Genomic DNA, 102753 nt, shown 5'->3' on the forward strand with positions numbered 1-102753 from the left:
TAACATCACTTATTCAATGTGTGACCCTCAGACAAAATGTTACATGTACGCACACAATCAGACAAGTATTAATTCTAAATTATTGACGGGCATATTAACATTGAATTACTGCAGCGAAATTGACTGCATCACGTTACATCGTATTAACAAGAAGTTATTTTACAAATACGCACCGTCTGCTTAACAGTGTATGTACAACGTACTATTGTTGCGTCATTCAAAACGAGTAGGCCGTTGCATGCTGGCGTCTGGGTCAAAATGTAGCAAATTCTAAACATTACGCTACAAATAATAAATCACGGCGTTTTGATGGCAACACAAGCAATCGTCATCAGGTGGGACAAGCACAGCAGCAATAAGAAGAAACTGCTGGAGTAGGCGCCTACTACTTCAGCAGTTCCTCTTGCTGTGGTTGTCCCACCTGATGACGATTGCTTGTGTTGTGATCTAAACGCCGTGATCTGTTATGTTTCTACCCACGTGGTGACTTTACCGAAATAACTCAAGAGTGTGGATTCCTGCAGTTACGAAAGCTTCGAATCAAGATTGCCTACAAACTACACAACTGAGATGACGCATCAATCATTGCCCCCTACTGACAGGCTCTTGTCTACATGCAGGCTGGTGCAGGGCCACGACCTTGTGCCACACAGGGGCAGCTGCTACTTGGGGATGCTCTTCGAGTGTTTCAGACAAGGTACGACACGAAACTTTGAGTTGCTGAGGCGATAAAGCAAGCACCGTGTAAATGCAATTGTTATAACATAGTGAATGCTTGGGAGCTTATTGTCTCTCGCTCCTGGTTACAGATCTACCCAACCCATGGGCCCACAAAGTGTTCAACTTCACGTTCTTGTCATTAAAGGCCTGTGACAAAGGTGCATCTATTGGAGCGACATCGTCTCTGGCTTACACATCTACCGGGTCTCCACTTGACTTTGTATTGTCTCGGAGGAAGTCCACCCACACCTCCACTTCCACAAACTGCTGGGAGTTGCCTCGCTCTGCCTCACAGTCAGAATTCTCCTCCTGCTTCACGATGTGAAGGTCCCATTTTGGAGTTGAATCTTCACCTTCACATTTTACCTTCACGTCTTCGCTCTTCACCATCACTTCTTCTCTCTTCACCATCACCTCTTCATATTTCACTTCGATACCTTTAATCGTGTCCAAGCTGGGATTTTCTTCCGGTTCTTGTTTCATGAGGGATGGGCTCATGATGGCACTTTGACTTTCACAAGCTGATTTCAGACTCCACTCCTTGTGAATCTTCTGATGCTTCTGTGTTTTCTGGTGTACTTGAAGATGTTGTTGCTGTGAAAAAGTTATCCCGCACGGAGTGCACTTGAAGGGTTTCTCTCCCGTGTGTGTTCTTTGGTGTACTTGAAGATTTGATGAATCTGCAAACGCCTTCCCACACACAGTGCACTTGAAGGGTTTCTCTCCCGTGTGTGTTCTCTGGTGTTTTTTAACAATAGATGACTGTGCAAACGCCCTCTCACACACACTGCACTTGAAGGGTTTCTCTCCCGTGTGTGTTCTCTGGTGTGTTTTAACAACAGATGAACATGCAAACGCCTTCCCACACACAGTACATTTGAAGGGTTTCTCTCCTGTGTGAGTTCTCTCGTGCCGTGTCAAATTTCCAGTCCGATCCGTGCTGTATGCACACCGGTCGCATTGGAGCCTTGTAGTACCGAGCTGCTGTACTGACTGCCTTTGCTCCATCAGACCAGCGTCAGCTGCAGACAGAAAAAAATAATATCCACACCATCTACACGACAGTATCGAGGCACAGAGGAATGCATATATAGTCACATGTGACTTACACGTCTATACTTATTCATATATTCAGGATGTAGTAAAAACGTTTCCCAAATTCATCACAGGGCTGTTATGGCACACAATGAGAGGGCAAATGGTCATAAACATGCCTGGAAGTCCTCGTATCTTCAAAATTAATGTTCACCCAAAACTCCGAGCACACAATTTCGGTTGTCTGTCTACAAAAGGAATATTTATGAGAGCCAAATTCAGCTGACATAGCAAAGGGTGTTGAAAACAATACTATTTGCAGAGGTGTGAATCCAGGCTCAGATGTCCTTGAATGCTGGGGATGAACAGTTCTGACTTCAGCTGAATGTGTGTGCTGTGTTCACCTCCTGTTTCCATTCTTATAAAGAGTTCCAGAGGAAAACAAAAATAGACTACTGTTACGCTATAACCTCCGTGTTCAACAGAGTTAATAGACGTTACTGCAAACACAAACTGTACACTGTCACTGGGTAAACAGGTGGTGGCGTGTCTAGAATCACGCCTGGCCACCTTCATTTGCTCGGTATTAATGCTTCCTCACTACACCAAGTAATTCATCGAGGATCAACGAACATAGCCGAGGCTAACTGGAGTTTGCGTGTCTCTCTCCGTGGTGAGATGTTAACTACCTCACCTGGTATACAGGAAGTTGTGGGTTCGATCCCGACCCTGACGCCTGCTGTATATTTGTATTTTGCGCGTCACTCCGTTTAGTGTCTTTGACCGATAGACATTGACACACGTATTCTTGTTGATTTCGGTAAAGTTACGTAGATAGAAAATAACAATAACTGATAATACAATTACATTAAATAAACACCACTTGTGTTGCGATCAAAACGACGTGAGTTGTTTTGCTTTATTTGGAATTATTCATTTATTTTATTGTTATTTTTATTTTATTTTCTATCTACGTGACTTTACCAAAAGAACCATGAATATTAATTCCTACAGTCACCAAAGTTTTAAGTCAAAACATTCACACACGTTGACAAAGCCTCACCTTGTGTTGTTGTGGGCAGGTCGCTTCTGATAACAAGAGCGGTATAGCAGCTCAAGCGGGCTTGGCCTGCTAACAAAAGAAAATAAAAACTGCGTGAATATTTACAATAAAACAAAGTTACAAAGTGGCGAGCCGGGTGAAGACAAATTGAACTTAAGCGAGATAATTAAAGTGAATGCAATCAGGCAAGGGCAGGAGGCAAGGCCCTGCGTGGCTAGGCCCCGCGTTGTAAAGTTCCAACCTGGACATCGATTCCCATGCTCGCTGCTACTCAACTGACATCCCTACGAGAGAGAGGCTCTACCTTGGTAAACAACAACAACCACCACCACCACCACAACGATGAGAATTTCTCACCTCGGATTTCAGTGCAAGCGCACACACGGCAGCTTCCTGTTACTCTCCCACGAGCGGCTCTGTAACTGAATAAATTATATTCTTAGTTTTTTCGGTAAAGTCACGTTGAAGAGAAACAACAAAATAACAAAATATATATAAAACAATAAAAAATTCTCACGACGTTTCGACCATAACTCAAACGGTCATCATCAGGTGTGTCGGTTTGCATAAATTTATTTTGAAAACGGCATATTTATTTATTTATATATAAAAAAATAACGTTTGCGTCGCGCGCAACGATTGGCTGTTTGCCAGGACTAGTCCATCTATTTTTTGAAAAGAGGAGGGGGGAGACGAAATTTGTTTTTATGTATGCTGTCTGAAAGCCACTGTAAGCGTGAACAATCAATCAAGAACTGAAATGATTTATCAAATCTTTCCAATGATTGCTAAGATAGAATCCATCTTCTCGGTTGAAATTGTCTCTGTGTTTGTATATGTGGATAGCCTCATGAACGCATCTCTCATGGAAGCCAGATGGCTTACAAAGAACCTCCGTCTTAGAAAAGTCAATGGCATGTGAGCCTACTGAATTAGAACAATGATCTGCTACGGCCGAGGTGTTGGTCCTACCGTGTTTAAGGTCTGCTTTATGTTCACGAATGCGGTCCGAGATATGGCGTTTGGTTTCTCCAATGTAACTACTACCACAGAGGCAACTTAGTTTGTAGACACCAGGGTATTGTATGTCCGGAATCACATCTTTTACAGACGGAACCAGATCACGGATTTTATGTAATGTGTTGAAACGGACCTGGATCTTGTGTCTATTCAAGATTTTGGAGATCTTTTTTGTGATCCCAGCAATGTAGGGTAAAGTGATGGTTTTGAAAGGCTCCTCAAGAGGGTTCTTCTTCATGGTTTGAGTGATAGCTTTGCGGATTGTATAGTCGGAGTAACCATTAGCCCTAAGAGCTTGGTGTACGTGCTTGAGTTCACTGCTTATGTGTTCCTGGTCGGATATGCATTGGGCTCTATGATACAGAGTCTTGATGAGAGAATTCTTCTGTGATGGATGGTGGTGGGAATCCGGTTTCAGATAAGCATCCGTATGGGTAGCTTTCCTGTAGACAGAGTGGCTCATTGAACCATCAGGTCTCTTTTTATAAGCCATCTGGCTTCCATGAGAGATTCGTTCATGAGGCTATCCACATATACAAACACAGAGACAATTTCAACCGAGAAGATGGATTCTATCTTAGCAATCATTGGAAAGATTTGATAAATCATTTCAGTTCTTGATTGATTGTTCACGCTTACAGTGGCTTTCAGACAGCATACATAAAAACAAATTTCGTCTCCCCCCTCCTCTTTTCAAAAAAATAGATGGACTAGTCCTGGCAAACAGCCAATCGTTGCGCGTGACGCAAACGTTATTTTTTTTATATATAAATAAATAAATATGCCGTTTTCAAAATAAATTTATGCAAACCGACACACCTGATGATGACCGTTTGAGTTATGGTCGAAACGTCGTGAGAATTTTTTATTGTTTTATATATATTTTGTTATTTTGTTGTTTCTCTTCAACGTGACTTTACCGAAAAAACTAAGAATATGAATTACTGCAGTCACGAAAGCTTTAAATCAAAATTTAATCGCCTCTACGGGGAGGGTTTTCACGTAACTTTAAGATCCTTCAACAAACTCCGGGATAAGAAAGCTCAGCTGATCGAGTCTCTCACCTTCCTGAAGAGATGCCGCGACTCTGGGGTAATACCAATCGCATTTACACTCACCTCTGCTACTGTAACTTCTTCTAATGCGAAACGAATTCTTTTCAAAACTAGCTTAGCTCTTATCTCAGAAAAAATCAGACTTATACGCACAGAACTAGATCAGTTAGACAAGCCACTCTACAAATCACACTTATCATTGACGGCAATAATGTCCACATCGGATTGGGAACATGTAGACAATATGACTGCCTCTTCAGCTGCTACTATGTCGACCAAATGTAAGGAAAACCTGATTTCCAAATTTAACCTCCTCTTTAACAAAAGACCGGACCCACACACCAAAAAGTTAGACGTTAATAAAGTCGTAATTAATCGCAGTAACAGTTCTATTTCCGATGGTCTGAAATCCGTTTTAGCTAAAGGTCTAAACTTTGCAGTCACACCTAAACACATACCAGTTAATGATATAATTGCCCAAGTAGACGTTGCTCTCAGGGGCCTGGGTCACATCGCTGCAGACGTAGCAAGATCTGAAATCGCTGCAACCCTCAAAAACGCTAAGATGCCAGCTAGCAACCTCAGCAAAGATGAGCGTTTTGAATTATATAAATTAAAAAAGAGGAATGATATTGTAGTTCTCTCAGCTGACAAAGGCAATGCTACTGTCATCATGGATAAAATAGAATACAACAACAAAATTAAAGAATTACTCGACGATGGTAGTTATACAAAAATAAAAAGAGATCCCACCAACAGCCTCGTCACACAAACCAACAAAATAATTTCTGATTCAACCGCATTAATTGATCAATCTAAACAGTTTTCGTTGAAACCTTCTGCTGCCAGGCCACCAAGATTATACGGCTTACCAAAAATACATAAAGTTGATACACCTCTTCGTCCCATAGTCTCTACTATCAGCTCCCCCACCTACAAACTAGCTCGTTTTTTGTCTGAAATCCTGCGTCCTTTCACTGGAAAGACCACCTCTGCGGTACAAAATTCTACTCACCTGGTATCAACAATCAAGGGTATTTCCCTGTCCCCAGACGACCTGCTTGTCAGTTTTGATGTAGTTTCCTTATTCACCAAGGTTCCTGTACCTGACACCATTGCAATCATTGAAGACTTGGTTCATCAAGGAATAAACACTGAGGTACCCCCCCTGGTGAGACACTGTTTAACCAATACATACTTCACTTGGAATGGAACTTTCTACAAACAAACTGAGGGCACCCCAATGGGCTCCCCCCTTTCTCCAGTTATAGCTAACATTTTCATGGAGAAATTTGAGACTGACGCCATCCAGACTGCCACTCTGCGCCCAACCTTATGGAAGAGGTACGTGGATGACACTTTTGTCATCTGGCCACATGGCCGGCCTGCTCTAGACCAATTCTTCGACCACATCAATTCCATACACCCAGCCATCAGATTTACCATGGAAGTCGAAATAGATGGCAAGATACCTTTTTTGGATGTCCTAATTAAAAAGAGACCTGATGGTTCAATGAGCCACTCTGTCTACAGGAAAGCTACCCATACGGATGCTTATCTGAAACCGGATTCCCACCACCATCCATCACAGAAGAATTCTCTCATCAAGACTCTGTATCATAGAGCCCAATGCATATCCGACCAGGAACACATAAGCAGTGAACTCAAGCACGTACACCAAGCTCTTAGGGCTAATGGTTACTCCGACTATACAATCCGCAAAGCTATCACTCAAACCATGAAGAAGAACCCTCTTGAGGAGCCTTTCAAAACCATCACTTTACCCTACATTGCTGGGATCACAAAAAAGATCTCCAAAATCTTGAATAAACACAAGATCCAGGTCCGTTTCAACACATTACATAAAATCCGTGATCTGGTTCCGTCTGTAAAAGATGTGATTCCGGACATACAATACCCTGGTGTCTACAAACTAAGTTGCCTCTGTGGTAGTAGTTACATTGGAGAAACCAAACGCCATATCTCGGACCGCATTCGTGAACATAAAGCAGACCTTAAACACGGTAGGACCAACACCTCGGCCGTAGCAGATCATTGTTCTAATTCAGTAGGCTCACATGCCATTGACTTTTCTAAGACGGAGGTTCTTTGTAAGCCATCTGGCTTCCATGAGAGATTCGTTCATGAGGCTATCCACATATACAAACACAGAGACAATTTCAACCGAGAAGATGGATTCTATCTTAGCAATCATTGGAAAGATTTGATAAATCATTTCAGTTCTTGATTGATTGTTCATGCTTACAGTGGCTTTCAGACAGCATACATAAAAACAAATTTCGTCTCCCCCCTCCTCTTTTCAAAAAAATAGATGGACTAGTCCTGGCAAACAGCCAATCGTTGCGCGTGACGCAAACGTTTTTTTTTTATATATAAATAAATAAATATGCCGTTTTCAAAATAAATTTATGCAAACCGACACACCTGATGATGACCGTTTGAGTTATGGTCGAAACGTCGTGAGAATTTTTTATTGTTTTATATATATTTTGTTATTTTGTTGTTTCTCTTCAACGTGACTTTACCGAAAAAACTAAGAATATGAATTACTGCAGTCACGAAAGCTTTAAATCAAAATTGAATAAATTATGTTAATGAGGCCGGCCCATATGTCGAGGGATGGGGGCGTGGGCGCTGAACCCGTCGCAATAAACTCGCGACGGCTTTAACGGATGTCTTAATTAAAAGAAGACATGATGGTTCAATGAGCCACTCTGTCTACAGGAAAGCTACCCATACAGATGCTTACTTGAAACCGGATTCCCACCACCATCCATCCCAGAAGAACTCCCTCATCAAGACTCTATACCATAGAGCCCAATGCATTTCCGACCAGGAACACATTACCAGTGAACTCAAGCACGTACACCAGGCTCTCAGGGCTAATGGCTACTCCGACTACACAATCCGCAAAGCCATCACTCCAGTCATGAAGAAGGATCCTCTTGTGGAGCCACTCAAAACCATCACCTTACCCTACATTGCAGGGGTCACTAAAAAGATCTCCAAAATCCTGAACAAACACAAGATCCAGGTCCGATTCAACACAGTACATAAAATCCGTATACACAGTGTACACACACACAGTGTACATACAGTGTGCACACAATGTACACACACATTGTACACACACAGTGTACACACACAGTGTACACACACATTGTACATACAGTATATACACAGTGTACACACACAGGGTACACACACAGTGTATATATACACACTGTACACACACACAGTGACACACAGTGTACACACACAGGGTATACACAGTGTACACACACACAGTGACACACAGTGACACACAGTGTATACACATGGTGTACATACACACAGTGCACACACACAGTGTATACACAATAATGTCCACGTTGTTGTAGCTGAGCTCACACACCAAAGGGAGTGAGCAATGGAAAATGAATCTAAATCAACTTAAACTCCAACCCCGCTCTGTGACGTCACCACTCAGCATTACTTCATCGGCGTGAAACGCCAGGGGGAGGTGTACCTCGCTAGTGACGTCATGTCACCAAGTTTTTTCACTGCGATTTTGAGCGTGATGTCCAATCCGCTTGGGTCACTGCCAATATCGTTCCAGTGGCAATCCTTATTTGGGCAAAACTACGCCCAGTGACTGATGGCTCATTAACATAATGTGTCCGTTAAAGCCGTTGCGAGTTTGTTGCGACGGGTTCAGCGCCCACGCCCCCATCGCTCGACATATGGGCCTGCCTCATTAACATAATTTCTTCAGTTGGAGAGCCGCTCGTGGGAGGGAAGTGACGTCATACTACTTCCTGCTGTCGCGAGGCAACAGGAAGCTGCCGTGTGCGCGCTTGCACTGAAATCCGAGGTGACAAATTCTCATTGTGGTGGTGGTGGTTGTTGTGGTGGTGGTGGTTGTTGTGGTTGTTGTGGTGGTCGTTGTTGTTGTTTACCAAGGTAGAGCCTCTCTCTCTCGCAGGGATGTCAGTTGAGTAGCAGCGAGCATGGGAATCGATGTCCAGGTTGGAACTTTACAACGCGGGGCCTAGCCACGCGGGGCCTTGCCTCCTGCCCTCGCCTGATTGCGTTAACTTTAATTATCTCGCTTAAATTTAATTTGTCTTCACCCGGCTCGCTACTTTGTAACTTTGTTTTATTGTAAATATTCACGCAGTTTTTACTTTCGTTCTTTTGTTTGCAGGCCAAGCCCGCTTGAGCTGCTATACCGCTCTTGTTATCAGAAGCGACCTGCCCACAACAACACAAGGTGAGGCTTTGTCAACGTGTGTGAATGTTTTGACTTAAAACTTTGGTGACTGCAGGAATTAATATTCTTGGTTCTTTTGGTAACGTCACGTAGATAGAAAATAAAATTAAAATAACAGATAATATTTTTTCTTTTTTTAAATGAAGCAAAAACCCCACGACGTTTCTATGGCAACATTAATGTTGAAGATGCGAGGGCTTACAGGAATATTTATGACATTTGCCCTCTCATTGCGTACCATGACAGTGCTGTTTGCACAGTCACACATAGTCACTGTAAGATGTTTTTCTTGGTCGTGTTTTTGTTTTGTTGCTTGTTGTGGTTGCACCCGATTCAAGAGCCGAATGGCTCACGGGACTATAACCAACATAAATCAAACTGAAAATCAAAAAAACTGAAACCGCGTGATGAATTTTGGGAAAGTTTTTCACTGCATCTCCAAATATATATAAAAGGCAAAGTTGTGATTGTGTGTGTCTGTTCAAAATGTTTGGCGTACTTCCTGACATGCAACAAACTGGAAATTTGCCATGTGGGTACTTCCCAGACTGTACACCGTGCAAACATTATACAAATACACTTTTGTGTTTTTTTGGGGGGGAGCTCAATAATGTATTGATTTTTTGCACGGCAAGTGAGCTGTGACGTCAAATCTGTCACGTGACCCTCGCACGTGGAAGTGTAACGCATTGTAGTGTAGTGGTTAGCGTTCTCTGTGTGTGTGTCTGTGTGTGTGTCTGTGTGTGTGTGTGTCTGTGTGTGTGGAAGCATAACGCATTGTAGTGTAGCGGTTAGCGCTACGCCGCGCTACGAACCCGGTGACCCGAGTTCGATTCCCGCTCACGGCCACCACCGGCGACGATTATTTGAACCGCTTCTGGGCCTCCCTTAGGTCGACTCAGCCTCAAACGAGTAACTGATGTGCTGTGAACATCGCCACTGGGGAGACAAAGGCGGCCGGATGTGGTGGATCCAAGTCCCGGGCGAAGCCGGGTAGTACAGCTAGTCATGAATATATGAATGAATATAGACGTGCAAGTCACGTGTGACTGTATATATTCATTCCTCCATGGCTCGATACTGACGTGTCGATGGTGTGGATATTCTTATTTTCTGTCTGCAGCTGACGCTGGTCTGATGGAGCAAAGGCCCTCAGCACAGCAGCTCGGTACGACAAGTCAACAATGCGACCAGCGTGCATACAGCACGGATCGGACTGGAAATTTGACACAGCACCAGAGAACTCGCACAGAAGAGAAACCCTTCAAGTGCACTGTGTGTGACAAGGCATTTGCATGGCCATCAGTTCTTGAGACCCACCAGAGAACACACACGGGAGAGAAACCCTTCAAGTGCAGTGTATGTGGGAAGGCATTTTCACGGTCATCTACTCTTAAAATACACCAGAGAACACACACGGGAGATAAACCCTTCAAGTGCGCTGTGTGTGGGAAGGCATTTTCAGATTCATCTGCTCTTAAAACACACCAGAGAACACACACGGGAGAGAAATCCTTCAAGTGCAGTGTGTGTGGGAAGGCATTTCCAGATTCATCTAGTCTTAAAAAACACCAGAGAACACACACGGGAGAGAAACCCTTCAAGTGCAGTGTGTGTGGGATGGCATTTTCATGGTCATCTGCTCTTAAAACACACCAGAGAACACACACGGGAGAGAAACCCTTCAAGTGCACTGTGTGTGGGATGAAATTTTCAGATTTATCTACTCTTAAAAAACACCAGAGAACACACACGGGAGAGAAACCCTTCTGGTGCACTCCGTGCGGGAAGGCGTTTTCACAGCAACAACATCTTCAAGGACACCAGAAAACACAGAAGCATCAGAAGATCCACAAGGAGTGGAGTCTGAAATCGGCTTGTGAAAGTCAAAGTGCCACCATGAGCCCATCCCTCATGAAACAAGAACTGGAAGAAAATCCCAGCTTGGACACTTTTAAAGGTGTCGAGGTGAAATGTGAAGAGGTGATGGTGAAGAGGGAAGAGGTGAAGGTGAAATGTGAAGAAGTGATGGTGAAGAACAAAGAAGTGAAGGTGAAATGTGAAGATGAAGATTCAACTCCAAAATGGGCAAACCTTCACATTGATGGAGGCAACGTGAAGCAGGAGGAGAATTCTGACTGTGAGGCAGAGCGAGGCAACTCCCAGCAGTTTGTGGAAGTGGAGGTGTGGGTGGACTTCCTCCGAGACAATACAAAGTTAAATGGAGACCCGGTAGATGTGTAAACTTTGCGTTTGAATAATTGTGTTTTTTTATTTTATTTTGGGCACCTTTATAATATATGCCACAGGACCCGCACGAGCTTAATCCGGCACTGTGTGGGATACCGTTCAAGTGCCCAACCAGGCTGTTGAAAACACCGTGAGTGGATATTCTTAGCTCTTTCGGTAAAGTCACATTGAAGGGAAACAATAAAATAATAAAAAATATATATAACAATTAAAATGCTCACGACGTTTCGACCATAACACAAACGGTCGTCATCAGGTGTGTCGAAACGTCGTGAGAATTTTTATTGTTTTTTATGTATTTTATTATTTTGTTGTTTCCCTTCAACGTGACTTTACCGAAAGATCTAAGAATATGAATTACTGCAGTCACAAAAGCTTTAAATCAAAATTTAACCGCGAGTGGAGTTGAGGGTGATGGTGGAGGGTGCGAAGGGGGCGAGTGATGCCAATGGGCGGCGAGGGGGTCATCCGAGAGGATGCCCAGTGGGGAGACGAAGCAATGAAATCACTCCACCTGTCAGGCGACGGCACGTGGAGGTCTCTACCCGCCAGTGGATTGACCGTGGCTGATGGTGATGACGACGACGATGGATGTTGCTCACTCAACTCTGCGACGTACGAAACGCCGGAGACGCACGGCGATGTGCGGGGTGTTCAGCGGCACGGTGGAGCCGATGGCCTCCTTGCAGCCGCTGTACAGCTGACGCACGACGTGGAGCAGGGCAGGGAGCACGCTGTCCACTATGTCCTGCCAGCTGCCGCTCAGCTGACCCATAGCCTGCACTAGGGCAGGGAGCATGCTGTCCACAATGTCCTCACTGTGGCTACTGCACAGCTGACCCATAGCCTGCACTAGGGCAGGGAGCACGCTGTCCACTATGTCCTCACTGTGGCTACTGCACAGCTGACCCGCAGCGTGCAGGAGAGGAGTCTGCGCGCTGTCCATGAGCCAGGACATCCCGGGGGGCTAGGCTGGGCCGTCCCTCTCCTGTCTGTCTGCGTGGCCGCTGGTGAACATCGGTCCCCAGGTGGCGACCGCTGCCGGTGGAGAGACGTCCTTCATGAGTCCCGAGTAGTTGTTGATCGTGGTGGTGGTGGTGGAGCCGTTGATGTTCGTACCTCCACGCCGAGATCCTCCGAGGAGTTCCACCACTGGCTGCGTGAGCAGCAGAACCAAAGTGAGCACAGCCGTGAAGATCGCCACGCTAGTGGTGGTGGCGAAGTTCTCCGCAGACCTCGAAGTGGAGGAGCAGCGTGGGGCAAGGTGGTTGCCTCTCCCGGAGCCGACTCCACTCTGGTCGCTCCAATGGATGCACCTTAGTCACAGGCCTTTAATGACAAGAACGTGAAGTTGAACACTCAGTTCCTTGGTTAAACCTGCATGGTGAGAGCGGCCAGTCTTTGTGGACCTGTGGGTTGGGTTGATCTCTAACCATGAGCGAGAGCCAATAAGCTCCCAAGCATTCACTCGGTTTTAATAATTCCATTCTAGATTTGAAGCTTTCGTGACTGCAAGGATCCATACTCTTTGGTTCTATTCGGTAAAGTCACGTAGGTAAAAAGATAAAGTAAAAAAAATCACGACGTTTCGGCCACAACACAAGTGGCCTTCATCATGACAGCACGGTCCCTTCACCTGATGAAGGCCACTTGTGTTGTGGCCGAAACGTTGTGATTTTTGTTATTTAATAATTCCACTTATATGGTGCTTGCTTAATCGCCTCTGGCAATTCGGAGTTTTGTATCTCGTCTCAGACACACGAAGAGCATCCCCAAGTAGCAGCTGCCCCTGTGTGGCACACGGTGGTGGCCCTGCACCGGCCTGCATGTGGACAAGAGCCTGTCAGTAGGGGGCGATGGTTGATGTGGCATCTTAGTTGTGGAGTTTGTAGGTAATGTTTAGAATTTGATCAATTTTGACTCAGACGCCAGCATGCAATGGCCTACTCGTTTTGAATGACGCAACAATAGTACGTTGTACATACACTGTTAAGCAGACGGTGCGTATTTTTTTAAATAGCTTCTTGTTAATACGATGTAACGTGGTGCAGTATATTTCAGTGCAGTAATTCAATTTTGTTAATATGCCTGTCAATAATTTAGAATGAATACTTGTTTGATTGTGTGCGTACATATAACATTTTGTCTGAGGGTCAAACATTGAATAAATGATGTTAGGACAAAGTGTGTGTGTGTTTGGAAGTAACCTGTACAGATAACTCAGGTGACACTCATTGTTCTTGTGATACAGGTCAAAGGGTATTTTTGTTTTTCGATTTAAAGCTTTCGTGACTGCAAGGATTCATCTTCTGTGGTTCTTTCGGTAAAGTCATGTAGAATGAGAATAAAATATTAAATTGATAAAATAAAATAACACAATAAAATTATGACGTTTCGGCCACAACACAAGTGGCCTTCATCAGGTGAAGGGACGAGACTGTCTGGAGGAAAGAACCAAAGAAGGGTATTTTTGTGTTTTCAGGAAGCATCTCCCTCTGGAGCAACTCATTGTCTTTGAAATAGGGAGAACACTCGGATCATTAATCAGTTACATGGCACACCACTCAAAGATTAGACGTAGAGGAGGTTCATTCTCTGCAACACGAATTGTAGTTTTGTATTACGTGTTGACGTAGATTTTGTCGAACAAGGACATAGTTCATAGTTCATTTATTTGGTATAGCCCTGTGAGCCATTCGGCTCTTGAATCGGGTGCAACCACAACAAACAAAAAACATGAACAAGAAAACATCTTAAAGTGACTTTGTGTGACTGTGCAAACAGAAAATACAGGAAAAAACATATCAAAATATTCCTGAAATAGCACCGTACACCAACGCTGTGTGCAAAAATCCCAGTGGGATGCAAGTCAAATAACAACAACAACCACAACACAACTAAGATTAAGGCCATCAGTCTAACTCCGTACTACAATAAACAAAAACATGGCCAAAACAAAAAAAAACTTTTCGAAATCAAAATAAAAGCCATAAATCCAATGTAACAGTGATCATAGGGACTGTGACCGAATTTTTAACAATAAACTACATAAATTATAACACCAAAATCTAGAGCCATATTTTAGGCCACTGAATAGCAGTGGCAGCTAGGGTTGTACAACTCCTCTAGCGCAGTTTTGAGTGAAGATCTCATAGGTAGTGATTCAAGTTGCAGTTTATTGGCAATAGCATTACAGACCCTGGGGGCATCGATAGCAAAGGCCCTTCCTCCGGTTTTTGTACGGCAATAGGGAATGTGAAGCTGGTAAATGAGCGAAGACCTGAGGTCAAATTTGTTCTTTGAAACAGGAGATCCAGTAGGTAGTCTGCGGAATTTTTTGTAAGCACATCGTGAATAAATAAGATCTGGTGCACAAGCTGTCGAATATTAAGAGATGTTAAGTTTGACCCAATGTAGAGATCACAGTGGTGAGTCCTATATGGGCAGTTCAATGCAAATCTTAAGGCCGAGTGATAGATGGAATCAAGCTTCTTCAGTACAGTACTTGGGGCTGATTTATACACGATGTCACAGTAGTCAAGTAGAGGCAGTATGGTAGCTTTTATCAATTCCAAACGGAACATTGGGGGGAAGCAGTGCTTGTGTCGATACAGAAAACCAATTTTTATTTTTGTCTTTTTACCAATATAATCAATGTGATCTTCAAAACTAAGTTTTGAATCCAGGATGACCCCAAGATACTTATAGATCTTGACTTGCTCTATTTGATAATTATTCAAGGAATTGTAATTGGGGAAAAATAACTTCCTGCTTTAGTCCCGGAGAGAAGCATAGCACCTTGGTTTTGGAGGTATTCAGGACTAGTTTAAGAGAAACTAGCTGATGTTGTAGTTTGTTGAAATCACCCTGGAGCTTAGCAATCACGTCATCCGGAGAGCGGCCAGCAGTAATCAGTATCGTGTCATCTGCAAAAAGATTTACCCTGGAATTATCCAGTTCAGTGGCCAAGTCATTGACATACATACATACACACACACAGAGACACAGATACACACATACACACAGATACACACACTATTACACTATTCAACTACAGACGAGAGACCTTCTGCAGTGATCTGTCAGTGCAGGAGCGGAGCTGCTGTGAGGCGAGGCGCTTGGAGCTCTCTGATTGGTCCAAGCGGCGACTTGGAGCCAATCAGATTTGGTTCCTCCCTAGCCACGTGACGCGGGATTTTTTTTTTCCGCCAAATTTTTGAGACTCCTCCTCGGCCAGGCGCCATTTTGAGAGTCGTGAGGTGCGGATTTGAATTTTTTTTATTTCGGAGCAGAAATTAACGACGATGACGACCCCCCAGGGGTGCGAGATCGCCTCTCGTGAGGGAAAACGTGAGGTAAAAAGTGGCCTCAAATGTCCAGCCCGTGATTCTCAGATAGTTTAAATATGCACTGTTGAATTTATGGGCAGTGTTGGGTCTATGGGGCGGTGCTGAATCTATGGGGCAGTGTTGAGTCTATGGGCAGTGCTGAGTCTATGGGGCAGTGCTGAGTCTATGGGGCAGTGTTGAGTCTATGGTGCAGTGTTGAGTCTATGGGGCAGTGTTGAGTCTATAGGCAGTGCTGAGTCTATGGGGCAGTGCTGAGTCTATGGTGCAGTGTTGAGTCTATGGGGCAGTGTTGAGTCTATGGGCAGTGCTGAGTCTATGGGGCAGTGTTGAGTCTATGGTGCAGTGCTGAGTCTATGGGGCAGTGCTGAGTTTATGGGGCAGTGCTGAGTCTATGGGGCAGTGCTGAGTCTATGGGGCAGTGCTGAGTCTATGGGGCAGTGCTGAGTATATGGGGCAGTGCTGAGTCTATGGGGCAGTGCTGAGTCTATGGGACAGTGCTGAGTCTATGGGCAGTGTTGAGTCTATGGTGCAGTGCTGAGTCTATGGGACAGTGCTGAGTCTATGGGGCAGTGCTGAGTCTATGGTGCAGTGCTGAGTCTATGGGGCAGTGCTGAGTCTATGGACAGTGCTGAGTCTATGGGGCAGTGCTGAGTCTATGGGGCAGTGCTGAGGCTATGGTCATTGACAAAATACAAACGATTTAATTTGTGAATAGTTTACCTCGTGAGGGGCATAAGATGCGCCAGTATTCGTCGAGATGACTGTTTTCTTTTCACCCCGTGAGTAATTTATTGCTTACAGGAGACATCGTGGAGGGAAACAATGGGAGTGATATAAAACTACATCTGTGTGCTTTGTGGTTGTTCCTACAAGTAACTAAACCTACCCACGTGACGCGGGAGTTTTTTCCCCGCCACATTTTTTTTGGCTCCTCCCCGCCCCCGCCTTGGAGCCAATCAGGTTTCGTTCCCTCCTACCCACGTGACACGAGATTTTTTTTTTATCCCGCTAAATTATTTTGGCGTCTCGCCCTCCTCGCTACGCCTTGGAGCCAATCAGGTTTGAGTCCTCTCTACCCACGTGACGTGATATTTTTTTCCCGCCAAATTTTTTGTGACTCCTTTTCCTCGGCCAGGCGCCGTTTTTAAAGTCGTGAGGTGCGGTTTTGATATTTTTTTTATTTCGGAGCAGAAATTAACGACGATGACGACCCCCCAGGGGTGCGAGATCGCCTCTCGTGAGGGAAAACGTGAGGTAAAAAGTGGCCTCAAATGTCCAGCCCGTGATTCGCAGATAGTTTACAAATGCACTGTTGAGTTTATGGGCAGTGATGAGTCTATGGGACAGTGCTGAGTCTATGGGGCAGTGCTGAGTCTATGGGGACAGTGTTGAGTTTATGGGGCAGTGCTGAGTCTATGGCACAGTGATGAGTCTATGGGACAGTGCTGAGTCTATGGGACAGTGCTGAGTCTATGGGACAGTGTTGAGTCTATGGGACAGTGCTGAGTCTATGGGACAGTGTTGAGTCTATGGGACAGTGCTGAGTCTATGGGACAGTGCTGAATCTATGGGACAGTGGTGGGTCTATGGGGCAGTGCTGAGTCTATGGGACAGTGCTGAGTCTATGGGACAGTGCTGAGTCTATGGGGCAGTGCTGAGTCTATGGGACAGTGCTGAGTCTATGGGACAGTGCTGAGTCTATGGGACAGTGCTGAGTCTATGGGGCAGTGCTGAGTCTATGGGACAGTGTTGAGTCTATGGGGCAGTGTTGAGTCTATGGGACAGTGCTGAGTCTATGGGGCAGTGCTGAGGCTATGGTCATTGACAAAATACAAACGATTTAATTTGTGAATAGTTTACCTCGTGAGGGGCATAAGATGTGCCAGTATTCGTCGAGATGACTGTTTTCTTTACACCCCGCGAGTCATTTATTGCTTAAAGGAGACATCGTGGAGGGAAACAATGGGAGTGATATACAACTACATCTGTGTGCTTTGTGGTTGTTCTTACACGAATGTAGACTGTAGTAATGGTTATTAACCAGAGTGTACTGACAGTCTATAATGTAGACTGTAGTAATGGTTATTAAGTATGGTGAGTGTACTGACAGTCTATAATGTAGACTGTAGTAATGGTTATTAAGTATGGTGAGTGTACTGACAGTCTATAATGTAGACTGTAGTAATGGTTATTAAGTATGGTGAGTGTACTGACAGTCTATAATGTAGACTGTAGTAATGGTTATTAACCAGAGTGTACTGACAGTCTATAATGTAGACTGTAGTAATGGTTATTAAGTATGGTGAGTGTACTGACAGTCTATAATGTAGTCTGTAGCCTGGTTATTAAGTATGGTGAGTGTACTGACAGTCTATAATGTAGACTGTAGTAATGGTTATTAAGTATTGTGAGTGTACTGACAGTCTATAATGTAGACTGTAGCCTGGTTATTAAGTATGGTGAGTGTACTGACAGTCTATAATGTAGACTGTAGTAATGGTTATTAAGCTGAGTGAGTGTACTGACAGTTTATAATGTAGACTGTAGTAATGGTTATTAAGTATGGTGAGTGTACTGAGAGTCTATAATGTAGACTGTAGCCTGGTTATTAAGTATGGTGAGTGTACTGACAGTCTATAATGTAAACTGTAGCCTGGTTATTAAGTATGGTGAGTGTACTGAGAGTCTATAATGTAGACTGTAGTAATGGTTATTAATTCTGGGTGAGTGTACTGACAGTCTATAATGTAGACTGTAGTAATGGTTATTAAGTATGGTGAGTGTACTGATAGTCTATAATGTAGACTGTAGTAATGGTTATTAAGTATGGTGAGTGTACTGACAGTCTATAATGTAGACTGTAGTAATGGTTATTAAGTATGGTGAGTGTACTGACAGTCTATAATGTAGACTGTAGTAATGGTTATTAAGTATGGTGAGTGTACTGAGAGTCTATAATGTAGACTGTAGCCTGGTTATTAAGTATGGTGAGTGTACTGACAGTCTATAATGTAAACTGTAGCCTGGTTATTAAGTATGGTGAGTGTACTGAGAGTCTATAATGTAGACTGTAGTAATGGTTATTAATTCTGGGTGAGTGTACTGATAGTCTATAATGTAGACTGTAGTAATGGTTATTAAGTATGTTGAGTGTACTAATAGTCTTTAATGTAGACTGTAGTAATGGTTATTAAGTATGGTGAGTGTACTGACAGTCTATAATGTAGACTGTAGCCTGGTTATTAAGCTGGGTGAGTGTACTGAAAGTCTATAATGTAGACTGTAGTAATGGTTATTAAGTATGGTGAGTGTACTGACAGTCTATAATGTAGACTGTAGCCTGGTTATTAAGTATGGTGAGTGTACTGACAGTCTATAATGTAGACTGTAGTAATGGTTATTAAGTATGGTGAGTGTACTGACAGTCTATAATGTAGACTGTAGCCTGGTTATTAAGTATGGTGAGTGTACTGACAGTCTATAATGTAGACTGTAGCCTGGTTATTAAGTACGGTGAGTGTACTGACAGTCTATAATGTAGACTGTAGTAATGGTTATTTATTATGGTGAGTGTACTGACAGTCTATAATGTAGACTGTAGTAATGGTTATTAAGTATGGTGAGTTTACTGACAGTCTATAATGTAGACTGTAGTAATGGTTATTAACCTGAGTGAGTGTACTGACAGTCTATAATGTAGACTGTAGCCGGGTTCTTAACCTTGGTGAGTGTACTGACAGTCTATAATGTAGACTAGTAATGGTTATTAACCTGAGTGAGTGTACTGACAGTCTATAATGTAGACTGTAGTAATGGTTATTAAGCTGAGTGAGTGTACTGACAGTCTATAATGTAGACTGTAGCCTGGTTATTAAGCTGAGTGTACTGACAGTCTATAATGTAGACTGTAGTAATGGTTATTTATTATGGTGAGTGTACTGACAGTCTATAATGTAGACTGTAGTAATGGTTATTAAGTATGGTGAGTGTACTGACAGTCTATAATGTAGACTGTAGCCTGGTTCTTAACCTTGGTGAGTGTACTGACAGTCTATAATGTAGACTAGTAATGGTTATTAACCTGAGTGAGTGTACTGACAGTCTATAATGTAGACTGTAGTAATGGTTATTAAGCTGAGTGAGTGTACTGACAGTCTATAATGTAGACTGTAGCCTGGTTATTAAGTATGGTGAGTGTACTGACAGTCTATAATGTAGACTGTAGTAATGGTTATTAAGTATGGTGAGTGTACTGACAGTCTATAATGTAGACTGTAGCCTGGTTATTAAGTATGGTGAGTGTACTGACAGTCTATAATGTAGACTGTAGCCTGGTTATTAAGTACGGTGAGTGTACTGACAGTCTATAATGTAGACTGTAGTAATGGTTATTTATTATGGTGAGTGTACTGACAGTCTATAATGTAGACTGTAGTAATGGTTATTAAGTATGGTGAGTTTACTGACAGTCTATAATGTAGACTGTAGTAATGGTTATTAACCTGAGTGAGTGTACTGACAGTCTATAATGTAGACTGTAGCCGGGTTCTTAACCTTGGTGAGTGTACTGACAGTCTATAATGTAGACTAGTAATGGTTATTAACCTGAGTGAGTGTACTGACAGTCTATAATGTAGACTGTAGTAATGGTTATTAAGCTGAGTGAGTGTACTGACAGTCTATAATGTAGACTGTAGCCTGGTTATTAAGCTGAGTGTACTGACAGTCTATAATGTAGACTGTAGTAATGGTTATTTATTATGGTGAGTGTACTGACAGTCTATAATGTAGACTGTAGTAATGGTTATTAAGTATGGTGAGTGTACTGACAGTCTAGAATGTAGACTGTAGTAATGGTTATTAAGTATGGTGAGTGTACTGACAGTCTATAATGTAGACTGTAGCCTGGTTCTTAACCTTGGTGAGTGTACTGACAGTCTATAATGTAGACTAGTAATGGTTATTAACCTGAGTGAGTGTACTGACAGTCTATAATGTAGACTGTAGTAATGGTTATTAAGCTGAGTGAGTGTACTGACAGTCTATAATGTAGACTGTAGCCTGGTTATTCAGCTGGGTGAGTGTACTGACAGTCTATAATGTAGACTGTAGTAATGGTTATTAAGTATGGTGAGTTTACTGACAGTCTATAATGTAGACTGTAGTAATGGTTATTAACCTGAGTGAGTGTACTGACAGTCTATAATGTAGACTGTAGCCGGGTTCTTAACCTTGGTGAGTGTACTGACAGTCTATAATGTAGACTAGTAATGGTTATTAACCTGAGTGAGTGTACTGACAGTCTATAATGTAGACTGTAGTAATGGTTATTAAGCTGAGTGAGTGTACTGACAGTCTATAATGTAGACTGTAGCCTGGTTATTAAGCTGAGTGTACTGACAGTCTATAATGTAGACTGTAGTAATGGTTATTTATTATGGTGAGTGTACTGACAGTCTATAATGTAGACTGTAGTAATGGTTATTAAGTATGGTGAGTGTACTGACAGTCTAGAATGTAGACTGTAGTAATGGTTATTAAGTATGGTGAGTGTACTGACAGTCTATAATGTAGACTGTAGCCTGGTTCTTAACCTTGGTGAGTGTACTGACAGTCTATAATGTAGACTAGTAATGGTTATTAACCTGAGTGAGTGTACTGACAGTCTATAATGTAGACTGTAGTAATGGTTATTAAGCTGAGTGAGTGTACTGACAGTCTATAATGTAGACTGTAGCCTGGTTATTAAGTATGGTGAGTGTACTGACAGTCTATAATGTAGACTGTAGTAATGGTTATTAAGTATGGTGAGTGTACTGACAGTCTATAATGTAGACTGTAGCCTGGTTATTAAGTATGGTGAGTGTACTGACAGTCTATAATGTAGACTGTAGCCTGGTTATTAAGTACGGTGAGTGTACTGACAGTCTATAATGTAGACTGTAGTAATGGTTATTTATTATGGTGAGTGTACTGACAGTCTATAATGTAGACTGTAGTAATGGTTATTAAGTATGGTGAGTTTACTGACAGTCTATAATGTAGACTGTAGTAATGGTTATTAACCTGAGTGAGTGTACTGACAGTCTATAATGTAGACTGTAGCCGGGTTCTTAACCTTGGTGAGTGTACTGACAGTCTATAATGTAGACTAGTAATGGTTATTAACCTGAGTGAGTGTACTGACAGTCTATAATGTAGACTGTAGTAATGGTTATTAAGCTGAGTGAGTGTACTGACAGTCTATAATGTAGACTGTAGCCTGGTTATTAAGCTGAGTGTACTGACAGTCTATAATGTAGACTGTAGTAATGGTTATTAAGCTGAGTGAGTGTACTGACAGTCTATAATGTAGACTGTAGCCTGGTTATTAAGCTGAGTGTACTGACAGTCTATAATGTAGACTGTAGTAATGGTTATTTATTATGGTGAGTGTACTGACAGTCTATAATGTAGACTGTAGTAATGGTTATTAAGTATGGTGAGTGTACTGACAGTCTAGAATGTAGACTGTAGTAATGGTTATTAAGTATGGTGAGTGTACTGACAGTCTATAATGTAGACTGTAGCCTGGTTCTTAACCTTGGTGAGTGTACTGACAGTCTATAATGTAGACTAGTAATGGTTATTAACCTGAGTGAGTGTACTGACAGTCTATAATGTAGACTGTAGTAATGGTTATTAAGCTGAGTGAGTGTACTGACAGTCTATAATGTAGGCTGTAGTAATGGTTATTAAGTATGGTGAGTGTACTGACAGTCTATAATGTAGACTGAAGCCTGGTTATTAAGTATGGTGAGTGTACTGACAGTCTATAATGTAGACTGTAGTAATGGTTATTAAGCTGAGTGAGTGTACTGACAGTCTATAATGTAGACTGTAGTAATGGTTATTAAGTATGGTGAGTGTACTGATAGTCTTTAATGTAGACTGTAGTAATGGTTATTAAGTATGGTGAGTGTACTGACAGTCTATAATGTAGACTGTAGCCTGGTTATTAAGCTGGGTGAGTGTACTGAAAGTCTATAATGTAGACTGTAGTAATGGTTATTAAGCTGAGTGAGTGTACTGACAGTCTATAATGTAGACTGTAGTAATGGTTATTAAGTATGGTGAGTGTACTGACAGTCTATAATGTAGACTGTTGTAATGGTTATTAAGTATGGTGAGTGTGCTGACAGTCTATAATGTAGACTGTAGCCTGGTTATTAAGTATGGTGAGTGTACTGATAGTCTATAATGTAGACTGTAGTAATGGTTATTAAGTATGGTGAGTGTACTGACAGTCTATAATGTAGACTGTAGTAATGGTTATTAAGTATGGTGAGTGTACTGACAGTCTATAATGTAGACTGTAGTAATGGTTATTAAGTATGGTGAGTGTACTGAGAGTCTATAATGTAGACTGTAGCCTGGTTATTAAGTATGGTGAGTGTACTGACAGTCTATAATGTAAACTGTAGCCTGGTTATTAAGTATGGTGAGTGTACTGAGAGTCTATAATGTAGACTGTAGTAATGGTTATTAATTCTGGGTGAGTGTACTGATAGTCTATAATGTAGACTGTAGTAATGGTTATTAAGTATGTTGAGTGTACTAATAGTCTTTAATGTAGACTGTAGTAATGGTTATTAAGTATGGTGAGTGTACTGACAGTCTATAATGTAGACTAGTAATGGTTATTAACCTGAGTGAGTGTACTGACAGTCTATAATGTAGACTGTAGTAATGGTTATTAAGCTGAGTGAGTGTACTGACAGTCTATAATGTAGACTGTAGCCTGGTTATTAAGCTGAGTGTACTGACAGTCTATAATGTAGACTGTAGTAATGGTTATTTATTATGGTGAGTGTACTGACAGTCTATAATGTAGACTGTAGTAATGGTTATTAAGTATGGTGAGTGTACTGACAGTCTAGAATGTAGACTGTAGTAATGGTTATTAAGTATGGTGAGTGTACTGACAGTCTATAATGTAGACTGTAGCCTGGTTCTTAACCTTGGTGAGTGTACTGACAGTCTATAATGTAGACTAGTAATGGTTATTAACCTGAGTGAGTGTACTGACAGTCTATAATGTAGACTGTAGTAATGGTTATTAAGCTGAGTGAGTGTACTGACAGTCTATAATGTAGACTGTAGCCTGGTTATTAAGTATGGTGAGTGTACTGACAGTCTATAATGTAGACTGTAGTAATGGTTATTAAGTATGGTGAGTGTACTGACAGTCTATAATGTAGACTGTAGCCTGGTTATTAAGCTGGGTGAGTGTACTGAAAGTCTATAATGTAGACTGTAGTAATGGTTATTAAGTATGGTGAGTGTACTGACAGTCTATAATGTAGACTGTAGTAATGGTTATTAAGTATGGTGAGTGTACTGACAGTCTATAATGCAGACTGTAGCCTGGTTATTAAGTACGGTGAGTGTACTGACAGTCTATAATGTAGACTGTAGTAATGGTTATTTATTATGGTGAGTGTACTGACAGTCTATAATGTAGACTGTAGTAATGGTTATTAAGTATGGTGAGTTTACTGACAGTCTATAATGTAGACTGTAGTAATGGTTATTAAGTATGGTGAGTTTACTGACAGTCTATAATGTAGACTGTAGTAATGGTTATTAACCTGAGTGAGTGTACTGACAGTCTATAATGTAGACTGTAGCCGGGTTCTTAACCTTGGTGAGTGTACTGACAGTCTATAATGTAGACTAGTAATGGTTATTAACCTGAGTGAGTGTACTGACAGTCTATAATGTAGACTGTAGTAATGGTTATTAAGCTGAGTGAGTGTACTGACAGTCTATAATGTAGACTGTAGCCTGGTTATTAAGCTGAGTGTACTGACAGTCTATAATGTAGACTGTAGTAATGGTTATTTATTATGGTGAGTGTACTGACAGTCTATAATGTAGACTGTAGTAATGGTTATTAAGTATGGTGAGTGTACTGACAGTCTAGAATGTAGACTGTAGTAATGGTTATTAAGTATGGTGAGTGTACTGACAGTCTATAATGTAGACTGTAGCCTGGTTCTTAACCTTGGTGAGTGTACTGACAGTCTATAATGTAGACTAGTAATGGTTATTAACCTGAGTGAGTGTACTGACAGTCTATAATGTAGACTGTAGTAATGGTTATTAAGCTGAGTGAGTGTACTGACAGTCTATAATGTAGACTGTAGCCTGGTTATTAAGTATGGTGAGTGTACTGACAGTCTATAATGTAGACTGTAGTAATGGTTATTAAGTATGGTGAGTGTACTGACAGTCTATAATGTAGACTGTAGCCTGGTTATTAAGTACGGTGAGTGTACTGACAGTCTATAATGTAGACTGTAGTAATGGTTATTTATTATGGTGAGTGTACTGACAGTCTATAATGTAGACTGTAGTAATGGTTATTAAGTATGGTGAGTTTACTGACAGTCTATAATGTAGACTGTAGTAATGGTTATTAACCTGAGTGAGTGTACTGACAGTCTATAATGTAGACTGTAGCCGGGTTCTTAACCTTGGTGAGTGTACTGACAGTCTATAATGTAGACTAGTAATGGTTATTAACCTGAGTGAGTGTACTGACAGTCTATAATGTAGACTGTAGTAATGGTTATTAAGCTGAGTGAGTGTACTGCCAGTCTATAATGTAGACTGTAGCCTGGTTATTAAGCTGAGTGTACTGACAGTCTATAATGTAGACTGTAGTAATGGTTATTTATTATGGTGAGTGTACTGACAGTCTATAATGTAGACTGTAGTAATGGTTATTAAGTATGGTGAGTGTACTGACAGTCTAGAATGTAGACTGTAGTAATGGTTATTAAGTATGGTGAGTGTACTGACAGTCTATAATGTAGACTGTAGCCTGGTTCTTAACCTTGGTGAGTGTACTGACAGTCTATAATGTAGACTAGTAATGGTTATTAACCTGAGTGAGTGTACTGACAGTCTATAATGTAGACTGTAGTAATGGTTATTAAGCTGAGTGAGTGTACTGACAGTCTATAATGTAGACTGTAGCCTGGTTATTCAGCTGGGTGAGTGTACTGACAGTCTATAATGTAGACTGTAGTATTGGTTATTAAGTATGGTGAGTTTACTGACAGTCTATAATGTAGACTGTAGTAATGGTTATTAACCTGAGTGAGTGTACTGACAGTCTATAATGTAGACTGTAGCCGGGTTCTTAACCTTGGTGAGTGTACTGACAGTCTATAATGTAGACTAGTAATGGTTATTAACCTGAGTGAGTGTACTGACAGTCTATAATGTAGACTGTAGTAATGGTTATTAAGCTGAGTGAGTGTACTGACAGTCTAGAATGTAGACTGTAGCCTGGTTATTAAGCTGAGTGTACTGACAGTCTATAATGTAGACTGTAGTAATGGTTATTTATTATGGTGAGTGTACTGACAGTCTATAATGTAGACTGTAGTAATGGTTATTAAGTATGGTGAGTGTACTGACAGTCTAGAATGTAGACTGTAGTAATGGTTATTAAGTATGGTGAGTGTACTGACAGTCTATAATGTAGACTGTAGCCTGGTTCTTAACCTTGGTGAGTGTACTGACAGTCTATAATGTAGACTAGTAATGGTTATTAACCTGAGTGAGTGTACTGACAGTCTATAATGTAGACTGTAGTAATGGTTATTAAGCTGAGTGAGTGTACTGACAGTCTATAATGTAGACTGTAGCCTGGTTATTAAGTATGGTGAGTGTACTGACAGTCTATAATGTAGACTGTAGTAATGGTTATTAAGTATGGTGAGTGTACTGACAGTCTATAATGTAGACTGTAGCCTGGTTATTAAGTATGGTGAGTGTACTGACAGTCTATAATGTAGACTGTAGCCTGGTTATTAAGTACGGTGAGTGTACTGACAGTCTATAATGTAGACTGTAGTAATGGTTATTAAGTATGGTGAGTTTACTGACAGTCTATAATGTAGACTGTAGTAATGGTTATTAACCTGAGTGAGTGTACTGACAGTCTATAATGTAGACTGTAGCCGGGTTCTTAACCTTGGTGAGTGTACTGACAGTCTATAATGTAGACTAGTAATGGTTATTAACCTGAGTGAGTGTACTGACAGTCTATAATGTAGACTGTAGTAATGGTTATTAAGCTGAGTGAGTGTACTGACAGTCTATAATGTAGACTGTAGCCTGGTTATTAAGCTGAGTGTACTGACAGTCTATAATGTAGACTGTAGTAATGGTTATTTATTATGGTGAGTGTACTGACAGTCTATAATGTAGACTGTAGTAATGGTTATTAAGTATGGTGAGTGTACTGACAGTCTAGAATGTAGACTGTAGTAATGGTTATTAAGTATGGTGAGTGTACTGACAGTCTATAATGTAGACTGTAGCCTGGTTCTTAACCTTGGTGAGTGTACTGACAGTCTATAATGTAGACTAGTAATGGTTATTAACCTGAGTGAGTGTACTGACAGTCTATAATGTAGACTGTAGTAATGGTTATTAAGCTGAGTGAGTGTACTGACAGTCTATAATGTAGACTGTAGCCTGGTTATTCAGCTGGGTGAGTGTACTGACAGTCTATAATGTAGACTGTAGCCTGGTTATTAAGTATGGTGAGTGTACTGACAGTCTAGAATGTAGACTGTAGTAATGGTTATTAAGCTGAGTGAGTGTACTGACAGTCTATAATGTAGGCTGTAGTAATGGTTATTAAGTATGGTGAGTGTACTGACAGTCTATAATGTAGACTGAAGCCTGGTTATTAAGTATGGTGAGTGTACTGACAGTCTATAATGTAGACTGTAGTAATGGTTATTAAGCTGAGTGAGTGTACTGACAGTCTATAATGTAGACTGTAGTAATGGTTATTAAGTATGGTGAGTGTACTGATAGTCTTTAATGTAGACTGTAGTAATGGTTATTAAGTATGGTGAGTGTACTGACAGTCTATAATGTAGACTGTAGCCTGGTTATTAAGCTGGGTGAGTGTACTGAAAGTCTATAATGTAGACTGTAGTAATGGTTATTAAGTATGGTGAGTGTACTGACAGTCTATAATGTAGACTGTAGTAATGGTTATTAAGTATGGTGAGTGTACTGACAGTCTATAATGTAGACTGTAGTAATGGTTATTAAGTATGGTGAGTGTACTGACAGTCTATAATGTAGACTGTTGTAATGGTTATTAAGTATGGTGAGTGTGCTGACAGTCTATAATGTAGACTGTAGCCTGGTTATTAAGTATGGTGAGTGTACTGATAGTCTATAATGTAGACTGTAGTAATGGTTATTAAGTATGGTGAGTGTACTGACAGTCTATAATGTAGACTGTAGTAATGGTTATTAAGTATGGTGAGTGTACTGACAGTCTATAATGTAGACTGTAGTAATGGTTATTAAGTATGGTGAGTGTACTGAGAGTCTATAATGTAGACTGTAGCCTGGTTATTAAGTATGGTGAGTGTACTGACAGTCTATAATGTAAACTGTAGCCTGGTTATTAAGTATGGTGAGTGTACTGAGAGTCTATAATGTAGACTGTAGTAATGGTTATTAATTCTGGGTGAGTGTACTGATAGTCTATAATGTAGACTGTAGTAATGGTTATTAAGTATGTTGAGTGTACTAATAGTCTTTAATGTAGACTGTAGTAATGGTTATTAAGTATGGTGAGTGTACTGACAGTCTATAATGTAGACTGTAGCCTGGTTATTAAGCTGGGTGAGTGTACTGAAAGTCTATAATGTAGACTGTAGTAATGGTTATTAAGTATGGTGAGTGTACTGACAGTCTATAATGTAGACTGTAGCCTGGTTATTAAGTATGGTGAGTGTACTGACAGTCTATAATGTAGACTGTAGTAATGGTTAAGTATGGTGAGTGTACTGACAGTCTATAATGTAGACTGTAGTAATGGTTATTAACCTGAGTGAGTTTACTGACAGTCTATAATGTAGACTGTAGTAATGGTTATTAAGTATGGTGAGTGTACTGACAGTCTATAATGTAGACTGTAGTAATGGTTATTAAGTATGGTGAGTGTACTGACAGTCTATAATGTAAACTGTAGTAATGGTTATTAAGTATGGTGAGTGTACTGACAGTCTATAATGTAGACTGTAGTAATGGTTATTAAGTATGGTGAGTGTACTGACAGTCTATAATGTAGACTGTAGCCTGGTTATTAAGCTGAGTGTACTGACAGTCTATAATGTAGACTGTAGTAATGGTTATTTATTATGGTGAGTGTACTGACAGTCTATAATGTAGACTGTAGTAATGGTTATTAAGTATGGTGAGTTTACTGACAGTCTATAATGTAGACTGTAGTAATGGTTATTAACCTGAGTGAGTGTACTGACAGTCTATAATGTAGACTGTAGCCGGGTTCTTAACCTTGGTGAGTGTACTGACAGTCTATAATGTAGACTAGTAATGGTTATTAACCTGAGTGAGTGTATTGACAGTCTATAATGTAGACTGTAGTAATGGTTATTAAGCTGAGTGAGTGTACTGACAGTCTATAATGTAGACTGTAGCCTGGTTATTCAGCTGGGTGAGTGTACTGACAGTCTATAATGTAGACTGTAGCCTGGTTATTAAGTATGGTGAGTGTACTGACAGTCTATAATGTAGACTGTAGTAATGGTTATTAAGCTGAGTGAGTGTACTGACAGTCTATAATGTAGACTGTAGTAATGGTTATTAAGTATGGTGAGTGTACTGATAGTCTATAATGTAGACTGTAGTAATGGTTATTAAGTATGTTGAGTGTACTAATAGTCTTTAATGTAGACTGTAGTAATGGTTATTAAGTATGGTGAGTGTACTGACAGTCTATAATGTAGACTGTAGCCTGGTTATTAAGCTGGGTGAGTGTACTGAAAGTCTATAATGTAGACTGTAGTAATGGTTATTAAGTATGGTGAGTGTACTGACAGTCTATAATGTAGACTGTAGCCTGGTTATTAAGTATGGTGAGTGTACTGACAGTCTATAATGTAGACTGTAGTAATGGTTAAGTATGGTGAGTGTACTGACAGTCTATAATGTAGACTGTAGTAATGGTTATTAACCTGAGTGAGTTTACTGACAGTCTATAATGTAGACTGTAGTAATGGTTATTAAGTATGGTGAGTGTACTGACAGTCTATAATGTAGACTGTAGTAATGGTTATTAAGTATGGTGAGTGTACTGACAGTCTATAATGTAAACTGTAGTAATGGTTATTAAGTATGGTGAGTGTACTGACAGTCTATAATGTAGACTGTAGTAATGGTTATTAAGTATGGTGAGTGTACTGACAGTCTATAATGTAGACTGTAGCCTGGTTATTAAGCTGAGTGTACTGACAGTCTATAATGTAGACTGTAGTAATGGTTATTTATTATGGTGAGTGTACTGACAGTCTATAATGTAGACTGTAGTAATGGTTATTAAGTATGGTGAGTTTACTGACAGTCTATAATGTAGACTGTAGTAATGGTTATTAACCTGAGTGAGTGTACTGACAGTCTATAATGTAGACTGTAGCCGGGTTCTTAACCTTGGTGAGTGTACTGACAGTCTATAATGTAGACTAGTAATGGTTATTAACCTGAGTGAGTGTATTGACAGTCTATAATGTAGACTGTAGTAATGGTTATTAAGCTGAGTGAGTGTACTGACAGTCTATAATGTAGACTGTAGCCTGGTTATTCAGCTGGGTGAGTGTACTGACAGTCTATAATGTAGACTGTAGCCTGGTTATTAAGTATGGTGAGTGTACTGACAGTCTATAATGTAGACTGTAGTAATGGTTATTAAGCTGAGTGAGTGTACTGACAGTCTATAATGTAGACTGTAGTAATGGTTATTAAGTATGGTGAGTGTACTGACAGTCTAGAATGTAGACTGTAGTAATGGTTATTAAGTATGGTGAGTGTACTGACAGTCTATAATGTAGACTGTAGCCTGGTTCTTTACCTTGGTGAGTGTACTGACAGTCTATAATGTAGACTAGTAATGGTTATTAACCTGAGTGAGTGTACTGACAGTCTATAATGTAGACTGTAGCCTGGTTATTCAGCTGGGTGAGTGTACTGACAGTCTATAATGTAGACTGTAGCCTGGTTATTAAGTATGGTGAGTGTACTGACAGTCTATAATGTAGACTGTAGTAATGGTTATTAAGTATGGTGAGTGTACTGACAGTCTATAATGTAGACTGTAGTAATGGTTATTAAGTATGGTGAGTGTACTGACAGTCTAGAATGTAGACTGTAGTAATGGTTATTAAGCTGAGTGAGTGTACTGACAGTCTATAATGTAGGCTGTAGTAATGGTTATTAAGTATGGTGAGTGTACTGACAGTCTATAATGTAGACTGAAGCCTGGTTATTAAGTATGGTGAGTGTACTGACAGTCTATAATGTAGACTGTAGTAATGGTTATTAAGCTGAGTGAGTGTACTGACAGTCTATAATGTAGACTGTAGTAATGGTTATTAAGTATGGTGAGTGTACTGATAGTCTTTAATGTAGACTGTAGTAATGGTTATTAAGTATGGTGAGTGTACTGACAGTCTATAATGTAGACTGTAGTAATGGTTATTAAGTATGGTGAGTGTACTGACAGTCTATAATGTAGACTGTTGTAATGGTTATTAAGTATGGTGAGTGTACTGACAGTCTATAATGTAGACTGTAGTAATGGTTATTAAGTATGGTGAGTGTACTGACAGTCTATAATGTAAACTGTAGTAATGGTTATTAAGTATGGTGAGTGTACTGACAGTCTATAATGTAGACTGTAGTAATGGTTATTAAGTATGGTGAGTGTACTGACAGTCTATAATGTAGGCTGTAGTAATGGTTATTAAGCTGAGTGTACTGACAGTCTATAATGTAGACTGTAGTAATGGTTATTTATTATGGTGAGTGTACTGACAGTCTATAATGTAGACTAGTAATGGTTATTAAGTATGGTGAGTTTACTGACAATCTATAATGTAGACTGTAGCCTGGTTATTCAGCTGGGTGAGTGTACTGACAGTCTAGAATGTAGACTGTAGCCTGGTTATTCAGCTGGGTGAGTGTACTGACAGTCTATAATGTAGACTGTAGCCTGGTTATTCAGCTGGGTGAGTGTACTGACAGTCTATAATGTAGACTGTAGTAATGGTTATTAAGTATGGTGAGTGTACTGACAGTCTATAATGTAGACTGTAGTAATGGTTATTAAGCTGAGTGAGTGTACTGACAGTCTATAATGTAGGCTGTAGTAATGGTTATTAAGTATGGTGAGTGTACTGACAGTCTATAATGTCGACTGAAGCCTGGTTATTAAGTATGGTGATTGTACTGACAGTCTATAACAGGGGTCGGGAACCTTTTTGACTAAGAGAGCCATGAAAGCAAAACATTTGGAAATTTATTTCAGTGAGAGCCATATAATATATTTTAAAAGTGAATTCAACTAAATGTCAGTATAATAAGCCTCTGAATTTATTCTTTTAAATAATGTTGTTATAACACTCACCATTAATGCGACTTCTGGTGCTGCATGGATTGCTGATGTCTTTGTAGTCGGGTTGGTACTTGGTGAGGTTAAGCTTCATGCAAGCGTTGAGGCTTTCATCCGTTAAACGTGATCGTAGGTTGGACTTGATGTTTTTAAGATGTGAGAATGACTGCTCACATGCATACGTAGATCCAAACATGGTCAATACAGCAATACTCACACGCTGCAGTGTGTGGTATGTGACAGGAAGCGCGTTCCAAGTTTTGAGAATCAGCTGGTCTTCGGGTTGGAGTTTTTTCATTTCTGTCCACATGTGCTTGCTCGCCAACTCCGCTTTCTGTCATGTGATTCTTTCCAAATCTTCATTCAGTGACTTGAACTTATTCACCCACATGTCTGAGGCCTTCAGGTCAGCCACTTCTGCTTCAAAATCTCTGACGGAGACCCCAGGGATGTAATTCAGGTCGGCTGTGTTCAGTGAACACTCGTTTGGATGGGTGATGAACTTAAAAAGACGAGTGTGCTCACGAAATTCTCCAAAGCGTGCTTTGAAGGACTGTAGGAGACTGGATGTGCAGCCAGCTAGCTGGTGGAGATCAAGGTTTTGAATGGGCTCACTTGCTGTGCATGCATCTTTAAATTGGCTCAGTTTTTCAAAATGTAGTAAACGACCTGTTTCAAGATCCGTGATGAAAAGCTCCAGCTTGTTTTCAAAAGCAAATACAGCTTGTTGAAGGGATAACACTGTATTTCCAATGCCTTGCATTTTCACGTTGAGCTGGTTCAGATGTTCAGTCAGATCTACGAGATAGTAAAACTTGAGGAGCCACTCGGTGTCGGCTAGCTCAGGATGCCCGACGCCTTTCATTTCAAGGAAAGTCCGGATTTCGTTCAGGCAAGCCGCAAAACGGCTAAGCACCTTCCCTCTTGACAACCAACGCACATTGCTGTGCAAAAGCAGACCAGGATAGTTATTTACAACTTCATCCAGCAGTGTTTTAAACTGGCGATCATTTAAGGCTCGGGCAACAATAAAGTTGATCACACGAATGACCAGCGACATCACTTCGCCAAACTGCCTGTCACACATCTGAGCACAAAGTGCCTCCTGGTGTATAATGCAATGGAAACTTAGGATGGGTCTATTTTCATGTTCACGGAGAAGCGCCACAAATCCTTTGTTTTTCCCCACCATACACGGAGCACCATCAGTACACACTGAGAGAAGTTTATCCATAGGTAGACTTTTTTCTTGAGCAAACTCCATGAAAGACTTGAATAAATCCTCACCTCTTGTGGACCCTTTTAATGGCAGAACAGCAAGACTTTCTTCGCGCAGTGTGTCACCAACAGCATATCTTGCAATCACGCTGAACTGCGACAAATGGCTCACGTCTGTTGACTCATCCAAAGCCAGAGAAAAGAACGGCGCTGCATTTATGTCCTTCACTTGCGTTTCCTCCACTTTGTTTGCCATCACGATGGTACGATCATGAACAGTTCTTGCCGACAGAGGCATGTCTTGTATCCGTTTGATTATCTTGTCTTTGTTCGGAAGATCATCAAAAAGTTCATTGGCTACATCCAGCATGAACGTTTTAGCATACTCGCCATCTGTGAATGGTTTTCCGTTCCTCACTATTGCTAAAGAACCAGCAAAGCTAGCCGAATTATAGTCACCTTGCCGGGTCCATACGCGGAGTTGCTGCTGGCTAGCTTGCACCCTGCTCATAAGCTCTTGGCACGCTTTCTTTCTGCTGTCTCCCGCAGGGTATTTTGATGCAAAGGTAGCGTGGCGCGTGTCGAAGTGCCGCTTTACATTCGACCGTTTCAACGATGTAATTTTGTCATTGCAAATTAGACACACCGCAGAACCCGCTCTCTCCACAAAGGCGAATTCTTCGGTCCATTCGTCCTGAAATGTACGATACTCGTCGTCTTTTTTTCTTTTCGCCATCTTCTTCGTCGAAGGGTTAGCTTTGAGCTAATGACCGAGCAGACGCAGTCTCAGACTGATTAAAAAGGGGGCGTTTACCTGTTTTACCCAGCAACGGCAAACGTAGGCCAGTATCATCCAATTAAAATAATGGACAATTGCTCCTGCAGCCCTGAACAGGACATGCGCAGTGAAAAATCGATGGATGGATTAAAACAAGTGAGAATATTTAGTTTTATCTGCGAGCCATATGCAATCATCAAAAGAGCCACATCTGGCTCGCGAGCCATAGGTTCCCGACCCCTGGTCTATAATGTAGGCTGTAGTAATGGTTATTAAGTATGGTGAGTGTACTGACAGTCTATAATGTAGACTGTAGCCTAGTTATTAAGTATGGTGAGTTTACTGACAGTCTATAATGTAGACTGTAGCCTGGTTATTAAGCTGAGTGTACTGACAGTCTATAATGTAGACTGTAGTAATGGTTATTTATTATGGTGAGTGTACTGACAGTCTATAATGTAGACTAGTAATGGTTATTAAGTATGGTGAGTTTACTGACAGTCTATAATGTAGACTGTAGTAATGGTTATTAACCTGAGTGAGTGTACTGACAGTCTATAATGTAGACTGTAGCCTGGTTCTTAACCTTGGTGAGTGTACTGACAGTCTATAATGTAGACTAGTAATGGTTATTAACCTGAGTGAGTGTACTGACAGTCTATAATGTAGACTGTAGCCTGGTTATTCAGCTGGGTGAGTGTACTGACAGTCTATAATGTAGACTGTAGCCTGGTTATTAAGAATGGTGCGTGTACTGACAGTCTATAATGTAGACTGTAGTAATAGTTATTAAGTATGGTGAGTGTACTGACAGTCTATAATGTAGACTGTAGTAATGATTATTAAGTATGGTGAGTGTACTGACAGTCTAGAATGTAGACTGTAGCCTGGTTATTCAGCTGGGTGAGTGTACTGACAGTCTATAATGTAGACTGTAGTAATGGTTATTAAGTATGGTGAGTGTACTGACAGTCTATAATGTAGACTGTAGCCTGGTTATTAAGTATGGTGAGTGTATTGACAGTCTATAATGTAGACTGTAGTAATGGTTATTAAGCTGAATGAGTGTACTGACAGTCTATAATGTAGACTGTAGTAATGGTTATTAAGTATGGTGAGTGTACTGGCAGTCTATAATGTAGACTGTAGCCTGGTTATTAAGTATGGTGAGTGTACTGACAGTCTATAATGTAGACTGTAGCCTGGTTATTAAGTATGGTGAGTGTACTGACAGTCTATAATGTAGACTGTAGTAATGGTTATTAAGTATGGTGAGTGTACTGACAGTCTATAATGTAGACTGTAGCCTGGTTATTAAGTATGGTGAGTGTACTGACAGTCTATAATGTAGACTGTAGTAATGGTTATTAAGCTGAATGAGTGTACTGACAGTCTATAATGTAGACTGTAGTAATGGTTATTAAGTATGGTGAGTGTACTGGCAGTCTATAATGTAGACTGTAGTAATGGTTATTAAGTATGGTGAGTGTACTGACAGTCTAGAATGTAGACTGTAGCCTGGTTATTAAGTATGGTGAGTGTACTGACAGTCTATAATGTAGACTGTAGCCTGGTTATTAAGTATGGTGAGTGTACTGACAGTCTATAATGTAGACTGTAGCCTGGTTATTAAGTATGGTGAGTGTACTAACAGTCTATAATGTAGACTGTAGCCTGGTTATTAAGTATGGTGAGTGTACTGACAGCCTATATTGTAGACTGTAGTAATGGTTATTAAGCTGAATGAGTGTACTGACAGTCTATAATGTAGACTGTTGTAATGGTTATTAAGTATGGTGAGTGTACTGGCAGTCTATAATGTAGACTGTAGTAATGGTTATTAAGTATGGTGAGTGTACTGACAGTCTATAATGTAGACTGTAGTAATGGTTATTAAGCTGAGTCAGTGTACTGGCAGTCTATAATGTAGACTGTAGCGGTACGTAGCTAACCGTGCTAATTGTGTTTTGGTTGCATTTTGCACAATTATAATCGTACAATATGGCACCAATCTTTAGCACGAATGTTCAGTTTTATCCTGAACATTCAGCTCTGACACTTTCAGTGAATACCTGAAATGATTTCCATTGAGAATGTCAATCTCTTGACGCTTAAGGGGAAAATACCCCGGTGGGTTATGACCACGCGATGCCTCGCATTCACCAAGACAATGCAGTGAATGTGCTAGGGGAAAGTAAGCACATTAAGAGCAAATATCCTAAAAAAATTTTTTTTATAAAACTTGACCATAACGTACTCTTTGGCTTTTTCGGTGAAGTCACATAACGGCCAGCATGGTTTTTTTTCCCTCCAAATGTTTTTGTAATCTGTGCACATGACCTGATGAAACGAATAACCTTTTTTATTTAAATAACCCACGTGACAGATCCAACTCATCTCTCTTCTTAAACTATAAACTAGTTTTCTATTTTATTGTACAAGGTAAGGACCACTGAGCTATGTAGCGTTTTTTCACAAGCGACCTGCCCATCACAAATGAAAGCTCAACACAAAGTGACTTAATCGTGTGGAAATGTATTGCAGTTAAATATTTTAAATGCGTGATGTTAATTCTAAATCTGGAGGGGGGGAAACCGGAGGAACCAGAAACAAATCCACGTGACCACGAGGCGAGAGACACTCACACTCCAAATATACTACCAGCAGCTCCACTGTCAACAACAACAACCGCAGTTCGCCACCAAGTGGCGGTGACGTCACCACGACGCTTGTGCCAGGCCATGTGCACCTTGAGGCCACGTGAAATGTCGAACGCCCGCTGGCAGGAGGTCACGGGGCAGACCCAGGTGCCACGGGTCGACTGACTGAGACGACTGGCTGATGCACCACCTGTGCCCCCTACTGTGCCAACTTGCTGTCCTCAACGGATGGCACCTCAGCCAGCCAATCACAGTGGGTGACTTCCTCCAATATTTGAGGCACCGCAACCTCAGCAGGGTCATCCCCACTTTGTCCCACGTTTTCCTGGCTGAGGGATTTCCCCTTTCCCAGGACCTCAGGAATGCTCAGAAAATCTGCAAACCTGTTCCTGGGGGTCGGATATTGGATCACCGTTCTTTCCCCTAATGACGGTAATAGGTGTGGCGCTGCAGGTTACTTTTTTGATGGAGTTAAATAGAGATTTGTGATCGCGGGCCACTGAGGCAGACTCCATCTCCTCAGCAACCCGCGACCACCACCCATCCTTGCAGCGCCTCACGGCTCCCCGAACCTCCGAGCGAAGGCTGCGGTAAGCCTCCTCATTCTCCGACGTGGGACGCTGTAGCCGATGAGAGTGGGCCTGTCGATTTTTCTCAGCCAGCTTGAACACCTCCTCTTGTCAGCCAGGGTCTCTGGGGAGGTCTGGACCGTGTACCCAAATGCAGCCATTGCAACTACATGAGCTACAGTCCTAAACCTCGCCCATTTCCCCTCGACATCAAGAGGAGTGGGAGACGATGCCAATCCCAGCCGCAAGCGATGATGAAATTCTCGTTTGTAACTTTCATCAGCTAGCTGAGACCATGCCACTAAGGGTTTGAATGGGGTCCTGGGTGTACACCCACCACCGGAGTGGAAGAATTGCAGGTGCATCTTACAGATGACAAGTCGATGGTCAGTGGGCAGATCAGCTCCACGGTCGGTCCTGGTGTCAAGGACATGGGCTCGCATTCGCTGTTCCGTCACTATGTAGTCCAGCAGATGTTCTTGCTTGGACCCGGCATGCATCCATGATGTGGTGTGGATGCTCCGATGCCGGAACAGTGTGTTGGTAATTACAAGCCCATGGGTTGCACAAAAATTTAGCAGCCTCCTGCCGTTGTTATTGAGCTGATCTGCCCGATGCCTTCCAATTACTCCAGACCAGGTGCCAGCATCATGACTAACTTGGGCATTGAAGTCACCCAACAAGATGACTATCCCGAGGGGCCACTTTAGCCAGCACCTGTGACAGGAGGTCATAGAAGGCATTTGACTCATTGGCCTTGCTTGCATCCCTCCACGGATGTTCGTCTTTGGTGGGGGCATAAGTTACCATGACCACCACTCCTCGCCTGTGGTTGATGGGAAGGCGAGCCCAAAGTAGCCTGGAGCTTACAGCTTCCCACACCTCATCACCACGCTCCCACAGCCCTTCATTCTTTTATTCAGAAAAAGAGCCACACCCTGTTGTTTGGCAGTCTCCTGCCCCGTATAGAGGACTGTCCACCCCTCATGGTGGCAGGAGCCAGAGCCGGTCCACAGGACCTCCTTATTACCACAGAGATCCAGGCGGTACCGGTCCAGCTCTTGACAGAGGAGTGGCAGCCTCTCCTCCGCAGTGAGCATTCGAACATTCCACGTGGCCACACGTAGTGTTTTTTTTGTTGTTTTTGGAGGAGCCCCGAGAGGAAGGATTCAGTCTCCTGGCTCCGCCAAATGGGGTTTGGTCAGGAGACGTCATAGACGCCTGTCCCCCCGGGGCCTCCGGCACAAGCTTATTTATAAAATGTTGTGGTCGTGGTTTAGTGGTAATTAATTGGAGGTGGAGGGGTTTCCAGCCCTTCACACCTGTCCAGAGCCCCCACTTAGCCACTGTGGTGGTTACAAACGCCATGAGGGGAAAGGCCAATCCGAATTGGCCCTCCCCCCCGGCACTGCCCACGGCAGCATTGCCCGTCCGGCACCACAAGGAGGTAGGGGGTTGTTTTGCCGGACACCACCACCATTACCACCACTACTACCACCAACACTACCACCACCATTACACCACCACTACTACCACCACCACTAGCACCACCACCACTTCCACCACTTCCACCATTACCACCACTACTACCATACACTACCATCACTACCACCACCACCATTACCACCACTACTACCAGCAACACTACCACCACCATTACACCACCACTACTACCACCACCACTAGCACCATCACCACCACCACTTCTACCGCCACTTCCACCATTACCACCACCACCACCACTACTACCATACACTACCATCACTACCACCAATACCACCACCACCACTACTACCGTACACTACAATCACTACCATCACCACCACCATTACCAACATCACTACAATCACTGACCACCACCGCTACCACCAATACCACCACCACTACCAGGACGTTTGCGTGCTGAATGCTGGAATCTGATCCCGCGTCTCCTCCCTCTCCTCCGGCCCTCCCCCCTCACCAGTGGCCTCCCAGACGGCCTCCCCCGGCCCGGGCCCCGGCCCCGGCCATGGCCACGGCCGCCCCCTCCGTGAGGGCTCGCTCCTCCTGGCCCATCCGGGTGCCCAAGCGCTCCGCGGACGACGCCGGAGGAGGAGGAGCCGAGTCCCACGCGGCGCCCTCCAAGGTCGCTCGCCCGCTCCACGACGACGACGCTGGGGGGCCGGGGCCCGCGCCGGGGCCTCCCCTCCACGACCGTCATCTTCGTCGCCCCGTGACGTTCCGGGCTCTCGAGGGGGGGCGCCGCTGCCGGGAGACTCCGGTGGCGGCGGCGCCCCCCCAGGAGAGCTCCCGCGGTGGCGGCGGCGGCGCCCGGCCGACGCCGGGAATCGGCCCGAGGGTCGCCCCGAAGCGCGGAGACGGCGGCGGAGAGTCGGGGCCGGCGCTCGGTGCCGACGAGTCGGCGGGCAAGGAGGAGGCGGAGGCGGAGAGACGCAGGGAGGCCGCGGTTGGACCGCGTGCGGCGTGGAAGAGACACTTCGACTTTTGGTGGCAGGGCGTGGGCAGGAGGGCGAGCAGCAGGATGGGCGGAGGAGGCGGAGCGAGAGGAGGAGGAGGGGAAGAGGAGGCCGAGGCGGTGATGAAGGCGGAGGAGGAAGAGGAGGAGGTTTTGGCCGGGCGGTCGCTGCTAAGCAAGCGGCGGGAGGTGGCGGCGGCGGCGGATTGCCCGGCGGGACCGAATCCCGATCCCTGCCCGGGCTCCTCTACCTGCCGCGCTCCTCCGCCTCCTCCGCCTCCTCCGCCTCCTCCGTCGCCGCCGGCTCCTCTTCTGCCGCCGCCGCCGCCACCGGCGCCGGCGGTCGCGGGCAAGCGGCGCTCGGCCCCGCGTGGGGCGACGTTCCACTTCTCCTCGCTGATGCCGCGGCCGCTGGCTGAGCCGCCGCCGCCCACCGAGAGGCGCCGGGGTCGCGCCCTGGAGAAGCAGCGGCAGCGACGGAAACAAACTCAGCAACAATACCGGCAGCAGAGAGCGTCGTCGTCGTCATCCAGCTGTTGGTCGTTCTCGGACGCATCGTCGTTGTCGTCGTCTTCATCATCGTCGTCGTCATCGCCGGAGGAGGTGGTGGAGGGGGACGAGGCGAAGGAGCGGAGGGACGAGGAGGAGGAGGTGGTGGTAGATGACGAGGTGAAGGAGCGGAGGGACGACGAGGAGGAGGTGGTGGTGGAGGGTAACGAGGTGAAGGAGCGGAGGGACGAGGAGGAGGAGGAGGTGGTGGTGGAGGGTGACGAGGCGAAGGAGCGGAGGGACGAGGAGGAGGAGGAGGGGGAGGTGGTGGTGGAGGGTGACGAGGTGAAGAAGCGGACGGACGATGAGGAGGAGGAGGGGGAGGTGGTGGTGGAGGGTGACGAGGTGAAGGAGCGGAGGGACGACAAGGAGGAGGAGGTGGTGGAGTCTACAGGGGGCGTCCGCAGGCTGCTGCTGAAGTTTCGCGCCAGCCGCCTGCAGCCGAGCGTCGACAGAGCACGAGACGAGGAGGAGGCGGCGGACAACGAGGAGGAGGAAGAAGAAGAAGAGGAGGAGGAGGAGGGGACTACGGAGATCACGCAGTGCAGCCGATGATGGCGACTGCAAGTCGGGCGACGGGGTGGAGGAGGAGGAGAGGGTGGCGAGTCTCAAGAGGGTGGAGGAGTGCCGGATTCTCAAGCAGATAGACGACATCATGGCTGAGATACACCAGCTGGAGGGGAGATGCAGGGTGAGGAGGAGCAGATGAGGTGTAGGGTGGTGAGGAGGGGCTGGGTGGTGAGGTGTAGGGTGGTGAGGAGGGGCTGGGTGGTGAGGTGTAGGGTGGTGAGGAGGAGCAGATGAGGTGTAGGGTGGTGAGGAGGGGCTGGGTGGTGAGGTGTAGGGTGGTGAGGTGGGACTGGGTGGTGGGTCTTCCTCTGGATTTGGAAACTCGACAGATATAACATCGATTTGGATTGGATGATTTTTTTCTTTCAGCCAGATTAAAATATGAGCGTGGGGAAGTCATCTACATCATTAGACCTCCTTTGGCAGTACCAAAATATAATAATAGGGGTTTTTCCCCTTTTTTCTGGCAACAAACTGAAACCTTTTTACAAGGATTTATATTACAGCATTAACCACAATACCTGCAGTCAAAATGCAAGCAAAAAACACGCACTATGATAATATATATGTGGAATTGTCCTTGAAACCGCTTGTTCCACACCAAGGGACGGCTTTCTTGAGAGCCTCGACCCAATTGGTGCTCGACCAGAGGACGCCAAAAGGTTTCAGTTTTCTTGCCACAAAAAAAGGGGAAACCCCTATGATGTGGAAGTCCTCGTTTCTGCCACTCAGTTGAGTACATCCAGCATCGTTTCTCCAAAAAACACAACTCTCAGTGAATGCTCTCGATGAATTTGACTTGCTTTTGTCTGAACACCCTGGCTGTGAAGTCGTATCGACGGCTGGGTGTCTGGCCGAATGAAAGTTATTATTATTTTTGTTTTATCTCAGGCCAAGCTGGATTACATGTAAAGGTAATAAATAAGTCGGGGACATCCATACGCTTGAACGTATGACATGGCACCTTGAGCATATTTGTGCATGCGTCTAGGGCTTCCTGTGAACGTAGCAGACGCCTGGATGCTACAAGGGGGGGGGGGGGATGATGTAACGCCATTGTTGGGCTGTATGCGTATTACCACGGGAGCTGACCTGTAATAGCGGACATGTGTCAGCAGGGGGTGGTGTACAGACCAGGTGTGACGAACAGGGCCCCCAGACCCCAAGATGGGGGGGGGGGGGGCTGGGGGATGTTCCAGGGCCCCCTAGAGAGTTCCAGAAGGCTTGGCCAGGGGCGGAGAGACCCTGGAACGGGGATAAAAGCCGGACCCCTGAACGGGTTTGGCGGTCCTCGTCCACCTGAAGCTCTGAAGAAGTCTCTGAGCGCTATCCAAGGTCGCTCGCCCGCTCCACGACGACGACGCTGGGGGGCCGGGGCCCGCGCCGGGGCCTCCCCTCCACGACCGTCATCTTCGTCGCCCCGTGACGTTCCGGGCTCTCGAGGGGGGGCGCCGCTGCCGGGAGACTCCGGTGGCGGCGGCGCCCCCCCAGGAGAGCTCCCGCGGTGGCGGCGGCGGCGCCCGGCCGACGCCGGGAATCGGCCCGAGGGTCGCCCCGAAGCGCGGAGACGGCGGCGGAGAGTCGGGGCCGGCGCTCGGTGCCGACGAGTCGGCGGGCAAGGAGGAGGCGGAGGCGGAGAGACGCAGGGAGGCCGCGGTTGGACCGCGTGCGGCGTGGAAGAGACACTTCGACTTTTGGTGGCAGGGCGTGGGCAGGAGGGCGAGCAGCAGGATGGGCGGAGGAGGCGGAGCGAGAGGAGGAGGAGGGGAAGAGGAGGCCGAGGCGGTGATGAAGGCGGAGGAGGAAGAGGAGGAGGTTTTGGCCGGGCGGTCGCTGCTAAGCAAGCGGCGGGAGGTGGCGGCGGCGGCGGATTGCCCGGCGGGACCGAATCCCGATCCCTGCCCGGGCTCCTCTACCTGCCGCGCTCCTCCGCCTCCTCCGCCTCCTCCGCCTCCTCCGTCGCCGCCGGCTCCTCTTCTGCCGCCGCCGCCGCCACCGGCGCCGGCGGTCGCGGGCAAGCGGCGCTCGGCCCCGCGTGGGGCGACGTTCCACTTCTCCTCGCTGATGCCGCGGCCGCTGGCTGAGCCGCCGCCGCCCACCGAGAGGCGCCGGGGTCGCGCCCTGGAGAAGCAGCGGCAGCGACGGAAACAAACTCAGCAACAATACCGGCAGCAGAGAGCGTCGTCGTCGTCATCCAGCTGTTGGTCGTTCTCGGACGCATCGTCGTTGTCGTCGTCTTCATCATCGTCGTCGTCATCGCCGGAGGAGGTGGTGGAGGGGGACGAGGCGAAGGAGCGGAGGGACGAGGAGGAGGAGGTGGTGGTAGATGACGAGGTGAAGGAGCGGAGGGACGACGAGGAGGAGGTGGTGGTGGAGGGTAACGAGGTGAAGGAGCGGAGGGACGAGGAGGAGGAGGAGGTGGTGGTGGAGGGTGACGAGGCGAAGGAGCGGAGGGACGAGGAGGAGGAGGAGGGGGAGGTGGTGGTGGAGGGTGACGAGGTGAAGAAGCGGACGGACGATGAGGAGGAGGAGGGGGAGGTGGTGGTGGAGGGTGACGAGGTGAAGGAGCGGAGGGACGACAAGGAGGAGGAGGTGGTGGAGTCTACAGGGGGCGTCCGCAGGCTGCTGCTGAAGTTTCGCGCCAGCCGCCTGCAGCCGAGCGTCGACAGAGCACGAGACGAGGAGGAGGCGGCGGACAACGAGGAGGAGGAAGAAGAAGAAGAGGAGGAGGAGGAGGGGACTACGGAGATCACGCAGTGCAGCCGATGATGGCGACTGCAAGTCGGGCGACGGGGTGGAGGAGGAGGAGAGGGTGGCGAGTCTCAAGAGGGTGGAGGAGTGCCGGATTCTCAAGCAGATAGACGACATCATGGCTGAGATACACCAGCTGGAGGGGAGATGCAGGGTGAGGAGGAGCAGATGAGGTGTAGGGTGGTGAGGAGGGGCTGGGTGGTGAGGTGTAGGGTGGTGAGGAGGGGCTGGGTGGTGAGGTGTAGGGTGGTGAGGAGGAGCAGATGAGGTGTAGGGTGGTGAGGAGGGGCTGGGTGGTGAGGTGTAGGGTGGTGAGGTGGGACTGGGTGGTGGGTCTTCCTCTGGATTTGGAAACTCGACAGATATAACATCGATTTGGATTGGATGATTTTTTTCTTTCAGCCAGATTAAAATATGAGCGTGGGGAAGTCATCTACATCATTAGACCTCCTTTGGCAGTACCAAAATATAATAATAGGGGTTTTTCCCCTTTTTTCTGGCAACAAACTGAAACCTTTTTACAAGGATTTATATTACAGCATTAACCACAATACCTGCAGTCAAAATGCAAGCAAAAAACACGCACTATGATAATATATATGTGGAATTGTCCTTGAAACCGCTTGTTCCACACCAAGGGACGGCTTTCTTGAGAGCCTCGACCCAATTGGTGCTCGACCAGAGGACGCCAAAAGGTTTCAGTTTTCTTGCCACAAAAAAAGGGGAAACCCCTATGATGTGGAAGTCCTCGTTTCTGCCACTCAGTTGAGTACATCCAGCATCGTTTCTCCAAAAAACACGACTCTCAGTGAATGCTCTCGATGAATTTGACTTGCTTTTGTCTGAACACCCTGGCTGTGAAGTCGTATCGACGGCTGGGTGTCTGGCCGAATGAAAGTTATTATTATTTTTGTTTTATCTCAGGCCAAGCTGGATTACATGTAAAGGTAATAAATAAGTCGGGGACATCCATACGCTTGAACGTATGACATGGCACCTTGAGCATATTTGTGCATGCGTCTAGGGCTTCCTGTGAACGTAGCAGACGCCTGGATGCTACAAGGGGGGGGGGGGGATGATGTAACGCCATTGTTGGGCTGTATGCGTATTACCACGGGAGCTGACCTGTAATAGCGGACATGTGTCAGCAGGGGGTGGTGTACAGACCAGGTGTGACGAACAGGGCCCCCAGACCCCAAGATGGGGGGGGGGGGGGGCTGGGGGATGTTCCAGGGCCCCCTAGAGAGTTCCAGAAGGCTTGGCCAGGGGCGGAGAGACCCTGGAACGGGGATAAAAGCCGGACCCCTGAACGGGTTTGGCGGTCCTCGTCCACCTGAAGCTCTGAAGAAGTCTCTGAGCGCTACCCTGAAGACCCTGAAGACCCTGAAGCGAAGAGCCCAGTGACCCTGGCTAGGGTCGGGTTCAGACATAACCAGTGTAGGGTTAGCGCTAGAACCAGAGTAAGGGCACCGTAGTGTGGAGGGACTGCCTCCTGAGGTTATCGGCTGTGAGGGGTCGTCACCCCTCTGTGCTGTGGTTCCCTTGTTGAATAAACGTGTTGCCTCCAGCGAACCGTCTCGCCTCGTCTTGGACCCACTGCACGTGTAACCTGTGGTAATGAAACCTCTTGTCGCAAAAAATTAGCGGCGTGCGAACGTGAAAGGTGTTAACGAAGTAAAAATAAATTTTGATTTTAAGCTTTCGTGACTGCTAGGAATTCATGTTCTTGGTTCTTTCGGTAAAGTCACCACGTAGAAGGGAAATAATACAATAATAAAAATATAAAACAATACAATTCTCACGACGTTTCAACTGCAACACAAGCAATCGTCGTCAGGTGTGAAAACCACAACAAGAAAAATAATAAAAATATAAAATAAAAATTCTCACAACGTTTCGACTGCAACACAAGCATTCATCATCAGGTGTGAAAACCACAGCAAGAAAATTTGAAAAAAGTGGCGTTTTTTTAACGTTAGCACCACGGAGAGCGATTTGACAGTCATTCAGATGGACGAGCCCATCTATGTTCGGGATAGAGGAGGGGGGAGACGAAAATAATGGATGCGGTCTGAAAGCCACCATAAGTGTGAACAATCATTTAAGACCCGAAATGGTTTATCAAATCCTTCCAATGATTGCTAAGCCAGAATTCCTTCCTCTCGGTTGAAATTGTCTCTGTGTATATGTGGATAGCCTCATGAACGAATCTCTCATGGTAGCCAGATGGATTGCAAAGAACCTCCGTCTTGGAGAAGTCAATGTCATGTGAGCCTACTGAATAATAACAGTGATCTGCCACGGCCGAGGTGTTGGTCCTACCGTTTTTTAGGTCTGCATTCTGTTCACGAATGAGGTCCGAGACATGTCGTTTAGTTTCTCCAATGTAACTACTACCACAGAGGCAACTTAGTTTGTAGACGCCAGGGTACTGTATGTCCGGAATCACATCTTTTACAGACGGAACCAGATCACGGATTTTATGTAATGTGTTGAAACGGAACTGGATCTTGTCTTTAGTCAAGATTTTGGAGATCTCTTTTGTGATCCCCGCAATGTAGGGTAAAGTGATGGTTTTGAAAGTCTCCTCAAGAGGGTCCTTCTTCATGGTTGGAGTGATAGCTTTGCGGATTGTGTAGTCGGAGTAACCATTAGCCTTAAGAGCTTGGTGTACGTGCTTGAGTTCACTGGCTATGTGTTCCTGGTCGGATATGCATTGGGCTCTATGGTGCAGAGTCTTGATGAGGGAATTCTTCTGGGATGGATGGTGGTGGGAATCCGGTTTCAGGTAAGCATCCGTATGGGTAGCTTTCCCGTAGACAGAGTGGCTCATTGAACCATCATTTTTTTTTACCAATTCCACTTTACAGTAAAATTGTAGACACGGCACAATATATACTTCTGAATCTTTATTTTTACCAACATTTAAAAAAAATATTCTCCGTTAAGGCAAAATTCTGAAATATTGGATTTTTTACCAAGCCTTGTGAATTCACCTTGTATCTGAACAAGTTAAATTTGTGCAAATATTTGTTTTCAAACGTAAAAATAACAGACATTGCTTACAAATATCAGCTCTATGTTTTCAAGTAAATACATTTTGGGTAGTGAATAAATTATAGTCTAAATAAGCTACACATGACGAATTGTAGGCAATTATAGTTATAATCAAATACATTTTTAAACAATCACGTGGTCCCTGTAGTCGCCGTTAGAGACAATCTGCTTGAAACAGTTTATCAACATATATACGAATACATTGATTCGAATAAGCAGAGTTAATTTCCTATTTATGGCATGCCAGTTATGTGTCAGTTTTCAATATTAACATCACCTTATAAAAGAATAACATTTAAAATACGCACAGAGAAGTATTCATTCGTAATTATTGACAGGCATATTAACAAAATTGAATTACTGCAGTGAAATATACTGCATCAGGTTACATCGTATTAAGAAGCTATTTTAAAAATACGCACCGCCTGCTTAACAGTGTATGTACAACAAACTATTGTAGTGTCATTCAAAACGAGTAGGCCATTGCATGCTTGCATCTGGGTCAAAATGTAGCAAATTCTAAACATTGCCAACAAATAATAGATCACGGAGTTTAGATCGCAACACAAACAATCGTCATCAGGTGGGACAACCACAGCAGCAAGACAACTGCTGAAGTAGGCGCCTACTTCAGCGTCTTCTTCTTGCTGTGGTTGTCCCACCTGATGACGATTGCTTGTGTTGTGATATAAACGCCGTGATCTGTTATGTTTCTACCCACGTGGTGACTTTACCGAAATAACTTGAGAGTGTGGATTCCTGCAGTCACAAAAGCTTCGAATCAAGATTGCCGACAAACTACACAACTGAGATGATGCATCAATCATCGCCCCCTACTGACAGGCTCTTGTCCACATGCAGGCCGGTGCAGGGCCACCACCTTGTGCCACACAGGGGCAGCTGCTACCTGGGGATGCCCTTCGAGCATCTCAGACGAGATACGAAACTCCGAGTTGCCGAGGCGATTAAGCAAGCACCATGTAAAAGCAATTATCATTAGAACATCGTGAATGCTTGGGAGCGTATTGGCTCTCGCTCCTGGTCAGAGATTGACCCAACCCACAGGTCCACAAAGACTGGCCGCTCGCTCTTACTCTGCAGGTTAAACCTAGGAATTGAGTGTTCAACTTCACATTCTTGTCATTAAAGGCCTGTGACAAAGGTGCATCTATTGGAGCGACATCGTCTCTGGCTTACACATCTACCGGGTCTCCACTTGACTTTGTATTGTCTAGGAAGTCCACCCACACCTCCACTTCCACAAACTGCTGAGAGTTGCCTCGCTCTGCCTCACAGTCAGAATTCTCCTCCTGCTTCACGTTGCCTCCATCGATTAGAAGGTCCCATTTTGGAGTTGAATCTTCATCTTCACATTTCACCTTCACTTCTTCACATTTCACCATCACTTCTTCACATTTCACCTTCACTTCTTCGCTCTTCACCATCACTTCTTCCCTCTTCACCATCACCTCTTCATATTTCACCTCGATACCTTTAAAAGTGTCCAAGCTGGAATTTTCTTCCGGTTCTTGTTTAATGAGGGATGGGCTCATGGTGGCACTTTGACTTTCACAAGTGGATTTCAGACTCCACTCCTTGCAGATCTTCTGATGCTTCTGTGTTCTCTGGTGTACTTGAAGATTTGATGAATCTGCAAACGCCTTCCCACACACACTGCACTTGAAGGGTTTCTCTCCCGTGTGTGTTCTCTGGTGTACTACAAGAGATGAACGTGCAAATGCCTTCACGCACACACTGCACTTGAAGGGTTTCTCTCCTGTGTGTGTTCTCTGGTGTTCTACAAGAAGAGATGAACGTGGAAACGCCTTCAAGCACACACTGCACTTGAAGGGTTTCTCTCCTGTGTGTGTCCTCTGGTGTATTACAAGAGCAGATGAATATGCAAACGCCTTTCCACACACACTGCACTTGAAGGGTTTCTCTCCTGTGTGTGTTCTCTGGTGTGCTACAAGAGTACATGAATGTGCAAACGCCTTCACACACACACTGCACTTGAAGGGTTTCTCTCCCGTGTGTGTTCTCTGGTGTGTTACAAGAGCAGATGACCGTGAAAATGCCTTCCCACACACACTGCACTTGAAGGGTTTCTCTCCCGTGTGTGTTCTCTGGTGTTCTACAAGAAGAGATGAACGTGGAAACGCCTTTAAGCACACACTGCACTTGAAGGGTTTCTCTCCTGTGTGTGTCCTCTGGTGTATTACAAGAGCAGATGAATATGCAAACGCCTTTCCACACACACTGCACTTGAAGGGTTTCTCTCCTGTGTGTGTTCTCTGGTGTGCTACAAGAGTACATGAATGTGCAAACGCCTTCACACACACACTGCACTTGAAGGGTTTCTCTCCCGTGTGTGTTCTCTGGTGTGTTACAAGAGCAGATGACCGTGAAAATGCCTTCCCACACACTGCACTTGAAGGGTTTCTCTCCTGTGTGAGTTCTCTTGTGCCGTGTCAAATCTCCAGTCCGATCCGTGCTGTATGCACACCAGTCGCATTGTTGACTTGTCCTACCGAGCTGCGCTGAGTGCATTTGCTCCATCAGACCAATTCTGCAGAGGAAGCGTCAGAGGAAGCGTCAGCTGCAGACAGAAAAAAATAATATCCACACCATCTACACGTCAGTATCGATGCACAGAGGAAAGCATACATACACAGTAACACGTGTGTCTATACTTATTCATATATTCATGATATAGTGGAAAAGTGTCCCAAATTCATCACATGGGCTGTTATGGCACACAATGAGAGGGCAAATGGTTATAAACATGCCTGGAAGCCCTCGTATCTTCAAAATGAATGTTCACCAAAAACTCCGAGCACACAATTATAGCTGTCTGGCTACAAAAGGAATATTTATGAGAGCTAAATTCAGCTGACATAGCAAAGGGTGTTGAAAACAATACTATTTGTCTTCTTTGGTTCTTTCGGTAAAGTCACGTAGAATGAGAATAAAATAATAAATTGATAAAATAAAATAACACAATAATATTCTCACGACGTTTCGGCCACAACACAAGCGGCCTTCATCAGGTGAAGGGAGCGAGACTGTCTGGTAGGACAGCGCTGGAGTGAGAGAGCCACGTTCAGATCACGGCTTTTAAGCTGTGTGAGAGGAACAAAGAGCCTTCACGAAGGAATTAGCATAAAATTTAGCATTGAAAAGGCTGAATGATTAGCTTGTGACTGGTCAAAGAAATAGCTATGTCAAAAGTTAAAGCATACACATCCGCAGAGGCACCCATTGTTAAAAGGAATTAGCATAGAATTTAGCATTGAAATAGCTAAATTAAGGCATTCGCTTGTAACTGCTACAGAAATAGTTACGTTGAAGTCAGAGCATACACATTCACCGAGGCACTTAGTACAAATCAAAACAGGAGAATTTAGCATTGAAATAACTAGGCGAATTTAGCATTGAAATAACTGGGTGATTTGCTAGTGACTGGTCACAGAAATGACTACAAATCTGAGCTATTCACAGTACTATATAGTGAACCAATAAAAACTAAAATATAAATTACCTTCATGTTATCAATAAACTCTATATTCTCCAATCAGCTAAGCTACCAACCATGAGTCGTTATATATCACAATGCTATATGGCGAAAAAATGGGTGGATTCTTACCCTCAAATTTCCGTACCACGGATAGCTACGGGCCCCATTCAGACGGACGAGTTCGTCCATGGTCGGAACAGAGGAGGGGGAAAGAGACAGCTGCGAAGCCCTAGTATACTCCATGTTGTAAACCATACCATTAACCGTGGTGTGAGAGGTATTAAGAGGCAATGCTGGCGAAAGAGCTGCGGTCTGAAGGTCATCGTAAAATTACAATTAATTAAGAACAGAAATGATTTAACACATCTTTCCAGTGGTTACTGAGCCTGAATCCATCTTCTCGGTTGAAATTGTCTCTGTGCTTGTATATGTGAATGGCCTCATGAACGAATCTCTCATGGTAGCCAGTTGGTTTGCAAAGAACCTCCGTCTTGGAGAAGTCAATGTCATGTGAGCCCACTGAATTGTAACAGTGATCTGCCACGGCAGAGGAGTTCGTCTTACCGTGTTTCAAGTCTGCTTTATGTTCGCGGATGCGATCCGAGATATGTCTTTTGGTTTCTCCAATGTAGCTACTACCACAGAGGCACTTTAGTTTGTAAACGCCCGGGTACTGTATGTCTGGAAGAGCATCTTTTACAGATGGAACTAAATCACGGATTTTGTGTACTGTGTTGAATCGGACCTGGATCTTGTGTTTATTCAGGATTTTGGAGATCTTTTTAGTGACCCCTGCAATGTAGGGTAAGGTGATGGTTTTGAGTGGCTTGAGTCACATCTCTGCAGACGTAGCAAGATCTGAAATCGCTGCAACCCTCAAAAACGCTAAGTTGCCACCTAGCAACATCAGCAAAGACGAACGTTTTGAATTATCTCAATTAAAAAAGAGGGATGATATTGTCGTTCTCTCAGCCGACAAAGGCAATGCCACTGTCATCATGGACAAAACAGAATATAACAACAAAATTCAAGAACTACTCAACGATGGCAGCTATACAAAAATAAAAAGAGATCCCACCAACAGCCTGGTCACCAAAACGAACAAAATTATCTCTGATTCAACAGCATTAATTGATGAGAACAAACAGTTCTTGTTGAAACCCTCTGCTGCCAGACCACCAAGATTATATGGCCTTCCAAAGATACACAAAGAAGATACACCCCTTCGTCCCATCGTCTCTACTATCAGCTCCCCCACCTACAAACTGGCACGTTTTCTGGCTGATATACTGCGACCTTTCACTGGAAAAACCACCTCTGCGGTACTAAATTCTACTCACCTGGTATCGACAATCAAAGACATTTCCCTGTCCCCAAACGACCTGCTTGTCAGTTTTGATGTGGTGTCCTTGTTCACCAAAGTCCCGGTACCTGACACCATCGCTATCATTGAAGACCTGGTTCATCAAGGACTGCATACTGATGTACCCCCCTGGTGAGACATTGCTTAACCAACACATACTTCACCTGGAATGGAACTTTCTACAAACAAACTGAGGGCACCCCAATGGGCTCCCCCCTATCTCCGGTTGTAGCCAACGTATTCATGGAAAAATTTGAAACTGACGCCATCCAGACTGCCACTCTACGCCCGACCTTATGGAAGAGGTACGTTGATGACACCTTTGTCATCTGGCCACATGGCCAGCCTGCTCTAGACCAATTCCGCGACCACATCAATTCCATACACCCAGCCATCAGATTTACCATGGAGGTCGAAAAAGATGGCAAACTACCCTTTCTGGATGTCTTAATTAAAAGGAGACATGATGGTTCAATGAGCCACTCTGTCTACAGGAAAGCTACCCATACAGATGCTTACTTGAAACCAGATTCCCACCACCATCCATCCCAGAAGAACTGCCTCATCAAGACTCTATACCATAGAGCCCAATGCATTTCCGACCAGGAACACATTACCAGTGAACTCAAACACGTACACCAGGCTCTCAGGGCTAATGGCTACTCCGACTACACAATCCGCAAAGCCATCACTCCAGTCATGAAGAAGGATCCTCTTGTGGAGCCACTCAAAACCATCACCTTACCCTACATTGCAGGGGTCACTAAAAAGATCTCCAAAATCCTGAATAAACACAAGATCCAGGTCCGATTCAACACAGTACACAAAATCCGTGATTTAGTTCCATCTGTAAAAGATGCTCTTCCAGACATACAGTACCCGGGCGTTTACAAACTAAAGTGCCTCTGTGGTAGTAGCTACATTGGAGAAACCAAAAGACATATCTCGGATCGCATCCGCGAACATAAAGCAGACTTGAAACACGGTAAGACGAACTCCTCTGCCGTGGCAGATCACTGTTACAATTCAGTGGGCTCACATGACATTGACTTCTCCAAGACGGAGGTTCTTTGCAAACCAACTGGCTACCATGAGAGATTCGTTCATGAGGCCATTCACATATACAAGCACAGAGACAATTTCAACCGAGAAGATGGATTCAGGCTCAGTAACCACTGGAAAGATGTGTTAAATCATTTCTGTTCTTAATTAATTGTAATTTTACGATGACCTTCAGACCGCAGCTCTTTCGCCAGCATTGCCTCTTAATACCTCTCACACCACGGTTAATGGTATGGTTTACAACATGGAGTATACTAGGGCTTCGCAGCTGTCTCTTTCCCCCTCCTCTGTTCCGACCATGGACGAACTCGTCCGTCTGAATGGGACCCGTAGCTATCCGTGGTACGGAAATTTGAGGGTAAGAATCCACCCATTTTTTCGCCATATAGCATTGTGATATATAACGACTTATGGTTGGTAGCTTAGCTGATTGGAGAATATAGAGTTTATTGATAACATGAAGGTAATTTATATTTTAGTTTTTATTGGTTCACTATATAGTACTGTGAATAGCTCAGATTTGTAGTCATTTCTGTGACCAGTCACTAGCAAATCACCCAGTTATTTCAATGCTAAATTCGCCTAGTTATTTCAATGCTAAATTCTCCTGTTTTGATTTGTACTAAGTGCCTCGGTGAATGTGTATGCTCTGACTTCAACGTAACTATTTCTGTAGCAGTTACAAGCGAATGCCTTAATTTAGCTATTTCAATGCTAAATTCTATGCTAATTCCTTTTAACAATGGGTGCCTCTGCGGATGTGTATGCTTTAACTTTTAACATAGCTATTTCTTTGACCAGTCACAAGCTAATCATTCAGCCTTTTCAATGCTAAATTTTATGCTAATTCCTTCGTCAAGGCTCTTTGTTCCTCTCACACAGCTTAAAAGCCGTGATCTGAACGTGGCTCTCTCACTCCAGCGCTGTCCTACCAGACAGTCTCGCTCCCTTCACCTGATGAAGGCCGCTTGTGTTGTGGCCAAAACGTCGTGAGAATATTATTGTGTTATTTTATTTTATCAATTTATTATTTTATTCTCATTCTACGTGACTTTACCGAAAGAACCAAAGAAGATGAATCATTGCAGTCACGAAAGCTTTAAATCGAAATACTATTTGTGTTAGGCAGAAATTCATAAATTAATGTTCAATCACAACTTAGAGGTGTGAATCCAGGCTCAGATGTCCTTGAATGCTGGGATGAACAGTTCCGACTTCAGCTGCATGTGCGTGCTGTGTTCACCTCCTGTTTCCATTCTTACAAAGAGTTCCAGAGGAAAACAAAAGTAAACTATTGTTTTGATATAACCTCCGTGTTCAATAGAGTTGATAGACTTTACTGCAAACACAAACTTGACACTGTCACACACTGGCGGTGGCGTGTCCAGAATCATGCCTGGCCACCTTCATCTGCTCAGCATTAATGCTTCCTCACTACACCAAGTAATTAATCGAGGATCAACGAACATAGCCGAGGCTAACTGGAGTTTGCGTGTCTCTCTCCGTGGTGAGATGTTAACTACCTCACCTGGTGTACAGGAAGTCGTGGGTTTGATCCCGACCGTGACGCCTGCTGTATATTTGGAGTTTGCACATCTCTCCGTATAGCGTCTTTGACCGATAGACATTGACACACGTATTCTTGTTTCTTTCAGCAAAGTTACGTAGACAGAAAATAACAATAACAGATAATACAATTACATTAAATTAAGACCACTTGTGTTGCGATCAAAACGACGTCAGTTTTTTTAGCTTTATTTACAATTTTTTAAATTATTTTTATTTTCTGTTATTTTCATTAAATTTTCTATCTATGTGACTTTACCGAAAGAACCAAAAATATTAATTCCTGCAGTAACCAAAGTTTTAAGTCAAAACATTCACACACGTTGACAAAGCCTCACCTTGTGTTGTTGTGGGCAGGTCGCTTCTGATAACAAGAGCGGTATAGCAGCTCAAGCGGGCTTGGCCTTGTGAAAAATATAAAAACTGCGTGAATATTTACAATAAAACAAAGCTACAAAGTGGTGATCCGGGTGAAGGCAAATTAAACTTAAAGCGAGATAATTAAAGTGAATGCAATCAGGCGAGGGCAGGAGGCAAGGCCACCGCGTGGCTAGGCCCCGCGTTGTAAAGTTCCAACTTGGACATCGATTCCCATGCTCGCTGCTACTCAACTGACATCCCTACGAGAGAGAGCGAGGCTCTACCTTGGTAAACAACAACCACCAGCACAACAACCACAATCGCAATGAGAATTTCTCACCTCGGATTTCAGTGCAGGAAGCGATAGCTTCCTGTTACCTCGTGACGTCACGCAGCAGCAGGTGACATGACGTCACATCCGAGATACGAGACACGCTCCTCCCACAATGAGCGGTCTGTAACTTACTATATTAGAGAATGAATAAATTATGTTAATGTACCATCCGTTATGTCGTGAGTGCTGAACCCGTCGCAATAAACTCGCGAGGGCTTTAACGAGTACATTATGTTAATGAGCCGCCAGTCACTGGGCGTAGCTTTGCCCAAATAAGGATTGGCAATGGAACGATATCGGCAGTGACCCCAGCGGAGGTGACGTCACGCTCAAGAACGCGGTGGATGGGGGAGGGGTAAATACTTTGGTGACATGACGTCACTGGCAAGGTACACCACCCCATGGCGTTTCACGCTAATGAAGTAATGCTGAGTGGTGACGTCACAGAGCGGGGTTGGAGTTTAAGTTGATTTAGATTCATTTTACATTGCTCCCTCCCTTGGGTGCGTGGGCTCAGCTGCAACAACGTGGACATTATTGTGTGTACACTGTGTGTGTGTGTACACTGTGTGTGTGTATACTGTGTGTATACACTGTGTGTGTACACTGTGTGTATACACTATGTGTGTGTGTACACTGTATACACTGTGTGTATACAGTGTACACTGTGTGTATACACTGTGTGTGTGTACACAATGTGTGTGTACACTGTGTGTGTTTACACTGTGTGTGTGTACACTGAGTGTGTGTAGGTGTTCACGCCACGTCCCTTTCTCTGTGTGTGTACACTCTGTGTGTGTGTACACTGAGTGTGTGTAGGTGTTCACGCCACGTCCCTTTCTCTGTCACCATTTTAATTCTGGGCCAAAGAGGTCCCGCAAATGTAAACATTTTCTGTTTAAAATGTAACACGAACATAACAAACAATGAATTATATTCTTGGTTCTTTCGGTAAAGTCACGTTGAAGGGAAACAATAAAAATATATAAAATAATAAAATTCTCACGACGTTTCGACTGTAACACAAGCAGTCATCATCAGGTGTCAAAACCAACGGCAAGAAACATTTGAAAGAAGTGGCGGTTTGTATTTATTTTTAAACGTTAGCGCCACGGAGAGTGATTTGGAAGGTATTCAGATGGACGAGTCCATCTATGTTCGGAAAAGAGGAGGGGGGAGACGAAAAATTAATGTATGCTGTCTGAAAGCCACCGTAAGCGTGAACAATCAAAAGACCCGAAATGGTTTATCAAATCCTTCCAATGATTGCTAAGCCAGAATTCCTTCCTCTCGGTTGAAATTGTCTCTGTGCTTGTATATGTGGATAGCCTCATGAACGAATCTCTCATGGTAGCCAGATGGATTGCAGAGAACCTCCGTCTTGGAGAAGTCAATGTCATGTGAGCCTACTGAATTATAACAGTGATCTGCCACGGCCGAGGTGTTGGTCCTACCGTGTTTAAGGTCTGCTTTGTGTTCACGAATGCGGTCTGAGACATGGCGTTTGGTTTCTCCAATGTAACTACTACCACAGAGGCAACTTAGTTTGTAGACACCAGGGTATTGTATGTCCGGAATCACATCTTTTACAGACGGGACCAGATCACGGGTTTTATGTAATGTGTTGAATCGGACCTGGATCTTGTGTTTATTCAAGATTTTGGAGATCTTTTTTGTGATCCCCGCAATGTAGGGCAAAGTGATGGTTTTGAAAGGCTCCTCAAGAGGGTCCTTCTTCATGGTTGGAGTGAGAGCTTTGCGGATTGTAAGAGCTTGGTGTAACGTGCTTGAGTTCACTGGCTATGTGTTCCTGGTCGGATATGCATTGGGCTCTATGGTGCAGAGTCTTGATGACGGAATTCTTCTGGGATGGATGGTGGTGGGAATCCGGTTTCAGGTAAGCATCCGTATGGGTAGCTTTCCTGTAGACAGAGTGGCTCATTGAACCATCATTTTTTTACCAATTACACTTTACAATAAAATTGTAGACACGGCACAATATATACTTCTGAATCTTTATTTTTACCAACATTTAAAAAAATATTCTCTGTTAAGGCAAAATTCTGAAATATTGGATTTTTTACAAAGCCTTGTGAATTCACCTTGTATCTGAACAAGTTCAATTTGTGCAAATATTTTTTTTCAAACGTAAAAATAACAAAGACATTGCTTACAAATATCAGCTCTACGTTTTCAAGTAAATACATTTTGGGTAGTGAATAAATTATAGTCTAAATAAGCTACACATGACGAATTGTAGGCAATTATAGTTATAATCAAATACATTTTTAAACAATCACGTGGTCCCTGTAGTCGCCGTTAGAGACAATCTGCTTGAAACAGTTTATCAACATATATACGAATACATTGATTCGAATAAGCAGAGTTAATTTCCTATTTATGGCATGCCAGTTACGTGTCAGTTTTCGATATCAACATCACCTTATAAAAGAATAACATTTAAAATATGCACAGACAAGTATTCATTCGTAATTATTGACAGGCATATTAACAAAATTGAATTACTGCAGTGAAATATACTGCATCAGGTTACATCGTATTAACAAGAAGCTATTTTAAAAATACGCACCGCCTGCTTAACAGTGTATGTACAACGTACTATTGTAGTGTCATTCAAAACGAGTAGGCCATTGCATGCTGGCGTCTGGGTCAAAATGTAGCAAATTCTAAACATTAGCTACAAATAATAGATCACGGAGTTTAGATCGCAACACAAGCAATCGTCATCAGGTTGGACAAGCACAGCAGCAAGAAGAAACTGCTGGAGTAGGCGCCTACTACTTCAGCGTCTTCTTCTTGCTGTGGTTGTCCCACCTGATGACGATTGCTTGTGTTGTGATCTAAACGCCGCGGTCTGTTATGTTTCTACTACGTGGTGACTTTACTGAAATAACTCGAGAGTGTGGATTCCTGCAGTCACGAAAGCTTCGAATCAAGATTACCTACAAACTACACAACTGAGATGACGCATCAATCATCGCCCCCTACTGACAGGCTCTTGTCCACATGCAGGCCGGTCTAGGGCCACCACCCTGTGCCACACAGGGGCAGCTGCTACTTGGGGATGCTCTTCGAGTGTTTCAGACGAGGTACGACACGAAACTCCGAGTTGCTGAGGCGGTTAAGCAAGCACCGTGTAAATGCAATTATTATTATAACATAGTGAATGCTTGGGGGCTTGTCTCTCGCTCCTGGTGAGAGATTGACCCAACCCACAGGTCCACAAAGACTGGCCGCCCTTACTCTGCAGGTTGAATCTAGGAATTGAGTGTTCAACTTCACATTCTTGTCATTAAAGGCCTGTGACAAAGGTGCATCTATTGGAGCGACATCGTCTCTGGCTTACACATCTACGGGGTCTCCACTTGACTTTGTATTGTCTAGGAGGAAGTCCACCCACACCTCCACTTCCTCAAACTGCTGGGAGTCGCCTCGCTCTGCCTCAGTCAGAATTCTCCTCCTGCTTCACGTTGCCTCCATCGATGTGAAGGTCCCATTTTGGAGCTTAATTTTCATCTTCACATTTTACCGTCACTTCTTTGCTCTTCACCATCACCTCTTCACATTTCACCTCGGTTCCTTTACAGTGTCAAAGCTGGGATTTTCCTCCGGTTCTTGTTTCATGAGGGATGGGCTCATTGTGGAACTTTGACTTTCACAAGCTGATTTCAGACTCCTCTCCTTGCAGATCTTCTGATGCTTCTGTGTTCTCTGGTGTACTTGAAGATTTGATGAATCTGGAAACGCCTTCCAGCAGAGTGCACCGGAAGGGTTTCTCTCCTGTGTGTGTCCTCTGGTGTTTTTTTAGAAAAGATGACTGTGAAAAGGCCTTCCCACACAGACTGCACTTGAAGGGTTTCTCTCCCATGTGTGTTCTATGGTGTCTTTGACGATTTGATGAACGTGCAAACGCCATCCCGCATAGAGTGCACCTGAAGGGTTTCTCTCCCGTGTGTGTTCTCTGGTGTACTTTAAGATGTGGCAACTGTGCAAACATCATCCCGCACAGAGTGCACCTGAAGGGTTTCTCTCCCGTGTGTATTCTCTCGTGTCTTTGAAGATGTGACACACGTACAAACGCCATCCCGCACAGAATGCACCTGAAGGGTTTCTCTCCTGTGTGTGTTCTCTGGTGTACTTTAAGATGTGGTGACTGTGCAAACGCCTTCCCGCACAGAGTGCACCTGAAGGGTTTCTCTCCTGTGTGTGTTCTCTGGTGTTTTACAAGAACAGATGACTGTGAAAATGCCTTCCCACACACACTGCACTTGAAGGGTTTCTCTCCTGTGTGTGTTCTCTGGTGGATCTGAACAACTGATGAATATGCAAACGCCTTCCCGCACAAGGTGCACCTGAAGGGTTTCACTCCTGTGTGTGTTCTCTGGTGGGTCTGAAGAACTGATGGCCAGGCAAATGCCTTCCCACACACAGTGCACTTGAAGGGTTTCTCTCCTGTGTGTGTTCTCTGGTGGGTCTGAAGAACTGATGGCCATGCAAATGCCTTCCCACACACAGTGCACTTGAAGGGTTTCACTCCTGTGTGTGTTCTCTGGTGGGCCTGAAGAACTGATGGCCATGCAAATGCCTTCCCACACACAGTGCACTTGAAGGGTTTCTCTCCCGTGCGTGTTCTCTGGTGTTTTTTCAGAGCAGATGAATTTGCAAACGCCTTCCCACACACAGTGCACTTGAAGGGTTTCTCTCCCGTGTGTGTTCTCTGGTGTCTTTTAAGATTATATGACTGTGAAAATGCCTCCCCACACACACTGCACTTGAAGGGTTTCTCTCCCGTGTGTGTTCGCTGGTGTCTTTTATGAGCAAATGACTGTGAAAATGCCTCCCCACACACACTGCACTTGAAGGGTTTCTCTCCCGTGTGTGTTCTCTGGTGTATTTTAAGAGCAGATGACGGTGAAAATGCCTTGTCACACACACTGCACTTGAAGGGTTTCTCTCCAGTGCGAGTTCTCTGGTGCTGTGTCAAATTTCCAGTCCGATCCGTGCTGTATGCACGCTGGTCGCATTGTTGACTTGTCGTACAGAGCTGCGCTGAGTGCCTTTGCTCCATCAGACCAGCGTCAGCTGCAGACAGAAAATAAGAATATACACACCATCTACACGTCAGTATCGAGGCACAGAGGAATGCATATATACACAGTAACACGTGACTTATACGTCTATACTTATTCATATATTCATGATGCAGTGAAAAAGTTTCCCAAATTCCTCGCACGGGCTGTGATGGCACACAATGAGAGGGCAATGTCATAAACATGCCTGGAAGCCCTCGCATCTTCAAAATGAATGTTCACCCAAAACTCTAAGTACACAATTTCGGCTGTCTGGCTACAAAAGGAATATTTATAAGAGCTAAATTCAGCTGACATAGCAAAGGGTGTTGAAAACAATACTATTTGTGTTATGCAGAAATGCATAAATTAATGTTCAATCGCAACTTAGAGGTGTGAATCCAGGCTCAGATGTCCTTGAATGCTGGGGATGAACAGTTCCAACTTCAGCTGAATGTGTGTGCTGTGTTCACCTCCTGTTTCCATTCTTACAATGAGTTCCAGAGGAAAACAAAAATAAACTATTGTTTTGATATAACCTCCGTGTGCAATAGAGTTAATAGACTTTACTGCAAACACAAACTTGACACTGTCACACACTGGCGGTGGCGTGTCCAGAATCATGCCTGGCCACCTTCATCTGCTCGGCATTAATGCTTCCTCACTCCACCAAGTAATTAATCGAGGATCAATGAACATAGCCGAGGCTAACTGGAGTTTGCGTGTCTCTTTCCGTGGTGAGATGTTAACTACCTCACCTAATATACAGGAAGTCATGGGTTCGATCCCGACCCTGACGCTTGCTGTATATTTGGAGTTTGCGCGTCTTTGACCGATAGACATTGACACACGTATTCTTGTTTCTTTCAGTAATGTTACGTAGACAGAAAATAACAATAACAGATAATACAATTAAATTAAATAAAGACTACTTGTGTTGCGATCAAAACGAGGGTTTTTTTTGTGCTTTATTTACTATTTTTTTATTTTTATTGTTATTTTTTATTTTCTATCTACGTGACTTTACCGAAAGAACCAAGAATATTAATTCCTGCAGTCACCAAAGTTTTAAGTCAAAACATTCACACACGTTGATAAAGCCTCACCTTGTGTTGTTGTGGGCAGGTCGCTTCTGATAACAAGAGCGGTATAGCAGCTCAAGCGGGCTTGGCCTGCTAACAAAAGAAAATAAAAACTGCGTGAATATTTACAATAAAACAAAGTTACAAAGTGACGAGCCGGGTGAAGACAAATTAAACTTAAGCGAGATAATTAAAGTAAATGCAATCAGGTGAGGGCAGGAGGCAAGGCCCCGCGTGGCTAGGCCCCGCGTTGTAAAGTTGCAACCTGGACATCGATTCCCATGCTCGCTGCTACTCAACTGACATCCCTACGAGAGAGAGAGGCTCTACCTTGGTAAACAACAACCACCAAAACCACCACCACAACAACCACAATGAGAATTTCTCACCTCGGATTTCAGTGCAGGAAGCGATAGCTTCCTGTTTAGATCGTGACGTCACACGGTAGCAGGTGACGTGACGTCACGTCCGGAGAACGAGATACGTTCCTCCCACAATGAGCGGCTCCGTAACTAAATTAGAGAATGAATAAATTATGTTAATGTTACTCGTCCCATGTGTCGTGGGCAATGAACTCGTCGCAATTAACTCGCGAGGGCTTTAACGAGTACATTATGTTAATGAGCCGCCAGTGACTGGGCGTAGCTTTGCCCAAATAAGGATTGGCACTGGAACGCAATCGGCAGTGACCCAAGCGCAAAGTGACGTCACGCTCAAGAGCACAGTGGAATACTTTGGTGACATGACGTCACTAGCAAGGTACACCTCCCCCTGGCGTTTCACGCCGATGAAGTAATGCTGAGTGGTGACGTCACAGAGCGGGATTGGAGTTTAAGTTGATTTAGATTCATTTTCCATTGCTCCCTCCCTTGGGTGTGTGGGCTCAGCTACAACAACGTGGACATTATTGTGTATACACTGTGTGTGTGTACACTGTGTGTGTGTGTGTACACTGTGTGTGTACACTGTGTGTGTATACACTGTGTGTATACACTGTGTGTGTGTACACTGTGTGTGTACACTGTGTGTGTGTACACTGTGTGTGTGTACACTGTGTGTGTGTACACAGTGTGTGTACACTGTGTGTGTGTGTACACTGTGTGTGTACACTGTGTGTGTGTGTACACTGTGTGTGTACACAATGTGTGTGTATACACTGTGTGTGTACACTGTGTGTGTGTACACTGTGTGTATACACTGTGTGTGTATACACTGTGTGTGTATACACTGTGTGTACATTGTGTGTGTATACTGTGTGTGTACACAATGTGTCTGTGTGTACACTGTGTGTGTACGCAATGTGTCTGTGTGTACACTGTGTGTGTACGCAATGTGTCTGTGTGTACACTGTGTGTGTGTACACTGTGTGTGTGTACACTGTGTGTGTGTGTACACAATGTGTGTGTACACAATGTGTGTGTATACTGTGTGTGTGTACACAATGCGTGTGTGTGTACACTGTGTGTGTACACTCTGTGTACACTGTGTGTGTTTACACTGTGTGTGTACACTCTGTGTGTTTACACTGTGTGTGTGTGTTCACTGTGTCTGTGTACACTGTGTGTGTACACTGTGTGTGTTTATACTGTGTGTTTACACTGTGTGTGTACACTCTATGTGTGTGTACACTGTGTGTGTGTACACTGTGTCTGTGTACACTGTATGTGTGTGTACACTGTCTGTGTACGGTGTGTGCACACTGTGTGTACAGTGTGTGTGTGTACACTGTGTGTGTGTACACTGTGTCTGTGTACACTATGTGTGTTTACACTATGTGTTTGTGTACACTGTGTGTGTGTGTACACTGTGTGTGTACACTGTGTGTATGTGTGTACAGTGTGTGTACACTGTGTGTGTACACTCTGTGTGTGTACAATCTGTGTGTGTGTACACTGTGTGTGTGTTTACACTGTGTGTGTGTACAATGTGTGTGTGTGTACACTCTGTGTGTGTACAATCTGTGTGTGTGTACACTGTGTGTGTGTTTACACTGTGTGTGTGTACAATGTGTGTGTGTGTACACTGTGTGTGTTTACACTGTGTCTGTGTATACACACAGACACAACCTCTACCGTCAGCAGTGGATGGGTGTAGCGAGGTGCAATGCCCCCCCCCATCTCTGTGATTAAAACACACAAACACCACTAGCCTATAATAATGTGACCAAAAAGGACAAAGAGTACGTTTGACCTGTCAACTGATGTAAATTCCACATTTATATGGCGTAGCCCAGTCTCTCCATTGGATGACTCCTGTTAACCTCACACAGAGTAGTACTCAATTTATTGAGCTCTGATGCCCAAACTGTATTTTGAAATTGCAACCTTTAAAACTGCGAGACAAACGTTTTAACCACATCACTTTCCAGCCAGATATCTCTGCCCAAGTTGGAGCACTCTACCAATGAATCCAGTCATCTGAAATGAACGTTATTGTAACATGCATTCGGAATTCCTTTGGTCGCCAAAATGAGCCTCCGCACCTTGGCATGGATAGCGAGTCCTGCACTCACGTCAGAAGCAATAACGTCCAGCTATTTTATTTCAGCATGGCAAATTTTAAGCCACGTTGACTTGGGATAAACCTCCCCACGTACTTGGTCCGATTGAAACTGTAAAAATAAAATTGTACCCTTAGGGGTTAGCCTGAATTGAACCCATGAGATCGGATCCAAGCGTAATACATCAAAGCAGCACTCCCATCTCACTGGGTTTGTACGAAATATCTGTGCTATACACCATACTACTTTACAGTCATATACTACTATACTTTAGCTGGAATGTAGCATGTTTATGGTAGAGTGGATTATTTGTAAATTTTGATTGAAAATCCGAAGTGTCTTCAGTTATAAGACTCCGTCATTCTTCAAGCTGCATACCAATGTTGAACAAACATTTACATTGCTAAAGGACATTTGCAGATGATACATTATTAATGTTTGAGACAGAGGGACATGCCAATGCACGTGAATGTTTTTCAATAAAACATATCAAAACTATACAGTTGCAATGATATTAAAATTAAATCCAAGCAACATTACCATTTTCCCTGCTCCTTGAGTTTGTGCTCAATACTTTAACGTGTACAGGGCCATGGCGGTGTGGGGGCCGACGTCCACCCCACCGCCCTCGCTGGGCAGGTGGGGCGCGACTTCCGCCCCTTCCGCCGCCTCCTCCACCGCGTCGGTCGGCTCCCGCCGGGACCCCGCCAACCGAGCGATCGGGCCCCCCGCGCTAGCGCCCTCTCCGAGGGACAGACTCGTGCTGCTGGCTCACGGCCGCACGGAGTAAACCCACGCACCCCCGCGCGCACCGCGGCTATCGCTAATGCAGCGGACAGCGGCACGCTAGCGCCTACACCGGCGAGTGATTACCTCCACGAGCATCCGCACGCACCGCAGCCGTCGTTAACACGGGGCCTGAACGGTCTCGCACCTGCGGGCGATTATCTCAACGCGTGTCCGTGCACGCCGCGCGCCCACTACGGCTGACGCTGACGCAGCACGCGGCGGCCCACCCGTGTCCACGCCGACGGGCGATGATCTCAACGCGCGAGCTCCGGCCGCGGTTCCGCCCTCGCTCTCGCCGCGCATCCGCCCACGGAGCCACTCCGCACGGGAATCACACGCGCACCACACCGATGCTCTCTGCTAACTTTTATTCGTGGCGCAAATTCCCGCACCGCCCGAAGGGAATATTCTACGAGCCGACCCTAGGCCTACCGCTACCCAAGTCCGCAAATGCTCGCACGCCCCATCACGTACCTCGCGGCCGTGCTCACGGCGTCGCGCGGACGCCGTGAGAGTCGGAGGGACGAAGACGAAAGGGAACTTTGCCTATCGCCGCCTCGTAGTGGCGCTCGCCGGCGTCACACGGATTCCGCGATCGGCTTGAGACGGCGGGGAGCGTCGCGTGCGACTCGTCGCCGCCGACCCGGCGAACCTTCGCGCGCCCAAACAATTTGAAGCCAACTCAGGGGCGCCGCAATGTGACTTGCTCTGCGAGGGTCGGCCATTCTCCTGGCACCGGGAAACCGCGGGACTTCATCCCAGAGACCCTTCGGATGAAAACCCGTCGTGACGGGCAATCCCCCGCCAGGACGCTACATGTGCGCGCTGCAGGTGCGTGCTCGGTGTGGGGGGCCACGGGGGAGTCGAGGCGGCGGCAGAGTTGCTCCGAGACCGTGGCACCACAACGGATCGGGAATTGTGTTGAAATCCGGCTCACGCAAAAGCACAAAAGGGGCGACCCAACGGGACCCGAAATCAAATCGATTCGCCGAGTCGACAAATGTGCACATTGCCCCGGGGATGGCAACTGACAGTCGAGTACGGAAAATCGTGATGTGAACAGATTCTGTTTATGTGCGACACAACTTCACGCCACATGGTCCCACGGGGAAAGACGGTGGCATAAGTAAATACAAAAACGAACCAGTAAACCATTGGTGATTGAATTTAGATTTAAAGCTTTCGTGACTGCAGGGATTCATATTCTTGGTTCTTTCGGTAAAGTCACGTATAAGGAAAACAATAAAATAATAAAAATATAAAACAATAAAATTCTCACAACGTTTCGACTGCAACACAAGCAATCATCATCAGGTGTGAAAACCACAGCAAGAAAATTTGAAAAAAAAAGTTGGTAATGGATCAAAGCTATGAAGGTGATGATCCAGGAAAATTATATTATGATGCTGTGGGAAAAGGTAATAAGTTACTCTAAAGTGCCTGGCCATGGAAACGTTGGTAATGATTAGGAAAAAGTCTTAAATATGTTGACGTGTAAATCAGCAAATCAAATTAAATCCACAGAGGAGGGAAAGAAGGATCCCAAACATGCGACACTCAGAACCAAAAGTGGCAGAGACTCGGCCGAGAGAGTGGAGAGAGAGAGAGGAAGAGACTTTTCAGGACTTTATTTCCACTAAAAAATTTACAAAAAAACATTACAGGAAAAAAACACCTAAATGGAAAATCAATAAAACATCAAACTCTTAACAGCGGTATGTGCATGAAATACAAATGGCAGCGGGATAGAAGCTGTGGAAACGAGGCATGCACGGACATCTCCGTGTGCAGCAAAGTTGTTCAAGGGTTTTTGAATTTTATAAAGAATCAAATGTTTTGACATCAGAATGCGATGTGAACAATATATATTTTTCTCCCGTACAAAACGAAATGTCAAACACCTGAATTCGTTTTTTCTTCAAGGATTCTGTTGTCGTAGTTACGTATGCAGTCTGCAAGTTTTTTTAATGTGGGCACGTGCAAATATTGTCTGGGTACATGAAAATATTTCTTTGAAAATGTGTCCTAGACAATATATTTGTAAGTTAATAAAAGTAGAATTGAAACATTAGCACAATGTAGATTTGTATATTGTAGGGTAGAAATATATTTATCATAGCGATGATCTAACATTGGTTTAATACAATTTATATTTTTACTTAGAATACTTTAGCCATGCAATAGACTAAATATAATGCTTGTGTTTTAAAAGAAAAAAATATATTTACTAGGATTAAAGTTGCGCGAAAGATTTTCTAAAATCTGAGGCTTGGAGAATTGCATGCTGGGAATTAAATTGAGACAGAAAGGGGTTAATGCATGGCTTGCAGAGCAGTCGCACGTTACAGAGATCATTGACAAAACAGAATGCGATGTGAACAATATATATTTTTCTCCGCTACATTTTCAAAACGAAATGGCGTCGACATGTCAAACACCTGAATTAGTTTTTTTCTTCAAGGATTCTGTTGTCGGTTTTCATTAAAGTGCAATGACAGGGTGACACCTGCTGACATCACAGGGTGACACCTGCTGACATCACAGGGTGACACCTGCTGACATGACAGGGTAACACCTGCTGACATGACAGGGTGACACCTGCTGACATGACAAGGTGACATCTGCTGACATCACAAGGTGACACCTGCTGACATGACAGGGTGACACCTGCTGACATGACAGGGTGACACCTGCTGACATGACAGGGTGACACCCGCTGGCCTGGCAAGGGCTTCACGGGTACGGCCACGGAGGTAACAACCAATCAGGGAAGGAGGCGCATCTGGGGCAAAGGCAACAGGTGGGGCTAGCCGAGTTACTCCGGTAACCTTTGCGAAAGGTTCCACGAGAGGGCGTGGCCGGAGGCGGGGCCTAGCCACGCCTCTGGCCACATTCTCAGAGGATTTGCCTTGCTGAGGATGTTGTAGGCGAGCTGACATGCCACCTCCCGTGCTCCCTCCTCGCTGGAGCTCAGAAATTCGGGGAAGATGTCGGCGCCTTCTTCCACCCCGGGAATCGACACCTTATAGAGGAGGCCCACAGGTATCCCGGGCTCCGAGTGAGCGTGCAGCTCGAAGATTGGGTAGCTGATGCCGGCGGTCCGGCACAGCATCCGCAGCCGCACCTCCCACGACAGCATGGCCGCCTCCGGCAGCGCCTCGAGAGCTACGGGCATGGGCCGCAGGTGGAGAGGTACCCACCACAGCCACGTGCGTGCCCCCCAGCCCTCAAACAGGCTGTGTGCGGCTTTGCCGGTGCCCGTGCACTCCGGCTGCAGCAGGTCTGGCACGGCCGCCTCCATCTCCACCGCCGCGGCCGCAGCCACCCGTTCCGGGATGGCCCAGTCCACCTTGATGGTCCGGCCCCATAGCTGCAAGGTGATTCGAAGGAGCTTCTTCCGGGCCATGGCGGCCGCGCGATGGCTCCCGTACTCGACGAACGCGTAGCCTCGGTTGAGGGTTTTGTCCCAGCAACAGAAGCTCATCTTGACGTCCACCACGCCCTCCGTGGCACCGCTCATCGCCATCATCACCTCCGCTCGCTTCTTGTCCTTTGGCAGCCCCCCAATGAAGAGGCAGCGATTGTCCACGCTGATGCAGACTGCAATGCGGCGTCCGGGACGGATCTCTACCTTGTCGAGTTTCTTGACGGGATCCGTGGCTTGGGCGAGCGTCGTGTAGGTAGCGAACGCGTAGCCGCGGTTCTCTCCGCTATAATCCATCATGAGGTGGAGCTGGTAGAGCTTCCCCACCGTCTCCAGCACGGGCACCAGCTCATCCTCGTAGAGGTCGCGCGGGATCCTCCCCAGAAACACCTCGCAGCCACGGGCGGGAGGGGGCCCCCGCCAGTCGGGCGGCGGTCCGAACCTCCTCTGTCCGTTCTCCCGAACGATGTTGTACCCCGTGCGCAACATGAGGTCCAGCAGGACCTTCTTCATGCAGGCCATGCCGAGCACCGGTGGTTTGGCTGCTACGGTGGTGCTGGGGCAGCGCCTTGGGGCCCGGTGGAGCCCTTGACGCTCTGCGCGGTCGCCTCGTGCCGACAAAGCCACGGGGGGAATCAACCCCTGAAGAGCCAAATCCCCGGCAGGAACTCGCTCGGGCCCGAACCTACAGGGGATAGGAAGAGAGGGAGAGAGTGGAGACAGAGATGGATGGAGAGAGAGAGAGAGAGACGCGTTTAAGCAGAGCCACCTATATAGACTCATGATAAAGGTGTTTGGGTTAGATCGCGTTATTTATAAATGTGTCGTAACCCTCCACCACCCGACACGGCCAATCAGCAAAAAAAAGTGTCACGTTGACAAAAGACAAATAATTCACAATAAAACCATCTTTTTGGTTTAGATATGTGGATGACACTTTGGTTGTCTGGCCACATGGTAAAGATACGCTTAATGATTTTCTAAGTCATCTCAATGCACAAAACCCGGCCATCCAGTTCACCATGGAAATGGAGGTGAATAACACACTCCCATTCCTAGATATTTTGCTTGGACATGGCCTAAACGGTAAAATAACACACAGCGTTTACAGAAAGCAAACGCACACTGATGCCTATCTGAATGCAGATTCGCATCATTATCCAGCTCAGAAATCCTCTCTTATCAAGACGCTCATACATCGGGCTAAAACAGTGTCAGATGGTGAAGTCTAGTGAGAGAGATCAAACACGTTAAAGACGCACTACGACAGAATGGCTACAATAATGTTCAAATCAACAGAGCACTGAATGCCAAATCACGGTCGCAAAGCAATACTGCTGAAAGCGATCAGATTGTTAAAACAATAAAAATTCCATATATCTCAGGAGTAACTGACAAATTAGCTCGTGTTTTGCAAAAGCAAAACATTACAGTAAGATTTGGTACAGTACACAAAATTCAAAAACTAGTATCTTGCACTAAAGACGCATTACCTAAATTATCAACATAAGGTGTATATCGGATTGATTGTTTATGTGGCAGATGCTATATTAGACAGACGGGACGTAACATCAGCGTAAGACTAAAAGAACATCAAATAAATATTAAATTATCTCAAAAACAACTGTCGGCAGTGGCAGAACATGCTTGTCAACAAGGACACTCAATTGATTTTGATAACGTTGAAGTGTTGTGTAAAACTAATTATTACTGGCAAAGACTAATTAGAGAATCCATTGAAATTGAGAGGAATAAAAATAACTTTAATCGCTCTGACAGCTACAGGCTTAGTGCGGCCTGGAAGCGTATTATTAAATAATACATATTACAATTCCTTATAGGGGAAACACATACTAATTAACGGATTACTAACATAGCATATAATCACTAACTCATATTACAACTAATTACTAATCTACAACTCATTACTAATCATAACCATTGACTGATTACTAATCGATTACATAATTACAATACCCCCCTCCGCCTCTAATCACTGCACCTGATATGAGTTAAATGATGACGTCACCCTGCTGCCCTATATAAAACCGGGAGCAAGCGAGGGCTTTACCATTCTGGCGAATTGCCCGATGATGCTGGATGTATTTACGAGCGAAAAGTCACAGTACTACTCACACTGTAAATGTTGTGGATTCACTCTTCAACACACCGGTGGGTTTAAGTAGTGAACTATTTGTCTTTTGTCAACGTGACACTTTTTTTGCTGATTGGCCGTGTCGGGTGGTGGAGGGTTACGACACATTTATAAATAACGCGATCTAACCCAAAAACCTTTATTATGAATAATATTGGTCGCGAAAGCCTACGTGTTAAACTTTATAAACTCGAAAAATCCAATGAACTTAAAGAGAAACCCAAGAAACTGTGTCCTAACTTTTGGACTGCCTTGTATAATAATCATTACCCCTCACCCCCTGTACATCCCCCCCACCCTCCGCAGCACCCCTCCTCACTCATCCACTCACTCACCGAGTCGCTCACACATTCACCCAACCATTTACTCACCCACTCACTCAGCCACTCCCCAATCACTCACCTGCTGGCTCACCCACTCACTTGCTCACTTACTCGCCCACTCACTCAGCCACTCACCCACCCACACACTCACCCAACCACTCATACACTCACTCGTCCAGTCGCTCACATACTCATCTACACACACACCCACTCACTCACCCAGTCGCACACCCAGTTGCTCACTCACTCACACAGTCACCCACCCACTCATCCACCTACACACTCACCTAGTCGCTCACCCAGTCGCTCACACACTCACCTCACACACTCACTCACTCACCCACACACTCACTCACCCAGTCGCTCACACACTCACCACCCACTCACCCACCCACTCACCCAGTCGCCCACACACTCACCTCACACACTCACTCACTCACCCAGTTGCTCACCCAGTTGCTCATTCACTCACACAGTCACCCACCCACTGATCCAGCCACACACTCACCTAGTCGCTCACCCAGTCGCTCACACATTCACCTCACACACTCACTCACTCACCCACTCACCTACACACTCACCCAGTCGCCCACACACTCACCTCACACACTCACTCACCCACTCATTCACTCACTCACCCACCCACACACTCACTCACCCAGTCGCTCACACACTCACCACCCACTCACCCACCCACTCACCCGCTCGCTCACCCAGCCACTCACCCACTCACTCACCTGCTCGCTCACCCAGCCACTCACCCAGCCACACACAACAATCGCCACTAATTGGCGGTGACGTCACCACGACGCTTGTGCCAGGGTCACGTGGTTAGCGGTAATCAATTGAAGGTGGAGGGGTTAATTAATTGAAGGTGGAGAGGGGCTTAATTCATTAATTACTGCTAACCACGTGAGCCTGGCACATGCGTCGTGGTGACGTCACCGCCAATTAGTGGCGATTGTTGTGAGTGGCTGGGTGTGTGGGTGAGCGTGTAAGTGGGCCACTGGGTGATTGGGCGACTGGGTGAGTGGGTGGGTGAGTGGGTGGTGAGTGTCTGGATGAGTGTCTGGGTGAGTGGGTGGGCGACTGGGTGAGTGGGTGGATGTGTGAGTGTCTGGGTGAATGGGTGGGTGAGTGGATGTGTGAGTGGGTGGTGTCTGGGTGAGTGGGTGGGTGAGTGGGTGGGCGACTGGGTGAGTGGGTGGATGTGTGAGTGTCTGGGTGAGTGGGTGGGTGAGTGGGTAACCCCTCCACCTTCAATTAAGTAAATGAAGGTGGAGGGGTTACCAGCCCCTCCACCTTCAATTAATTAGCCGCTATGGTGGTCGCAAATGCCCTGAGAGAAGAGGCCGATTGGAATTGGCCCTCCACCCCACAGCACTGTCCACGACAACGTTGTCCGTCCGGCACCGCGGGGAGGTAGGGAGTTGTTTTTGTCAACAACAACAACAATCGCCATTCGCCACTAAGTGGCGGTGACGTCACCACGACGCTTGTGCCAGGCTAGGTGCACCTTGAGGCCACGTGAAGTGTCGAACGCCCGCTGGCAGGAGGTCACGGGGCAGGCCCAGTAGGTGTCACGGGTCGACTGACTGAGATGACTGAGATGACTGGCTGATGCACCACCTGTGCCCCCTACTGCGCCAAAGTCACCCACTCACCCAGACACTCACACCCACCCACACCCACTCACTCACCCAGACACTCACACACACACTCACACACTCACCCAGTCGCCCACACACTCACTCACACACCCAGTTGCTCACCCAGTTGCTCACTCACTCACACAGTCACACATACACCCACTCACCCAGTCGCTCACACACTCACCCACACACTACCCACTCACCCAGTCGCTCACTCACTCACTCACCCACACACTCACCCAGACACTCATACACTCACTCGTCCAGTCGCTCACATACTCATCTACACACTCACCCACCCACACACTCACCCAGTCGCTCACTCACACACCCATTCGCTCACACACACACCCACTCACTCTCCCATTTACACACACACTCACACATCCACTCACTCACACAGTTGCTCACTCACTCACACAGTCACCCACCCACTCATCCACCCACTCACTCACCTAGTCGCTCACCCAGTCGCTCACACACTCACCTCACACACTCACTCACTCACCCACCCACACACTCACTCACCCAGTCGCTCACACACTCACCCACACACTCACCACCCACTCACCCACCCACTCACCCAGTCGCCCACACGCTCACCCACCCACTCTCTCAGCCACTCACCCACTCACTCACCTGCTCGCTCACCCAGCCACTCACCCAGCCACTCACAACAACCGCCACTAATTGGTGGTGACGTCACCACGACGCTTGTGCTAGGGTCACGTGGTTAGCGGTAATTAATTGAAGGTGGAGATGGTTTAATTAATTAATGCTAACCACGTGAGCCTGGCACAAGCGTCGTGGTGACGTCACCGCCAATTAGTGGCGGTTGTTGTGAGTGGCTGGGTGAGTGGGCGGGTGGGTGAGTGGGTGAGTGGGTGGTGAGTGTCTGGGTGAGTGGGTGGGTCAGTGGGTGGGCGACTGGGTGAGTGTGTGTGTGTGGGCGGGTGGTTGGGTGGGTGAGTGGGCGACTGTGTGAGTGGGTGGGTGAGTGAGTGGGTGGTGAGTGTCTGGGTGAGTGGGTGGGCGACTGGGTGAGTGGGTGGATGTGTGAGTGTCTGGGTGAGTGTGTGGGTGAGTGTGTGGGTGAGTGGGTGGGTGAGTGGGTAACCCCTCCACCTTCAATTAATTAGCCGCTATGGTGGTCGCAAATGCCCTGAGAGTAGAGGCCGATTGGAATTGGCCCTCCACCCCACAGCACTGTCCACGACAACGTTGCCCGTCCAGCACCACGTGGAGGTAGGGAGTTGTTTTTGCCAACAACAACAACCACCATTCGCCACTAAGTGGCGGTGACGTCACCATGACGCTTGTGCCAGGCTAGGTGCACCTTGAGGCCACGTGAAGTGTCGAACGCCCACTGGCAGGAGGTCACGGGGCAGACCTAGGTGCATCGGGTCTACTGACTGAGATGACTGGCTGATGCACCACATGTGCCCCCTACTATGGCAACTTGTTGTGCTTTAGCCACCTGGCGCTCCGCTCGTTGTTCTGAGCGTCGCTCCTCCGCCCTCCGTTGTTGTTGGAGGGCGACTATCTCCAAGTGCCCAGTAACGTCCTTCACGAGCCTCCTCCACAGAGGCCGATCTTGACACCGCTGGTACGAGTCAACGTCAAGTCCACTCAGCTCCACGTCCTCCTGTACCACATCACTCCATCTCCTCTCTAGCCCTTGCCGCGCCCGTTTAGCCCCCTCGATCCGGCCGGACAAAATCTGTTTCGGCATGCGGTGGCTGGGCATGCGGGCTACATGACCCAGCCAACGCAGCCTTGCCTGCCGGAGGAGCTCACCGTTGGGACCGTGCCCAGATCTTTCAAGGATTTGTGAGCTCCTCACACAATCCAGCCTGGTTAAACCCAGGATGGATTGTAGGCGGGCCAGCCTAAATGTTTCTAACCGGCGAAGATGTTCCATTAGGGGGTCCACGTTTCGCAAGCGTAGAGAAGGGAGGGAATGACCGTGGCCGAGATCTGAAGCTTAGTGCCGAGCGACAGATCAGGTAGCTTCCACACAGCGTTACGCAACCGATGAAAAGATATTGGCGCTCGACTGATTCGGAGTGAGACCTCTGCTGTTAAACTGGAGCCGCTCATAAGCACACTGCCCAGGTATGGGAAACTCTCCACTCTCTCCACAAATGCCCCATCACCGATTGGGAGTTGTGGGGGTGGAGTGTCCGATGGTACAAAATACCCAGGCAGGTGCTTAGTTTTGGTGAGGCTGATGGTAAGGCCCCATCTCGTAGTGGCACGCTCCAGTCTCAGCAGCAGCGTCTCCAACTCCTCCACTGCATGAGCAGAGTCACACACACACAGACACACAGACAGACACACAGACAGACACACACACAGACACACACACAGACACACACAGACACACAGACACACCCACACACAGACACACACACAGACACACACAGACACACACACCCACACAGACACACACTCACACACACACAGACACACACACATCCACACAGACACACACACCCACACACACACCCACACACACACAGACACACCCACACCCACAGACACACAGACACACATACACCCACACACACCCACACAGACACACACACACACACCTACACACACACCTACCCACACACCCACCCACCCACACACCCACACACACACACCCACACACACACCCACACTGACACACACACACCCACATACACATCCACACACACACACAGAGACACTTACACAGACACACACACACCTACACACAGACACACAAAAACCTACACACACACCCACACACACACCCACATCCACACAACAACAACAACCGCCATTCACCACTAAGTGGCGGTGACGTCACCACGACGCTTGTGCCAGGCTATGTGCACCCTGAGGCCACGTGAAGTGTCGATCCACACACACCCACAGACACCCACACACACACATACACCTACCCACACACCCACACACACACACACCCACACACACACCCACACAGACAGACACACCCACCCACACACCCACACACAGAGAAAAAGACAAAGATCCCCCATATAGCCTTAACAGACTGTAGGGGCAAGTGCTGCTAGCGAGTAGCACCTGTAAAGGCTGGAACAGTACACGAGGGGTTGGGTGTCCAGCACCACGCCCGACCACCTTTGTCTCCCCCGTGGCGATGTTTACACACCGCACCAGGTACTAATTTGAGGCTGAGTCGACCTAGGGGAGGCCCGGGACCGGTTCAGATAATCGTCACTGGTGTTGGCCGTGAGCGGGATTCGAACTTGGGTCGCCGGGTTCGTAGCGCAGCGTAGCGCTAACCACTACACCACCGCTCCCCACTTTGACACACACACACAGATAGACACACACGGACACACACAGACACGGACACACACACAGACACACACACAGACACACACACGGACACACAGACACACACACACAGACACAGACACACACACGGACACACACAGACACACACAGACACACACACAGACACACACACACAGATAGACACACACGGACACACACAGACACGGACACACACACAGACACACACACAGACACACACACGGATACACACACATGGATACACACACACACATAGACACACACACGGACACAGACACACACACGGACACAATGTATAAACCTCCACCCACTCGTGCGAGTGATGAATATAATAGATAAGTGCCAATGATGCATTGTAAACACGCGTCCACGTCACGTGCTCTCGCAATTAACTCATTAACCCGATTGGCAATCATTGACATCCACGCGCGTGGCTTCCCAGCGTCACGTGGCCGTCAAGGCATCGGCCAATCAATTATGCAAATTAGTGTCGCAATCCCACTGATTGATGAATCAAGGCGGGCAGGCTGAAGGAGGAGTGAGCCTAGTGAATAGTGAATTGTTCACTCGGTGTGTGTGTGGAGCGGTGGCTACCGCCGGCGCTGTGGAGGGCTTGTTAATGATCGTTCACTGGACTCGACATTGGTGGTGGTGGTGATGTTGTAAGGAGTTGGGGCACAAAGTGAACCTTCACCTGGCCAGCAGGACGGTCTGTTGTCTCGAGTTTACGACGTTTGTTATTCGAGCTACAAATAGCTGAGTGGGGGGTGGGGTGTGGACGCGTGACAGACCCCCAACTCTGTGCGTTCTCTACCGTAGTCTCCAGATTCATAGACGCACTTTCTGGAGAATGTGATCATTCTTAATTTCAACAACAACAACAAACACCGCGTTAAGCAGTAGTGGTAGTAATAATGCTGTAGCTCTTGGGTTACGTTATGCATTTCGTACAATGCCGAGCCGTTAGGATGTTTTGCGATGACCATAATATTAATGACTTAAAGCTTTCGTGACTGCAGGAATCACATCTATGTTTCCTGCCTCAGCAGCTCTCCCGCTATATGATATTGTTATTATTTTTATATATATTTTTTCTATCTACGTGGCTTTACAGAAAGAACCAAAGAATATAATAATCATGTTTGTCAATCATCATCATCGTCACCAGCTGCGATAGCATTAAGTGGCATCATCAGTTGAATCATCATCATCAGCAGCATCATCATCGGCCCTCGACAGCAGCAGCATCATCACAGCCCTTGTCGCTATCTGACAGCATCATCATCACTGCCCTTGTCGCTATCTGACAGCATCATCATCACTGCCCTTGTCGCTATCTGACAGCAGCATCATCACTGCCCTTGTCGCTATCTGACATCATCATCATCACTGCCCTTGTCGCTATCTGACAGCATCATCATCACTGCCCTTGTCGCTATCTGACAACATCATCATCACTGCCCTTGTCGCTATCTGACAGCATCATCATCATCACTGCCCTTGTCGCTATCTGACAGCATCATCATCGGCAACAGAGGCAGCAGCAGCGTCACGACCGCCATGCAGTGCAGCGCTGCCAGCGAGACTCTTCCCAACTCCAACTCCTTAGCAGGAGGAGAAGGAGGAGAGGCCGCAGCCGCGAGCACCATGTGGCCACTCGCAGGCGCTGCGTCACGTGGTGTCGGCACCGGGCTAGTCTCACAATCGCAGGGTTACCTGCACGTACCTCCAGGTGTGCCTCGGACAGGTGTGTCTGTGTATCGGCCAGGTGTAGATAAGTACCAGCCAGGTGTGTCTGTGTATCAGCCAGGTGTACCTGTGTACCAGCCAGGTGTGTCTGTGTATCAGCCAGGTGTGTCTGTTTATCAGCCAGGTGTGCCTGTGTATCAGCCAGGTGTGTCTGTGTATCGGCCAGGTGTGTCTGTGTATCGGCCAGGCATGACTGAGTGCCAGCCAGGTGTGTCTGTGTATCAGCCAGGTGTGGCTGAGTGCCAGCCAGGCTCTCAGAAGGGCTACGCTTGTTGGGGGTTCGCGACGGGCGTGCGGCCGGTGTCGACGCCGGCGTGGGCAACGGGCGAGTGGCAGGTAGGGCGGCTTATTCCACGTGCTAGCGGCGGTGATGGCAGTGGTGGTATTGATTACGGTGGCAGTGGTGGTTATGACATTGGTGGTGATGGTAGTGGTGGTATTGATGGTGGTGGTGGTGTTGGTAGTGCTGGTTGTAATATTGATGGTGGCAATGGTGGTGATGGTAGTAGTGGTATTGATGATGGTGGTGGTGGTAGTGTTGGTAGTGGTGGTTGTAATATTGATGGTGGCAATGGTGGTGGTATTGACGGTAGTGTTGGTAGTGATAGTGCTGGTTGTAATATTGATGGTGGCAATGGTGGCGATGGTAGTAGTGGTAGTGACGGTGGTGTTGGTCGTGGTAGTGCTGGTTGTAATATTGATTGTGGCATTGGTGGTGATGGTAGTAGTGGTATTGACGGTGGTGTTGGTCGTGGTAGTGCTGGTTGTAATATTGACGGTGGCGATGGTGGTGATGGTAGTAGTGGTAGTGACGGTGGTGTTGGTAGTGATAGTGCTGGTTGTAATATAGATGGTGGCAATGGTGGCGATGGTAGTAGTGGTAGTGACGGTGGTGTTGGTCGTGGTAGTGCTGGTTGTAATATTGATGGTGGCAATGGTGGTGATGGTAGTGGTGGTATTGACGGTGGTGTTGGTAGTGATAGTGCTGATTGTAATATTGATGGTGGCGATGGTGGCGATGGTAGTAGCGGTAGTGACGGCGATGGTGGTGGTGGTAGCAGTGGGGTGTTATTGTGGCACGGCGTGAAAGCCCTCGGCGCTGCTGCCGCTGCTGCCGCTGTGAGCCAGGCCGGCACCAGGCGCGCCCCGCCGGCACCCCCGGCCGGGGTGATCTGCTGCGTGGCGGCGCGCGACGCCTCGCACGGCCGTGCCATCCCACAACGCTCACAGGTAACGGAGCTCCCTCACACCCCCCCTCCCCCCCGCGATGTCGCGAACGTCAACACACATTGCACAGTAGGTCCTCATTAAGACCACACATTTATTTCACCGATCTGTAGTGCAAACGAATGAATGCATGTGTGTGTGTGTATGCATCTTCATTCGCGTGCGCCTATCTCCGACATTTCAGGAGATTAATTCCCGCCGCCTTTCCAGTCCTGCCAGGGTCGATAAAATAACGACCACTTTGTTGGGGGGGGGGGGGGGGGAGTTGAAAGGGATCGGCCCCGCCAGAGGAATATGGAATTTCCACCATCGGCTCAGGGCTGTGAAACCGGACACGAGCACCGCCGCTCACCTGAGCGGCAAATCACTTTGACCTCGACTTGACCTTCAGCAGAAACAAAATCACGTGCCTTGTGAACGCCTCTGATGCACCACAGTGCCTTGTGAATGCCTCTGATGTGCCACGTGCCTTGTGAACGCCTCTGATGCACCACAGTGCCTTGTGAATGCCTCTGATGTGCCACGTGCCTTGTGAACGCGTCTGATGCACTACAGTGCCTTGTGAACGTCTCTGATGCACCACAGTGCCTTGTGAACGCCTCTGATGCACGTGACGTGCCTTGTGAACGCTTCTGATGCACCACAGTGCCTTGTGAACGCCTCTGATGTGCCACAGTGCCTTGTGAACGCCTCTGATGCACGTGTGTGCCTTGTGAATGCCTCTGATGCACCACGGTGCCTTGTGAACGCGTCTGATGCACCACAGTGCCTTGTGAACGCCTCTGATGCACCACAGTGCCTTGTGAACGCCTCTGATGCACGTGACGTGCCTTGCCTTGTGAACGCCTCTGACGCACCACAGTGCCTTGTGAACGCCTCTGATGGACCACGGTGCCTTGTGAACGCCTCTGATGCACCACAGTGCCTTGTGAACGTCTCTGATGCACCACAGTGCCTTGTGAACGCCTCTGATGCACCACGGTGCCTTGTGAACGCCTCTGATGCGTCACGTGCCTTGTGAACGCCTCTGATGTACCACAGTGCCTTGTGAACGCCTCTGATGCACCACAGTGCCTTGTGAACGCCTCTGATGCACCACAGTGCCTTGTAAACTCCTCTGATGCACCACAGAGCCTTGTGAACGCCTCTGATGCACCACGGTGCCTTGTGAACGTCTCTGATGCACCACGGTGCCTTGTGAACGCCTCTGATGCACCACAGTGCCTTGTGAACGTCTCTGATGCGCCACAGTGCCTTGTGAACGCCTCTGATGAACCACGGTGCCTTGAGAACGTCTCTGATGCACCACGGTGCCTTGTGAACGTCTCTGATGTACCACAGTGCCTTGCGAACGCCTCTGATGCACGTGACGTGCCTTGTGAACGCCTCTGATGCACGTGACGTGCCTTATGAACGCCTCTGATGCACCACAGTGCCTTGTGAACGTCTCTGATGCACCACAGTGCCTTGTGAACGTCTCTGATGTACCACGGTGCCTTGCGAACGCCTCTGATGCACGTGACGTGCCTTGTGAACGCCTCTGATGCACGTGACATGCCTTATGAACGCCTCTGATGCACCACAGTGCCTTGTGAACGTCTCTGATGCACCACAGTGCCTTGTGAACGTCTCTGATGCACGTGACGTGCCTTGTGAACGCCTCTGATGCACGTGACGTACCTTGTGAACGCCTCTGATGCACGTGACGTGCCTTGTGAACGCCTCTGATGCACCACAGTGCCTTGTGACCGCCTCTGATGCACCACAGTGCCTTGTGAACGCCTCTGATGCACCACAGTGCCTTGTGAACGCCTCTGATGCACCACAGTGCCTTGTGAACGCCTCTGATGCACCACGGTGCCTTGTGAACGTCTCTGATGCACCACGGTGCCTTGTGAACGTCTCTGATGCACCACGGTGCCTTGTGAACGCCTCTGATGCACGTGACGTGCCTTGTGAACGCCTCTAATGCACGTGACGTGCCTTGTGAACGTCTCTGATGCACCACAGTGCCTTGTGAACGTCTCTGATGCACCACAGTGTCTTTTGAACGTCTCTGATGCACGTGACGTGCCTTGTGAACGCCTCTGATGCACGTGATGTGCCTTGTGAACGTCTCTGATGCACCACAGTGCCTTGTGAACGTCTCTGATGCACCACAGTGCCTTGTGAACGCCTCTGATGCACGTGACATGCCTTGTGAACGTCTCTGATGCACCACAGTGCCTTGTGAACGCCTCTGATGCACGTGACGTGCCTTGTGAACGCCTCTGATGCACCACAGTGCCTTGTGACCGCCTCTGATGCACCACAGTGCCTTATGAAAGCCTCTAATGCACCACAGTGCCTTGTGAACGTCTCTGATGCACCATAGAGCCCCGTCGCCCCCTGCCCCACGGAGCGGCTGCACGCCGGCTCCCGGGGGTCACGTGACCTGTGGGGCTCCGTGATCCCTCTGGGACCCGTGGCCTCCGCGGACCCGGCGAGACTCCGGCAGTGGCCTTCGGGACCCGCGGGGCCTTCGGAGCCGGGCCGACCCCCGGGGCACCCCTGGCCTGGCCAGCCGGTGAGGGGCGGTGTTGACTGTGTTGTCTTCACTGTGTTGTGTTCACTGTGTTGTGTTCGATGTGTTGTGTTCGCTGTGTTGGCTGTGTTCGCTGTGTTGTGTTGGCTGTGTTGTGTTCGCTGTGATGTGTTCGCTGTGTTGTGTTGGGTGTGTTGTGTTGGCTGTGCTGTGTTGGCTGTGTTGTGTGTGTTTGTTGTGTTCGCTGTGCTGTGTTCGCTGTGCTGTGTTCACTGTGTTGTGTTGGCTGTGTTGTGTTCACTGTGTTGTGTTCGCTGTGTTGTGTTCGCTGTGTTGTGTTGGCTGTGTTGTGTTTGCTGTGCTGTGTTCACTGTTTTGTGTTGGCTGTGTTGTGTTGGCTGTGCTGTGTTCGCTGTGTTGTGTTCGCTGTGCTGTGTTCGCTGTGTTGTGTTGGCTGTGTTGTGTTCGCTGTGTTGTGTTCACTGTGTTGTGTTGGCTGTGTTGTGTTTGTTGTGTTGGCTGTGTTGTGTTTGTTGTGTTCGCTGTGTTGTGTTGGCTGTGCTGTGTTGGCTGTGTTGTGTTGGCTGTGTTGTGTTTGTTGTGTTCGCTGTGTTGTCTTCGCTGTGCTGTGTTCACTGTGTTGTGTTGGCTGTGTTGTGTTCACTGTGTTGTGTTGACTGTGTTGTGTTCGCTGTGTTGTGTTCGCTGTGTTGTGTTCGCTGTGTTGTGTTCGCTGTGTTGTGTTGGCTGTGTTGTGTTTGCTGTGTTCACTGTGTTGTGTTCGCTGTGTTGTGTTGGCTGTGTTGTGTTGGCTGTGCTGTGTTCGCTGTGTTGTGTTCGCTGTGTTGTGTTGGCTGTGTTGTGTTCACTGTGTTCGCTGTGTTGTGTTCACTGTGTTGTGTTGGCTGTGTTGTGTTCACTGTGTTGGCTGTGCTGCGTTCACTGTGTTGTGTTGGCTGTGTTGTGTTCGCTGTGCTGTGTTCGCTGTGTTGTGTTCACTGTGTTGTGTTCGCTGTGCTGTGTTCGCTGTGTTGTGTTCACTGTGTTGTGTTGGCTGTGTTGTGTTGGCTGTGTTGTGTTCGCTGTGCTGTGTTCGCTGTGTTGTGTTCACTGTGCTGTGTTGGCTGTGTTGTGTTCGCTGTGTTGTGTTGGCTGTGTTTGCTGTGTTGTGCTGTTTTGGCTGTGTTGTGTTCGCTGTATTCGCTGTGCTGTGTTGGCTGTGTTGTGTTCACTGTGTTGGCTGTGTTGTGCTGTGTTGGCTGTGTTGTGTTCGCTGTGTTCGCTGTGTTTGCTGTGTTGGCTGTGCTGTGTTCGCTGTGTTGTGTTCGCTGTGCTGTGTTCGCTGTGTTCGCTGTGTTGTGTTCGCTGTGTTCGCTGTGCTGTGTTGGCTGTGCTGTGTTGGCTGTGTTGTGTTCACTGTGTTGTGTTAGCTGTGTTGTGTTGGCTGTGTTGTGTTCGCTGTGTTGTGTTGGCTGTGTTCGCTGTGTTGTGCTGTTTTGGCTGTGTTGTGTTCGCTGTATTCGCTGTGCTGTGTTGGCTGTGTTGTGTTCGCTGTGTTGGCTGTGTTGTGCTGTGTTGGCTGTGTTGTGTTCGCTGTATTCGCTGTGCTGTGTTGGCTGTGTTGTGTTCGCTGTGTTGGCTGTGTTGTGCTGTGTTGGCTGTGTTGTGTTCGCTGTGTTCGCTGTGTTTGCTGTGTTGGCTGTGCTGTGTTCGCTGTGTTGTGTTCGCTGTGTTGGCTGTGTTGGCTGTGCTGTGTTGGCTGTGTTGTGTTGTGTTGGCTGTGTTGTGTTCGCCGTGCTGTGTTGGCTGTGCTGTGTTGGCTGTGCTGTGTTCGCTGTGTTGTGTTCGCTGTGTTGTGTTCGCTGTGTTGTTTTGGCTGTGTTGTGTTCACTGTGTTCGCTGTGTTGTGTTCACTGTGTTGTGTTGGCTGTGTTGTGTTCGCTGTGCTGTGTTCGCTGTGTTGTGTTCACTGTGTTGTGTTCGCTGTGCTGTGTTCGCTGTGTTGTGTTCACTGTGTTGTGTTGGCTGTGTTGTGTTGGCTGTGTTGTGTTCGCTGTGCTGTGTTCGCTGTGTTGTGTTCACTGTGCTGTGTTGGCTGTGTTGTGTTCGCTGTGCTGTGTTCGCTGGGTTGTGTTCACTGTGTTGTGTTGGCTGTGTTGTGTTGGCTGTGTTGTGTTCGCTGTGTTGTGTTGGCTGTGTTCGCTGTGTTCGCTGTGTTTGCTGTGTTGGCTGTGCTGTGTTCGCTGTGTTGTGTTCGCTGTGTTCGCTGTGTTGGCTGTGTTGGCTGTGCTGTGTTGGCTGTGTTGTGTTGTGTTGGCTGTGTTGTGTTCGCCGTGCTGTGTTGGCTGTGCTGTGTTGGCTGTGCTGTGTTCGCTGTGTTGTGTTCGCTGTGTTGTGTTCGCTGTGTTGTTTTGGCTGTGTTGTGTTCACTGTGTTCGCTGTGTTGTGTTCACTGTGTTGTGTTGGCTGTGTTGTGTTCGCTGTGCTGTGTTCGCTGTGTTGTGTTCACTGTGTTGTGTTCGCTGTGCTGTGTTCGCTGTGTTGTGTTCACTGTGTTGTGTTGGCTGTGTTGTGTTGGCTGTGTTGTGTTCGCTGTGCTGTGTTCGCTGTGTTGTGTTCACTGTGCTGTGTTGGCTGTGTTGTGTTCGCTGTGCTGTGTTCGCTGGGTTGTGTTCACTGTGTTGTGTTGGCTGTGTTGTGTTGGCTGTGTTATGTTCGCCGTGCTGTGTTGGCTGTGCTGTGTTGGCTGTGCTGTGTTCGCTGTGTTGTGTTTGCTGTGTTGTGTTCGCTGTGTTGTTTTGGCTGTGTTGTGTTCACTGTGTTCGCTGTGTTGTGTTCACTGTGTTGTGTTGGCTGTGTTGTGTTCGCTGTGCTGTGTTCGCTGTGTTGTGTTCACTGTGTTGTGTTCGCTGTGCTGTGTTCGCTGTGTTGTGTTCACTGTGTTGTGTTGGCTGTGTTGTGTTGGCTGTGTTGTGTTCGCTGTGCTGTGTTCGCTGTGTTGTGTTCACTGTGCTGTGTTGGCTGTGTTGTGTTCGCTGTGCTGTGTTCGCTGGGTTGTGTTCACTGTGTTGTGTTGGCTGTGTTGTGTTGGCTGTGTTGTGTTCGCTGTGTTGTGTTGGCTGTGTTCGCTGTGTTGTGCTGTTTTGGCTGTGTTGTGTTCGCTGTATTCGCTGTGCTGTGTTGGCTGTGTTGTGTTCGCTGTGTTGGCTGTGTTGTGCTGTGTTGGCTGTGTTGTGTTCGCTGTGTTTGCTGTGTTGGCTGTGCTGTGTTCGCTGTGTTGTGTTCGCTGTGCTGTGTTCGCTGTGTTTGCTGTGTTCGCTGCGCTGTGTTGGCTGTGCTGTGTTGGCTGTGTTGTGTTCACTGTGTTGTGTTAGCTGTGTTGTGTTGGCTGTGTTGTGTTCGCTGTGATGTGTTGGCTGTGTTCGCTGTGTTGTGCTGTTTTGGCTGTGTTGTGTTCGCTGTATTCGCTGTGCTGTGTTGGCTGTGTTGTGTTCACTGTGTTGGCTGTGTTGTGCTGTGTTGGCTGTGTTGTGTTCTCTGTATTCGCTGTGCTGTGTTGGCTGTGTTGTGTTCACTGTGTTGGCTGTGTTGTGCTGTGTTGGCTGTGTTGTGTTCGCTGTGTTCGCTGTGTTTGCTGTGTTGGCTGTGCTGTGTTCGCTGTGTTGTGTTCACTGTGTTCGCTGTGTTGGCTGTGTTGGCTGTGCTGTGTTGGCTGTGTTGTGTTGTGTTGGCTGTGTTGTGTTCGCCGTGCTGTGTTGGCTGTGCTGTGTTGGCTGTGCTGTGTTCGCTGTGTTGTGTTCGCTGTGTTGTGTTCACTGTGTTCGCTGTGTTTGCTGTGTTGGCTGTGTTGTGTTCGCTGTGTTGTGTTCGCCGTGCTGTGTTGGCTGTGCTGTGTTCGCTGTGTTGTGTTCGCTGTGTTGTGTTCACTGTGTTCACTGTGTTGGGTGTGTTCGCTGTGTTGTGTTTGCTGTGTTCGCTGTGCTGTGTTCACTGTGTTGGCTGTGTTGTGTTTGCTGTTTGCCACGAGGGTGACCGCGGTTTGTCAGTGACTCGCAGTCTCTGTTGCGGTCTCTGTGGTGCGGCAGTCGAAGCCCAACGGGGCAGGTCGCGTGCGGCGGGCCGAGGCGTGGGGGTGGCCGCCGCCTCTCCCCGAGTCGTCTTGGCCAGCGTGGAAGAGCAGGCCGACGAATTTACCCCCCCCCCCCCCCCCCCCATCGAGAGGGGTCGCTCGCTCTCGCCCTGCGCTTCTCTTTCCGCAGCGCCGAGCACCGGGCCACCGGGGGGGAGGCCCGGCGCCGCCACCCCGGTTGTTCCGCACCCCGGCACCGGAGCTCTTCTCTGCCGTGCAGCGCGGCGAGACGACTCCCAGCCAAGTCTCATCGATATCGTCCTCCTGCAGCACCACTACCACCAGCAGCAGCAGCAGCAGGTCCACTACCACCAGCAGCAGCAGCAGGTCCACCACCAGTAGCAGCAGGTCCACTACCACCACCAGCAGCAGCAGCAGGTCCACCACCACCACCAGCAGCAGCAGGTCCACTACCACCACCAGCAGCAGCAGCAGGTCCACCACCACCACCAGCAGCAGCAGCAGGTCCACTACCACCAACAGCAGCAGCAGCAGGTCCACCACCACCACCAGGTCCACCACCACCAGCAGCAGCAGCAGCAGGTCCACCAGCAGCAGCAGGTCCACCACCACCAGCAGCAGCAGGTCCACCAGCAGCAGCAGGTCCACCACCAGCAGCAGGTCCACCACCAGCAGCAGGTCCACCACCACCAGCAGCAGGTCCACCACCACCAGCAGCCACAGCAGCAGCGGATGCTGCAAACTGGGTCGTCCTGCGTGGTTCTCAAGGGGTCTCAGATTCCAGCTGGGCTCTGCAGGACTCTCACGGGTCCCTCCAGCACCTCCAGCACCTCCACCACCTCCACCGCCGTCTGCTCCACCACCTCCACCGCCGTCTGCTCCAGCACCACCACCACCGTCTGCTCCACCGCCGTCTGCTCCACCACCTCCACCACCGTCTGCTCCACCTCCTCGCGCTCCTCCCGCTGGAGCTCCTCCGCCTCCCAGAGGACAGCGGCTGCTGCCGCGTTAGCTCGGAAGAGCAAAGCGAACGTGCGCGAAAGGTTCCGGGTGAGAAGCCACGATCCCCTTAGGTTGACTCAGACTAAAATAAAACTTGGGGGGGGAGGGGAGGGGGGGTGATATGGCCCAGCGGTGGCACGTTCGAGACTCAGTTCGGATCTCGCAGGCCACCCCAGCGATTACATGAATAGAGTAGCCCATCGTGGTCCATGTGAGTGACGTTTTAAACATTGACACTGCACCTACATCAGTTGGGACCACACGTAGCAGCGACAGTCTCCTCCAGACTGGCCCCCACTTGCAGGCCGGGCGTCACGTGGTGCAGCACGAGGACAGCTGCCACTGGGAGAGCTGGCGGGTGCCCTTTCAAACGTCTGAGGTGTAAAACGTAAAGTCGCTCATCGTCGCGCGAAGAAATGGCCCAAGACGAGGACGCCGCGTAAAACAAATAATTTTTTAACTTAAAACTCGGATCCGTCCGTCCGTCCGTGTGCCCATCCTCCCACGCGTCCGTTTCTCTCCCCGTGCTTTTGAGTGACTTCGCGTTTACATTATGAGACCTCCTTTGCCAGTAACAAGATATAGTAATAGGTTTTACCCTTGTACGCCTTTTGGCGTCATCGGGTCCAACACCAATGGAGACTAGGCTCTAAGAAAAGCCGTCTCGGGTGTGGACCAATCAAATTCAAGGACAGTGCATATTATTATCAGAGTTGTCTCTTTTGTTTACATTTTGACTGCTTGTGTTGTGGTTATTGCAAACATGATGCCTTGAATAAATGTGTCAGTTTTTGTGCCAGTTAAAAGGGTAAAACCTATTACTATGACTTCGCGTTATCGTGGCCTGCCGTGCGGTTGTTGGAACGCGGCACGGGGTGACGCGAGACGGTTGAAGTCTGGTCGAACCGAGTCCTCGCCCACGGGTGGCGGAACGAGTTAAATTCACGGGAACAAAAATCCCGTGCTGGTGGCGAGAGAAGAGCGATAGGGAGGGCGACTGACCGCCAGCGAGCGACGGGAAGCGAATCGGCGATTCACCGGATCGTCAATCGCCTTCGACGCCGCTCGGCCCTCGAGCGCCGCCGCTCAAGAGCCAAGCGGCGTCCATCCCCGGCACTGACGGCGTGTCCGCGCACGTCCGTCCGTCTGCGTGTCCGTGCCCTCAGGTGCGAAACCTGAACCGCGCGTTCCTGCTCCTGCGTCGCCTGCTGCCGCCGGACCGCCTCCGGCCGTCGCGGGCGGCGACGCTGCGCGCGACGGTTCGCTACATCGGCCTGCTGCAGGCCGTGCTGGTGGAGACCGCCGCGGCACGCGGCTCCTCCCCGCGTGGCGCGTGACAGCGCGGGGAGGGAGGGGGGAGCGGCGGTCAACCCACCTCGGAATGCAGCAGTATGTGTGCTTGGTGAAGGGTGTCCCACCGACTCGGCCAGGTGCGTACACGTAGGTGCGCGTGAGCACGATGCCAACCGTGCGCTAGTCGGAGATGGGGGGGCGAGGGGGGGGGAAGGACAAAAACAGTTCTAAGTAATATTATATTCTTAGCTCTTTCAGTAAAGTCACGTTGAAGGGAAACAATAAAATAATAAAATATATATAGCAATAACATATGTATTATTTTATTGTTTCCTTTCAACGTGACTTTACTGAAAGAGCTAAGAATATGAATTACTGCAGTCACGAAAGCTTTAAATCAGTTGTAAGTGAATTAGTTTTCAACGTCAGATGATCATTTCAAAGTGCACAGCTCCCGTGGTGAGCGTTGTGTACACGTCATGATGCCACGTGCACACGGCACGATGCCACGTGTACGCGTCACGATGCCACGTGCACGCGTCACGATGCCACGTGCACGGACCGCCCGCGTACCCGCCGGGTAGGTGGCTACGAGTTTGCCGGAACGCTCGACGACCCTCGCCACTCGTTCCCCGAGCTCCTTAGCCCGTCACCCAGTGGCGTGGGCTCCGTGGCGAGACCTTTGACGTCCGCTCGTGCTGCGGCCGAAACGTCGTGATTTTTTATTGTTTTATTTTATTTTTACCCGCGTGACTTTACCGAATAGAACCAAAGAGCGTGGATCCTCGCAGTCACGAAAGCTTCAAATCTAGAATTGATAGCCTGTACGGGGAGGGTTTTCACCTATCTGTTAGAGCTTTTAACAGACAACGGGACAAGAATCACCTGATGAAGGCCGCTTGTGTTGTGGCCGAAACGTCGTGATTTTTTATTGTTTTTTTACCCACGTGACTTTACCGAATAGAACCAAAGAGCGTGGATCCTCGCGTTCACGAAAGCTTCCAATCTAGAATTTTTTTGCTCGTCTGCTTCGGCACCGTCGCCGCGGTACGTCGGGACTTGCGAGCGCGCCACGCCGCCCCACGGTTTGTTATTTAGGGTCGCGTTCCTTAATATTTGTTGTTTGAGTGAGCCTCGAGATTTATTGTTTTCCCCCAATCGTTGACGCGGTTTCAACAACATTCTCAAATTTGCGCGGCGTTCTGGTTTTGTGTGCGTGGGCGCGTCGAAGGATTATCGACTTATTTCCACGTGAGCTAAAGTTTCTACAGCCGCGTGATTTGCAACGTTCCGCGCGTACGAGCTTGTCGCCCCGGTCGCACGTTTGCTGCCGCGCGATTCGTCCGAAACGCTAAAATAAACAACCGCCGGATGAACCGATAGCGTGTACATCGCGAGCCGCGAGGACCGACGTCGCAGACAGCGGGGTCGAAATACGGCGCGCGGAGGCCGCGGGAGAGTCCGGCTTCGGCTCTGCCGAGTCCGGGAGGTCAAAACCGCCGACCTCTGGGCGGCGATTCGGGCGCGTGACACCGTCCGTTGCAACTGCGTCGGCTTGCCCGGCGTGACGCGTGTGGCGGACCGCGCGCGTGTAACTAACGCGGCGTGTGCGACGCGCGAGCGACGTTGCGAATCGCGCGGGCCAACGCGTGCGAATCGCGCGCAAGTTACGCGCCGACGTAACGACGCCTCGGGTGACGGCTCAAGCAAAGCGTTGCTCGTGGGGCGTTGGAAACCAGACGCCGGATAGTTGGACGGAGATCGCGAATGCAAGGCATCCGGGCCACCCCGCGCTAAACGTTGTACGCATTGAACACGAAGCGCGCAATCCCGCCAGGCACTCCGTGCCGCTACAACCACCGCAATATTGTTCTTGGTTCTTGCGGTAAAGTCACCGCCACGTAGAAGGGAAACAATAAAATAATAAAAATATAAAACAATAAAATTCTCACGACGTTTCGACTGCGACACAAGAAGCAATCATCATCAGGTGTGAAAACCACAGCAAGAACAATTTGAAAAAAGTGGCGTTTTTTTTTACTACTACACCTGATGATGATTGCTTGTGTTGCATTCAAAACGTCGTGAGAATTTTATTGTTTTATATTTTTATTATTTTATTGTTTCCCTTCTACGTGTTGGTGACTTTACCGAAAAGAACCAAGAATATGAATCCCCGCAATCGCGAAAGCTTTACATCAAAATTCACCACAATCTTGTAAAGCAAATACAACACATATTGTGGATTCAACATGGTGGGGGGCGGAGGGGGTATGTTAGACCCCCTAATGTAATGTCGTAGTGGGGGGGGGGTACGTTGAGACCCCCTAATGTAATATTGTAGTGGAGGGGGTACGTTAGACCCCCTAATGTAATATGTCGTAGTGGAGGGGGTACGTTAGACCCCCTAATGTAATGTTGTAGTGGAGGGGGTACGTTAAACCCCCTAATGTAATGTCGTAGTGGAGGGGGTATGTTAGACCCCCTAATGTAATATGTTGTAGTGGGGGGGGTACGTTAGACCCCCTAATGTAATATGTCGTAGTGGAGGGGGTACGTTAGACCCCCTAATGTAATGTCGTAGTGGAGGGGGTACGTTAAACCCCATAATGTAATGTCGTAGTGGAGGGGGTACGTTAGACCCCCTAATGTAATGTTGTAGTGGAGGGGGTACGTTAGACCCCCTAATGTAATATGTCATAGTGGGGGGGAGGGGTACGTTAGACCCCCTAATGTAATATGTTGTAGTGGAGGGGGGTACGTTAGACCCCCTAATGTAATGTCGTAGTGGAGGGGGTACGTTAGACCCCCTAATGTAATATGTCGTAGTGGGGGGGGTACGTTAGACCCCCTAATGTAATGTCATCGTAGTGGAGGGGTGGCGATGCTGATGCCATCCTGGAAGGCGTCAGGAGCTTGCTACTGTGGAGTGAGTGTCACGAGTTGAACGCCCCCTGGCGCATTCCCAAGTCGCGGGACGCGGCACCACCACCGCCACCACCACATCATCTCGCACTCTCATCCCTCTCCGCACTTCCTCCTCTCTCACGACCACCCACCCGCCTCCCTCCGTCTCACTCACACTCCCCTCTCTCTCACTCACTCTTCCTCACTCGCTCACTCATCCACCAACATCCAACATCGGGGCCGGATTCGGGCGTGGGGGGGGGGCTTTAGGGGCTGCAGCCCAGGGGCCTCGTCCAGCTGAAGCGCCTCCAGAGACGAAGTGAAAAGTGATTTCAGTTGCGCATGCTGAATTTTATTCGTCGTTAGCCTAGTAACAAAAAATACTTTTTATTTTTCTTTAACTTTGTTTTCCTTATTCTTAGCTCTTTTGGTAAAGTCACGTTGAAGGGAAACAATAAAATAATAAAATATATATAAAGTCACGTTGAAGGGAAACAATAAAATAATAAAAATATATATAAAACAATAAAAAAAAATTGTTTCCCTTCAACGTGACTTTACCGAAAGAGCTAAGAATATGAATTACTGCAGTCACGAAAGCTTTAAATCAAAATTTGTTTTCCTTTTGAACATTTTTTACCGGGGTGCCTCACGGTACCTGTAGCCCAGGGGGCTTACACAATCTTAACCCGGCTCTGTCTCCAGTGGACTCCTATTAGTATTTGCCCTAACACGCTGTTAAGGCTGGGGGGCGCTACTGGGGGGTGTGGGTTGTTCTTGTAAGTGCACGGGAAGGGTGCGGGGTGCGGGGTGCTCGCGTAGCCTTAGGAATGCGGAATTCGGTCGTGCGGGTCAAGAGGTCACGTGCGGGGGAATCACGTGGTGAGGCGCGGCCACGTGTCTACCCCAACTGGCGATCTTCCCATCAGCATCGGGGCCCCTGAATTGTCGCGGTGAACTTTCGGGGGCCCACCACAACTCTACGCACACTGCCTCCTCTCTCTCTCTCGCTCTGGTAGAGTTGGCTTCAGGACGACCATAACGCCTCTCAGAACAATATAATATTACCGTGGAGGCGTCCTGTTGAGTTTGGCCAGGGCGGCACGGCGATAAGGGGGCGATAACCGATGAACGCAGACGAGGCGGTAAGATCACAGCTCACGGGCAGAAAAAGCTCGGTGGCTTTTTTGCCACCGCAGCCACGATTGAAGGGAGGTATTCAGCCGGAAAACGACAGATCGTAGCTGACGACGTATTTGCGGATTTCGGATCCGCTCCAAATTGGCGAGGAATTTTGAACGCGCGTCCATTTCGTGCAACTTTTATTCATAGGTTTCAACAGTCGACACGTAACCATCCGTGACAATTACAAAAACACATTGAACATTCCAAAAAAAGTCGTGCGCGTGCACACGTCATGTGACGTGTGTGCACACGTCATGTGACGCGCACGCACACGTCATGTGATGCGTGTGCACACGTCATGTGATGCACGTCACACGTCATGTGACGCGTGTGCACACGCAACTATAAAAATACTATGCTGTCAACAAACATGTGGAGGGACTGCGTTAACCAGTCCCCCAGTACTTAGAGGTACATTACGCTCCGCTCCAGAAATGCCTCTCTATAAATCTCACCAACGAAATATTTTTTTGTTATTTTTGTTCGCATCAACACTCTTCTGGGATCTTTGACGAGCCATATCCTCGTGTATCCTCATTGTTCTTGTATAAAGATCTCATTGGATTGATTGTAAGGATATTTGGTGCAATAAACATAGCGGTGGAATAATACAAAAAGAAGGATTTACCCTTTCTGGCAATAAGGCGGCAGGTGTTAAGATGTTCAAACACCAAATGGACCCCTGTTACAAGGCATCCAGTCTGCATTAACCACACATACTTGCGGTAAACCGTTCAAACAAATATACTTCGGTAATGTATGCATTGCCCTTTAAACTGATTGGCCTACACAACAACATGTACTCTTACGATGGGTGTATCTCACACTCACTAGGTGCAGTGCCTTCTGCTGATAATTCCTAACTCCAAGCCAGCACGCATTCTAGGGAAACATTGAGAGCCCTGCTTGTAGGAGAGTTTGTGAATACTGCTGAAATATATTTCCATTCTCTCTTCACGTGAAACACATGCTTGTACTGTGTAGGAACCTCCTGGTTATTACACCAGCAGCCCACAGGGGATTATTGTTGTGTCCGTCCGTCGTGCATCCAAAAATGGGAGGGGAGGGGCTGGGTGGGGAGGGAGGGGCTGGGTGGGGAGGGGAGGGGAGGGTGGGGAGGGGAGGGTAGGGAGGAGCTGGGTGGGGATGGTGGGGAGCGGCTGGGTGTGGAGGGAGGGGCTGGGTGGGGGGTGGGAGAGGTGGGGCTGTGTGGGGAGGGGCTGGTCACCCCGTGGTGCCCTTATAAAACTCAACATTTCACCTACTCACGCCGGCTTGTGCCCGCCCTCACAGTCGGACCTATTTGTGGAATACACCACGTGGTGCCGCCGTTGACCCTGGCCATTGACCGAGCAACCCAACGTTCCTACCAGCTCCCTCCCTCCGCAGGAATGTGTTTATCGATGAACCGTCTTCAAATTGGGGATTTTTGTAACATTTTAGCTGTAACGGTGGTCGCTCTTCGTAACTACGCCGTACTCTTCTGCACCTCATAGCACGGCAAATTGTCTGACATGTTCAGCGATTAAAGGTTTCAGTCGTGAGGAAGCGTTTGTTAATAATGTGGGCTTATTAAAGTTAGTCACTGTTATGTTGTCCCCAAAGCAGTTTGTGGCATGCGACAACCTTAATGTGCGTCCTCTGTTACAAGCTACGTCTCAATTTACGGAATGTAATTTAATTAATCATACCTCATCATCACCACTCATCGTGTAATTATTTAACCCTCTACAATCGATTTAATTAATGCGATGAGTGTTCTATATTGGATAATTTAGAGGACTTCAATCGACGGGCTTGAAAGACTCCGGCTACAGCTTATATAAAACTGTCATCTCTTTCCCAAAAATGTTTCTGCAGTTTGCCCAACGGCCCACAGAAGCATGTCACGCAGAACTACCACCAGGAGCCACGGCTTCCCTACGCGCATGGCGATCAAACCAACATTTTAAATTCTGAAACCCAGAATTATTCGACAAATCAACTTTAAGATTTTGATTTAAAGCTTTCGTGACTACAGTAATTCATATTCTAAGCTCTTTCGGTAAAGTCACGTTGAAGGGAAACAATAAAATAATAAAATATATTTTTATTCCAAAATATTTATTTTATTATTTTATTGTTTCCCTTCAACGTGACTTTACCGAAAGAGCTAAGAATACAACTTTAAGATGGCAATTTTTGCGCAGTCAACTCGCCGAACTTAAGAACCCAATATAATCACGGCTGGGCAGCTGAAACATCGATTTAAATGGTTGCTATATCAATGTTTCTGAGCCCTCACACTCGGTTTGTGACTACAACAACACGACCATTTAAAAGGCCCTTCCCCCGCCCCCCCACCCCCGTCTTGTTCGACCACGTCTTTCTCCGCAACGGTGAACCGTGCATCCTCACCGACCCTCCTCCCGGCGGGGCGGTCTCCTCGCGCAAACCCGGAGCAGCAGCTTCAAGTGCTTCTCCAGCCTCCTTCCCCCCTGCTTCCCGCGCCGCCGCCGCCCTGCGTAGAGAGAGAGAAAGATGAGAAGAGAATAGGCATAAATTTCGATTTAAAGCTTTCGTGACTGCAAGGATTCATCTTCTTTGGTTCTTTCGGTAAAGTCACCACGTAGAATGAGAATAAAATAATAAATTAACACAATAAAATTCTCACGACGTTTCGGCCACAACACAAGTGGCCTTCTTCAGGTGAAAGGAACAGACCTGTCGGGACGACTTGAAGCTCTGTCGTCCCGACAGGTCTGTTCCTTTCACCTGAAGGGCACTTGCGTTGTGGCCGAAACGTCGTGAGAATTTTATTGTGTTATTTTATTATTTTATTCCCATTCTACGGGGTGACTTTACCGAAATAACCAAAGAAGAAGAAGAATAGGCACAAATTGGCGCCGGGAGATAGCTGGGAGATAGGAGAGTGGAGATAAGATTCCCCCCGACTTGACGAGCACTGGCCGGCGGGGCACAGTAAATACGTTTACAAATGAATGATCATCAAAAGAGTGAAAGTAGGAACCAATTGATTTCTGAGTGGGGTAGAAATCTCGCGCTGCGCGCGAAGGAGCTCTGTCCCGATGGAACGTGAACGATTTAACCTCTAGCCAATGAATGAAGAATGCATGAACGGGGAGTTTGGGCGTTCGTGCGTTTTTCGCCGCAGGGATCTGTTGACGGGGGAGGCCACGCGGAACGAACCCTTATCGATTCAACTAATTAAATCGGACGCAACGATTGAGCGGCGTCTTTGGTCACGGGCGAATCGATCGCCGGACGAATGGCAACGACACACGTAGTGTAGCCCAGCCCCTCCCCGCCCACCCCGCCCCGCCCCCCACCCCGCGCGTGCCTTTGGTGACGACGCCGTGCCCGGCGGCCCAGCCGCTGTGCCGCTCGCAGAACTCCTGCGGCAGCGTCAGGAAGGTGCCCGGCTCGCACTCGCACACGCGGTCGTGCGTGGGGCTGCACTCCTTCGCGAGCCGCTGGCCCTCCTTGCACGGCGAGCCGCAGTAGAGACACCGGTCCAGGGAGTTCCAGAACTGCGTGTAGTGGCGCGGCGGGCACGGCGTGCAACGCGCCTCCACGTCGGACGTGTCCTCCAGGAGGAGCTGTTGCTGCTGCTGCTCGCTGGCCTTGGTGGAACACGGCAGCGAGACGTGGTGGCCCGGGGGACACAGCCCGCACGGCGGCTGGGACGGTGAAGGCATCGGCGAGACGTCTGCCGACGCCGCCGCCGCCGCCCCCGTCATCACCACCAGCAGCAGCAGCAACATCGTCGTCGTCATCGTCGTCATCATTGTCATCGCTAGCGTAGCCCCGATGCGATCTGCGAGGGGGGGGGGTGCGGGAGGAGCGCGCACGTTTTGTGTTTAAGCACAGGCGGGCGGGAGATGCCGTGCATCGCGTTACATCGCTGGTGCGTCGTCACCAGCGACCGCTGAGAGACGGCCGTGGGTTGGCGGGAGCGTCTTCATCTCCGCCAAGGATCGAGCGTGGCTGACGAAAACGATGACCGCGTGGCTGACGACAACGATGACCGCCGCGTCGAGATCAGCAAGGCGGGGGGGGCGGTATCATCGCCGACCATTCGATGGGCACCGATGCGATCACCACAAGTGTTGTTCGGCAAAGAGACGGACCGCGCGGGGGCGCAACGAGACGAAGGCAAAACCGCAGAGTTCAAACGCGAGTTCACAGACAACGGGGATAAAACAATGAGACAAATTATACATTACTCATTGTGTTTTTTCGGTAAAGTCACGTGTGTAGGAATACCATAACATTATATTAAAAAAAAATCAATCACGATGTTTCGACCGCAACACAAGCGATCCTCATCAGGCGTAAGAAACGAATCACGGAGGCAAATACAACAAGGAGAGACGAGAATTCAACAAACCTAAGGAAAATTACGTGATACACAACCAGTCAGGTCAACAACACAGACACTTACCTGGCGGACCACGAATTTCAGAAGAGTGTTAAATTTCGTGTTCAACCTCTGGATTGAACATACCAGCATAGACAGAGTGAACAAATACGAGGTACAAGTCAGAAATACAGAGACACCAAGAGGCAAGGACGGACAGAGAAGTGAGGTCGGATGAAACGGAAGCCTTAAATAAGAAGTGAAGGTGGGGGGAGGGGCCAGAGAGAAAGGACGGGGCAGGAGGAAACGTCGTGATTTATTTGTTTTAATATAACGTTATGGTATTCCTACATACGTGACTTTACCGAAAAAACCAATGAGTAATTTATGCAGTCACAGAAGCTTTAATTCTTTATTAACACACTTCTACGGGGAAGTTACCTTTACATCGTGATTGATTTATTTTAATATAACGTTATGGTATTCCTACATACGTGACTTTACCGAAAAAACCAGTAACTAATTTATGCAGTCACGAAAACTTTAATTCTTTATTAAATAATCCATTCTTCTGGAATCTTCTCGACACAATCGGATCGTGGTGGTGGGGGGGGATGAGAGGACGGGGATCTTGGGACATCGAGGTGGGGGGAGGGATACGGGGAATGTTTGGTGGGGAGTGCGAGGTTGTATGCCGAGTGGATCGCCACATCCTGCCGCACAGAGACATCAGCAGGGGACTCAAGCCCCAAGCCTGGGGCAGTGTCGCGAGCGACTTCGGCATTTCGCCTTGGTCAAACGCTACAATCACGTATTCCAATCACGGCTCCAACTCTTTATCAATCGCACGATTTGTAATAATAATAGGGTTTTTCCCCTTTTTTTCTGGCAACAAAACTGAAACCTTTTAACAAGGAATCATGTCTACTGCATTAACCACAATACCTGCAGTCAAAATGCAAACAAAAAACATACTATGATAATATATGTGGCATTGTCCCTTAGAAAGAAAGCCGTCCCTTGGTGTGGACCAATCAGTTTCAAGGTCAATGCATTATATATTATCATAGTATGTTTTTTGTTTACATTTTGACTGGAGGTATTGTGTAAAGTCACCACGTAGAATGAGAATAAAATAATAAATTGATAAAATAACACAATAAAATTCTCACGACGTTTTGGCCACAACACAAGTGGCCTTCATCAGGTGAAGGGACAAGACTGTCTGGAGGACAGCGCTGGAGCGAACAAAGCCAAGCTCAGACCTTTAAGCTGTGTGAGAAGAAACAGAGCGCCTTGACAAAGGAATTAGCATAGCATTTAGCATTGAAACGGCTTGTGTTGTGGCCGAAACGTCGTGAGAATTTTATTATTTTATTTAATCAATTTATTATTTTTATTCTTATTCTACGTGTTGGTGACTTTACCGAAAGAACCAAAGATGATTAATCCTTGCAGTCACGAAAGCTTTAAATCGAAATTCCGACTGGTGCTTTTTAATCGATTTGTGTACACGCCACGAGGCTCTCTCCGCTCGTCGCGTTCACCGCGGCAGGGAGTCAAACTTCGGCCCCCACTGTCTCAGGTCACGCTCGATGTACCCAAAGACAAAGATCCCCCGGGTAGCCTCCGGCAAGACCGCCGGGGGCAAAGCGCTGCCGGCGAGCAGGGCCGCGAAGGCCGGGGAAAGGTTGCACGAGGCGGGAGGGTGGACCAAGCGCCAGGGCCGCACCCGACGAGGAGCTCACTCGAGGCCGAGTCGACCACCGGGGGGCACGGCCAGGAACGGCGCGGGCGTCCCCACCGCTCCATCCTCGCCGCGTCCCGTCTCTTACCTCGGGGGGCGTGGAGGCGGTGCGGAGCCCCGGGCGACTGTGAGTGGAGTCGCCCTTCGGATGTGCCGCTCGCCACTCGCTCGCTTCTCGTCGACTTGTGGGAAACTCCCCACCCCCACCACCACCCCCACCCCACCCACGTGCTCAGCCACCGAACAGCAGAGCCAAGTGGCGTGGGCGGAAGTGACGGGCGTGGGCAGGAAGTGAGGCGTGGGCAGGAATTGAGGCGTGAGCGGAAGTGAGGCGTGGGCAGGAAGTGAGGTGTGGGCAGGAAGTGAGGTGTGGGCGGAAGTGAGGCGTGGGCAGGAAGTGAGGCGTGGGCAGGAAGTGAAAGTGACGGGCGTGGGCGGAAGTGACGTAATTGGGCGGAAGTGAGGCGTGGGCAGAGAGTGACGGGCGTGGGCAGGAAGTGATAGTGAGGGGCGTGGGCGGAAGTGACGTGTATGAGCGGAAGTGTGTGTGGGGTGGGGGGGACAGGGGGGGTGATGCTCATTGCTGTGGCTTGTCATGTGTTCCGTAATGTAAGGACCAAGTCAGTCCTTACGCTTTGGTTCTTTCGGAAAAGCCACGTGACTTTACCGAAAGAACATTTTATTTTATACGTAGGTATAAAATAAAATATATATTTTTATTTTCTACCTACTACGTATGGATTCCTGCAGTCACGAAATCTTTAAATAAAGATTGAAGTCAGTCCTTGATTGACCCACTGCTGGATGATGGTCACGGTCACTTCACCCCTTCCGCACGCCGTTGTTGTCGGTCGTGATGGTGGTGGTGGGGGGGTGATTCACCATATTTGACCACTCTGGCCAGTGGGGGCTGGTGAAGTGTGGGGAGGGAGGGGTGTGTGGGGAGGGAGGGGTGGGTGGGCAGGTCCAGGACCGGTTCGAATATTGCCACTGATGCGCGCCGCCGTGGGCGAGGAATCGAATCCGGGCGGTGTGCTAACCACTGCGCCACCGCTCCACTCGGCTCATGCGGCAATAAGCATTTTAAATGTCACACTCGCAACCTGATGACGGTTATAATTACCCACAACAGCAAAACGTTTAACAACACCGTGGCCTTAGAATGTTTAAACGTATATATTCTTAGCTCTTTCGGTAAAGTCACGTTGAAGGGATACAAAATAATAAAATATATGAGGATTTTATTGCGTTATTTTATTAATTTATTATTTTATTCTCATTCTACGTGACTTTACCGAAAGAACCAAAGAAGATATATTATTTTATATATTTTATTATTTTATTGTTTCTCTTCTATGTGACTTTACCGAAAGAGTTAAGAATATGAATCACTGCAGTCACGAAAGCTTTAAATCAAAATGTTTAAACGTGTATGCAGTCGGCGGCGTTTCGGGCAATGACTCTTTAATTGTGCGTAAAAATAAAAGAGGCGAGCGATGGGAGTTGGGGTACAAAGGGAAACGCCAGCGGTGTTGACAATCTCTCTGCTGCTCGTGTTGAGGGAAGTTCGTCTGGCTGCTTTGACATTTACTGATGACGTCCGGCTGCATCAGAGGCTCAAATGGCATACATTGTCCTTGACAACAACAAAAATCCATTTCAACTTACACGTAATTATATTAATATTTCCTCCCTTGCAGGTTTGCACTCATTTTATAAAGAGACGTATATACGCACACACGTACGTGTGGGGTGAAACGTTCCCCGGGGGAATACAGGAATGCCTTCAGATGCGTCAGCTGTGACTTCACTCCATTCCGGTGTTCCACATTAAAGAGAGAGACGTCCCTGTAGGATCTTGGTGTGTGGCTGTGGACCAATCTTAGCACGCAAACTCAACATCAAAATAACAATAAAAGTCTCACGACGTTTCGGCCACAACGCAAGCGGCCGTCTTCAGGTGAAAGGTACAGACCTAACGGGATGACAGACATTGAAGCTCTGTTGTCCCGACAGGTCTGTACCTTTCACCTGAAGACGGCCGCTTGCGTTGTGGCCGAAACGTCGTGAGAATTTTATTGTGTTATTTTATTATTTTATTCTCATTCTACGTGACCTTACCGAAAGAACCAAAGAAGATGAATCCTTGCAGTCACGAAAGCTTTAAAGCGAAATTTAAACTCGACGTTTTAATTTAGGCAGGAATTCTGGAAAGGCTGCAACAACCGGGGGGTGGGGGGAGAGTAAACCACCCCAGGTGGCTGTGGTTGCAGGCCGGTTTGATCGCCTACGCTCAACGTTACGAGAGAGATGAAAAAAACAGCGTTGAACATTAATTCACCCGATTCCAATCGCACGCTCGAGAACCCAAATTCAAACGGCCGTGGCGAACGTCGCGCCCGCTAGCGGCACCTGGGCCCTGCGGCACGATGAGACAGATTACTTGTGGGGAGACAGCCGTCGTGTGAAACCAATCTTAGAAAGCCTCGCAAAGAGGGCACCGCCACAACGCGCCCCGCCGAGGCGTTCACAAGCGGCTTCGCGTCGCGACGCGCGTTGCTGTTGTTGATTGTGCGGTTGTTGTTGTTGTTTGTGCGGTTGTTGATTGTGCGGTTGTTGTTGTTGATTGTGCGGCTGTGGTTGGAGTGGTGACGTCGCCGTGCTCCTGGCGAAGGGGAGCGGTGGTGTAGCGGTCAGCGCGCTGCGCTACGAACCTGCCAACCCGAGTTCGATTCCCGCTCGCGGCCAACGCCAGTGAATATTATTATTATCCGAACCGGGGACCTGCGCATTCCCCAGGTCCCGGTTCGGATTAAAAAAAAAGGGCTTAAGGCCATCCTCTTAAAACGCCTAACTTGGCGATCGTGGTATTGTTGTATATCTGGAGGTGAGTTGCCCTGAACCGCCCATGTGCACGGCGAAGGCTTATTATTATTACGTAACACATTTTCTGCATTTAGCAAGGCAGGGTACTGCTGTTGTACGACGGGCAAATTCTTCAACGGGACACCTGTTAGGTGATTTTTTTCTTTTTTTAGGCCGGCATACATACGGGCACATGCACAACGCTATTTAAGACGGGCAGTTCGGGGCGAATTACCTCCTGATATCCACAATAGCATGATCGCCAAGTTAGGCGTTTTAAGAGGATGGCCTTAAGCCCTTTTTACAAACAGAAAATGATTCCATAAAATACAGGCACCACACTGTGAATATGCAAAGCGCGGCCTATACCACACGTACAATTGACATACTTTGCAGTTGCTTATTTAGTGATTTAAAATATAATCAGTTGAGCGTAGTGGCGTATACGCAGCTTACACAGAGTGATGCCAGAGTTTCATGTGAAATTCTCTGCAGTCTTCGCCAAAGGTGGAGGCAGTTCACGACTGCACCGGCCACAGCTGAAAGGCTACAGCTGGGTGACCCTGTTACGTGTAAGATTGCCCTGCGATTAAATTTAAACATCGTAAATAAATCAACGATCAAATTCACTGCTGGATGAAGGCCTCAAGCCACCGCCACCACTTCTCACGATTGTGCCGATGCAACGATCAACCCACAGCACGTGAGCTGATTTCATCATTTTCTTTGGTTCTTTCGGTAAAGTCACTTAGAATGAGAATAAAATAATAAAATAAAACAATAAAATTCTCACGACGTTTCGGCCACAACACAAGTGGCCTTCTTCAGGTGAAAGGAACAAATCTGTCGGGACGACAGAGCTACAATGAACGCTGCTAAGCTTCGCAGCATCTTTTAAGCTGGTTGAGAGAAGTGAGGCACCTTGACAAAGGGGTTTACATATCAAACAGGAGAGTTTAGCATTGAAACAGTTGAGGGATTAGCTTGTGACTGGTCACAGAAGTAGCTATGTTAAAGTGATTTCATCACCTTTATTATGAATGATTTCATCACCTTTATTATGAATGATTTCATCACCTTTATTATGAATGATTTCATCACCTTTATTATGAATGATTTCATCACTTCGTCTCCATTCGGAGGAATCTCGTTTCTTGGCTTCCACTCCATCGAGTGTTCTTGAATGTTGGTCATGAAACCCTTCCAGTGATGTGTCCTGCCCAAGCCCGCTCACTTTTGAATGTTTTCATCAACCTGCTTGTTTTCTGATCCACGTGTTCTTCTTCCTGTCTCTCGGCACAATTTCCAAATGTGCGTCTCGACAAGCCTGTTTACATAATTTCCAGTTTTCGTTCAATGTTGTTGTCGGTTGATGGCTGTGTCTCTAAACCGTATATCACAGCAGGCAGTACGCACCAATTCAACATTTTAGTCTTCAGGCCACGTTGCTATGTTACCTTTATTTATCAACCATGAGGTTTTTTTTTGGGTTAGCTCACGTAAATGTGTCGTTACATCCACCACCACCCCGCAACACAGCCAATCAGCAAGGTTTGTCACGTAAACAAAGCATGCCAATTCAGCACACCGGTTGGTTGTGTGTTGGATAATAAACCCCCACACAACATTTACAATTCGAGTACTGTGATGTTTTGCCAGTAATTACAGCCAGCCTCATCAGGCAGCAGCAGCCAGAGCTATGGAGAAATCCTCCTGTTTCCGTATATATAAAAAACCTATGGATATTGGTCACGAAAGCCTAAGTGTTGAATTGTCAAGTTCAGCGTTCTAAACTCCAACTTGCTCACATCTACCTTTTTACGTAAATATTTTGATCCTGGTCCATCTTAAAAAGCTGTCCCAGGTGAGCATTAATCTGCTGTTTCCAGTTGTGTGTGTGTTTTAATGTAAAATGAGCACAGTACTTCCCCATGTGTTTGCACAGTTACCCTGTGCATGAACGTACGGCCGACACTAAACACGTAACACCAGAGTGAAACTCGGTCATCTGAAATGTAAGCAATAGTGTCCCCCTGCTCGACATTGGCATTGTGGTTGGTGATATTCTTGGTTCTTTCGGTAAAGTCACGTTGAAGGGAAACAATAAAACAATAAAATATATATAAAACAATACAATTCTCACGACGTTTCGACTGTAACACAGTCATCATCTTGCTGTTGGTTTTTTCACACCTGATGATGAATGTTTGTGTTACTGTCGAAACGTGAGAATTTTATTGTTTTATATATTTTTATTATTTTATTGTTTCCCTTCTACGTGGTGACTTTACCGAAAGAACCAAGAATATGAATCACTGCAGTCACGAAAGCTTTAACTCGAAATTGGGTTGGCGCTCAACTTTGTTGGTGGATCTGAGTTACAGGTGGAC

At 47.1% G+C, this 102753-nt stretch overlaps 3 protein-coding genes across 4 annotated transcripts; 2 read left to right on the top strand and 1 right to left on the bottom strand.

Annotated features, from left to right (window-relative positions):
* Positions 1-16885: 16885 nt before the first annotated feature.
* Positions 16886-75956, top strand: LOC142913467 (uncharacterized). Its single transcript, XM_076061000.1, has 3 exons — positions 16886-17019; positions 39449-40867; positions 75933-75956. Exons 1-3 carry the CDS (start codon positions 16969-16971, stop codon positions 75954-75956), a joined length of 1494 nt encoding a protein of 497 aa, XP_075917115.1. The 5' UTR covers positions 16886-16968.
* Positions 75957-76000: 44 nt separating this feature from the next.
* Positions 76001-84963, top strand: LOC142913468 (uncharacterized). The gene is made up of 3 exons (XM_076061001.1): positions 76001-78393; positions 80765-81786; positions 84942-84963. The coding sequence occupies exons 1-3, from the start codon at positions 76975-76977 to the stop codon at positions 84961-84963; spliced, it is 2463 nt and encodes an 820-aa protein (XP_075917116.1). The 5' UTR covers positions 76001-76974.
* Positions 84964-87039: 2076 nt separating this feature from the next.
* LOC142913449 (tumor necrosis factor receptor superfamily member 6B-like) lies at positions 87040-97724 on the bottom strand. Of its 2 annotated transcripts, XM_076060979.1 has the most exons (4): positions 97587-97724; positions 94732-95208; positions 93789-93891; positions 87040-87479 (listed from the first exon to the last, which is right to left on the bottom strand). In XM_076060979.1, the coding sequence occupies exons 2-4, from the start codon at positions 95183-95185 to the stop codon at positions 87041-87043; spliced, it is 996 nt and encodes a 331-aa protein (XP_075917094.1). In that variant the 5' UTR covers positions 95186-95208; positions 97587-97724; the 3' UTR covers position 87040. The 2 variants fall into 2 exon arrangements, with proteins under 2 accessions (XP_075917094.1, XP_075917095.1); XM_076060980.1 differs by lacking the exon at positions 87040-87479 and having other exon boundaries at positions 91512-93891; positions 97587-97723.
* Positions 97725-102753: the final 5029 nt, after the last annotated feature.

Source organism: Petromyzon marinus, unplaced genomic scaffold (assembly GCF_048934315.1).
Source record: "Petromyzon marinus isolate PM22_M1 ecotype Great Lakes invasive population unplaced genomic scaffold, UKy_Petmar_22M1.pri1.0 PM_G_Scaffold_26, whole genome shotgun sequence".
Classification (NCBI taxonomy): Eukaryota; Metazoa; Chordata; class Hyperoartia; order Petromyzontiformes; family Petromyzontidae; genus Petromyzon; species Petromyzon marinus.

Excerpts from the sequence above, each read along its gene's own strand:
- LOC142913467 (XM_076061000.1), top strand. The coding sequence starts at position 16,969 with ATGACGACCCCCCAGGGGTGCGAGATCGCCTCTCGTGAGGGAAAACGT. Across the intron at positions 17,020-39,448 it reads CTCGTGAGGGAAAACGTGAG|TGGCCTCCCAGACGGCCTCC; the intron begins GTAAAAAGTGGC and ends CCCCCTCACCAG. Across the intron at positions 40,868-75,932 it reads GGGACGACAAGGAGGAGGAG|GCGGGCAGGCTGAAGGAGGA; the intron begins GTGGTGGAGTCT and ends TGATGAATCAAG.
- LOC142913468 (XM_076061001.1), top strand. The coding sequence starts at position 76,975 with ATGCAGTGCAGCGCTGCCAGCGAGACTCTTCCCAACTCCAACTCCTTA. Across the intron at positions 78,394-80,764 it reads CCATCCCACAACGCTCACAG|AGCCCCGTCGCCCCCTGCCC; the intron begins GTAACGGAGCTC and ends GATGCACCATAG. Across the intron at positions 81,787-84,941 it reads GGCTGTGTTGTGTTCACTGT|GGTGACCGCGGTTTGTCAGT; the intron begins GTTCGCTGTGTT and ends GTTTGCCACGAG.
- LOC142913449 (XM_076060979.1), bottom strand. The coding sequence starts at position 95,185 with ATGACAATGATGACGACGATGACGACGACGATGTTGCTGCTGCTGCTG. Across the intron at positions 93,892-94,731 it reads GCACGGCGTCGTCACCAAAG|GGCGGCGGCGGCGCGGGAAG; the intron begins GCACGCGCGGGG and ends CTCTCTACGCAG. Across the intron at positions 87,480-93,788 it reads CCCCGCCGGGAGGAGGGTCG|CGCACGGTTGGCATCGTGCT; the intron begins GTGAGGATGCAC and ends ATCTCCGACTAG.